We start from the raw sequence: 144,179 nt of genomic DNA, 5'->3' as shown, positions 1-144,179 counted from the left end.
TTGTATGCATACCATTGAAAAATGCACACAAATGTGCTTTAATCAACAGGAGAAGAATGCGTACATTTCAAAGATGTGTGCAATTGATGCATACATTTGGTAAAATATGCACAAAAATATGCACGGATTTTCATGTAAAAAGAAACACACAAACAAACAAACCATGCAATCTGATAAGGGCACAAGTTGGAACAAGCATTGAGATAGAATTCTGAGAACTCTGGCGAGCTCAAGATTCTGATTTACACATCCCTACTATTTCTCTATCTGACAGGTGAAAACACTAAATACAAACCAAGGTAATTACCAAACAAACAGACAAACTTTATTTTTTACTTTAATGTGGTGTTATATTAACAGCTTTTAATGTTCATTCAACCTCGAAACTGAGTTGTTAAGGGCCACATCCTTAACATATGTGCTATTTAGGTGATATGTATCCTCACCTGGGTTCGTTTTGATGAGGAAACAAAACAGTCCCAACAGTTATGACACAATTTTGCATTATTTCATTTCATTTATTCAAAACATGTAAACCCCATCTTTCCTCAGTGAGCTGAAGGCAGCTAACAACATAGGTTAAAACAATAACTTGACCATTAAAAAAAAGTTGACAACAGCAATCAATAGAATTCAATAAATAACAACTACAATAAAAATACCCTTTTGGTTTACCATGTTATATTAAGGGCTTTCTATGTTCACTCAAGCTCAAAGATGTTGGGAAAGTATGGCTGATAACAGATATGTTATTAGGAAATATGCATATGATATGGTATCTTATGCTGTGGTTAGTTCCAGCTTCATCACTACCTTGGAGCCAGATGGCTGTCAGTGGCAGAGTGATAAACTTCAGTCCCAGATTTGTCTGTTCACTGGAATAGACACATGAAGTTCATGCAACTAGCTATCAAAGAACTAGAAGCTATCATAGAACTGAAGCTACCATTGGACATTGCGAGTACCCAACTGGCAACCAATGCCCTCCACTTAGAATGAAAGAGTTAAAAGGGACCTAGGAAGTCTAGTCCAACACACACACACACACACACACACACAAACACACACACACACACACACACACACACACACCGGTTGAGTGCAGGCTAAGCCACAGGGAAATAATTCCTCCTCTTGTACATCTCCCACACAGGCTTTTGGTTAGTTTAGTAATCCTGAAAAAAATCCTGTATACTTGGTTAATATTTCAACATAATAGTGCCAAATGAGCAAAATAATCAAGAGAATGGGAGAGAGAGAGAGTATGCCTTACTTTTAAGTACTTTTTTTGAATTTATGGCACAGGAAGATAGGGATGTGCAAATCAGCAAAACGAGCTTCACGAAGTTCTCCAAATTCTACCCTGAAACTCATTCCGCGTCAGATCCGTATCAGATTGCCAGCTTTTTTTTCTTTTTGCATGAAAATGTGTCTGTATTTTCATGAGTATTTCTCCAGTTGTATGCATCTTTGAAATGTAAGCATTCTTCTCCCACTGATTAAAGTGTCTTTGTGCACATTTTTCAAAAAGGCATATTTTTTCATGCACATTTTTCAAATCTAGGTATGCTGTTGAGCACATATTTTTTGGTCCATGAACCACATTGCAAGCTTGGAAATGTACGGATTTTGACTGTAGATTGTGTTTGAGTCCATGTTAGGTCTGAAGGGTGCAAATTGGGTAGATCCTGATTAAAAACAAACTGAAACGGATTTATCATGTATCCCTACAGGATAGGGATGTACGAAAGGTACTTTCCTTTTGTGAATTATGTTTATGGTTGGGGGGGGAGGCGTTCCGTCCCTCCCCCCAGAATCCTCGCTGGGGGGGGAGGCACTCTGTTCCTCCCCCCCCCCGAATCCTGGCCGGCTGGCTGTGCTCTGCAGCGATTCTGCGGAGCCACCAGCCAGCTCCGCCAGCAGCCAGACATCCGGCCGCTGGCTAGCAGGGACGCAAATGGTGGCGGCCATAGCCGCCGTTTGCGTCCCTGCAGTCAGCTGTGATAGGCTATGTAAATGTTTACGTAGCCTATCACGGCTGAGTAAAAAAAACAAAAAAAACACGGGCGTTCCTTATTTTGGCACGTCTTAGTCTACGTAAACATTTACGCAGACTAAGACGGTGAAAATAAGGGGAACGCAAATAGTGTAGCATCGACGCTATTTGCGTTCCCCTTATTTTCATCATCTTAGTCTACATAAATGTTTACGTAGATTAAGATGTGCCAAAATAAGGAACGCAAATGGCGGCGCCCATGGCTGCCGCCATTTGCGTACGAGCATTGTTTTTTTTTAAGTCAGCCGTGATAGGCTACGTAAAGATTTACGTAGCCTATCATGTTTGTTTGTTTGTTTGTTTGTTTGTTTTAACTGGAAATGGTGGTGGCGGCAGCCGGTCGGAAGACCGGCTGCCACAGCTGCCGGCGCCTCACCACCACCGGAGCCGCTGCCGGAGCCGCCGCCACCAGGAAGATCCGCCCCAGGTAAGTCTCGTCCCGGGGGGGCGGGGGGGCAGTCTGTTCCACCACTGATTTCGGGGGGCTGAATGCGCTGGCATTCGGCCTCCCCGAGATCCGTGGCAGAATTCTCTGACATCCCTGCTACAGGAAGGATTCAAACCTTGGATGTCATTGCATAACTATATGCACACTTAGTCAAATGAAAACCATATATAAGGACTGAGGTTACTCCTCCTCTCTTAGTCCATTGCTTCTTTTCATCCACCAATACTGTGATTCGAGTAATGCTATCCCAAAATTTTCTTCCTGCTTTCTTTGAGATAAGCAAAATGGCTAACAAAGAGAATGAAAATTGAAACAATTAAAAACTGAAACAAAAAGCAATACAACGATACATACAGCCAACAGCAAAAAGGGACATCAGCACAATGGAGGAATGGATGGAACACTTACCTTCTGTTCTGTTCTGTTTCTGCTGGGGGGGGAGGCACTCTGTCCCTCCTCCCTGAATCCTCGACAGGGGGGGAGGTGATCCGGCCCTCCCCCCCAAAATCCTGCCCGGCCGGCTCCGCTCCACAGCCAAGCCGTGGAGCTGCTGGCTGGCTCCAGCCGCTCTCACCTCGACATCCAGCCACTGGGCAGTCCTTCAGGCCTGCAAATGTTGTAGACACCGCCATTTGCGTCTCTGCATTTAGCTGTGATAGGCTATGTAAATATTTACGTAGCCTATCACGGCAGGGGGAAAAAAACCCAGTGTGCACAAATGGCGTCCCTGCGTTAGCCGTGATAGGCTACGTAAGTATTTATGTAGCCTATCACGGCTATGAAGAGGAAGTGAATGGCGGCCGCAGGACAGCCGCCATTCTCAAAGCAGTGTGGACGGGAGCAGGTAAGTGCTCCGTTTTGAGCGCCTTTTGTGGGTTGGGGCAGCGGGGACTTATCCGCGCACCTTTCGTGGGTTGGGTGGAGCGAGGGCTTCGTTTCGTGATGGATTTCAGGGGGCCAAATGCACTGGCATTTGGCCTCACCAAGATCTGTCGTGGAATTCTCTGACATCCCTAGCACAATGTAATAGCAGCAAAAGTAGCAGTAACTGGTGCTCACCCACTCCCAAGAGCCTCCTGAAAGAGCCATGTCTTTCAGTCTTAGCTAAGCGTGAAAAGCCTTTCTACATCAGGGATGAGCAGACTTGAAGCTCACAGGATCTTAGGGATGTCAGAGAATTCCACCACGGATCTTGGTGAGGCCGAATGCCAGTGCATTCTGCCCCCCGAAATCCGTGGCGGAATGGCCTGCCACCCCCCGCCCCCCGGCGGATCCCGCCCTGAGACTTACTTGAGATGAGACTTACCTGGGGCAGATGTTCTGGGCAGTGGCAGCTCTGGCAGCGGCTGCGGCAGCAGCAGCAGCTGGTCTTCCGACTGGCTGCCACCGCCGCCATTTGCAGTTCTGTCATTTTTTTTTTTTTACAAGACGTGATAGGCTACGTAAAGATTTACGTAGCCTATCATGGCTGGGTAGAAAAAAAAAACAAAAAACAAAAACCGTGTACGCAAATGGTGGTGGCTACGGCAGCCACCATTTGCGTTCCTTATTTTTGGCCGTCTTAGTCTACGTAAATATTTACGTAGACTAAGATGGCCAAAAATAAGGAACGCAAATGGTGGCGGCTGTAGCCGCCGCCATTTGCGTGCGCGTGTTTTTTTTTTTAACCCGGAGCCCTCCATGGACAGAAATCCGGCTGCGGACAGCTCTGGCCTGGGCCTGGTCGGCTGCTCCGCAGAGCTGCTGTGGAGCACAGCCAGCCATGGAGGATTCTGGGGGGGGAGGAACGGATCGCCTCCTCCCCCCATTGAGGATTCCGGAGGGAGGGACAGAACGCCTCCCCCCACCATCAAAATAATCCACTGAAAGGTAAGTGACTTTCGTACATCCCTAGAATTTCAGGGGAGGGATGGAGCGCCTCCCCCCCCCCACGAATGTCACCCTCCAAAAAGGTAAGTGACTTCCGTACATCCCTACAGGATCTAGGGATGTGCAAAAGTCACTTACCTTTTTGAAAGGGGTGATTCATGGTGGGGGAGAGGCACTCTACACCTCCCCCCCAAATCCTAACCTGGCCGGCTCTGCTCTGCAGCACCTCTGCGGAGCCACCGGCTGGGTGCATTCGCAGGCATTTGCGTTTCTGTTTTTTAGCCGTGATAGGCTGGATGTAGCTTGTTTTCTTCACTAGAACAACAAGACCCAATTAGTGAAGCCTGGTGCAAAAGCATACACTTGGAATTAAAGAATTCTGAGCCAAAGAATGGAACTCACAGTCCTTCCACATACAAATACACTCCTGGTTATCCATAGGGATGAATGAATCAGTCTATTTCAAGTTTTTGTCATTTCCCCAGTTATTCAGCCATAAGCCCATTCCATCCAATTTCCATATCAGCCTGTAAACTTAAACAAACAAACAATCAAACAAAACAGCAATGTGCATTAATTTTGTATGCAATTTTCCTTAACTTACTTTCCCTAAAACAGATATTTATCTATGAAACTGCTGAGCTGAGAACTAGGGATGTCAGACAATTCTGCGACGGATCTCAGTGCGGCTGAATGCCAGTGCATTCGGTCCCCTGAAATCCATTGCCGAATGGCCTGCCACCCCCCCCACCCCCCGCGGATCCCCCCCGGGATGAGACTTACCTGGGGCGGATGTTCCGGATGGCGGCGGCTGCACCGGTGGCTTCGGCGGCGACAGCAGCGGCAGTGCCTGGTCTTCCGACCGGCTGCTGCCACCGCCATTTGCAGTCTGTGTCTTTTTTTCCCCCATAGATGTGATAGGCTACGTAAAGACTTATGTAGCCTATCACGTCTGGGTTTTTAAAAAACAAACAACGCGTACGCAAATGGCAGTGGCTACGGCCATTTCCGTTCCTTTTTTTCACCGTCCTAGTCTACGTCAATATTTACGTAGACTAAGACGAAGAAAAGAAAGGGGAACGCAAATAGTCCCACTACGCTATTTGCGTTCCCCTTTCTTTTCTTCGTCTTAGTCTATGTAAATATTGAAGTAGACTAAGACGGCAAAAAATAAGGAACGCAAATGGTGGCAGCCATAGCTGCCGCCATTTGCGTACGCTTTTTTTTTTTTGTACCCAGAGCCCTCTGTGGCCAGAAATCCGGCTGCAGACAGCCCTGGCCTGGGCCTGGTCGGCTGCTCTGCGGAGCCACCGTGGAGCACAGCCGGCCATCAAGGATTCCGGGGGGGAGGACCTGATCGCCTCCCCCCAATCAAGGATTCCGGGGTGAGGGACGGAATGCCTCCCCCCCACCATGAACAGAATCTGCGAAAAGGTAAGTCACTTTTGTACATCCCTACGTGAGAACTGCGTTGCAAAGGTCAGAGATGTGTGCAATCTTATTACAAGGTTTTCAGCATGCATAGTGTCGTTTCATGTTTGCATGTGGAATTCCCCCTCCTCCTCCTCCTCCTCCACTTGCTCGAACCTAAAATTGGTGAAGGGTTTTTTTAATTGGGGGGAAAAACAAACCCTACCTAGGTACCTCATTTAGGTAATACCACATGCAACTAGGGATGTACGTATCCCTCAATTCAGGGTCCTCAGGGGGCTTCCGCAGGGGGGGAGGCAATCTGTCCCTCCCCCCCGGAATCCATCCAGGCCAGCTTCGCTCTGTGGCAATCCTGCGGAGCCAGCAGCCAGCTCCACAGGATTGCCATGATGAGGGAGCCGACCTGCACGGATTCCAGGGCGAGCCAGAGGTGAGTGCTCCTTTCCGCCATGGTCCCCAATGAGGCTGGATTCTTGAAATCCAGCCTCATTGGGGCCATGGCAGAATTCTCCCCCATCCCTACGTGCAACTGGCAGGAACCGCAAATCTGCAGGTGTTTGCCTTCTCTTATTTTGAGCTCTGGTCTCTAGTTTTAGCCTGCATCCGAGTTATTCATCCTCTCAGTGATAAAAATAAAATAAAATACATTACTATCTTCTAAATCTTGAACGTATTCCTATTCCAGATTTCAAAACTAGGGATGTACGAATTATTTACCTGCCGTTCCAGCGGGGGGGGCGGGGGGGAGGCAGTCTGCCCCTCCCCCCGAAATCCTCGCCAGCCAGCTCCTCTCCATGGCGATTCCACGGAGCCACAGGCCCGCTCCAAAGCCCCAGCTATATAGCTGCCATTGCCGTATCGCTGGATGGACTGAAGGAATGCAGACGCAAATGGCATCCGGCATAGCGGACGCCATTTGTGTCCCTGATCTTTGATGTGATAGGCTACGTAAATCTTTATGTCGCCTATCACGCGAAGGAACAGGGACGCAAATACGCCATTTTCGTCCTTGTTTTTTCACACGATAGGTGACGTAAAGATTTGCAAAGTCAGCCATGATAGGCTACGTTAATCATTACGTAGCCTATCACAGGGGCGTTTGTTTGTTTTTTACTTTGCTTGTAATGGCGGCGGGGGGGCGGGGGGGCAGAGAATTTCTCCCCGAAACTACTTCGGGGGGCTGAATACATTGGCATTCGCCCTAAGTATATTTAAATCCAAGCCATGTGTGCTTAACTCCCATGCTGAAATCAGTGGGATTTAAAATGCCAAACTATGGCTGGAATGCATGCATTCTAAATTGTTTTACCTCACTTATTTCATGGATCAAGGCAGCTTCCCAGCATTTGTTAAGAACAACAACAACAAAAACAGAAGCAGCAACTGCCTTTGGAAGTACCTCATCTCATCCACATGGTAGGGGTGCACGAAAGTCAAATACCTGGTCTCGCAGCTTGCTTCGCGGTGGAGGGGAGGCGCTTCGCTGCTCCCCCCGAAGTTCAGGCTGAGGGGGGAGGCTTCCCTCCTCTCCCGGCCAAAATTCAGGCTGGGGGGGGAGGCATTCTCCCCCATCCCTAAGCCTATCACAGGGGCGTTTTTTTTTCTTTTGAAGTTTGTGGCCGGGGAGAAGGGGAGCTTCTCCCCGGCCTGAATTTCGGCCGGGCGAGGCGGGAAGCCTCCCCCCCCCAGCCTGAATTTTGGCCGGGAGAGGAGGGAAGCCTCCCCCCTCAGCCTGAACTTCGGGGGGAGCAGCGAAGCGCCTCCCCTCCACCGCGAAGCAAGCTGCGAGACCAGGTATTTGACTTTTGTGCACCCCTACCATGTGGATGAGATGAGGTACTTCCAAAGGCAGTTGCTGCTTCTGTTTTTGTTGTTGTTGTTCTTAACAAATGCTGGGAAGCTGCCTTGATCCATGAAATAAGTGAGGTAAAACAATTTAGAATGCATGCATTCCAGCCATAGTTTGGCATTTTAAATCCCACTGATTTCAGCATGGGAGTTAAGCACACATGGCTTGGATTTAAATATACTTAGGGCGAATGCCAATGTATTCAGCCCCCCGAAGTAGTTTCGGGGAGAAATTCTCTGCCCCCTCGCCCCCCGCCCCCCCCGAGATGGGACTTACCTTTCCCGAATGTCGCTCCCGGTGGTGGGTTGCAGCGGCGGTTCGGCAGGGCTTCGACAGAGGCAGGTATACTCCCCCTAATATACTTAGGGGGAGAAGTTATCCCCGAAAAACCTTCGGAGGACCGAATGCGTTGGTGCTCAGCCCCCCGCAGTTTTGGGGAGAAATTCTCCCCCATCCCTACTCCCTAGACCATAAGTTCTGGGTCTTCATGTGACTCTCTTTCAAACAGGGATCAACTGTCTACTTGAAGCTTAGGCCACTTTGCTGTTCCTTGCTTTAGTCGCTGGTGATTAGCATCTGAAAGAATCATTAAGTTGTAAAAGGATTAAAGCTTTGAAAAGAAATCCTTTCGTCTGCATCTTGAGTTGGCTATTGGAAACTACTGAAAGAGACCACCAAGGCGCTCCTGACAGCCGCCGCCATTTGCGTCCCTGTATTTTGCCATGATAGGCTATGTAAATATTTAGGTAGCCTATCATGACAAACAAACAAAAAAAAAACAGCAAACGCAAATGGCAGTGGCTACGGCGGTCGCCATTTGCGTTCCCTTTTTTTTGCCGTTTTAGCCTATGCAAATATTTCTGTAGGCTATTACGGAAAAAAAAAGGAATGCAAATGGCGTAGTGGCCGCCATTTGCGTTCCTTTTTTTTTGCCATAATAGCGTACGTAAAAAGGGAATGCAAATGGCGGCCACCGTAGCTGCCGCCATTTGCATTCCCTTAGTTTTGCCATGATAGGCTACGTAAATACTTACATAGCCTATTACAGCTTCCATAGGGACGTAAATGGCGTCCCTGCACTAGCCGTGATAGGCTACATAAGTATTTATGTAGCCTATCACGGCTATATGGAAGAAGCGAATGGCAGCCACAAACATGGCCACCACTTGCAAGTCAGCACAGATGGCAGCAGGTAGGTGCTCCGGTCTGGGCCTATTTTGCGGGGTGGGGGCAGGGGGGCTTCGTTCCACCACAGATTTCGGGGGGCCGAATGCACTGGCATTCAGCCTCACCAAGATCTGTGGTGGAATTCTCTGACATCCTTACATAACCTATAAAGATTTTTCTGGTGTGTCAATTTTCATCCTTGGTAATTTTTAGGGATGTACGAATCCTTTACCTGGTTCTGGTCGGGGCATCCACTGCAGGGGGGGAGGTGCTCCATCCCTCCCCCTCCTCGATGGGGGGGAGGCGATCCAGTCCTCCCCCCTGGAATCCTGCCCAGCTGGCTCTGCTCTGCGGCTGCTCCGCGGAGCAGCCGGCCAGGGCCATCCACAGCCAGACTTCCGGCCATGGACAGGCTGCTGCTATTTGCGTTGCCCTTATTTTCGCCGTAGTCTACGTAAACATTTACGTAGACTACAGTGACCAAATAAGGAAGGGGAATGGCGGCTCCCTATGGGGGCCGCCATTATCCGTACACTCTTTTTTTTTTTTTTTTTTTCAAAGTCACCCGTGATAGGCTACGTGACGATTCACGTAGCCTATCAGGGGGCGTTTTTTTTTCTTTCATTGTAATGGCAGCGGCGGCAGCCGGTCGAAAGACCGGCTGCCGCTCCCGCCTCGCTCGAACACCCGCCGAACCGCCAGCCGGACCAGCCACCGGGAGGGACATTCGGTGAAGGTAAGTCCCGTCCCGGGGGGGGTGCGGGGTGCGGGGGGGTGCGGAGGATTTCTCCCCGAAACTTGTTCGGGGGGCCGAACACGTTGGCGCTCGGCCCCCCGAAGTTTCGGGGAGAAATTCTCCACCATCCCTAGTTGGGGGATACCTCAACCAAAGGAATATCTCACCCATCCCTGATTCCAATCTGCCTCTTCCCATGTTCAGTTTGCAACTTGTTCTCTCAAACATGTGAAGTTCCTGATTTGAGAGTCTTTCCCTCTATGTCATGCCTTCCCCTGAAACTGTGGTCTCAGAGGAAGAATCTGCTCCAGATATGGAAGAATTTGATTTAGGATCTACTCAGCTTTTGGATTGTCAAGACACTGGGAATTCATCTCTGCCTGGTTTCATGGTACATTGCAACGAGGAGAAAGCAGTTACTCCCCCTCATCTACCGCCAGAGTTAGTGTCATGCCCCTGCTGGAGGACCCCTCCTCCTCCCATGAGCTAGAGCTCCCAGAAATGGATGATGCCACTGAACCATCTATATCAAGAGAGTTGGGGCAGGCTGGCCTGGGACCTCAGGGGAGAGGGCCACAAGTCCTCTCCCCTCAGCCTCTGCTTCATAAACAGAGGCTCACTGACTCCCCCAGTCCCAGAGAGTGGTGTTCTTTCAGCTCCCATGTATTCTGCCTTGACTCCCAGACCTAGTACTGTGATGATGCTCCATGCTACTGACCCTTAGACTCTTTCTTGATTCTGCTTCAGAACTGTAATGTATCTGACAGCCTAACTGTGTTTTGACCTCTGCCTGCTATCTTGACCTGCCTTAGCCTGACCCCACGTATCTGACTGCTTGGCTGTGTGCTTCAGCCTTTGTCTATTTCATTACCTTGTTCCTTGGTTATCCCCTTTGCTCAGAGTCTGCTGCAGCCAATGCACGACAGCTAGCTTGGGAAAGAGCAGTCAACTTGCCCCAGTCTGAGGAACATTCTTTTATAAGATGCCAGGATGCCAGCTCTGCTGAAGAAAGCATGGCCAAGGTTGTCTCCTGCACAACACCAGTGGCTGAAACAGAGAGAAGAAACTCATCCAGTCAGGTAGAGTTTTCCAGGCTACGTTTTCCTGCAGGGCTGGATTAACAAGTGAGGAACTCTGGTTGCCCTGCCCCAAAATAAAACCGGTGCACAGGCAAAAGAGGTTTGTGATTACAATGTTGCTGACCCCAGACACTCTTTTGCTGGGACAACTCTTGAACCCTGAACTATTGGATGCCCTGAATCCCATGCCTTGGGGACCCTGTTTTGGATAATACTGATGGATTACAAAACCCTATCTCTGGGTCCTGATTAGATTATGAATTTAATTGAACTTAGGCCCCAAAAGGACTTTGATCCATGGACTCTGGTGTTTTGTACCTTGCAGTATAACTGAGTTTGCTGTTTTCTTTAACACATGTTTGGTTGCTGATGTTGTGAGAGAACCGGGCGTAACACTTTACAAACAAACATCTGGCACCATTGCTAACATTGTTAATTATCATTATATGCAACCTCTTTTTTGTAATGAAGTTCAGGTTACCATAATGTAATGGAAAGTCCTAGAAACTGCATACTATACAAGTATGTTAATATTCAGAGCCTACATTGAATAAATTGTGGCAAGATTCAATTGGCTTCACTTTTTACTACCTTTAAACAAAAGTGTCCTTAGGAAACTATTCTAAAATTGGGAGCATTAATCACAATACATAATTAACTATAAATGCAATGAGACTATTACTATAAATCCCAAGAACATCTGGTTGTAATTTCATTTCCATATTATTGCTTTTCTTTTTCAATCTCAAGAATGGGTTTATATATAGTGATGCCAAGGTACTATGGATAACAACTATGGTCAGACTGCATCTGGAGTGCTGTGTCCAGTTCTGTTCTGGGTAGGAATATATGAGAACATCATTTTTGCTCACAAAACATGTGAGCATGCTCTGTTCACAATCTTGACCCCCTGGCAAAGGCAAAGTACAGGCTGAAGGGGCAGGATTGCAGTTTGAGATTGATAGGCATACAGTCAAGGAACACCTAATTACTTTGAATGAGTTCAGATCTCCAGGGCCAGATGAACTGCATCCTAGAGTAATAAAGGTACTGGCAGAAGAACTCTCAGAACCACTGTCTATTCTCTTTGAGAAATCATGGAGGACGGGGGAAGTGCCAGATGACTGGAGGAGGGCTAACATTGTCCCTATCTTCAAAAAGGGTAAAGAGGAGGAATCTGGGAACTACAGACCAGTCAGTCTGATATCAATCCATGGGAAAATTCTGGAGCAGATGATAAAGCAATCCATCTGTAAGCACCTTGAAAACAATGCAGTGATTACTCGAAGCCAACATGGATTTGTCAAGAACAAATCCTGCCAGACAAATCTGATCTCATTTTTTTATCAAGTCACCTCCCTTGTCGACAGTGGGAATGCTGTAGACATCATATACCTCAACTTCAGCAAAGCTTTTGACAAAGTGCCCCATGATATCTTGATGAGCAAACTAGCTCAAAGTGGGCTAGATGAAACAACTATCAGGTAGATCCACAGTTGGCTACAGGATCGGACTCAAAGAGTGCTTATCAATAAGATCTTCTCAAACTGGGGAGAGGTAAAGAGCAGGGTACCGCAGGGCTCAGTGCTCTTCAACATTTGTATTAATGACTTGGAGGAGGAGGTGCATGGAATGCTGATCCAATTTGCAGATGACACACAATTGGGTGGGATAGCTAATACTTTGGAAGACAGAAACAAAATTCAAAGTGATCTTGATAGACTGGAGTGCGGAGCAGAAAACAACAGAATGACATTTAATAGGGATAAATGCCAAGTTCTGCACTTAGGAAAAAGAAACCAAATGCACAGTTACAAGATGGGGGAATACATGGCTCAACAACACTATAAGCGAGAAGGATCTTGGAATTGTTGTCGATCACAAGCTGAATATGAGTCAACAATGTGATGTGGCTAGGGTTGGCGGAGAATTTCTCCCCGAAACTTCGGGGGGCTGAGCGCCAATGTGTTCGGCCCCCTGAAGAAGTTTCGGGGAGAAATTCTCCGCACCCCCCCCGCACCCCGCACCCCCCCCCCCGGGACGGGACTTACCTTTCCCGAATGTCCCTCCCGGCGACGGGTCCCAGCGGCGGTTCGTCGGGTCTTCATCAGGGGCGGGGGCGGCAGCCAATCTTTCGACCGGCTGCCGCCGCCGCCATTCCAATGAAAGTAAAAAAAAACAAATGCCCCCGTGATAGGCTACGTGATGATTAACGTACCCTATCACGGCTAGATTTGCAAAGTCAGCTGTGATAGGCTACTTAAATTGTCACGTAGCCTATCACGGGTGACTTTAAAAAAAACCCTCTGAGGTCAGAGACAGCTATTTGCGTTGCCCTTATTTTCGCCATAGTCTACGTAAATCTTTACGTAGACTAAAGGGACCAAATAAGGAACGCGAATGGCGGCTCCCTATGGGGGCCGCCATTAGCCGTACGCGCTTTTTTTTTTAAAGTCACCCGTGATAGGCTACGTAACGATTTACATAGCCTATCACGGCTGAATTTGCAGATCTAGCCGTGATACGCTACGTTAATCGACACGTAGCCTATCACGGGGGCTTTTTTTTAACTTTTTATTTCGTGGCCGGGCGAGGCGAGGCGCCTCCTCCCTGGCCTGAATTTCGGCCCGGTGAGGCGGGAAGCCTCCCCCCAGCCTGAATTTCGGCCGGGCGAGGCGGGAAGCCTCCCCCCCCCGGCCTGAACTTTGCAGGGAGAGCAGCGAAGCGCCTCCCCTCCACTGCGAAAAGCTGCGAGACCAGGTAAGTGGCTTTTGTGCACCCCTAGGTTGGACTCGATGGCCCTGTAGGCCCCTTCCAACCCTACTATTCTATGATTCTATGATTGCAATCGCAAAGATGTGTCCACCGACAATGCTTGCAAATTGCTGAACAAGTGCTTGCATTTGATTTGCACAGAACACAGCTAATGCTTATTTTAACTATATGTTTTGGCAATGCCCAATACTTGCCTTTTTTCTTCTTTTTTTGGAGGAGGAAATTATTGTACTGATAAACTTTGTATTGGAACACTCATATATTTTCTGATGTCCATGTCCTCTTAAATTACCTACTTGTTTCCTGGACGTTAACACACAGTCAGCAAAAATGGATTCTCCATGCCCTTTTGACAGCTAAAAGACTGATATTACTACATTGGAAACATACATGCTCTCCTCAATGGGCTGAGGACCTAACAATGCTTTCAACATTTGAACAACTGGCGTAGAGAAACCACTTGTTAATGGATACTTACATGGATATTTGGTCTGCTTTTGTTGAAGTTTATGTATAATTCTTAGAAAGTAGTAATTTCATATATATATATATATATATATATATACACATATACATACATATACATACATATACATATATACATATATACACATACACACACTTCACATGCATGCATCCAAACTGAGATATTCAAATTTATGTAGCTACAATCTTTTTTTTCTTGTTGTCTCATTTTGTTTTGTTTTGTTCTATATTGTTGAAAATTTACAATAAGAGTTAATTTAAAAAGTGTTCGGACACAGTCCTATTGACTGCACCCTCACTACTTGGAAGCCTCTGGACCTGGAGGCTTCTGAGATTTCTATGACTGCCTGGCTGAAGCCAGCAGGACAGGAGGAGTGGCAGAGGTGATCTTCACCTCCCCGTCCCCCAAGTTGGTAGACAGGCTTTTTGCTGGATGGGCTTTTAAGAACTTCAGAGTGGGAGGGAGGGAGGCTGGGGAGGCTCTGGATATTTCATTTCATGGCCTCTCCAGTCTCCTCCACTCCCTGCCCCCTGGAACACCCCCTTTCCTCCTCCTCCTCTGAGGTTTTTTCCTGACCTCAGGGAGGCAGCAGGCATGGTTCTCTCCATGCCAGCTGTGAGGGGTCAGGGTTGGGGGGCAGATCTCTGACTCCCCCTTCCGAGTTCAGAGCGCTGTCTCTGACCTCAGAGGGGTTTTCTGAGCAATCCCATCGTCCCTGGGACATGCACCGAGGGACCATAGGATTGCTCTCTTAGTCAGAATTTGTTATTAGTACTGTGGGATCAGATACAAAGATACCTTTGATATATGAAAAATCAGAATATTTGCTCTTTGGCCCTCATCAATATTACCCAAACACAGCCCCAGTTTCCAAAGTGATCTCACAATCCTTTGTTTGGCAGCAACCTTTGCATTATTAATACTAGCTGCCACATCCCTCAGAAAATCTTTTAAATATATCCCCTCCAGATTCCAAATGCTAGGAATAGCTGTACCTATTGAATGTGGCCAGTGCAGATGGATGATAATTTTTTTTAAATAAAGCTTGCCAAAATTTGCAAATTTCTTCATATACAGCATACACACACACACAATTTTTAATGAATGCAGTATACAGTGAAACTGACAGATTATTCTGTCTCTAGTATTGCTGCTATATGTATATATTACCTCCAGAAGACTCCTCAAATAATTGATGGTTTCAAAACAGTAGATGTCCCTACAGAAGATGAATATGATGGATTCATTGCTTCAATTGGTTTTCAGAAATTGGTACATTTAGTGCTTGAAAAAAGTGCTCAGTTGTGAATCGATACAGCCGAGCATTTTCTATCTGATATCACTGATGTTGAAAAAGGTTTTCAACATTACCATTATCTGAGAAGTGGAATGTATTTCGAAGAGTACTTATCAACTCCTTGTAGTATGCTTCGACTGCAGCTTATGCCAACTATCTAATATACCTGCCCTTATATTACTGATGAATAATGATATTGAAAGGAGACGTAAGAATCCAAATGGCTTCAATATTTTCATTTTTGTTGACTGGAAAATTACATCAAAGTGCCTCTGACAAGGTCACAGAAATAACATAGAATCCAAGAACAGAAGAAGTGAAGACTGGGTCATACTTACCAATTATCTATCTATGGTTGCAGTCAACATACACAGAAGCCCAGTTATTATGTGGGTGGGTCATTTCAAGCAAGCCTTGCATTGCCATCCGGAACTGGCTCCATCAACAATGGAATGAAGTTCAAGGCTCTTGATGGAGTTAAGACAACTATGGAAGAATGGGATTCAGACCCATAAGACCTGGGTTAACCAGCTCTTTTCTCCCTTTGGTTGGGAGAGCCAGCAAGCAGCAACAGATAATGTGATGAAGAGTAATGTGATGGTGAAAAACATTCCGGAGAGGATTTTTTTTCCTGGAAGTCAAGCATCAGTACACAATACTATCACTCCAAGGAAAAGGAAAGCTTTTGCAACAAAGGTGATGGTAATCAAGAAAAAGCAAATGTGAATTTTTGAAAATGGAAACATGTTAATGTCTTTGGTTCATGCCCTTGAAAAATCACCAGAAATGTGAGGCACATTTTGAGGAGCATGAAAATGTTTGTAAAACTCTACTCCTGGATTCAGCTGAGCAGCACTAGAATAAATTCTGGTGCTATATCAACCCTGGATGCAGTGATAAAGTTAGTGTCTTTTGTTGAATTCTGCTTAGCCCACAGCTGTTAAAAAAAACCATAGGGTTGGATCCAAATGTAGTCATACTTAGAGGAGATTTCTCATTGAAATCAATGGGAGTTAAGTTAGTCATGATTAACGAGTATTAAGTATAACTAAGTCTGCATCCAACCCATGGTCTGTGCCCTCCCCTCCCCCACAAAAGTAGCAGTCTTATTGTTACTTGAGTCACTTCAAATATCTTCTTTTTTGTCTCAGAAATTGACCCCTCCCCTTTAATGAGATATCCACTACCTGTTTGCAGATAATAATAATCTCTCTTTGGGATCCAAAAGGGATTTTGCTTTTGGCACATGTAGGCTGATGACTTTTTCTGCTTACAGCTAGTTTTCCAAGTGCCAAGTGCTCTCAGTAATTGTAATGTTCGTTCTCTATATAGGTCCCTGTGAAAGATGTTGTGCATTTCCAAATGACATCGATGTGTTTTCTCCCTTAGTGAGTTATTTTTTTTAATACAAAATACCTGTGCAAGCATGTGAGAGTGGGTGTCAGATTTAAGAACAAAAGGAGTTTGTGAAGAAGATCTGAAATGTTGGGTGACCTTTTGGAAAGATGAATATGTTCTTTCTTTTGAATGACCTATTGCACACAAAGGCATGACTTAATTCAGGTGACTTTAATTTGTGCCTACACAGGGAACTTAGCTTAGTAGTTTAAACCTGATTTCAGTATGTGCAGGTATTAATTAGACTCCCAAACAGAGTCATTAACTCTGGGATAAATGATTAATGCAGCTTTGCACTTTAATGAATAAAAAAGTAACCAAATTCTCAGAATAAATGGAGTCCCCGAAGTAAGCAGATAATGGAAGAAAGAAAATCCATCAGGAGATGATATCTGAGCTTTTTCCTCTAGACCTTTGTTCTTATACAACCCTTTTGTACCAGTGAGATGATCCGTGTTCTCAGCTGATATTAACCCAAAAGGTCTGATTTTCCAAATGACTGCAGCATTTATTTTCATTCCGTTCAGCCCTGGTGGATTACTGGGAGAATTTTATGGCACTTTTCTCTCTCTCTCAAACTGGTACAACACAAAAGGGCATTATTCTTATGTGACATGGTACACAGCTTCTGGAAATCCAGAAGAAGAAAAATGTGGGATTTTCCCTGAATGACTGAAACTTTAGCCCTCTCCCATCATCAAAAAAATGGGTAACAGCAGCACATGAGGAGAAGGAGTGCTCCAAACCTGCCTCTCTCCTCCATCACATTTGTGGCTCTGTACACGTGGAGGGCAATTGTCTGAAAAGGAAAGCCTCCTGTATCTATGAGGGCTCACCATGCAAGCCAGAATACTGAAAATATTCTGTTCTTCCTCACCATGTTTGTTTTTTTTTATAGTGGTGGTGGTGGTGTCTGCCTTTCCTCTCCCCACAACAATGCCCAGGAATGATGCTAGCGGTCCATGCAAGCAGTTCTACTACTAAGGATGCTGGAGAAATCTGCTGTGGACTCCAGTGAGGCTGGGGTCCCAAGAATCTGACCTGTGGAGTCTGTGGTAGACTGCCCCCCCTTACCTGCACGTCCTATGGATTTCACGTGGGGCAGCTCTCCGGATTTTTAGAAGGCAAGATAGGCTAATGGTTGCTGTCTATTGTGGGGAAATGATGGACGTAATTGGCTTATATTACATCATTTTTTTGGCCATAAAGCACTTATTTCTACCTAAATTGTGGCTGCATAAAGCTGGAGAGCCGACACACGAAATCCAGTGTGTCCACCAAGGCTCCGGGGAAATCCACCAAGGCTCCGGGGAAATCCACGAGGGCCAAGGAACCCAGATTTTCCTCTGGTGGACCCTCCCTCCTGACTGGACATTGTGGGGTTCACCCATTCCAAACTGCCACTGAGTTTTATAAGCTCTTGGTGCCAACTGTACATCTCTTTGTTCACCAAGGCTTTTGACTGAACCTAGTGCTTTGCCTAAAATGTATCCCACATTTTCTTTTAGGCCATTCTCATTCAATTTCATACACAAGAAATTGCTTTTGAAAAGAAATTCAAAGGGGAAGAAAATTTCGGAGAAGTTCCCATGGGTTGGGTTCATTGTTCTTGTGCTTACCTTGCCTATGAGGTGGCTGAGGAGTGTGTGTCAGTGTCCTGTCTTTCATTATGCAATTGTCTCTCTGGCAGCCTGTAACCTCCTCAGCTTCCCACACCTCAGTTAAAGCCCAGGAGAAGACAGCATGAGCTAACTCCTCCCACGGGGCTTTTTCAGATCAAGACATGCAGGCAATCTGGGGGGCTGCAGAACAACATAGAGACGTGTAGTAGAAAAACAAACAAACCTGCACAGCACCCTCAGCCACCATGAAATGATTAGGTAAGCTCAAAAACACCACCAAAAGACATTCAAAATTAATTATAAAATGCCCTGAAAATCAGGCAGGAAAATGGAAACCACCTTCATGGGGGGAGAAAACTTTAAGGAAACTGGAGGACAGATTATTGGCACAGGACTAGCTCTATCTCTTCCCTGGAGTTGAACACAACCTTCCCCCCCCCCACACACACACACTCACCCTGTACAGGGCTTTCAGGGAACTAGCCATTATTATAAGCATCTGCACTAGAAATGAAAGGCCACTTTGCAAAACTTTCTCAACATTTTCCTCACTATTTGGGGTGGGTGTGATGGTGGTGTTGGTGGCTGCCTTCCCTCCCCCCCAACAATGCCCAGGAATGATGTGAGGTATGGAGTATTGCAGAGGATGCAAAATGGGGGCCAGGCTATGAACACAGTTATTGCTGTTGTCACTTGCAGTGGCAGCAGAAAAGATACCCAAAAATCTAGACGCAATAAAAGAAAGAAGCTGTGCTACAACCCCGGCCAATTGTGAGTCCTACCTGTGAGAGACTATTAGAGAGTTTCACCTCCCCCTGGAGCAATTTGCTGAAATTGCCCCCTCTTTTCTCTGCTCATAAATAGGGTGCAGAATTTCAAGTGGCCATTTGTACACAGCTCGAATTGAACCTGTGTCACTGGCTTTTGTAAATCACTATCTGTGTCTGTTGTTGTTGTTGTTGTTGTTGTTCAGTCATTAAGTCGTGTCCGACTCTTCATGACCCCATGGACCATAGCACACCAGGCCTTCCTGTCCTGCGCTCTCTCCCAGAGTGTGCTCAAGTTCATATTCATTGCATCAGTGATACTATCTAGCCATCTCATTCTCTGCCGTCCCCTTCTCCTTTGGCCTTCAGTCTTTCCCAGCATCAGGGTCTTTCCCAGTGACTTTTCTCTTTGCATTAGGTGGCCAAAATATTTGAGCTTCAGCTTCAGTATCTGTCCTTCCAATGAGCACTCAGGGTTGATTTCCTTTAGGATGGACTGATTTGACCTCCTTGCAGTCCAGAGGACTCGTAAGAGTCTTCTCCAGCACCACAGTTCGAAAGCATTAATTCTTCAGCACTCAGCCTTCCTTATAATCCAGCTCTCACAGCCATACGTTACTACTGGGAAAACCATAGCTTTGATTATGCGGACCTTTGTCGGCAAGGTGATGTCTCTCACTGCTTCTTATTATGCTGTCTAGGTTTGCCATAGCTTTCCTCCCAAGGAGCAAGCATCTTTTAATTTCATGGCTACAGTCACCATCTGCCGTGATCTTGGAGCCCAAGAAAATGAAATCTGTCACTGCTTCCATTTCTTCCCTTTCTATATGCCAGGAATTGATGGGGCCAGATGCCATGATCTTAGTTGTTTTTTTTTTTTTTTTTAATGTTGAGCTTCAGACCAGCTTTTGCACTCTCCACTTTCACCCTCAACAAGAGGCTTTTTAGATCCTCTTCACTTTCTGCCGTTAGGGTGGTATCGTCTGTGTATCTGAGGTTGTTGATAATTGTCCCGGCAATCTTAATTCTGACCTGTGATTCATCCAACCTGGCATTTTTCATGATGTACAGGAGACAGGTAAGGTGGTCTGGTACTCCCATCTCTTTCAGAATATGCCACAGTTTGTTATGATCCACACAATCAAAGGCTTTAGCGTAGTCAATGAAGCAGAAATAGACGTTTTTCTGGAATTCTCTTGCTTTCTCCATGATCCAGTGAATGTTGGCGATTTGATCTCTAGTTTCTCTGCCTCTTCAGAACCCAGCTTGTACTTCCGGTAGTTCTCGGTTCACATACTGCTGAAGTCTAGCTTGTAGGCTTCAGCAGGATTTTGAGCATAACCTTGCTGGCATGTGAAATGAGTGTATCTGTGTCTGTACTCTCCCCTGTTTTACTGTTTCATTGGTTTATTGTCTACTGACTATTTGGATTTGTGTGGTTTTATGATGTTTTATTGGTACTGGAGCCTGTTTTGAAATGATTTTGTAATGAAAAGTGGGTAATCTATTTTTTATACATACATACATACATACATACATAAAATTAACATTTTTTTCATCCTATATGAAGTCCCAGACCTAGCATTGCCCTAGCAGGACATTGTGGGGAAAAAATGACAACCACACACACACACACAGTGAAGAATATTAGGGGGAAAAAACCCTCTGAAAAGTAGCCTACTTTTTTTTTTTCTTTTGAGGGAGGGAGGCAGGGTGAGAGAAAAAACCTGAGAAATTGCTCTCTGAAAAAATGTCTTCTGAGAAATTTCAGCTCGGCTCTAAAATAAACAAAAGATGACTTCAGCAAACTGCAAATGCTCCAGTTCTACATTTAATTTTAAAAACTCTCTTTGTTAAACAAGACTTCATGAGAAGTGGAACTCATAGAAATCCCAGCACAGAGAATAATAAAGGAACAGGATGGGGAAGATGTCTTCTCCTCCCTAGTCACTTGTTTTTGTCCTCTCTGTTGTTCTTAGGCACATAAGGAATTCTACTCTTTGAATGAGTTAAAGGATCTATTACCTCAATGTAACTGGACTTCAGTTGAACTCAACGTTCTCAGTGTTCACTTTCTTGCATTATATTGCTTTGCACAATGTGTTTTCCTGATCCTTTTAAAACTTGCACTAAAACATCCTCTAGGCCTGCCACTGCTCTAGTCAAGCTGCAAATTGACCCTCGGAGAGTAACACATGCTCATTGTAGATTGAGAACAAATGGGGCAGGGATGCGGGGGGAGATAAGATATGACACAGGGACAACTGGTCTGGCCATTGCACAAGTAGGAGGTGCCTTACTTTAAACAAAGTCCATTTCTGCTTTTGCTGGCATGAGAGGAAAAGAGCCTATAAAATGTCCCCCCCACACACACACACATTGTTACCTAAATGTTAACAGGTATTTGCCTGCTCCTCTGCTAACTGAGAATGGTGTGGGATATTTTGCCCCTTGGAGGGAGGAGGCCCAGGTGCATGTTGGTGATGCTACCTTGTGTAATGGAGCCAAGTGGATGACAATTGTGTTGTAGTGGTTAGAGTTTTGGACTGGGACTCGGAAGAACTGTGTCCTAGTCCTGACTCAGCCATGAAACTCACTGGGTGACTTTGGGCCAGTCAGTGACTCTCAAGCCAACCTCCCTCACAGGGTTGTTGTGTGGATAAAAATGGAAAGGAGGAGGATCACGTAAGGCACCTTGGGTTCATTGGATATAAATGTAATGACAAATAATCAAACAAACATATGCTGTTCAAAAAGGCCTCCTCCAAGATCTCTTCCTCATTGTGGCAGCTATTGGGAAGGAATGAGCCTTTTTTTTTTTTTTAAGAGAAGACATGGCAGTTGGCAGGGACAGGGAAGAGGGAAACAGCTCTGGCTGGCAGGAGGGAAGGTAAGCGGCCCCCAAGCCAGTTCCCACGCCCCAGATTCTGAGTGGAGCAGAGCTGCTGTGGAGGATTCCGGGCAGGGGAGGAATGGATCACCTCGCCCCCCCCATGGATTCCCCACCAGAACAGATGGTGGGGAATCCGTACACCCCTAGGGGTGACCTACCTCAGCCTGCAAAACCAAAGTGGGATTCGGACATCTGAATCCTGCTTTGCCCCCCACAACACACTGCCCGGCCCCCAACTCCTAACCTGGGTTTTGGGGGGCTGAATGCACTGGCATTCTCACCGAGATCCGTCGCGGAATTCTCTGGCATCCCTACCCTCACAGCCTGCCAATGGCCAACAGGCACGAGGACAGAAGTCACCCTCTAACTGCGCTATCTCCCTTCCTTGGAAGGAGGGGAAGGCACCTGGTTGGAGGACAACACCTGCCAATGAGGGCAGGCTGCCACTGCTGCCGCCACCAGCTCCTAGGCCCTCTGGACATCTGCTAGCAGCCATCATGTTCCGGGGAATGGGGGGAGCTGTTTTTCCCTGTTTTTGTGCCTTGGCTGCGCCCACGAGTGGCAGACCCATGATTTCCCTGGTTCAGTTTGTGCAGGCAGATGTGCTCTGTGATATGATGGTGGTTTGGGGGATTTGCTCTGCAAAAACCACTTGAAATCAAGAGGATCCCTGCCAAAGATCCATGTTTTTGCCCCTTGGCTACACCCATAAGTGGTGGATCCATTATTTTTCTGGTTCAGTCAGTGCAGGCAGATGTGCTCTGTGATATGATGGTGGTTTGGGGGATTTGCTCCACAAAAACCATATGAAATCAAGAGGATCAATTTTTGATTTTATGGATCCTTATTTTACCCTGTCCCCATAGCATGCACTTTCTTCTTGGCTTCGTTCTGTCAAGGAGAGTAGGAAGGGCTAGGGCTTCCTCTGTGATGCCTGGCAGAGACTGGAACGGTTGCTCCCAGTGGCTAGGACTGGAGCAGAGAGAGAAATGCCATGGAGCTTCCCTCTCAGCTCCTATCCATCCTGCTGCTGCTGCCACCACCACCGCCACCATCATTGCACACAATGGCAGCTTGTCAGGGCAGTGGAAAGCTGCTCAATTATCAGGCGGTTCATGCATCCCAACGGATCATCTTGTGCCACCCCCCAGGGATGCATGCAACCCACTTTGGAGATGACTGCGCTAGACAAATAACATTCAGACAGTCCTCTCCTCTCCAGTAACACCACCTCTCTGACAATGAGCAAACAGGGGCTGACTCACTGCAAAGCTCCCTCCCCCTCCCCCTCCCCCTCTCCTCTCCCTTTCCCTCGCCTCTCCCAGTGGTCGGATCTCTCTCAAATTGATACATTTGGCACCTCCGCATCCTCTTGCCTCCCCCCCTCCTCCTGCCCCTCCATGTAATCTTTCAGAAATGGATACATTCTGGAGACAGCCTGTCTAGGCTGCTCAATAGGCATAAGAAGAGCTCCGAGTATACGAAGCGGATGAGGTGCTTTGTGGAGGAGCCATTTTGCTTTGGGGCACCTCGGTGCTGGGCTGATCTGCTTTGTATCATGATGAGGCACCTCCAAATCAGCCCGCTTCATCTCATTATTTGGGCTTTGTACCTAGGCAGTGCACAGTCCTATTATAGATACTATGTGGTCTATGTGTCACTTTAGACACAGCCCAGATACAAAACTGAGCTGGGCCACTTTGGAGGGATTTGGACCTCCTCAGAAGTGAAACAGGTCTTCTCCAAATTGGACTGAAATAAAGTGGTCTGATCATGAAACTTCAGGCTCAATTTGGAGCTTTGAATTGTTATTTTTGGTTAGCCAGGTTTGATACATTTTTGAGGCAAGCTCTCCATAAAAGGAAAATCCCAAGTGGGGGCAGGGAAAGGAGGAAGCGTAGCTTGGCGACTCTTGCTTCCAACCAGGGAACAACTTTAGGAGGGTTATGTGGTTTTTACTTCCAAAGGCAATGATTTGGGGAAGGGTATTGAAAGGCGAGGCTGCAGTGATGTTGTGGTTAGTTCTCCTCCCACCCCAAAGATTATTAACGTCCTGACAACTGACACCAACATTGTAACAGATATTTGTATTTTTATCAGTTAAAAAAAGAAAGAAAAGATGCTGTTCTCTCCCTTGCTCTCCTTTCAATGTCAAAGTGTACAATATTACATGGAGTCAACTCAATAGAACTCCATGGTGATTGGTAAAACAGTATTCTGAGTTCATTATAATTTTAAAGTAATTTTACCAAGTAAGAAAAGAAACACAATTGTCAAAGAATCTATCGTTAAGCACTCAATCCTGATTCACTCAATCAGAGATTTAGTGGTAGGTTATTATTACTACAATAAATGACACATTTCCAAATTTAATCCTTTTAAGTAATTTTTTTATATATATGTTTTCTTTTTCTTGCTTGCTTTCTTCTTCCTTTTCCTTCTTCTGTTTCCCCCCCCTCCTTTTCATTATTGCTGTGTCCTCCTAAGAATACTGTATTGTTGGAAACTGTAGATAATGACTAGGTTGTTGGTACTGTTTATTTCATTTATAAAGATAAAAAAATAGAATAAAAAGTATTTTCAAAAATAAATAGATAAATGACACATTTCCACTGATCTTCTGGTTCAGCATGCCCTGAGGACTTCTGGCATGGTGGAACAAAACCGACATTAGTTTAAAGAAATAGCTACTGTGATCCACACACTGGTAACCTCACAGTTAGACTACTGCAGTGTGCTCTGTGTGGGGCTGCCCTTGTTCCAGGTGGGGAAACTGTAGCTAGTGCAGAATGCATCAGCTAGGATGCTCAGCAGAGCACCTAACTATACACATATTACACCTGTATTCGAAGAACTGCACTGGCTTCCTTTTAGCTAGTGAGTCACGTTCAAGTAGGGATGGCGGAGAATTTCTCCCCGAATCTTCGGGGGGCTGAGCGCCAACGCATACAGCCCCCCGAAATCGGCGGTGAAATTCTCCGCCACCCCCCCGCCACCCCCCCCGGGATGGGACTTACCTTAGCTGAATGTCCCTCCCGGCGGCGGGTCCTGGCGGCGGTTCGGTGGGCTTTCGGCGGAGGCAGGGGCGGCAGCTGGTCTTTCGACCGGCTGCTGCCGCTGCCATTACAGCTGAAGTAAAAAAAACCCAAAACCCGAGATAGGCTATGTAACGATTAACGTAGCCTATCACGGCTGACTTTGCAAATCTAGCCATGATAGGCTACGTTAATCGTTACGTAGCCTATCACGGTTTTTTTTTTTTTTTTTTTACTTTCGTCGTTTGCGGCCAGGGAGACGGGGCGCTTCTCCCCGGCCTGAATTTCGGCCGGGCGAGGCGGGGCGCCTCCCCCCCCCGGCCTGAACTTCGGGGGGAGAACCGAAGCACCCCCCCCACCGTGAAGCAAGCTGCGAGACCAGGTAAGTGACTTTCGTATATCCAAACATTCAAGGTGTTGTTGTTGACATCCAAAGGACCAGGATACCTAGCTGACTGTCTTCCCTTATATATACACAGTCAACAACTGTGATCTTCAGAGACCTTATTGCTTTTTCTGTGACTGGTAAAATGTCGCCAGGTAGTGGTGCATAAGTGGGCCTTCTCAGTGGTGGCACCCACCCTTGGAACACTCTCCCATGTGTAGTTTGAGAAGCAGAAATAGAGGCAAGTTTTAAACACCTCTTGAAAACATACCTATTCACACAGGCTTCCCCTGTCTTGTGAGGGACTCTGTTACTACCCTGTCATTATTCTTATAGTATTGTATTTTTTAATGTTTTACTTATTTATATATTCTTATGTTGTATTTTAATGCGAACAACATAGGGATTAAGTGGTATATAATAATAATAATAATAATAATAATAATACGAAGCAGCAGCAGCAGCATTATTTTAAAAAAATCTTAAAAAGGCTTTCTAAACCCAGCAGCTGCAGCCAGCTAATCCCATCGCCAGGGGAATGAGTTGATTAAAATGTGGGTCAGTGGAATGACCAGGAGGCTGGAGCCCTATTGGTGGGGGCAGAGCCCTAACACAGTTAGGGATGTTGCAGTTGCCCCATATGGGGGTGGACTCCAATGGATTCCCCACCCATTCGGAACCCTTGACCCCCATTCGTGGACTTCCCAGCCATCACCGGACCCCTCCAAGAGGTCCACACAGTACATGAGTGTCTGGCAGCCTGCCTGCTCATTCCCCAAGTCACCATTCTGCACAACAATGGCAGTTTGGGTATTTCTAGGATGGGAATGTTGCATAGATAGCAGTCGTAAAGGGCGATCCACGCAACATTACAGGTGTGAATAGCCCTGTAATGTTGCATAGATCATCCTTAGGGATGGCGGAGAATTTCTCCCCGAAACTTCGGGGGGCCGAGCGCCAATGTGTTCGGCCCCCCTAACAAGTTTCGGTGAGAAATCCTCTGCACCCCCCCGCCCCCCGCCCCCCCCGGGACGGGACTTACCTTCCCTGAATGTCCCTCCCGGCGGCGGGTCCGGCTGGCGGTTCGTCCGGTGTTCGAGCGGGGCGGGAGTGGCAGCTGGTCTTTCGACCGGCTGCCGCCCCCGCCATTGCAATGAAAGAAAAAAACAACAACACGTCCCCTGATAGGCTACGTGACGATTCACGTAGCCTATCATGGCTAGATCTGGAAAGTCAGCCGTGATAGGCTACGTGAATCGTCACGTAGCCTATCACGGGTGACTTAAAAAAAAAAAAAAAAGTGTGTACGGATAATGGCGGCCCCCATAGGGAGCTGCCATTCCCGTTCCTTATTTGGTGGCTGTAGTCTACGTAAATGTTTACGTAGACTACGGCGAAAATAAGGGCAACGCTATTTGCGTTGCCCTTATTTTCGCCGTCGTCTACGTAAACATTTACGTAGACTACAGCAACTAAATAAGGAACGCGAATGGCGGCTCCCTATGGGGGCCGCCATTCGCGTACGCGCTTTTTTTTTTTTTTAAGTCACCCGTGATAGGCTATGTGACGATTCACATAGCCTATCACAGCTGACTTTCCAGATCTAGCCATGATAGGCTACGTGAATCGTCACGTAGCCTATCAGGGGACTTTTTTTTTTTTTTTAAACTTTCGTGTTCGCGGCCGGGTGAGGGGGAAGCCTCCTCCCCGGCCTGAATTTCAGCCGGGCGAGAAGGGAAGCCTCCCCCCCGGCCTGAATTTCGGCCGGGCGAGAAGGGAAGCCTCCCCCCCCGGCCTGAACTTCGCGGGGGGAGCAGCGAAGCGCTCCCCCCCACCGCGAACAAGCTGCGAGAAAAGGTAAGTGACTTTCGTCCACCCCTAATCATCCTGTACAGCTGCTATCTACACAACATTTCCCTTCCCTGAAATGCCCGAGCCACCACCATTGCACAAAATGGTGGCTCAAGGAGTGGGCTGGTCTGCAGCACTTGTCAGTTGCCCACTGAGCCTTTGAGGGGTTTACATGGTGTGGCAAGTGGGCATGGGCAGTGGCCCGGCGAGCGATGACCCCAGATGGAGGTGAGTCTGTCCATCCTTAACCACAGGTCACTTTATGGAGGGGTGTGTGTCTAACCTGGATCTGGCCTTTTAAGGAAGGGCAGGAAATGATACTGCAGAATAAATGGATATTGTGGATGGAACAGAACAGTCAACATTGTGAAGTATCATACAAATCCTTGGTACAAGAATAGTAGTATGACATGCATGTCCCAGTTCTCCAAGTTCTATCAGTGAAAGTGAAGTTCAGAAAGTTATTCTGTGTCCAGAGAGATATGTGGAAATAGCACTCCACAGAGTCTCCACTATTTCACACTAAGAGTGTAATCCTATGGCAGCTGGATGACCATAGGATTTTTCAGGTTTTGGTAAAGATACTGGAGAAATTTGAGATGGATTAAAATGAGCACAGATTTCTGAGAATCTGACTCCCGGAATCCGCTGCGGAGCACCCCCCTCAGGCCGTGCAGAGTCCATGAACGTTCAGATGATTTTTTTACTTTCCCAAAATTTACACATATAAATCCGTAGGAAAATACGTCAGTTTCTGCTGAGGAAACATTGAATGAAATGGGGGACAATACACTAAATGTTACTTATTGAGGTCAATTATGTGAATAATTATGTAAATACTTATGTAATTATTTCTGTAATTATTTCTGTATTTTTCCACATGATGGGAAAAAACTATTTGCATCCGTCTGTGGGCAGATGATGGAATGAAAGGCACCTGACAATCCACGAAACACAAAGTGGATTTTATGCAGTCCATACTTCCCTAGTTTTTGGGAACCAATCTTGGAGCCAGTGCTCTGAGTATGGTTCCCAGAAAAATGCCTCCCCTCCCCCTCCCCCGCTGCCTTGTAGGTGGCATGGTTTGTCCCTGGCTCCGTGCTCGGAAGAGCAGTTTGGAGCAGGGGGGAAGGGGGGAAGGGGGCATTCCTGGGGTTGGGGGGAGGGGAAGCACCAGTACGATGCTTCCTATGTGCCATTCAGCCTCCCCCCCCCAGCTCCGAGCTGCCCCAGCTAGACAGCCAAAATCAGATAGGTTCATTGGATAAGTGGTCACCTCCAAGTTTGGAGGTAACTTGGTATCTCCGTAGGATCGCACCCTAAACCTCTAACTGCCAGTAATTAAAATAACTAAGAATATTGTGGCACCTTAAAGACTAGCAAATTTATCTCCCTCTGTTTGACTTCTCCTGCTGCCCTCTTCCTGTGTTTCTCTGCTCCCTTCTCCTTGCCTCCTTTTTCCTCCCTTCTTCACACCTCTCTGTTTTCTCTCTGTCTCTGCTTCTCTCTTCCTAGTTTCCCCTCTCATTCCACCCCACCCCACCTCCTCTCCTCTCCTCTTCCTACTGTGTTTCTACTGGACTTGCCTTTGATGTGCTTGTCCCAGCTAACCAGATGCAACTGTGGCTCCCCCATAGCTTCAGACAAGCTGGTGAGTGGGGCTTATCAGTGATGTATGGGGATGCCAGAGAAATCTGCAACAGAACCAAATGAGTTTGGATTTTCAATAATATAACCCTTGGCTTCCAAAGTGGACCAGCTTCCCTGTCAGGTGGATTCCACAGACTTGCAGACTGTTTTTCTAACCTTTGGGAATTTTGTGCAAATTTTGTTGTAGAAAAATATGCATTAAAAAAAACCCAAAACAGCTGGAAACGTGAATTCCCCTTATAAGCTTAAGTGTGAAAATGTGCATATTGGGGGTATTTGCGCATTTTGTAGGAATTTGTGCATTTTTGCAACTGCAGAAACTAAGAAAAATCTAGGGATGTATGAAAGTCACTTACCTTTTCACGGATTGTGTTCATAGTGGGGGGGAGGCGCTCCGTCCCTCCCCCCGGAATCCTCGATGGGGGGGAGGCGATCTGATCCTCCCCGCCGGAATTCTTGATGGCTGGATTTGCTCTGTGGTGGCTCTGCTATGCGGAGCAGCTGGCCAGGGCCATCTGCAGTTGGATTTCCGGCCGCGGACTGGCTGGTGCAGAGTGGACCACTGGCTGGTGCGTAGCGGCTGCCATTTGCATCCAGCCAGGGAGCCGTGATAGGCTACGTAAGTCTTTACGTAGCCTATCATGGCTGGGTAAAAAAACCAGCAATGGCGTATGCAAATATTTATGTAAGCTATTACGACGGGAAAAAAAGGAATGCAAATAGCGCCCACTACTCTATGTGCATTCCCCTTTTTTTTCACTGTAATAGTCTATGTAAATATTTACGTAGACTAAAACGGTAAAAAATAAGGAACGCAAATGGTGACCACTGTAGCCGCTGCCATTTGCATACACCTTTTTTTTTATTGGCTTGCCGTGATAGGCTACGTAAAGACTTATGTAGCCTATGATGGCAAAGGCCAGAATGCAAATGGCAGCTGCAGCAGCCGGTCGAAAGACCAGCCGCCACCGCCACCAAAGCCGCCGCTGGAACCGCTGCCATCCAGAACATCTGCCTCAGGTAAGTCTCATTCCGGGGGGGAATCCACGGGGGGGGGATGGCGGGTCGTTCTGCCACGGATTTCGAGGGGCTGAATGCCAGTGCATTTGGCCTCACTGAAATCCGTGGCGGAATTCTCCGCCATCCCTAGAAAAATCCAGTTCCATTTATGGAACAAAAGGTGCCTGACAACCTGCAGAACATAGATGGAACAGATTTTATAAAATCTGTACATCCCTAGTGATGTCATTCTTGGGCACCACCACTTGCTTCCAGCCCAGTGTGGCCTCAGCTGTAGCTGAAGGTATTACAACAGAGACAGTGACCCCTGATGGGTCTGAACAGACACCTGTCAAATTTGAGAAGCGTAATTATTGCTACCCCTCTGCCTCTCAGGAGCTGTCCTTTTTTATGACTCCTGCTTTCTTTTCCTACCTTCCATCTTTCTCCTCTTGCCCATGTTAGAAAGGAGCATCTCTTCTAATTATTTAATGTTTAGGGATGGGTAAACTAGCAATGTTCAAGATCACAAGGATTCTCCAAATATCACCACACTGCTTGTCTCATGCTTGATCCCCATTTGCCATTACTGCTCACTTTGTGTGAACAGTAGGGGTGCACGAAAGTCACTTACCTGGTCTCGCAGCTTGCTTTGCGGTGGGGGGGAGGCACTTCGCTGCTCCCCCCGAAGTTTAGGCCGGGGGGGAGGCTTCCCGCCTCGCCCGGCCGAAATTCAGGCCGGGGAGGAGGCGCCTCGCCTCGCCCGGCCGCGAAATAAAAAGTTAAAAAAAAAACGAAATGCCCCCGTGATAGGCTATGTGATGATTTACGTAGCCTATCATGGCTAGATCTGCAAAGTCAGCCATGATAGGCTACGTTAATCGTCACGTAGCCTATCACGGGTGACTTTAAAAAAAAAAATTAAAAAGCGCGTACACAAATGGCGGCCCCCATAGGGAGCCGCCATTCGCGTTCCTTATTTGGTCCCTGTAGTCTACGTAAATCTTTACGTAGACTACGGCGAAAATAAGGGCAATGCAAATAGCGTTGCCCTTATTTTCGCCGTAGTCTACATAATCTTTATGTAGACTACAGCAACCAAATAAGGTATGCGAATGGCGGCTCCCTATGGGGGCCGCCATTAGCCGTACGCGCTTTTTTTTTTAAGCCGGGAGGAACATTCGGGAAAGGTAAGTCCTATCCCGGGGGGGGTCTGGGGGGTGGAGAATTTCTCCCCGAAACTACTTCGGGGGGCCGAATACATTGGCACTCGGCCCCCCGAAGTTTCGGGGAGAAATTCTCCCCCATCCCTAGTGAACAGGAAAGTTGCAGAAATTGAGCAGCCATAGAATGGGAGATTTATGCAAATCTACCTTAATTTGCGCAAATTTCCTTCATAGGCTAAAGCGGGGCTGATCCAAGCTACTGAGGAAATTTGCCCAAATTAGGAAGTTTGTGCAAATTGAACTGGGAATACCGAACTAGACAAAGACAAGCACGTTATTGAGAATCGCAAACATGTTTGGCAGACACATGCTCACGTTCATGCTTACACATGGGACATGCTCACATGTTTTGTGAGCAAAAATGAAATTCTCATACATCCATATTAATGTTGCCCACTGTAAGACCTTGTGGCAAGCTTCAGAAAGTGTGTGTGTGAGATGTGTGCTAAAGCTATTCTTCCTCATATTGAATCTTCTTCTATAAGCTTTCACCACATAGAAATTAGTAATTCGTTACCCCTGAGAATTCATTTTTCATTTTGTTCTCAAATGAAAACAAGTAGCCACAGAGTTGATTTGGATGGTATTGATTAAAATTTATTTCTCCTGGTCAAGTCAAATTGATTTGGCTCACAATATTAATTCTTTGATGATACTAAGGCTCTGTGTGAAAGAGCTCATGGGGGGTGGGTGGGTGGGGAACGCTGTTTGAGTGAATCCAAATTGAAACATAATATAACTGAAACACTTGTTTTCCCCCACTGAACCTAATGAATGAAGTGAGATCACCCATGTTCGGCACATTATCACAGACCTAGTAATATCTATGAGGCACATAGTGATCATCAGGGTTGGGGAAAGGAGATGCCAGCTTACCATTTGATGCTTGCATCTGGGGATTTCATCTGCATGTGATTCTTCTGTCTCCTAGCACTGCAGTCCTAGAAGAGTCATGAAGTCCATCAAAACCACCTCCACTCTAGGGATGTACAAACGTCACTTACCTTTTTGCAGATTGTGTTCATGATGTGGGGGGGAGGCACTCCGTCCCTCCCCCTGGAATCCTCGATGGGGGGGAGGTGATCCCGTCCTCCCCCATGGAGTCCTCGATGGCTGGCTCCACTCCGCAGCCGGCCAGGCCCGTCCGCAGCCGGAGTTCTGACCACAGACGGGCTGCTGAGGCTGCAAATGGCGGCCGCTGTAGAGGCTGCCATTTGCATCCAGCCAGGCAGCCATGATAGGCTACGTAAGTATTTACGTAGCCTATCATGGCTGGCCAAAAAAACTAACAAAAAAAAGGCGTGCGCAAATGGCGGCAGCTACGGCGGCCGCCATTTGCATTCCCTATTTTTCGCCATTTTAACCTACGTAAATATTTACGTAGGCTATTACAGCGAAAAAAAGGGGAACGCAAATAGCATAGTGGGCGCTATTTGCGTTCCTTTTCTTCCCTGCTGTAATAGCTTACATAAATATTTATGTAGGCTAAAACGGCAAAAAATAAGGAATGCAAATGGCAGCTGCCATAGCTGCTGCCATTTGTGTATGCCATTTTTTGTGGGTTTTTTGCTTGGCTTGCCGTGATAGGCTACGTAAATACTTACGTAGCCTATCACGGCAAAGACCAGGACGACAATGGCTGCTGTGGCAGCCGGTCGAAAGACCAGCTGCCGCCGCCGCCAGACCCAGTGCCGGAGCCGCCGCCATCTGGAACATCCGCCCCAGGTAAGCCTCGTCCCAAGGTGAATCCACGGGGGGGGGGGCAGGCCGTTCCACCATGGATTTCGGGGAGCTGAATGCCAGTGCATTCGTCCTCACTGAAATCCATGGCGGAATTGTCCGCCATCCCTACAGTCCACTCTACATCAAATTGGATCCCCAATACTTAACTAACCTGAAAAGGTTAGCCATATCCAATGTGACCATCTGGCCAACTGATTACAGGAGTAAAGAGGGTGCTTATTGCCCTTCCTTCAGTGCAATGGATTTACACGGATAATATAATTCATGATGTACTGAAATTAGAAATGGCCCAGCTCACCCACCACCACCTTGTGTGCTGCTCATTGAACCCCCACCAGCCGGCTGACCCTGTTTGATGTGCAGGGCGAGCTGCTGGATGTTCCGCGGTCACCTGGCACCTGGTGTGCAGCATCCCACTGCTCCAGTGGCTGCCATTTTATGCAAAATGGTGGCTGCCAGAGTCCCTGTCACCACCTGCCAACCCCTCATTCTCTCTTTCTTTGCAAAGGGGGAACCAAGGTTTGGTGGGCAGCATGGGACTCCTGCTCTCGCTGCCCACCAACCCCTGGTTCTCTCATTGCAAGGAAGGAGAGTGCGAGGGGTTAGCAGGTACATCACAAATCAGTACAGATGTGATTTGTTTTATATAGATATCTATATTCATATCAATATGGATATAGATCTATTGATAGAGATAGAGATATATTGATAGAGATATTGTTGGTATCACCTTGGCTAAAATATCCATTTTGCTCTGAGAAAGACAAAAAGGGAGAGAGAGAGAGAGAGAGTCTTGAAGGCTGCCAGGAATGGGAGAGCCCCAGATAACAGCAAGGGAGTGAGTACCTATGTGTGTTCTCTACTGAATGCATTAAAAAGGAGTTATCCTGAGAGGAAATACAGATACATATAAATTCCTTCCCGACTATAATCCAGACAACCCATGAGGGTACCTTCAAATGGCCAGCCCAGAGCCTTGGTGAGAAACTTACTCAATCCAGAAGTATCCCCACCCCCAAACAGATTAGAAGGTTAAGACACCACCAGGCTGCCCCTTGTGGCAATTTTTTGTTCTATAGACATCTACTTGTCTCCCAGCCATGCTCATTCAACTAGCTTTAATTCAATCAAGGTTCCCTTTCATTCCGCAGAGTCAAGCTATTGATCCCTTTATTCTTCCCCATCCTGAGTCCTGTCAAGAGCCACCAATCAAGCCCACATTTCCAGAGCTAGTCTCTCTCTCTCTCTCTCTCTCCTGCTTGAAACCACCTCACTGTCTTGTTTGCCCAGATACACCCATTGCCTTGTATAGCCAGATAGAACACCAGCCCCCTGGTGAAGCACCCATTGTGGCTCTCTAATTGGCTTCCACTCATGGCATTGCCTCTCATACTGTGGGCATAGTTGTTGCTCCACTAGGGAGCTGAGGCTCAAGATAGAGTGTGCCCTTCTCATGAGTTGCTGACTCTGGGTCCAGTGGTTTACTCACTTGGTGGATATACTTAGAGTCTTGGGCATTGTGCTGAGGTTTTTGTTTGTTTGTTGGACTTTTAAGTCAAGTACAACCACCTATGCTTAGCCATACTTTTAGCCAGCTTCAATCCCTCTCCAGGTCCCTTGCCTCTCTCTGTTATTCTTCTTGGACTAGTTATGGTCCAAGGAGAGACCTCACTTTGGACTTTTCATTCTAAAATGCTATTTTTTTGCAAACAAACAAAAGTCTGCAGACCAGATGCAAGTCTGTTACCTCTGTGAATTTCCAAGCATCCATGACTAACCAGGAAGCAATGTCCTTTGTGTTCCCCTTACTCTGGATCAAGTTGACTATACCTACCCTGACTTCATTTATCTCCCTTTCTCCTGAGATGACTCTGGATCTATCCATTCTTCCCTCATGAGGCCTATCCTATCCCATCAACATTTGTTATCCCAAACTCATTGTCTCCCTAGCACTTTCCTCCTTCTTCTTTGCCAAACAATAAGTTCTCGCCTCCATCTTGCTCTATCTCTGTGATCATTACCAGAGGGTTGGTATACTGACTAAGCATTCTTCTGTTTTATAAAATTCAATGTGGTCAAAGAAAACTTTGTTCTCAAACTAATTTTCTGTATTTGAGGAAGGTATATTTGTTGGAATGTATCTTCTTCAAATGTAGTTATTTCAAAATAAAATAACATTTCTGGGGGGGGAACGCAAAAGAGAGAGAGATGTGATCTGCTTCTTATGTAGGAAGGGGTGTCTATCAAACAGTGCTAGAACTGGGAAGCTTCCATTCAGAATATCTGCTGCCTGACTTCTACGCATGTCAGAGGACCCCAGCTGTGAGGTGGAGCTCCACAAGCTTTCGAGTAATTTTGAGCCTCTTCCCGGTGCGGGTCAGGGGCTCCCTGAAACTAGGGATGTACGAATCACTTACCTGTTCCAGTCGGGGCATCTGCTCGGGGGGGGGGAGGCGCTCCATCCCTCCCCCCAGAATCCTCAATGGGAGGGAGGCGCTCCATTCCTCCCCCCAGGAATCCTTGATGGCTGGCTCCGCTCTGCGGGGATTCTGCAGAGCCGCTAGCCGGCTCCGCCAGCAGCCGGACATCCAGCCGCTGGCTAGCAGGGACGCAAATGGTGGCTGCCGTAGCCACCGCCATTTGCATCCCTGTATTCAGCCATGATAGGCTATGTAAAGACTTACGTAGCCTATCACGTCTGGGTTAAAAAAAACCAAATGCGTACGCAAATGGCGGCGGCTACAGCTGCCGCCATTTGCATTCCTTATTTTTGGCCGTCTTAGTCTACCTAAATATTTACATAGACTAAGATGGAGAAAATAAAGGGGAATGCAAATAGCACCTGCTATGCTATTTGCGTTCCCCCTTATTTTCTCCGCCTTAGTCTACATAAATATTTACATAGACTAAGACGGCCAAAAATAAGGAACGCAAATGGCGGCCATAGCCGCCGCCATTTGCGTATGCATTTTTTTTTTTAACCCAGACGTGATAGGCTATGTAAGTCTTTATGTAGCCTATCACATCTATGTAAAAAAAAAAAAAAAAGACGAGACTGCAAATGGTGGCAGTGGCAGCCGGTTGGAAGACCAGCCGCCGCTGCTGTCACTGGAGCCACCGCCGTCCGGAACATCCGCCCCAGGTAAGTCTCATCCTGGGGGGGAATCCTCAGGTGGCAGGGGGGGTGGCAGGCCATTCCACCATGGATTTCGGGGGGCCGAATGCACTGGCATTCGGCCTCACCAAGATCCGTGGCGGAATTCTCTGACGTCCCTACCTGAAGCACTGAGTGCACTTTGGAGCTTCACCCCCCCTGGCCCAGCCCCCCTGGGGCCTCCAGGTCCTTACCTGAACTGCCTTCTCTTCACTGCTGCCACCTTCTCACCCCCTCCCCACTGCTGCCATCTCCTGAGGCTTCGACATGCGGTGACTTGTCTTCTTTCAGGGAGTCACCATTTTTAAAATGGCAACCTCCTGGAAGTTCCAGGAAGTTGCCATTTTAAAAATGGTGACTCCCTGCAAGAGGAGTCGCCACGCGTCCAGGCCTCAGGAGATGGCGGCAGCGGCGGGAGGCAGCGGGTGGTGGTGAGCAGTGGCAGTGGTGTGTTGCTCCCGCTTTCACTGCTGCCGCCACTGCCTCCTTCTTCAGTATCTGAATCCCGCTTTGGGTTCAGGGCTGGGTTGGGTCGGGGGGGGCCCTAATCAGCCTGAGCCAAATTGGGCCCAATTTATCAGCACACCTTTGGAAGCATTGGCCTCAAACAGGAGATGGTATTGGCCAAAGCAGAGATCACTTGCAGATCATGGACTTGTGGACCATTTTTCTATCTTTCCCAAATTTTGCTCAAATTTTGTGTTCCAAAAATATGCAAAATAAAACACCTAGCCAAAAATGTGCATTTCCTCCATAGGCTAAAGTGTGAAAATGCACATTTGGGGGGAATTTCTGTATTTTTGCATATGTGAATTTGCGGAAATTCAGAAACAAAAAATCAGATTCCCTCAGGAAGCAGCCAACAGAAGAAAAGGCTCCAGACGATCCACAAAACAGAGACAGTATGGATCTGACACAGTCCTTATATCCCTACTCTGAAGTAGATGCAAAGTCCCTGATCCAGTTCAGGACCCTAATGTGGGGGTAGTGGTGGGTTCTTAAGATCTGGATTAGGCCCCATGTGCTTGCCCTAGAGTAAAAAAAAAAAAGAGAGAGAGAGAGAGAGAGAGAGAGAGAGAGAATGAGATGTAGCTGTTAGATACGGATGTTTGGGCCCCAAATGCTCGAGGCCAAACCAAAAATTATGTAAAATCAGTGCATTCATTTCACATATCTTAAAAATAAAAATGGCAGTGGCAGTTTTGTTAAAATGGAAGTTCTTCGTTTGCTCTCAGCATGAGTATACATCATGAAGGATGCTGATAGTTGTATAAAAGAGGGAATTTTGTCAGATAGTACAGCTTTTCTCAGCCCAGTATCTCTAAAGGGTAGGGAATCTAGGGATGGCATTGGAAACTGAGAAGTGGGTGGAGTCCAACAAACTCCCCCCCCCCCGGACCTTGCTTGCCAGGCTGCAAGGGGCTCACTTCCCCACTCGGTGACTGCTGGGAAGCGCTTCAGGGCCATCTGTCCCCTTACTTGGGCCGCGATTGCACACACAATTGTGCCTCAGTTAGTTCTGTATATCTAAAGTTGAGTCTATGGCTGCCTTAAAGAGGCAATGACTCAAGATTACAGCATAAAGGGCCCTTTAGATGTAATCTTGAGACATTGCCCCTTTAAAGCAGCTATAGACTCAACTTTAAATAGACAGAACTAACTCAAGCATAGGGATGGCGGAGAATTTCTCCACGAATCTCCGGGAGGCTGAATGCCAACTCATTCGGCCCCCCAAAATTGGTGGTGAAATTCTCCCCCCCCACCCCCCCTGGGATGGGACTTACCTCCTTCGAATGTCCCTCTTGGCGGCAGGTCCTGGCGGTGTTTCGGCGGCGTTTCAGCAGGGGCGGGGGCGGCAGCTGGTCTTCCGACCAGCTGCCGCCACCGCCATTACAAAGTAAAGTAAAGTTAAAAACAAAACAAAAATGTGATAGGCTACGTAACGATTTACGTAGCCTATCATGGCTAGATTTTCAAAGTCAGCCGTGATAGGCTACGTAAATGGTTACGTAGCCTATCATGGGTGACTTTGAAAAAAAAAAAGCGCGTATGCAAGTGGCGGCGCCCATGGGTGCCGCCATTTGTGTTCCTTATTTGGACGGGGTAATCTACGTAAAGATTTATGTAGACTACGGTGAAAATAAGGGCAATGCATTTGCGTTGCCCTTATTTTCGCCATAGTCTACGTAAATCTTTACGTAGACTATCCCTGCCCAAACAAGGAACGCAAATGGTGGCGCCCATGGGCGCCGCCATTTGCGTACATGCTTTTTTTTTTCAGAGTCACCCGTGATAGGCTATGTAATGATTTACATAGCCTATCATGGCTGACTTTGAAAATCTAGCCATGATAGGCTACGTAAATCGTTACGTAGCCTATCACATGTTTTTTTTTTTAATTTACTTTTTTTTATTTCGTGGCCGGGGAGACGGGGCGCTCCCCCCTGGCCTGAATTTTGGCGGTGAGGGATGGGGAGCCTCCCCCCGGCCCGAATTTCGGCCAGGAGGGGCGGGGCGCCTCCCCCCGCCAAGAACTTCGGGGGGAGAACCGAAGCGCCTCCCCCCACCGTGAAGCAAGCTGCGGGACCAGGTAAGGGACTTTTGTCCATCCTTACTCAAGCACTAAGCAGAGGGCTGGACTTGATGGTCTTATAGGCCCCTTCCAACCCTACTGATCTATGACTCTATGATTTGATGGTTTCTACGCACCATTGCAGCTTGGTAAGGGGATGGATGGCCCCACAGTGCTTTTCAAGCTATTGGCAGCTGTCCTGCAGCTCTCGCTCTACACCTCCCATGTGCGGGCAGCAAGGATAGCTCATTGACTGCCCAAAAGGAGTGGACAGAGGCGTGTCCATCCATCCCTACTAAATAAGGATGTTGGAGGAATCTGCAACATTCAAATGAGTTTGGATTTCTATGAATCCAACCAGCATATTCTGCAGAAGACCAGCTTTTCCCGAGTCATGTGGGTTCTTTGGAGTTGCGGACTCATTTTTCAGTTTGGGGAGGGGGAATTTCCTCTCCTGTGCATTAGTGCTAATGTGCGTTAGCACAAGTAGAACAAAATTCTGGTTAAAAAAAGAAAAAATATCAATTCCGTCAGTGAGCGAATGACAGAAAGAAAGACACCCAGCGATCCATGAAACACAGTTGGAATGGATTTAACAAAATCCGTACATCCCTACCTCTAAGACGTGACAAGTTGCATTGGCCCAAATCCTCTCTTTTTACACATTTACAATGCATAAGCCTTTCCTTGTGCTGCTGCTGCCTCCCTCCTCACAGGAATATACAAAATATATATCCTTCCTGTCATGAGCACAGAGATCCCTGAACTCACAGAAATTAGTTTTCTATATTCCCATTTTTGAATAATGGTACATACATTAAGCTGTGAACACAATATTATTGCTAATCCCCTCCTGCTTTTCATCAATTTGAGTAAGATTCTTGTAAGCACACTCCCTTCCTTTAATGATATCTAAAGCTTATGGGATGCAGAATCTGATGCTTTAAGTGGCCAGGAACTGCGGCCCTGCAGGAGGTAGAGATGCTGAAAGAGGTAATTATCTCTTCTAGCATCAGGGCAAAGCTACACATTACAAGGACTTGAATCTTCTCCTCCCACCTCATCTCTTTTTAAACCTGAACAGCCTGGGAATGTGTGAAGAGACTGCTCACCTCTTTTATGTTATGGCCATGTTTCAGCTCAAAATCCCTCTCCACAAGCTACACTTTCACCTGCAGGAGGGAGAAACTACATATATGGAAACTATATGATTTTTTTTTTCACTTTTGTAGTGCCATAGACACAAAGGGCCATCTCGTTCCCTAAACACCCAGATACTTTATCTTGCTTTTTCATAACTGCCCCAGAAGCATTGCTGAAGGGAGGTATTTACATTTTTACAATAAAATAAAAGTTGAATACATTCCAGAATTTTCTTTTATCATGTAAAATGAGAGAGAGTCTCTAGCCCATTTACTTGTGCAGACAAGCAGGAAAGTAGGTAGGCAACAATCTACCCAGTTATTCAGCAAGAAGCAGTCAATGACTGGGTTTGCACAACACACTAACCCACACTGAGTGGTTGAGTGTGGGTTGTGGTTGAATTGTGGGTTGTTTGTTGAATCATGGGTTAGCGTGTTTTCTGAACGCAGGACATTTTTCACAGGGTGCCTTGCTAACCATGCAGTGTGGCTTATTTTTCTTGAACAAGCCATCTTGAGAACCCATGGTTTGTTGTTGGGTTGTTCATGATGATTAACAAGCCACACTTCATGGTTAACAAGCCACCCTGTGGAAAATGTCCTGAGTTCAGACAATATACTATTCCATGGTTCAACAAACAACCCATTGCTCAGCAACCTGGCTCTCTGCATACTGCCTCTGATACTGGAGGTAGCAGAGAGCCATCAGAACTTGTAGCCATTGATAGCCTTCTCCTCCATGAATTTGTCTAACCCCCTTTTAAAGCCATCAAAATTGGTGGCCATCACTACTACATATTGGAGGAAAAGGCTATCAGTGGCTACTAGGCCTGCTGGCTATGTGCTACCTCCAGCACCAGAGGCAGTGAGCCTTTGTACACCAGTTGCTGGGGAACATGGGTGGGAGAGTGCTGTTGTGCTCATGCCCTGCTTGTGGGTTCCTGGCCAACAGCTGGCTGGCCACTGTGTGAACAGAATGCTGGACTGGATGGACCCTTGGTCTGATCCAGCATGGCTAGGGATGGCAGAGAATTCTGCCACGGACTCCAATGAGGCCCAGATTCTTAGAATCCCCCCCAGAGTCCATGGTGGAACAGACCACCCCACCCTGCCACCCCATGAAGTCCGACCCGGCCAGATCCTACCTGGATCCAGCCAGGTCCGTCTGCTGCTCCGTGCGGATGCAAAATGGCATCTGGCATAGCGGATGCCATTTGTGTGCCTCCCTTTGGCTGTGATAGGCACAGAGTCCATGGACTTTCAGACAATTTTTTTTTAACTTTCCTGAAATTTATGCATATTTATTCGTAGGAAAATATGCAAGTTTTTGCTGAGACGAGAAAATATACATGGGGAAAGGTTGAATGGAATGGGGGACAATACATGAAATCTTACCTACTAATGTAAATTATGTAAATTGTTGTGAACCCTCTTACAGAATTATTGTTGTATTTTTCCTCATAATAAAAAAAATCAAATCTGTCTGTGAACGGATGCCAAAATGAATGACACTTCACAGCCCACGAAACACAACCGGGATGGATTTCACAGAATCCAGACATCCCGAACAACAGCTCTATTCTCACAGTAAGGATGACTGCCGGACATCCTGCTTGCATCGGCAGTCTGTTCTCAGACTGGCATATATTAAACTGACGGTAACAGTTTTATGTTTAAAAACCTGGGCAAAATCCAACAGGGTGCTTATACCCTTGTCAATTCCCTTCTGCCCTGCCAATTCCTTTCTGCAGGTACGTTGGCTGATTCTGTTGTGCAAGCAGGACTCACTGCTTATGCAAGGGAGATGTAGTGCTTCCTAGAGGACACCCCAAAATTAGTGGAAATGCTTATTTCTGGAAGGAGGCAAGTTGTTGGACCTCCCTTAGGGAAGATCTGCTGACTTGCTTTCTTCCAGAAACTAGTGCTTCCACTTGTTTCAGGTGGGCCCGAAGTACCAATGTGGCATTGCACAAATGGTGGGAACCGCTTGAACAATGGAATTGGCAGGGCATAAGAGAACTGGCAGGGGCATAAGCCTCTCATCGGATTCTGCCCACACATCCAAACCTCCAAACACATTCAGTAAAATTTAAAACGTGAAAAGAAGGTTACAGTGTGTGTTGAAGGGAAAAGGTACAATGGCATTTAGTGTGTGCGGTAGGGGTTAGGGTAGACATTCATTCAGTTTTGCATTTTAATGTGAACTAACCTAATTTTGTACTTTTGAACCGATAGATGAACCAAAACCCAGTTCTCTGAGATTCACAGTTCTCAGAAATTTACCCTGAATTGCTCCAGTCAAAAAATGCATACAAAAATGTGGATATTCGGGGAAAGGGTACAGGAAAAAATGCACGTATTTGTGAAAATAATATTCAAAAAAGTATTATATTAGGAATTGCTTGCAAAAGTGATGTGCATATCCGGCAAAATGGTGTCCAAAAAGCAGACACTCAAAAATGTGTGTATTGAGAGAAATGCACACAAAAATGCGTACTCATATTCATGAGAACTCTTTAAAAAATAAACCTCAATGATCAGGACAAAATGAACTTAAGATTGGAAACATGTGAAACTGAGGGGGGGAAAAGAAATTGACACAGTCATCCAGGTCTAATATTTACATGCATTACAACCATGATGCATCTTGGTCACGTACAGATATTTAATTTCTATGTATTCAATATTTTCCCCAAACTAGGGACAAAATAGGGGCAGAATTTTATCCAGGTTATGTACCACAGATAGGACATATACTATTGCCCTGGGTCAATAGGGATGGCTGGAGCTGTATAAAGGTCTCAGAACTGCATACTAAATGAGCAATTTAGGGAGCAATCCTATGGCCACTAGACACTGTCTAGAGGGCCATAGGATATGCTCTTTTCCAGGAACCGACCTCAGAGCCTGCTCTCTGAGGTCAGTTCCTGGAAAACTGACCTCCTCCCATGTCCATTCTGCCTCAGAGGCAGCACGAAGAAGCCCCATCCTCCACCCTTGGAAAAGGAGCATGGAACGACTGAAAAGGGGCAGGACTGGGGGCGTTCCAGGGTGGGAAGAGCGGAGCTGCGTGTACAACACATCCAATCAGTGGTGTACAAAACCCCACTTACCTGGCTTCGCTGGGGTCCATGGGGGGGCAATCCGGTCCTCCCCCCGGAATCCTCGACAGGGGGGAGGTGATCCGGTCCTCCCCCCTGGAATCCTGCCTGGCTGGCTCCACTCCGTGGCCAGTCTGCAGAACTGCCAGCCGGGCCGATCCGCAGCAGGGCCTCCATCCGCTGCCGGGCTGCTGCAGACGCAAATGGCGTCCTGCGTCGGGGATGCCATTTGCGTCCCTACGCTAGGCCGTGATGGGCTACGTATATGTTTATGTAGCCTATCATGGCTAAAGCGGGGACGCAAATGGCGGCCGCTACAGCGGCCACCATTTGTGGCCGCAGCAGCCTGGAAGACAACCCGAAGCCACCACCAGAGCTGCTGCTGGAGTCGCCGCCACTGCCACTGCCAGAGCTGCTGCCAGGTAGGTCCATTCCGGGGATTTCGGGGGGTGGCGAGGGGGTAGTTTTCTCCAACATCCCTACATCCAATGCGTCATATAGCAGCCTCTTCTCCCTGTCACCCCCTGCCTCCATGGTTAGACAGCTGAAAACAGCTGTCTAGTGGAAAATAGCAAGGCAGGAGAGGTGCAGAGGGAACAATCCCCCCATGCCTCTCCTGCTTTGTTTTGGGTAGGTGGTCACCTCTGAGTTCGGAGGTGACCACGTATCGTGACAGGATTGCACCCTTAGTTAGCACTGAGCACAAAAGTGCCACTGATGTTAGACCTGACATTTAAAAGCAGACGTCAAAAGTAGGAAGGGCTGTTGGTGTGAAAACCTGGAATGTTTAAGATTCCCTCACACACACACACACACACACCTCTCCCTATTTCTGGCATTGCCTTGATTCTAGCCCCAGCTCGCTTGCTCTTCCTGTCCATTAAGTCATCCAACTGTCCCACTGGGCTTTGTATGACATCACAATCATCAAGAGAGATGTTGCCTTCAGTGCAATGCCGGAAGTACGCTATCCCTTACTCTCTCTCTCTCTCTCTCTTTTTTTTTTAATCATGCCACCATTAAAGCTACTTTTCCCTGGCATGTACCTAGCAATGCCGAGAAACTAATAAAAACCAAATAGCATCCTGAAAGAAAATGGCTACATTATTATTAGGCTCTTTTGGGATAAACGGAAATTAAAACAAGGAGATTTCTGGGTAATTGTATACTAATGAGACCATGAAAGTCATTCTCTTGGGGCACTCTTTCTGGTTCAAAAAGACATAAATAAGTGTCTCCGTGCCCTCATTAGTTCGGCTAGAAAGAGAAACTTTAACAGTGCTGAGATGCAGTTTGTACAAAGCATGCTTTTTGCTATGTTTTTTCCTTGCACTGAAGTAAATCCACAGGCTTTTCATTGCACTCGGATATGTGACTATCAAACCTAGTTCCCTGTCTTAGAAGAGGGTGGGGTTTTTTGCTTGCTTTCGCAACATGAAATTTCCTCAGAGAAACCGCTGGTTATGCCAATCTGTCAGATCGCCAACAGATGTTGTTTTGTGATATAAAATAGTGCTGTGCCTAAACCCCATCCGCCCTTTCACAACTCTCCACTTCCCTGCAAAAGAGGCAGTCTTTGGGGGGATTGGGGGGATTTCAGAGAAAAGTCTCTGTGTGCTGGGTTTCAGTGTTTCCCTTACTGTAAGGAGGTGGCTGAGCGGTGGTGGAACATTTTTTCTTTTACCCTTTTCTTCCATTCCGCCCGTGCAGCTTCTAAAGATGCTTGGTGGCTGTATCACTGGCAGGATGGGAGCCGAGAGGGAAGCGGCGCAGCAATTCCCATCCTGCTGCCTCCACAGCTGAGGCTGCCGAGCAGCCGTGTCTCCCTCTGCTAGTGCCATGGCATTTTACTCTCGGACCCCATCCTGCTGCCCCCGCTACTGAAATGAGCCGCCATTTTGCACAGAATGGTGGTTCATCAGGGAAGCAGGTGGCTGCTCGTGGAGCGGGGGTGGGCAGCCGGTGGGGGTCCATAGAGCAGGGCGCAGGGTGGACCTAGGTGAGTTCGCCCATCCCTAATCTTTAACCATGCCTGACAGGGTGGGAGGGGCAGCACTCTCTTTACCCTCCCATTCCTCCTGAAAGGCATTTGAGCTGAATGGGCTCAGAGGGCCATCTAACTCTCCCACCTTCTTGGGGGCAGGAATGGGAACAGAGATCTAGTGGATCCACATCTTCTCCTCTCCCCTCCCCTCCACTAGCACACCATCTTCTCCCCTCCCTGTCTTTTGAGTGATGGGGAAAATATTTGAGCAGGGATCCCCAGCTCATAGCCTTGTCTATAATGTGTGTGTGTGTATGTGTAACCTGACATATCCGAGGGCTTTCCAGATGTCATCTAGGAGCCATAGGGTTGCTCTCTAAGTTGATTCATGTTACTGACGTATTACTGAATGGACTTGAGCTTGACATTTCAGTAGGGATGTCAGAGAATTCCGCCACGGACTCCAGTGAGGCTGGATTCTTTAGAAACCACCCCCCTGGAATCCATGGCAGAATGGCCTCCCCCCCCGCCACCATGTGGAATTCCCCTAGAACGGAGCTTACCTGGCGGCGGATGCGGTGGCAGCGGATGCGGCGGTGGTGGAAGTGGCTCCGGCTGGTCTCCCGGCCATTGCCATCGTAGCGGCCACCTTTTGCGTGGCTTCCTTTTGCTGTGATAGGCTACATAAATACTTACATAGCCTATCACGGCAAAGAGCAGGGGCGCAAATGGTGGCTGCTACAACATTTGCGCCCTTGCTCTTTGCCGTGATAGGCTACGTAAGTATTTACGTAGCCTATCATGGCAAGAGGAAGCCACGCAAATGGCGTAGCAGCTGCCATTTGCATGGTTGCCTTTTGCCATGATAGGCTACGTAAATACTTATGTAGCCTATCACGGCTTGGCAGCCATACAAATGGCGGCCAGTGTAGTGGCCGCCATTTGTGGCCGCAGCAGCCCGGCTGTGGCCGGAATTCCAGCTACTGCCGGCCTTGGCCAGCAGCTCTGTGGAGTCGCCATGGAGCGGAGCCAGCCGGGGAGGATTCTGGGGGGAGGGACAGAGCACCTCCCCCCCACCGCCGATGCCCCGGAACAGAGGGGTGAGTGGGATTTCTACATCCCTACATTTCAGACACTGAAAGTATGGACAGCTGTCATTTGATGAACTGTTGTTGTTTTTTTGTTGCTATTTTTGTAATAATGTTTTGATATATTTATGTGTTTTCTGGAGGTCAGGCAGGGACCAACATTGGGTCGTTTCTGGCACCTCCTGAAAACAGTTCTTTTCCAGGAAGCCTTCCTTGGTTAATCAACCTCGGTTTCATTGGCACTCTGGTTTTTTAAAAATAATTTTTTTATAATGTTTTATTCTTATCTTTTGTTCATTTTATCTCTCATTGTAAACCCCTGTGGAATCTGTTTAGATATGGAACAGTATACAAATGTTGTGTGTGTGTATACTGTGGCTGGAGAGAGTTAAGATAAATCATGGTAAAAGAGAGGTCAGGTTGAGTTATACTGATGCATAAGCCACAGGCATACACTTTGAAGCAGCTAATCAACGAACTGTTTAAAGGTGCAAGTTTATGGCCCCTAGCTAAACAACCCAGGGGCCATAGGAAACTGCACCCACAAGGAGAGAGGTTCAGTGAGGAGATCCTCCCTTGACTAGCAGCAGAAAGCCTTGCCTGTGTGACCAGTCCACCAGTGATGCTCTTCTATTGGTAAGGACAAAAGGGGGCATTATGGGTGCATGTGAGGGGCAGATCAAGGAAAGCTTTGGATCCACTGGATCCAAAGCCTCCTCATTCCTGGGTAGGGGTGTCCATCACCAGAAAATCCAGCCATTTGGGGGCTCACTGGACTTCCACAGTGTGCATGACTTGGCTTCCTTTCCTGAGCTGAGCCATGAAGTTTCCCTGAGTTCCAGAAACTTTGTGTGCAGGGGGATGGACTCTTGGCAGTAATTTCCATAAGTAGAAATTTGCACATCTGACTTAGATGAATTAAGTCTTAGAAAAATTAAAATTGGACATCTGAATTAGAGTGATTTGTGCAAATTGCAGCCAGAAATTGTGTAATTTGCACAATTCGTGGATGTGATTTGTGCAAATTATGCAATTCCCTGCCATAATTTGTGCAAATGTATTTTCACACAAAAAAGTAATAGTAATAATTTACAGTAATTCTGCCAGCTGGCCTGACTCATTGTGCACCAAGTTGGGCCAGCTGGCAGAAGAGGGAACGTTGTCTGAGGGGTAGGCCGATAAAAGCTCATCAAGCTACCACTCCCCAACCAGATTCCTCTGACACATCCCTATTCCCCTGAATAGGAGAACAGCTCTGGGGGTGGTATAGTTATTTTCTTTCCCATTGGAAGTGGGGTTGTATGAGAATGTCATTCCAGTTCGCAGATCATGCAATCATGTTTCATTCACCACCCTGAATGCAAACATGAGCAGGAGCACAATTCTTGAGAAATGTTCAAAATCTCCAGAATTTGCATTTGCATTTGAAAGTGTGCACTTCTGCAAGTATGCACTTCCAAAAATGCACACCTGCAGAAGTGCACACTTGCGCAATTACGTATTTCCCACCCAAATCTGTATTTTCATGCATTAGCATATGGGTGTGTGTGAGTATGTGTGTGTGTGCATGCAAATTTTGGGCACACATTTTTTAAAATGCACATTTTTTCCTGATTGGAAAAGAAACAGATGCTCACATCCAGGAACTCAGATGAGGCAAAACGAGCTTTGAGGAGGAAGCCAGAGAACTTGAATGAGCTTGAACTTCATATATTCACCCATCTGTAATTGAAACCACTGGGAGTGATTTTTTTTTTAAGAATGTAAAGACAAATGGTAAAAGGAAGAGGAGAAAAAGGAACAATAAAAACAGCGGAGACTGGTGGCTCTGGTTTTGGTGGGGCTGTGAATCCATTCTGGGTTTTAGTCAGAACCAGCCAGAATGCTAAAGGAGGTATACAAGGTGGTGAACCTATTTGGGGGATAGGGTTCAGAATTTTGGGAAGCTCCTTCAGAGTTCTGGCTGGTTCTGCCCAAAACCCAGAATGGATTCACAGCCCCACCAAAATCGGAGCCACCAGCCTCCACTGGGTAAACACCAACACATGCGTGCACATGCGTGCATGCACACACACATGCATTACAAGCTTGCTGACATGAGCCTGGCATGGCTTAGGAAGTGCCGTTCCTCTGCCATAAATTCTCCCGACACACACACCACCATTCTCCATGGGATTGCTCTGTAAATATCTGTATTTTCATTGGTCTGAGTTTTCAGCTCAGCCCTTTCAGGAAGGAGAAGGAATCTACTGCCCCATTAAATTGTCACTGAACTTTATGCAAGCCATTAAAGAAAAAAATTCCGCTGTGGCTGAAAATACAAGGAGAATGTTTGCATAATGTACAGCAACTATTGTCAGGGTGGCAAGAAAGTATTTTTGGGTTTTTTTGGGGGGGTGTCTGACAAATATAGATGTTGTTTCCCCTGTAACCTGTGTCTGCTAGAACAACTGGATGCATTTATAAAACCTTCTGACTACTTTTCTTTGAAGGATTTTTTTGAGTAATTGCTTATGACAAAATGACATGAAATGGGCTACTTATGACATTGCACTAATTGATGGGAGGTTGGAAGATAATAGATGCATCTGTAAAACAATTTTAAGGGGAAAAAGAATGATTAAAGCACAATCATGTTGTCATTAACAAATTAACAAATATTACCTGCTCTGTGTTCTAGTCTGGATGGATGGAATTAAGGTTCAACTCAAAAATGGGCGCTTTGGTGTGGGTAGAGAGCCACCTTTTTCATCTCCCCTTGTTTGTGATCTTAATGGTAGCAGTAACTGTTGGAAGGGATGGATGCAATATTTTTTCCCAGTGCATTTTTTCTCAGGATTTACCCAGTTTACACTTTCTGGACCAGACTTGGATTCGGATGCAATCTGCAATCTGCAGCTGAAGTCTTTCCAAACTTGCACTGTGATTCTAAGGATGTACGAAAGTCACTTACCTTTTTGAAGGGTAACATTCGTGTAGGGATGGGGGAGAATTTCTCCCCGAAACTTCGGGGGGCTGAGCGCCAACGCATTCGATCCTCCGAAGGTTGTTCGGGGAGAAATTCTCCGCCCCCCCACCCCCCCTGGATGGGACTTACCTTTCACAAATGTCCCTCCTGGCGGCGGGTCCCGGAGGCGGTTCGGCAGGTCTTTGTCAGGGGCGGGGGTGGCAGCCGGTCTTTCAACCGGCTGCCGCCGCCGCCATTACAAGAAAAGTTAAAAAAAAAAAAAGCCCCTGTGATAGGCTACGTAATGATTAACGTAGCCTATCACGGCTAGATTTGCAAAGTCAGCTGTGATAGGCTACGTTAATCGTCACGTAGCCTATCACGGGTGACTTAAAAAAAAAAAAAGCGCGTAAGGATAATGGCGGCCCCCATAGGGAGCCGCCATTCACGTTCCTGATTTGGTCGCTGTAGTCTACGTAAAGATTACGTAGACTACGGCGAAAATAAGGGCAACGCTATTTGCATTGCCCTTATTTTCACCGTAGTCTACGTAAATCTTTACGTAGACTACAGGGACCAAATAAGGAACGCGAATGGCGGCTCCCTATGGGGGCCGCCATTTGCGTACGTGCTTTTTTTTTTTTCAAAGTCACCCGTGATAGGCTACGTGACGATTAACGTAGCCTATCACAGCTGACTTTGCAGATCTAGCCGTGATAGGCTACGTTAATCGTTACGTAGCCTATCACAGGGGCGTTTTTTTTTTTCTTTTGAAGTTCACGGCCGGGGAGACGGGGCGCTTCTCCCCATCCTGAATTTCGGCCGGGCGAGGTGGGAAGCCTCCCCCAGGCCTGAATTTCGGCCGGCGAGGCGGGAAGCCTCCCCCCCCGGCCTGAACTTCAGGGGGAGCAGCGAAGCACCTCCCCCCCACCGCGAAGCAAGCTGTGAGACCAGGTAAGTGACTTTCGTGCATCCCTACATTCGTGGTGGTGGGGAGGCGCTCCGTCCCTCCCCACGAAATTCTGGCTGTGGGGGGAGGCGCTCCGTCCCTCCCCCTGAATCCTGGCCGGCCGGCTCCGCTCCGCAGGGATTCGCGGAGCTGCCAGCCGGCTCCGCCAGTAGCCGGGCATCCGGCCGCTGGCTAGCAGGGACGCAAATGATGGCGGCCGTAGCAGCTGCCATTTGTGTCCCTGCAGTCAGCCGTGATAGGCTACGTAAATGTTTACGTAGCCTATAACGGCTCATTTAAAAGAAAAAAAAATGCACGTATGCAAATGGCGGCGCCCATGGGCGCCGCCTTTTCTGTTCCTCATTTTGGCACGTCTTAGTCTTCGTAAACATTTACGTAGACTAAGATGGCGAAAATAAGGGGAACGCAAATAGCGTAGCGTCTACGCTATTTGTGTTCCCCTTATTTTCGCCGTCTTAGTCTACATAAATGTTTACGTAGACTAAGACATGCCAAAATAAGGAACGCAAATGGCGGCGCCCATGGGCACCGCCATTTGCGTACGCACATTTTTTTCTTTTAAATCAGCTGTGATAGGCTACGTAAACATTTACGTAGCCTATCACATTTTTTTTTTTTTAACTGGAAATGGCGGCGGTGGCAGCCGGTCGGAAGACCAGCCGCTGCAGCTGCCTCCGCCGAACCACCACCGAACCGCCGCCGGAGCCGCCGCTGCCAGGAAGATCCGCCCAAGGTAAGTCCCGTCCCGGGGGTGGCGGGGGGGTTGCAGACCATTCCGCCACCAATTTCGGGGGGCCGAATGTGCTGGCATTCCGCCTCCCTGAGATCTGTGGTGGAATTCTCTGACATCCCTATGTGATTCACGGATTGTGTTCAATAGCATGCATACATAGGAATGTCAGAAGAATCCCTTTCAGGGCATGGAGTTTGACTGGTTTTTGTAGGCTGCAGTGAGTTGAGCCAGTTAGTGAATTTTCCAGGAATTTTGTACGGGAGTGTGTGCAATTTGCACACAAATTTCTGAGCAATTCACACAAATCGTGGCCAGCTTTGTGAAATTATGGCCGAATTTTCACCAATTGTTGCTGAGTTCACACACACTCAAAACTATGGCTGGATTCATGTAATTTATGCAAATTTGGCTGTAATTTGTGGAAATTGTAGACCATGCCCCCCTCCAAGTTTCCCGGAATTCAGACAGAGGCCTACAACTTGTCTCACAGATGCACAGCTAGTTGTACAGACTGTGAAACTCCATCAAGCCAAAAAAGAGCCAGATTCTCCATCAACGGACATCCCTGTGCATACATTTGAAAAATGCACATGGAAAAAAAAGTACTTTTGAGAAATGCACACAAATACACCTTCATAAATGGAGAAGGATGCATATGTTTCAAAGATGTGTATGACTGGTGTGTACATGCATGGATTTTCATCCAAAAAGAAAAGAATAAAACCTCACAGTCTGATACAGACTTGAGTTGGAACAAGCTTCAAGATGGAATTTGGATAACTTCATTGAGCTCAAGTTTTGCTGATTCATACATCCCTACTTGTTGAGCTTTTTTCTTTTTCTTTTCTTTTCTTTTTTACTGCTGCTGGGCTCTTCTTTTTTTAGCCCATGAAATGCCAAAATCAGGACAGAAAGCGTTGTCCTCACTTTGATTTGGCTTCTGCTTCATCACATAGCCAAATTGGAATGGCCCCATGGTGTCATCATGAAGTCAAATTTAGGAATGAATGAGAATTTTGTTTCAGTTCATTTCTGAAAAGAATTCACAAACATTTGCACCCCCCAACCCCCCCCCACACATTCAGGATGGAAAGATGTTGGAATTTATTTTTTAAAAAAAATCTGATGTGGGAGTTACTGAAACTGACAGATTTGTCCATTCAGGTGCAGGGCTTTGAGTGTTTTGCTCTTAAGACATTTGAATCCCTGGACATTCATTCAACCATGTCAGTGCTCAGTTAGGGTTGCCACTCCCCCCCCCGACGTATTCCTCCTCTTTAATATGGCAGAGAGGTACAACATGGTCATCTCCATGTACCTATTGAATCTGGGCAGTGCAGATAGAGGGAATTTTTTTTGTGTTCATTTTTTAATGAAAATTTACCAAAATTCACAAATCTCTTCATATTTGTGATGCAAGGAACTTAAGATTTAAACACTGGAATATGGGAGAAAGCAAAACTGACAGATTCATCTTTCCATAGTCAAACTGGAATGAGGGCAGGAAGCTTCACCCTCGCTCCGACTTGACTTTAGTTGTCATAATGTAGTTACGGGGGGGAGGGGCATGTGACATTATCATGAAGCTATACCATGAGGTAATGCTTCTTGCCCTCATTCCAGCATCTTCTAAGGTGTGGGGGCACTCAGCATCTGCAGTGACTTGCAGGTTTGCCCTGTACCTTGACTCTGTTCACCAGGGTTTCACACAAAAAATCAGCAAAATGGCTTTCTCCAACTTCACAGATTAAATCAATCAGCCTGGAGCCTACACGTGGCTTGAGCTCCTTATATGATTTGCGCAGAATATAACTTATTTATTTATTTATTTATTTATTTATTTATTTGCTGCCCATCTGGTCAGCTGTCCAGCCACTCTAGGCAGAGTACAATACTAGTAACAAATTTACATAATCAACTGAACGAAACAACATAACAGACCAACACTGCTCTAAAAAACTCTAACCTACCCCCAATTAGCGATGAGGGGGGATTTCTCCCCGAAACTTCGGGGGGCCAAGTGCCAACGTATTCGGCCCCCCGAGGTAGTTTTGGGGAGAAATTATCCCCCCCGCCCCCCCGGGATGGGACTTACCTTTCCCGAATGTCGCTCCCGGTGGCGGGTCGCAGCGGCGGTTCGGCAGGGCTTCGACAGGGGCAGGGGCAGCAGCCGGTCTTTCGACCGGCTGCCGCCGCCGCCATTCCAAGAAAAGTAAAAAAAAAAAACACGCCCCCATGATAGGCTACGTGATGATTAACGTAGCCTATCACGGCTAGATTTGCAAAGTCAGCCGTGATTTGGTCGCTGTAGTCTACATAAAGATTACATAGACTACGGCGAAAATAAGGGCAATGCTATTTGCGTTGCCCTTATTTTCGCCATAGTCTACGTAAAGATATATGGTCTCTTCCACTCTTTAATCAGATGGACCACTGCATTCTGCACCAGCTGCAACTTCTGAACCATCTTCAAGGGTAACCCCACATAGAGGTCATTACAGTAGTCTAGGTGAGAGGAGACCAGGGCATGAACTACTGATGGGAGCAGATGGTTAGGAAGATAGGGGCTCAGATGGAGTTGGTACAGTGCTGCCTGGCTCACAGCTGACACCTGAGCCCCCATGGACACCTGGGAGTCTAAAATGACCCCCACACTGTGGACCTGGTCATTCAGGCACCTCATTAAACACCAGGTCAACATCACCCAACCTCTCCTTGTCTCCCACAAAATGTACTTCTGTTTTGTCGGGGTTCAGTTTCAGCTTAGTCCTTTCCATCCAGCCACTCACCAACTCCAAACATTTGGACAGGTTTTCTACAGCCAACCTTGGTGATTTAAATGAGAGCTAGAGTTGTGTGTCCTCTGCATATTGGTGGCACTGCACCCCAAACCTCCTGATGATAGCTCCCAGTTGCTTCATATAGATGTTAAATAACATCAGGGAGAGAATAGCACCCTGTGGCACCCCACAAGTGAGCAGTCAAGGATTCTGAAGTCTCCTCTCCCAAAGCTACCTTCTGGTACCTGCCAGAGAGGAAGGAACAGAACCACTGTAATATGGTGTCCCCTATGCCCAACACCTCCAGGTGGTCCAGGAGGACACTGTGGACGATGGTATCAAAAGCTGCTTTGAGATTGAGGAGAACAAGGAAGGAGAACAAGGAAGGAGCATTCGACCCTATCCAGATCCCTCCCCAAGGCGACCAAGGCTGTTTCTGTACCATGCCCAGGCCTGAAGCCCAATTGAAATGGATCCAGATAATCAGCTTCTTCCAAGTATGCCTGCAACTGCAAAGCCACCACCTGTTCAATCACCTTGCCCCAAAATGGCAGATTCGAGACTGGGTGAAAGTTGTCCAAGTCTTGGGGATCCAGGGAGGGCTTCTTTAACAGTCATCTTATCATTGCCTCCTTGAGGACTGATGGCACTGTCTTGATCTCTTCCCTCAGTCTCTCCTTGCAGCTCATAATGAGCCAAGATAGGCAAGGATCAAATAAGCAGGTGGTAGGGGTGTACGAAACCCCACTTACCTGTGTCTGCAGGGGATCCACCGAGGGGGAAGGCGATCCGTTCCTCCCCCTGGTATCCTCACCGGCGGGGGGGGAGGTGATCTGTTCCTCCTGCCCGGAATCCTCCCCGGCTGGCTCCACTCCTTGGCAAGTCTGCGGAGCTGCCAGCCGGGGCTGCCCGCAGCCAGACTTCCATCCGCTGCCGGGCTGCAGATGCAAATGGCATAAATATTTACGTAGCCTATCACGGCTAAAGCGGGGATGCAAATGGCATCCACTACGCAGGACGCCATTCGCGGCCGCAGACCAGACAGCAGACAGCAGCGGCTGGACCCAGACCCACCAGAGGCAGGTGGGAGCCAGTCCGCCAAGACTTCGTGGGGTGGTGGAGGGGATTTCTCCGTTCTGCCACGGACTCCGGGGGGCCAAATTCACTGGAATTCGGCCTCACTGGAGTCCATGGTGGAATTCTCCGCCATCCCTAGCAGGTGTTCGGCCTTAAAGATGAAAGCACCTTGTCTACTTCCTCCGAAGGGAGAAGCTGGAACCAATCCCACACAACCAGTCTGCCACTGGCCACCCCTCATTCACTAACTGTATCCACAGTGCATGGAATACCACTCCTGATCCGGTTGATTTTATCTGCAAAGTGCTTTGCAAACTCATCACAGGAGGCCTTAGAATGCTCCATTGGTTCCAGAACAACTGGACTGACCAGGTTCTGGACCACTTGGAATAACCTCCTGGAACAGCACTCTGCAGAAGCAATAGAGGCAGCATAAAAATTATTTTTTGCTGCTCTTATCACCACATGGTAGGCTGAAGCTACACCTCTAACCCATGTCCAATCATCTTCCGAGAGAGATTTCCACCACTGGCGCTCTAGCCATCTCACCTCCTGCTTCAGAGCTTGTAACTGTGGGGTGAACCATGGTGCAGTCTGAGCTCTGTTTGGGGGGAGAGGGTGTTTTGGAGCCACATGGCCTAATATCCTGGTGATTGCCACATTCCAGCCATCCACCAGGGTCTCAACCAAGTGGATGTTTGTGTCCTACAAAGAATCCCCAAGCACAGTCAGGAATCCATTTGGATCCATAAGACACCTGGGGTGGACCATCTTAATGGGTCCTTCACCCCTGTGGAGGGGTTGTGGAACAAAGAAGTCCAACCCCACCAGGTAGTGATCTGACCATGACAAGGTGGTGGTGGATATACCCCCAATTTCCAAATCACTCCCCACCTCTCTGGAAACAAGCACAAGGTCTAATGCATGACCAGCTACATGGGTGAGAAAACGAGAAATAACTTAAGAAGAACAATGTACACTGGTAGCATCAATTTAATTCTAAGTAGCCCTGATCTAATTAAATCAACAATCACTATCCCAAATGCATTGCTAGGTTGTGCCTGAAACTGTAATGGTAGTCCAATGACTTTTTTTGAAGGAAAACAACTACTTTTGAATCCCCTTGAGGGCAAAAGGCACTTCTGACAGTCAATTTGTTGTTAAGCATCCTCTTCCCCCTTCCTTTCTTACTCTTCATTGTCTGGACTAGAAGCAGATTTCCACGTTCTATAAAAAGGCCATTAAAAGAGCAATCCTATGGCTGCTAGACACTTTCCCCCACATCTGAGCTCGGAAGATGAGTGTGGAGCAAATGAAAAGGGGCAGGGCTGGGGGGCATTCTGGGGTTCGGATAGTGGAGCTGCGCATATCACACATCCTATGTGTTGTATGGCAGCTTCCTCTCCCAGCCCCCTCCCCACTGTTAGACAGCCGAAAATGGCTGTCTAGAGAAAAAGAGCAAAAAAAGACAGGAGCGGCATGGAGGGAACAATTCTCCTGTATCTCTCCTGCCCTGCTTTGGATAGGCGGTCACTTCCGAGGTCGGAGGCAGCCACCTATTTACTTAGGATTGTGCCCTAAGCTACCATTATGCATGTATGTGTGTGACATAGAGTTTAGACCTTAATCTCATCAAGAATTAGGCATGTGCAAAACATTTTTTTTATTACTCCGTTTTCACTGTTAAATTTCTCATTCATTTTATCTTTCATTCATAAACATCACACTCATTATGTGTGTTTTGGTTGTTTGTAATGTGCTTTTCTTTTCATGTTTCCCCCCCTCCTGCACCTCCTGTGGCATTAGTCAAGCTGGTTTCAGTGGCCATCTGCCATATTCCATAAAATTCCTTGCAGGAAAACCTTAAAACTGGGGAAGGAGGAAAAGGAGGATCATTCTGTTGCTGGTCCTAGCAGTTGTGATGATCATGGTGGGCACAGGATGTGGATAGACCTCCTGAAACCACCACCAAGAGTGATGCCCCACTTGAGTAGGCTGTGGCACTGGAAGAATCAAAGCACATTGGAAGGATCAAGACATCCCCCTGCTCTATGCCAAACAGGCCCTGTGAACAAAGGCAGCAGTGGGACCAGACAGAAGCTCAAAGACTGAAACACAGTGCCTATCTGACAGCATGTCAGGTATATTTGTCAGGTATATTTGAGCCCTACTTGTGAGGAGGAAGCATGCCCTGGATCTGGGCCCTAATGACAAGCCAAGAAGGGACAGGGCAACAACATCCACTATAAAGCTGTTCTGTTGGGGCCTACCTCTTGCTGAAGCAATATTTCTCTTACTGTGCTTTCTGCTGGAGAGCTCCCCTGCTAAGTGGACCTTCTTGATCTTTGGACTGCTCCTGGTGAGACAGGAATTCACCTTCATGGCAGGGATGGGGCAGTATCTCCTGGCAGCCATTTCATTTTACCAATATGCTGCCAACATTCATAATTCTAGATTCTGGGAAAATGGCAGCCCCCATTAGTGGGCACCATCCCTCCATTCCTGTAATCCATTATGATGTGACATCTGAGGCATTCTGGGAATGTAACATAATGGCTGCCAGGAGAAAGCACCAAGCAAAGCTTCTCCTTCTGAATCAAGGTAACTCTGCACCCCAGAATGAGTGGCAAATGAGTATGAATGAAATTATGGAATAGAAAACCATCCATAGTCATTTCTTAATCAATGCATTCATTTTGGAATGTATCGGAATTCAACTTAACGGACCTCAGTCACTTCAAATTTTCATTCCTTTCATTTGTAACAAAACTAATGCACATCTCTAGCAGGTAGGGATGGGCGAAAGTCCCTTACCTGTCCTCGAAGCTTGCTTCACAGTGGTGGGGAGGAGCTTCGGTTCTCCCCCCGAAGTTCATGCGAGGGGGGGGAGGCGCACCGCCTCGCCCAGCCGAAATTCAGGCTGGGGGGGAGGCGCCCCATCCCTCGCTGGTGAAATTCAGGCCGGGTAGAAGCACCCCGTCTACCCGGCCGCGAAAAAAAAAGTAAAAAAACAAAAACAAAAACGCCCCCATGATGGGCTATATGACGATTTACGTAGCCTATCACGGCTAGATCTCCAAAGTCAGCCGAGATAGGCTATGTTAATCGTCATGTAGCCTATCACGGGTGACTTTGAAAAAAAAAAGCGCGTACGCAAATGGCGGCCCCCATGGGGCGCCGCCATTTCTGTTCCTTATTTGGTCCCTGTAGTCTACGTGAAGATTTACATAGACTACGCAAATAGCGTTGCCCTTATTTTTGCCCTAGTCTACGTAAATCTTTACGTAGACTACAGGGACCAAATAAGGAACGCAAATGGTGGCGTCCCATGGGGGCCACCATTTGCGTACGCACTTTTTTTTTTTCAAAGTCTCCCGTGATAGGCTACGTGACGATTTACGTAGCCTATCACGGCTGACTTTGGAGATCTAGCCGTGATAGGCTACGTTAATCCTCGATGGGGGGGAGGATTATCCTCGATGGGGGGATAGAATCCTCGATGGGGGGGAGGCAATTCGGTCCTCCCCCCGGGATCCTCGATAGCTGGCTCTGCTCCGCAGCCAGGCTGCAGAGCAGCTGGCCAGGGCCATCAGGCAGCCAGATTTCTGGCTGCGGACAGGCTGCTGCGGACGCAAATGGTGGCCGCCATAGCGGCCGCCATTTGCGTCCACCCTGGCAGCCATGATAGGCTACGTAAGAAGAGGGATGGAGGAGAATTTTTCCACGAATCTTGGGGAGGCCGAATGCCAACGCATTCGGCCCCCTGAAATTGGCATTAAATTCTCCGCCCCCCCGCCCCCCCGGGATGGGACTTACCTCCTGCGAATGTCCCTCTCGGCGGCGGTTCGGTGGGGGTGGGGCTGGCGGCCGGTCTTCTGACTGGCTGCCGCCGCCGCCATTACACAATAAAGTAAAAAAAAAAAAAAAAAAGTGATAGGCTATGTAAAGATTTACGTAGCCTATCACGGCTAGATTTCCAAAGTCAGCCGTGATAGGCTACATATATTGTTACATAGCCTATCACGGGTGACTTTTTTTTTAAAAAAAAGCGCGTACGCAAATGGCGGCGCACATGGGTGCTGCCATTTGTGTTCCTTATATTTTGCCGTAGTCTACGTAAATCATGGGCGCTGCCATTTGCGTACCCGCTTTTTTTTTTTCCAAAGTCACCCGTGGTAGCCATAGCCATTTGCGTATGCTGTTGTTGTTGTTGTTGTTTTTTAGGGGTTAGCTGTGATAGGCTATGTAAATACTTACGTAGCCTATCACAGCTTGCAGGACGGCAATGGCAGCCGCAGCAGCCCGGCCGTGGCTGGCCAGGATACCAGTCACCGCCGCCGCCGCTGGAACTGCTGCCGCATCTGCCGCATCTGCCCCAGGTCAGTTCCATCCCGGGGGTTCTGTGGCAGTGGTGGTGGGTGTCAGGAGGCCGTTCCACCACGGATTCCGCCACAGATTCTTTAGAATCCAGCCTCACTGGAATCCTTGGTGGAATTCTGTGCCATCCCTAGATTAAAGTTGTCCCATGTATGTACTAGGAGTTTGCATTGCTGCAGAGTCCTCAACAGTCAATGCATGTGGCTTGCATAATGAAAGATGTTGGAGTGACTGCAGGACTGTGTTGACTTAGGTTAGTGGAACAGAAATTGTGGGGGTTTGGGGGGGGCTTCTTTGTTTGGTTCAGTGGAAAGGCATGTTGGACAGGAAACCATCCCTTTTAAACTTGTTTAATACTATTTTATGCAGTAACAACTCATGAGGTAGGGGGCTTACAAATCAAAACAAAGACCAGGTAATGCATTTTCCATCATACTCCAGTGCTGCTCCAAAGCTTTCAGTTTGATTTTTTTTCTGAATCATTTTTAGTTAATTGTGGGGATTGGGGTTGGGTGTAGGGATGGCAGAGAAATCCGCCACAGACTTCAATGAGGCCGGATTTTTTAGAATCCCCCCCTGGAGTCCGTGGCAGAACGGACTACTTCCCACCACCACCTTCCCACCACCAGCGCTATTTGCGTTGCCCTTCTTTTCGCCATAGTCTATGTAAATCTTTACGTAGACTACAGGGACCAAATAAGGAATGCAAATGGCGGCGCCCATAGGGCGCCGCCATTTGCGTATGCACTTTTTTTTTTTCCAAAGTCACCTGTGATAGGCTACGTAATGATTTACGTAGCCTATCATGGCTGACTTTGGAAATCTAGCCGTGATAGGCTACGTTAATAGATACGTAGCCTATCATGGGTTTTTTTTTTCACCTTTTCTTTCGCGGCCGGGGAGTTGGGGCGCTTCTCCCCAGCTTGAATTTCAGCCAGACGAGGCGGGGCGCCTCCCCCCCCGGCCTGAATTTCGGCCAGGCAAGGCAGGGCGCCTCCCCCCCTGGCCTGAATTTCGGGGGGAGAAGCGAAGCGCCTCCCCCCACCGCGAAGCAAGCTGCGGGACAAGGTGAGTCCCTTTCGTACATCCCTAGTTCTGTCAGGACGGACTCTACCTGCCGCTGGCCAGTTCCGAGTCCGTCCTCTTCAGTCCGCAGCTGTCCACTGCCGGGCTGCAGATGCAAATGGCATCTGGCATAGTGGACGCCATTTGTGTCCCTGCTTTTGCCGTGATAGGCTATGTACATATTTTCGTAGCCTATCACGAAAAGAGCAGGGACGCAAATGGCATCTGCTATGTCGGATGCCATTTGTGTCCACAGCCCATCAGCGGACAGAAGTCCGGCTGTGGATGGGCCTGGCAAGTGGCTCCACAGACTTGCTGCAGAGCAGAGCTGGCCGGGGAGGTTTCCAGGGGGAGGGGTGGATCACCTCCCCCCCCGTGGATGCCCTGAACCGGACCGGTGAGTGGGGTTCATACACCCCTAGTTGGGTGATAGTGGGCGAAAAGAACTAAACTTTTTTGGGGGGGACAAGCAAGCAAAAGTGATAGCATGCCTTCCTTTTACAGAAATGTTCACAGGCAGGAGTGGCTCCACTCATCAGTCAGCTGGTCCACTGTGTTCTTGCATAATGCCCTGTTTGGAATGATGGTATGTTATGATGTAGCATCATTCCAAGCATGGGATTGTCAGGGACATGGTAGTCCAGGTGGCTCCTGGGCACAGCTGCTCCCTGGTGTTCCCAGTTGCTTCAAATGACTGGGGAGTTTTCTCTAAAAGAGATAAAACTTCACAATAAAATGCTATTGCCCCTGCCTTTACATGTAAGCCCCCTGCCTCCATTTTTCCCCCCCTTGTTCCCCAACCAGTGGCAGATGGTGACTTCAGTTCAGGAGGGGTGGTGATTAAATTCAGGGTTTTAGTTACGACCCGCCCAAACTCTAACAGTGCTATCCAAGATGCTCAATCCATTTTGGGGATATGGTTCAGCACCTTGGGTAGCACATTCAGACTTCTCGCTGGCTGTAACTAAAACCCAGAATTGAATCACCACCCCTCTAGAAATGGAGTCACCAGTCACCATTGCCCCCAACAACATCTACAAAGAATTCCCTCCCACTTTTGCAGCCAGTAGGTGGGCTGCAAAAGTGGAAGGGACTTCATTAGTAGGGATGTGTGAATTCATAACACTCAAGTTTGTCAAGGTTCTCTGAATTCCACCTCAAAGCTCTTTCCAACTCATGTCCATATCAGATTGTGCTCTCTGTTTTGGAAATGGATTTCACATTTCACAAGTGAGAATTTGCACAAATGCACATTTCCACAAATTCAGGAAATTGGGGAAAAAATCTGATTCCATCAATGAGTGGATGATGGAACAAAAGGCACCTAACAGTCCACAGAATGCAGAGGGGATGGATTTCACTAAATCTGGGCATCCCTAGATTTCATGCACATTTTCCAAATGTACACATCAATTGTGTACATTTTTGAAGTGTGTGCATTTTTCTCCCATCAAAAGTGTAATTTTTTTCATATGCACTTTTCAAATGTACACATTTTTAACACTTTCTTTTTTGTTCAGCATATTAAACCACAAGGTCAGAACTGTATGGACTATTTTGACTGCAGTTTCAGTCTGCAGTCAGTTCTGGGAGATGTGAATTGGATAAATTCTGGGCAAAACTCTACTAAAACAAATTTATCTTATGTCCTTATCCTTTGCCCAGTGTTAGGGATGGGTGAATGAGCGATGTTCAATCTCACCAAGTTTGTCTGAATATCAGCTAGCTGCTTGTCTTGAACTCTATTTATGTTTGCTATTGTTGTTCATTCTGCAGAAATGGGGAAACTGCACAAAAAGAACAGCTATTGAATTCTAAGTTTTTGCAAAAATCCCCAAATTTGCGTAAATGCCCAAAGTTGTGTAATTCCCCCCTAAAATAAAGCAGGGCCGATTTTAAAATTTGCACACATTTGGAAATGTAAGCAAATTGAACAGAGAAAGTGGCACAAATCAAACATGAGCGCACATTCAGTAATTGGTGAACATTTTAGGTGGACATGTTCTCATGCTTGCATTAGGGGTAGTAAACAGGGCATGCTCAAATGTTTTTATTATTTATTTATTTATTGCATTTATATCCCACCTTTTTTCCTCTTGCAAGGAACCCAAGGTGGCTTACATTATCCTCCTCCTCTCCATTTTATCCTCACAACAACAACCCTATGAGGTAGGTTGGGCTGAGAGTCTGACTGGCCCAAAGTCACCCAGTGAGCCTCCATGGCTGAATGAGGACTAGAACCCGGATATCCCAGCTCCCAGCCCAACACTCTAGCCACTATACCACACTGGGTCTCTGGTTTTGTGAACATAGATTAAATTGTTGAATATATCTACATTCCCACTGTTGAGGTTTGTAGTACTCAAAATCTATCTTGGCTTCATAGCTTGAGTCTATCTTTAATGTGAGCTGAGGAAATGGAGAACTTTTTTTTCACAGCTTCATAGCCATTCACATATGTAAGGTGCGATTGAATGTGCAACCACACTACTGTTTTAGCTTCATTCTTGAGATATATGTCTTATATGTTTATTGTGCTCCTCCTGCATACCTTGATAGATGACAACAAGCACAACACAGTTCTCAACTGTGGAGTCTCATTAGCTCTTGCTCCAAGTGTGATCCACCATGCAACAAGAGAAATGTGGAATCTTCTTCAGCATTGGTGTCAACTGTCTTCCCATCTATAAAATTAGAAGCTGCCTTGCTCTGCTTCTTCTTCTTCTTCTTCTTCTTCTTCTTCTTCTTCTTCTTCTTCTTCTTCTTCTTCTTCTTCTTCTTCTTCTTGGGGCTGCATTTGATTAAACATAGCCTCGGGTTTTGCTGCCGGATCCATCTTTCCATGATACTGATGCAGTTCTGTGAAAGTCAGAGCTGCGTCTGTCTCCTTGAGTCTGTGCTGGTGTGTTGTTTTCCAAGAAGCTAGGCTGCATTTCTGATACATACAGAAGGTGGGGACTGACAAACTGCTAAGCCTTGCCTAATGCAAACTGCTTTAGTATGCACATCACATCATGCTGGCTATACTGCAGGGAGCAAGCAGTTATTGCACATGCGAGCCAGGATAAACACTCGGTTACTCTCCTTCTAAGCGCAGAGGAAATAAATGGTGTGTGTGGTGGGGAGAGAGATGCATTGGAAGTCACCTTTTTAAGGAGGAGGCAGCAACCAATAGTATTTCCTCCCCACACTTCTTACAAAAGAGACATGTGTTATCTCTGCTAAAGAGAAGAGGCAACATCTAGGGGTCCAGGCATGAGGGGAAGTAGCAACTTCTCACAGGTAGGAAGCCCTTTTTTGACATCCTCTCTTAATCTCTCTCTCTTGGGTACCACTTGTTTCTGTTGCAATGGCTTGTGGCTGACTTTTGGAGACACTGTGCCTCCCCCTCCCCCCCGCTTGAATGAAAAAGGACCTTGAGGGAGCCTCAGTTGCCAATGACCTTCATGGTGTTCCTTAGAAAGGCACCAGCGCCAAGTGCTTCTCAAAGTACGAAAATGTCCCTTTTCTCACCTGACTGTTAAGAGGTAAGTATTGAGCGCTAAGATGCAGCTGGTGGAACTGCAGCTGTTCCCTGCCCATAAATGAGCCCATGTCACAAACAGAGTAAAAATGTGCCATTTTCAAACTGAAACAGCTGCTATGTATATTTAGTGGCTGCATTGTTACTTTTCCTCAAACTTATTACCATAAATTGATTGTGGGCTGCAAAAGGAAGAAAGTGAGTGTATTCAAAATGATGCGGAGAGTTAATGTACTATTATATTTTCATAGGCATGCATGAATATTTCATCACAACTTTCATAAACTTTTTTTCTTTTTTTTAAAATCCAGTTTTGCTCATATTACAGTCACTGTGGTGATAAAGAATCAGCTCACAGGATATGGGTGATGATTAGATAGATAGATAGATAGATAGATAGATAGAGATGAGAGTTACTGAGTTTTTCAGAAGGGGTTTTTTTTTGGTGGGGGGTCTTGGTTTTATTTCAGTAATATACATGTAACTTTAATCCATCTCCTTGTTTGTTCTTTCTTTTCTATCTGTTGTCCTGAAGTTTTTCTGTAATGATCTGTTTCTGCTAAAAGCAAATAAATAAATAAATAAATAAATGAGTTCATATTATTCACTAGAACTTCTTTCATAATGCAATATCCATACGTGCTGCTACAATGTTTGTCATTTTAGAACTATGGAAGGGGGAGCAGGATGTGTGTGAGTGTGTGTGTGTGTGTGTTTTAAAAAAGGATATTATACTCCAATCCAAGTCAGTAGTTACATGATATTTGACATGATTCCTGATACAAACTGATCAATGTTATTGCCTGGTGATAAAATCCAAGTCAGGACATTTCTTGACAAGACAAAGTATCTTGTTACTTTCCAAAAACTAAATCAAAACACTAGGGTGTAGGTATTGCTTATCTGTAAAGAAAAAGAGGACCATTCTAAAATACAATACCAAGCTGCTGCTTTTATTTTAAGAAATGTCACGCTGTTTAGGATAGGATGTAGTTTTGTTTGGCCTTGTGTCACAAGGTACTGACCGCCTTATTTACTTCCTTAAGGTTCAGAGGGTGGAAGGAATAGTCTACTGTACTTGTGATTCTACAGGTATGGAAAGAAGATGTCTTGTGCAAAATATGTCACTTCCATCACTCTGCACAGTTTGTATGAAACCGTACAATTACAGACAATAGGGTAATATATGGTTATTAGCATACTGCCAGTGTTTCATTTCTAAGTTGGCAAGTGTGTGGTGTTGCTAAATTACAATCTTCTTTGAAGAGTAACAGCATCAGCTTAGCAGATGGAGGACCTTCACTACCCTTGGTCTTGTCTTTTCATTTAGACCAGCTTTACACATTGGCAAACTGTTTTGAGCTACAAACTGTTTTGAATGGTCCCTGGGATGGTGTCGCAAGGGCCATAGGGCAGAGTCCTACCTCAGAGATGGAGATCTGATCTTGGAAACCCATCTCTCTTTCCATGCAGAAAGATCCAAAGATCTGACCTTCCTGACATCAGAGCTCAGACATCAGGAGAAGTAAAAAGTAAATGGATCAGGGTGTGGCATGGGTGGAGCTTCTGGGTACACAGTGCCCAATGCCCTCCCAGCCCTCTGCCATACCCCCACATGGGGAGGGGCTTTTAGACCATCCTGGGAGCTGGGAAGGAAATAGTAAAACACACACAACAATAACACAGGAGGAAACAAGCAGTGAATGGTAACGTCAGAGAGCTCTGACCTTGGAGTGCTTTGACTCCAGTAGGATTACCCTAAAATTGCAAAATCCCAGCTTACTTAGCAGAAGCCATTATAAGGGGGGAAACCTGCACAATAAAATGTCCATAGGATTTCTTTCATTTTTGTTGCCAATAAAGAAGGTTCAAACTTTTTGACAGTTTTATACAATTATTACTTCTCCCTAGGAACAAAACATAGAATTATATTTAATAAAACGTCTAACATGCATTGAAAATCATTTTTAAAAAATCATTAGGGCTCAATGAGTTGATGCTCTTGCTTAAATGAACCATCCAATTCTTACAACAGGTGGCTCCGTGTTCGCCCATCTGCAGATGAAAAAGCTTTATGGGGTTATTTTAAAGGACATTTATAAAAGATGAAAAAAAAATGCAATCCCTACCCCCCACCCCAAATACTGGCAAGGAAAAAAACCAAAGTATTAGTTCTTAGTTAGAAAAGAAATTAGAAACCTTTAAGCTACAATACAGCTCTTTTATTACTCATTAGCATCTGTAGACTAATTGGCTTTCTTAAATCCCTAACTCGTTATTTGCTGCTCAAAGGAAACTGTCTTGGTCGCCCTGTGGGATGGCCTCTGCCGGGAAAGGACAGGGGGAGTGCAACCCTATTGATCGTCCTGGACCTCTCAGAGGCTTTCAATACCATCGACCATGGTATCCTTCTAGATAGGTTGTCTGGGTTGGGAGTTGGAGGCACTGCACTGCAGTGGTTCTGATCCTACTTGGATGGCTGATTCCAGTAGGTGGTGCTGGGGGATTATTGCTCTGCGCCATGGCAATTATGCCATGCAATTACACAGGGTTCTATTTTATCCCCCTTGCTGTTTGACATCTACATGAAACCACTGGGGGAGATTATCCGGAGGAGTGAGCTGAGGTGCCACCAATATGCAGATGACACCCAGCTCTACCTCTCTTTCTCATCAAACCTAAGTGAGGCAGTGGCTGTTCTGTTATCTGGGCATGGTAATGGACTGGATGAGGGCCAATAAACTGAAACTCAGTGCAGTCAAGATGGAGGTACTGTTACTGGGTGGTTCATCTGCCCACCTAGGTGATATTCAACCTGTTCTGGAGGGAGTTGCACTCCCCCTAAAGGATCAGGTTCATAGTTTTGGGGGTGCTCTTGGACCCAGAACTGTCACTTGAGGCACAGGTGAACTCAGTGGCAGAGAGCACTTCTTATCAGCTTAGGCTGGTATACCAACTATGCCCTTATATCTGGACAGAGATAACCTAACTACAATTATCCATGCTTTGATAGCTTCTCATCTGGCTTAATGCATTGCATTATATGGGGGCTGCCTTTGAAAATGGTCTGGTAACTTCAGCTAGTCCAAAATAGAGCAGCAAGATTGTTAACAAGAACTGGCCAGCGAGATCACATTATGCCAGTACTTTCCCAGCTGCAGTGGCTGCCAGTCTATTTCCAGGCCAAAGTGCTGGTATTAACATTCAAAGCCCTTAATGGCATGGGGCCAGGTTATCTGAAGGATCGCCTCCTCCCATATGTGCCTGCCCAGTAGGGATGGGCAGATTACCTACCTGTCATTCCATGGGGGAATCTGCCCGCAGGGGGAGTCGATCCGTCCCTGCCCCCAGAATCCATCCAGGCTGGCTCTGCTCCACATTGATCCTGCAGAGCTGGCTGCCAGCTCCGCATCGCTGGCAAATGTCGATACGGCTGACAGCCATTCCTGTGCCATATCGCTGTCTAAGTAAGTCTCCTGGATGCAAATGGCATAGTGGGTGCCATTTGTGGCTGTAAAGCTGGTAGATTAACCTAAGTTAAGCCATTTACGGCTGCATTTAGGCTAATCTACCAACTTTATGGCCGCAAATGGCGCCCACTATGCCATTTGAGTCCAGAGACTTACTTACAGCAATATGGCATGGCAATGGCTGCCAGCTGTATCGACATTTGCCAGTGATGCGGATCAGGTGGCCAGCTCCACAGGATCAATGCAGAGATGGATCCAACCCAGACAGATTCCAGGGGGAGGCGGAGGTGAATGCTCCATTCCGCCATGGGCCCCAATGGGGCCAGATTCTTGGAATCCAGCCTCATTGGGGTCCATGGCGGAATTCTCCCTCATCCCTACTTCCCAGACCCTAAGATCATCCTCAGCTGTCCTTCTACATGAGCCCCTGGCAAAGGAAGTGAGGCGGGTGGCTAACAGGAAGAGGGCCTTTTCTGCCGTGGCACCCTGGCTGTAGAATGAGCTCCCTAAAGAGGTTTGCCTGGCACCTACATTGTATTCCTTCTGGCACATGTGAAGATGTTTTTATTCTCCCAGGCATTTTAGCAGTTTAGCTTCCTAGACTTTTAGCTTTGGTGTTTTAAATCTGCATTTTAAATCTCTGCATTGCTGCTAGGTTTTATTCTGGTTTTGTTCTGGTTGTATGGTTATATTGTGGTTTTAATGCTTTTATATTTTATATTGTTTTATTCTGCGCTTTTTGGTTTCAATTTTTGTGAACCGCCCAGAGAGCTTCGGCTATTGGGTGGTATAGAAATAAATACATAAATAAATAGATACATGGGAAGTAAAAGTTTAACCTTCTGATGATAGCACCAAATTGTGGCTCCTTTTAGAAACTTGTAGCTTATAAGTGAAGCTTTCTGTTAAGCTGGGAAATCCAGACATGTCATTCAATAAAAAGACTGAGTACTAGTGGCCACATGTTTCAATCTATTTTATCTAGGGGGTAGCGATCTACATGGGTGTCTCAGTGCAGGTTTCATGAGTGCTTGAAGCTAGCCATGGAAGTGGTACTTCCTAGAGTTTTAGTAGTCTAATTAAGCCATTTATGCCTGCAATTCTACCTAAACTGCACTATTAATGGCTGCAATTTTGCACAAATTGACCTGCCAGTAAATAGTTATACCCATGATTTCTCAAAAAATTGCAATTTGTGCACTTTTATAAAAAGAAACCTGGACTGCAAGGAGGTCAAAACAGTCAGTCCTAAAGGAAATCAACCCTAAGTGCTCATTGGAAGGACAGATAGTGAAGCTGAAGCTCAAATATTTTGGCCACCTAATGCGAAGAGAAAAGTCCCTGATGCTGGGAAAGATTGAGGGCAAAAGGAGAAGAGGACGGCAGAGGATGAGATGGCTAGATAGCATCACCGATGCAATGAATATGAACTTGAGCACACTCCGGGAGAGAGTGGAGGACAGGAAGGCCTGGCGTGCTATGGTCCATGGGGTCACGAACAGTTGGACATGACTTAACGTCTGAACAACATAGAAAGAAAATGGCATGCTGGACTGAAGCACTGTGCAACATTTTGGGCAAGCTCAGTGATGTGTGTGCCGGAGTCGGGGGGGGAGGACTGGAAAAAACGTGCCGGGCTATACCTCAGAAACAGACTCCTTTGACATGCCTACTCCCATTGCATACAGATGTTTGAAGGATGATAGAAAAGTCTCTATGGTTCAGGACAAGTCTCTTCCATTATTATGCATGGTGTTTCCACTAGGGAACATGCCACTCTTAGTCTCATACTGCCACATCTCCTTTTTGGTCCCAGAGCCTTCATTTGCATCTTCTAGCTTGAAGCCCTGAACCCTAGGAACCAACCAAAGTATATAGCTGTCATTACATGCCTATATTCACATCCATTATATTTTAAGATTTGCCTAAGTAGTTTCATTGGTTGTAGATGCAAGGTTGAGTATATATAAGTTAAGGGTTTATCCTGCACAGTCCGTTCAGTATCTGATTTCCCAGTTACAAATTCCATAATGTCCCAATACTGATGACTCTGGGTTCACTGCCATCCTCCCAGTACTGTACCTGAAATTATCTGATTTTCAGAGTGTCCTGGACTTGCACAATATTTTCGCACATTTGCTGCCTCCCTGAGAAATTAATGCTGTCGGATGCATTTCTATGTACACTGACCTGGATGTAAGCCCTAATGAACTCAATGAGACTTACTTTAGAGTAGATTCGTATAGAATTACACTGTCAAATGCACTATAATATAAGCTTAGGCCTGGTTACATAGCATAAGGGAGCGATCCTATGGCTGCTAATCAGCGGCTAGCCAGCCATCGGATATCTGGTTCTCTGGGAACTGACCTCAGAGCCCACGATCCGAGGTCGGTTCCCAGAGAACCGACCTTCCCCCCCTCCCATGATGCCTCACAGGCAGTGTGGAACAGCCCCGCACTCCACACTCTGAAGAGGAGCACAGTTCGGCCAAAATGGGGCATTCTGGGGGGTGTTCCAGGGCGGGGAGGGCAGAAATGCCAGTATGACACACCCCATGTGTCATCCAGCAGCCTCCTCCTCCCCTCCATGTTCTTGCAGCTAGATGGCAAAAATCAGCTGTCTAGCCACAAATGTTGAGCAGGAGAACCATGGAGGGAAGGATCCTCTCCATGCTTCTCCTGCCCTGCATTGGATAGGCGGTTGCCTTCGAGTTCAGAGGTGGCTGCCTATCCCCATAGTTTTGTGCCCTAAATGAATGAAAGATCCCTTTGACTGAATTTGCCAAATACTCATAGTTCTTACCAGTTTCTATCTTTCTTGGAAGCTTAATCTGGTATTCCTGAATACAACAGGTGGTATAGATGATCTTCCAAGGCACTTTCCAAGAAAGATACATGCTCAGGCTCACTTAGCACAGATTTACTATGCCATAATAGTTGTTTCTTTTTAATGTGTGTTTTGAACCCCTCCATACCCCTGGTTCCTTCCAGCAAGGGGCAAGAGGCAGTGATATGGCCATCCCAAAACAGAGGGAGGACATCTAGAATGCATAGATAAAACATTGTGATGGCATGGAGTGGAAGAGGCTTTAGAAGCACACTCTGTTCTGCTTCCACCCTGTTTCATTCAGCATCATGTTGCCCACCCTGAAAAATGACAGTGTAGGTCAGATAGGTTGCTTCAGGGCCCGGTATGTTCTCCCCTGCCCCCCATGGAGCCTGATTGGCTTGGGGTTCCTGTTGTTGTTGTTTTTACTATAGAGTAATTGGGAAATTGGCTGTTGGGTAATATCATATAAAGAGCTTCGTGTGATTTGGGATATCCCAGACTGTCGCCATAGGGCTGTGGGGCTCCGGGGGTTAGCAAAGGACCCCAGTGAGGTTTAACTGGATCATGCACCTAACAAGTTGGGGCTTGAGAGAGGATCTCCCTCCATATCCAAAGATGTGGCCTATGAGACTGAAGCCAGGTAAGATATTGTCTTCAGGATGAGCAGGGTGAGCTTGCCCTGGAGAGATGACATAGGAGGAAGAGCCCCCTGTGTAGATTAATAAAGTGTGGTCTTTAGTTTCCCAACACTTGAGTCTTGCCTCTTTCCTTCTGATAGGGCCACAACTGAGTATTGTAAAAATAACCTGAAAACATATTGAATTCCCCAGCACTCACCACAAACCCGTTCTGTCAGTGCTGCCATTTTCGTGCCTCTACTTTCTAGGAAAAACAGGAAGTTAAACGAAATGTGCATATTCAAATCAGAAAGCTAAATAAGCCCAATATTAGAGGGATTATACCTCTAATATTGTGCTTATTTAGCTTTCCCAGCTCCAAACTGCGCATATTTGAATATGTGCATTTTGTTTAACTCCCCGTTTTTCCTAGAAATCAAAGGCGTGAAAATGGTGGCACTCACTGAACGGATTTGTGGTGAGTACTTTGGAGTGCGAGCGGGCATGAGTGGGGAGTGAACAAGGACAGCATCCCGGTGGGAGCAGTTCATGGTTCATGGGCGGGGGTTGCTTGACGAATTCCTGAACCCCGAACTGCGCTTGCAACATCCCTACAGGAATTACTGCAGGTCTTTTGGGTGTCCATTATCTCTTTATATTCAAATTTTTATGAGATGAAGGCTTTTCAAAGAAAAAACCTAGAGCACTTTAGCTATTGGGTGGTATAGAAATGTAATAAATGAATGAACAAAAACCTAAACATGTTCCTGCTCTAATAATGCAGAATGTGATCATGGATGTTCTAGGTATTACGGAGCTATAGCAGTATAGTGTGTCTTTGGAGATGAGACTGAATCAATCTGTGAAAAATGGATTCATCCATATAAAGAAGATATTTCTTACATGGGTGGTATGTAGATCCATGCAATTCTGTACATGTCTACTCAGAAGGAAGCCCTATCAAGTTCAATGGGATTTACCCCCAGGTAAGTGTGTACAGGATTGCAGTCTATACGTGGGCAGCTTCTGAAGTATTTGGTGCAGATACGTATGAGAGGGCCTTGTCAGTAGTGGCAGCCAGGATTTGTAATACATAGGGATGTTAGAGAATTCCGCCACAGACTCCAATGTTAGAGAATTCTGCCATGGACTCCAATGAGGCTGGATTCTTTAGAACCCAGCCCCCGGAGTCCGTGGTGGAATGGAGCAATCCCCGCCGCCACCCTGCAAAACATCCCCGGGACGGACCCTACCTGTTGTCAACTGTCCGGTCCGTCCACTGCCCCAGTCTGCAGCTGTGAATGGCTGCTCTGATCTGCGGCCACCATTTGCCTCCCTACTTTAGCCCTGATAGGCTATGTAAGCATTTATGCAGCCTATCACGGCAAAGAGCAGGGATGCAAAGAGCATCCACTATGCCATTTGCGTCCCTGCCTTTTGCCATGATAGGCTATGTAAATATATACGTAACCTATCATGGCTAATGCAGGGACGCAAATGGTGGCCACTATGGCGGCTGCCATTTGTGGCCGCAGCCCAGCAGCAGATGGAAGTCCGGCTGCAGGTGGGCCCAGCCGCGGCTCCACTAGGGATGGCAGAGAATTCCACCACGGATCTCGGTGAGGCTGAATGCCAGTGCATTTGGCCCCCCAAAATCTGTGGCTGAACGGCCTGCCCCCCCGCCCCCCCACGGATTCCCCCGGGACGAGACTTACCTGGGGCAGATCTTCCGGGCGGCGGCTACTCTGGTGGCAGCTGCAGCGGCAGCGACTGCGGCGGCTGGTCTTCCGACTGGCTGCCGCCGCCGCCATTTCCGGTTAAAAAAAAAAAGAACGTGATAGGCTACGTAAAGATTTACATAGCCTATCACGTCTGGTTTTTAAAAAAACAAAAATGCGTATGCAAATGGCAGCGGCTATGGCTGCTGCCATTTGCGTTCCTTATTTTTGGACATCTTAGGCTATGGAAATATTTACGTAGACTAAGATGGCCAAAAATAATGAACGCAAATGTTTGCATTTGCGTACGCGCGTTTTTTTTTTTTTTAAAGCCAGACGTGATAGGCTACGTAAGTCTTTACGTAGCCTATCACGGCTGACTACAGGGACGCGAACAGCGGTGGCTATTTCCAGTCTTGTCTGGAAATATTTATGTAGACTAAGAGGGCCAAAAATAACGAACGCAAATGTTTGCATTTGTGTACACGCGTTTTTTTTTTTTAAGCCAGACGTGATAGGCTACATAAGTCTTTACGTAGCCTATCATGGCTGACTACAGGGACGCAAACAGGGGTGGCTACGGCCGCCGTCATTTGTGTCCCTGCTAGCCAGCGGCTGGATGTCTGGCTGCTGGCAGAGCCGACCTGCAGCTCCACGGAATTCCCGAAGAGTGGAGCCAGCCGGCCAGGATTCCGGGGCAGGCATGGGGCGCCTCCCCCCCGGTGAGGATTCCGGGGGAGGGAGAGAGCGCCTCCTCCCCCAGTGGAACCCGGTGGAGCCAGGTAAGGGGGATTTCGTACATCCCTAGGCTCCACAGGATTGCTGCAGAGCAGAGCTGGCCGGGAGGATTCCAGCGGGGAGGGATGGATCGCCTCCCCCCACCAGCAGATGGCCCCACCGGGAATGGGGTGAGTAATCCGTACACCCCTAGTAATATACAACTTGAGGAGATGTGTCTGTTTTTTAGACACCACATCTAGTTGATCGTGTTCAAGCAAACATTTCAGCTGGACAGTAGCTGATAGTCCTAGGCGTGTGCACTGTGTTTCAATGTCATTTCGGAGTATACATACTTTTACTGCTTCTGCTTGGTTGCTTGTTTTATTGGCTGCTTTTATTGATTGCTGTCTACAATTGGTGTTCATTTGTATTGTTTTATGTGCATTGTAGTGTCCTTCAAAAGGGCAAAAAGGTAGAATAAAATAGTGTTTGTTTTCAATTTTTGATTCACAACAACGATATTGGTCTGGAGATGCCCAGCCTTTAACTAGGGGTGCACGAAAGTCACATACCTGGTCTCGCAGCTTTTCGCGGTGGGGGGGAGGCGCTTCGCTGCTCCCCCCACGAAGTTCAGGCCGGGGGGGGAGGCTTCCCGCCTCGCCTGGCCAAAATTCAGGCCGGGGAGGAGGCGCCTCGCCCGGCCGCGAAATTAAAAGTTAAAAAAAAAAACGCCCCCGTGATAGGCTACGTGACGATTAACGTAGCCTATCATGGCTAGATCTGCAAAGTCAGCCGTGATAGGCTACGTAAATCATCACGTAGCCTATCACGGGTGACTTTAAAAAAAAAAGCGCGTACGCAAATGGCGGCCCCCATAGGGAGCCGCCATTCGCGTTCCTTATTTGGTCGCTGTAGTCTACGTAAATTTTTAAAATTATGGCGAAAATAAGGGCAACGCAAATAGCAACGCCGGGAGGGACATTCGCCAAAGGTAAGTCCCGTCCCGGGGGGGGGGTGCGGGGGGCGGGGGGGGTTGCAGAGAATTTCTCCCCGAAACTTGTTCGGGGGGCCGAACACGTTGGCGCTCGGCCCCCCGAAGTTTCGGGGAGAAATTCTCCGCCATCCCTACCTTTAACGAGAGTGTGCAACCACCTCCCAGTTAAGAGATTTACATTTAAATGGGCTCCGTAGCTTTCCATTTAAAACTGAACTTGCCAGTGGCCTCTGTCCAACTCAGAGTTGGACATGCTTAAACTAATTGAAATCAATTATTTCAAATGATGGGCTTAAGAAGAGCTAACTGCCCATTGGGTTGTATCCTGTGGGGTTAGTTTTATTAGATGGATAACCAGTGCTAACCTGACTTTACCCTTCATCACAGCTATTGGTCTGTTTTGCAACCCACCATCTTTGAGATTTATCGAGACCATACTCCCCAAGAAACCAATAATTACCAGCAATTAGCTGCCGGTTTGTTCGTTTACTGTGGACCATTAATGCTTCAACAAAGCAGCTGTTAACTAAACCAGCACAGTTGTAAAGGGTCTGTCTACTTTATGGAATTACTATGGTATGTGTATATCTCCCTCTGCACCCCTACCAGAAATATTCACACTTTTTTTAAATCATCCAGAAAGATGGGAACAACTGTTATTTGCCCAATTAGTGCCTCTTTGGCAGTGGTTAAAAACAGATCTAGTGTGATACAATAGGAATAGATGCTAGTTCTCTGTCACTGGCTCAGTTCCTATACTATCATTGCACTACATCTCTGGAGTTAGGAAAAGAGAAGCTGTTTGTTCGAATTAAAACTAATTTTAACATCCGGTGAATTGTTCATAGGGATGTATGAAAGTCACTTACCTCGTCCCGTAGCTTTTTTCGCGGTGGGGGGGAGGCGCTTCGCTTCTCCCCCCGAAGTTCATGCGAGGGGGGGGTGTCTTCCCGCCTCGCCTGGCCGAAATTCAGGCCGGGGGGAGGCTTCCCGCCTCGCCCGGCTGAAATTCAGGCCGGGGAGAAGCGCCCGTCTCCCTGGCCGCGAACTTCAAAAGAAAAGTAAAAAAAAAGAAAAAGCCCCATGAAAGGCTACGTAACGATTTACGTAGCCTATCAGGGCTAGATCTGCAAAGTCAGCCGTGATAGGCTACGTTAATCGTCACGTAGCCTATCACGGGTGACTTTAAAAAAAAAAAAGCACGTACGCTAATGGCGGCCCCCATAGGGAGCCGCCATTCGCGTTCCTTATTTGGTCCCTGTAGTCTACGTAAAGATTTACGTAGACTACGGCGAAAATAAGGGCAACGCAAATAGCGTTCCCTTATTTTCGCCGTAGCCTACGTAAATCTTTACGTAGACTACAGGGACCAAATAAGGAACGCGAATGGCGGCTCCCTATGGGGGCCACCATTTGCGTACGTGCTTTTTTTTTTTCAAAGTCACCCTTGATAGGCTATGTGACGATTAACATAGCCTATCATGGCTGACTTTGCAAATCTAGCCGTGATAGGCTACGTTAATCATTATGTAGCCTATCACAGGGGTGTTTTTTTTTTTTACTTTTCTTGTAATGGCGGCGGCGGCAGCCGGTCAAAAGACAGGCTGCCGCCCCCGCCCCGATGAAGACCTGCCGAACTGCCGCCGGGACCCGCCGCCGGGAGCGACATTCGTAAAAGGTAAGTCCCATCCCGGGGGGGGCGGGGGGGCAGGGGGGAGAATTTCTCCCTGAACCTTCAGAGGACCGAATGCATTGGCACTTGGCCCCCTGAAGTTTCGGGGAAAAATTCTCCCCCATCCCTAATTGTTCATGGGTTTGCATTCCAGCTATAGAGAGTACTGATCTGAATACTGTGCAATGAAGTTCAAAGGAAAGGTGCTGCAAAAACAAACAATCCTAGCTCTTAAACTTTTCAACACGTGAGCAAATGTGGAATGAGCATCTTTAAATCACAGGCTGACTGCAATGCAGGCACATCTTTTAAAAATTATTTTTCTTGTAACACATACTTCCACACCAGTGGGACTCCGCTTTTATCCTCTAGTGAGGAGAGGAGCAGGCACAGGCTAGTCTAGAACAATCAGAAAGCTAGACACAAAAAAGGAAAAGAGGCAATGGAAGGAAAATACTCTCCAGTGGTGGTGATCTGCAAGGTGTGTGCAATGTTTGTTTTCTTGCCTGAGAACAACATGGCCTACACTTGCAACAAGTGCAAGTTGATCATGCTGCTGGAAGAAAAAGTAAGAAGACTGGAGCGGTGATTGTCAACCCTCCGGGGAAGAAGAGAACACGAAGAGTTCTTGGACAGAATGGTAGAACTACAGCAGCAAAGTGAAGACCAGAAACTTGAAGAGCAACAGCAAGATGAGGCAGAAGTGGGAAATGCTGAGGTGAGGAAAAATGCAGTAGAAGATACTCCTTGGAAAAGCATGACAGTTAGAAGAAGAACTAGAGGCCACTCTGCACCAATGGAAACCGTGGAGCTGTGGAACCGATTCCAGGTACTTGCGAATGAGACTGGAGGACAGCCTGCAGAAGAATCACAGGGGAACCTGCATGAGAGTGTGCAAGAGACTGAAGGCCAGTCAAGCAGAGGCAATGAAACCCAGGCCTACAACAACAAGAAGAGAAATGTAGTAGTAGTGGGAGACTCCTTGCTGCATGGGATAGAGACCCAAGTATGTCGCGAAGACCCGTGAACTCGCCAGGTATGTTGTCTCCCAGGAGGATGGATTAGAGACATGACTGAAAGGTTGCCTGCACTCATAAAGGCCACTAACAGGTATCCCTTTCTTCTCATCCATGTGGGAACAAATTACACCACCAAGCGGAGCTATGAAGAAATCACATCAGACTTAGAAGCTTTGGGAAGGAAACTCAAGAACTTTGGGGCCCAGATAGTTTTCTCATCCATTCTTCCAGTAGTTAGAAGAGGGATAGAAAGGGAAAGAAAAACACTCCAGGTGAATGACTGGCTATGAAGGTGGTGCCAGCACAAGAGATTTGGATTCTGGGACCATGGGCAATACTTTCTGGAAGATGGGCTGTTGGCAAGGGACGGGTTCCACCTCACAAAGGATGAGAAGAATGTGTTTGGCCACAGCATGAAGAACTTCATCAGGAGGGCTTTAAACTGAATCCTACAGGGAAGAGAGATGTAAAGTTGGGGTAACAATGGACGTAGGCGCATGCACTGCAATGGAGAGAACAGCTGTAATAGCACCCAATAATAGTCTTCAGAAACATGTAGGAAGAAAGCCAGACTACGAAGCACATGGTCTTCGATGTCTATATACTAATGCCCAGAGTATGGGAAACAAACAGAATAAACTTGAACTCTTAATACAAGAGGGAAATTATGACTTGATAGGTATAACTGAGGCTTGGTGGGATGACTCTCATGACTGGAATACAGCACTTGAAGGATATAACTTGTTCAAAAAGAACAGGAGGAACAGAAAGGGAGGTGGGGTTGCACTGTATGTGAAAAATACATGTCTCTGCCCAGAAATACAGGAAGATGAGCTTGGTAGCCCCATCAAGAGCATCTGGATCAAAATTAATGGAACAAAGAATAAAAGGAACCTGGTGGTCAGAGTCTACTACTGGCCACACAATCAAGGAGAAGACAAGGATGAAACTTTTGAAAAGCAAATAACTAATGTTTCAAGGAAGCATGACGTAGTAGTAATGGGGGACTTCTATTTCCCCGATATTTGTTGAGAGACAAATTCTGCAAAACATGGCCCCTCCTAGGGATGTACGAAAGTCACTTACCTGGTCTCGCAGCTTGCTTCGGGGTAGGGGGGAGGCGCTTCACTTCTCCCCCCGAAGTTCAGGCCGGGGGGGAGGCTTCCTGCCTCGCCCGGCTGAAATTCAGGCCGGGGACAAGCACCCCGTCTCCCCAGCCGCGAACTTCAAAAGAAAAGTAAAAAAAAAAAAAAAAAAGCCCCGTGATAGGCTACGTAACGATTTACGTAGCCTATCATGGCTAGATCTGCAAAGTCACCCGTGATAGGCTACGTTAATCGTCACGTAGCCTATCACGGGTGACTTTAAAAAAAAAAAAAGTGTGTACGCAAATGGCGGCCCCCATAGGGAGCCACCATTCGTGTTCCTTATTTGGTCCCTGTAGTCTACGTAAAGATTTATGTAGACTACGGCGAAAATATGGGCAATGCTATTTGTGTTGCCCTTATTTTCGCTGTAGTCTACATAAATCTTTACGTAGACTACAGGGACCAAATAAGGAACGCAAATGGCGGCTCCCTATGGGGGCCGCCATTAGCGTATGCGCTTTTTTTTTTTTTTTAAAGTCACCCATGATAGGCTACTTGGCGATTAACGTAGCCTATCATGGCTGAGTTTGCAAATCTAGCTGTGATAGGCTACGTAAATCGTTACGTAGCCTATCACAGGGGCGGTTTTTTTTAACTTTTCTTGTAATGGTGGCGGCGGCAGTGGCAGCTGGTCAAAAGACCGGCTGCTGCCCCCACCCCTGACGAAGACCTGCCGAACCGCCGCCGGGACCCGCCGCCGGGAGCGACATTCATGAAAGATAAGTCCCATCCCGGGGGGGGCGGGGGGCGGGGGGGCGGAGAATTTCTCCCCGAACAACCTTCAGAGGACCGAATGCGTTGGCACTTGGCCCCCCAAAGTTTTGGGGAGAAATTCTCCCCCATCCCTAGCCCCTCCAGGAAATTCCTGACTTGTGTGGCAGATAACTTCCTCCTACAGAAAGTAGAGGAAGGAACTAGAGGATTGGCTATCCTTGACTTGATCCTAACCAACAGTGATGACTTAGTGGATAAAGTAGCAGTTACAGGAACTCTGGGGACAGAGTTCATTTTTCATTTTTCATTTTTAGACAGAAAAATGTCCTGCAACTCCTACCATGCCCCAGCCAGCATGGCATGCTGGGAATTTTAGGACTTTTTTCTGTCTAAACATGCATAGAATTGAGCCCTAAGGACAATTTGTTCAGAAAGGCTTTTTGTGTGGCTGGTTTACTCCAATCCCCGGGACTATTTATAATTGTTAATTGTGATATGCTTAGGAATGTATCTTATTTAAGGCATTGAAATTCTGCCTTCTGTGCACTCAATTAATCTCACAATCAAATACATTTTAATAGTAATGCATTCAAAATAAGAGCCCAAACAAGTTAACAAGATTTGTACAACAGCCACACACACACATACACTCACCCTAAAAGGTGGGGGGGGGAACCCCACTTACCTGTCTGCCGTGAAACAGTGTGGGTGGTAGATATGTCAGAGGAATCCATCCAGGGGTGGAACTCAGTGAGCATTCATCAGCTCCCCCCCCCCATCCATTTGACTTCAGCTTTTTTCTCAGTGAACTGGCCCAACTCGATCTCCATCGAGTTGGGCCATTTTGCAGATATTCCATTTTTTTATGTGGTAATAGAAATTTGCACAAATTGCAGCTACAGTTTGCATAATTTGTGTAAATTGCAATTGCATTTTGTGCAAATTTCTATTTACACAAATTAAAATAAATGGGAAAACCCAGATTTTGGGAAAAAACCTGTCGCTTGGCTCGCAAATGAAGCCAAGTTGGGGGCCCCAAAGGGCTGGATTTCCTGGCAACATACAACCCTAGTTAGTGGGAGTGAATTTTGTGGGCCTCTGGAGGGGAGGTGGGGCATGAAAAAGCAGAGAGCCAGTGTGTTGTATAGGGATGTACGAAAGTCACGTACCTTCTCGACGGGGTGAGTCGCGGTGGGGGGAGGCGCTCTGCACCTCCCCTCAAAATCCTAATCTGGCCTGCTCCGCTCTGCAGAGATTCTGCTGAGCCGCCAGCCAGGGCCGCCCGCAGCTGGACATCCGGCCGCGGGGCAGCCTGCAGAGAAAAAACAAACAAACCAGCATACGTAAATGGCGGCAGCTATGGCGGCTGCCATTTGCGTTCCCTTTTTTTCTCTGTTTTAGCCTACGTAAATATTTATGTGTTTTTTCCTGGGCATCATACTGCTTATTCCTCTTCAGAATAACCATTAGAGCAAGAAGCAGCCCATGTCACAAGACCAGAAAGCCTGGGCCTTCATGGGAGATGGCTATGGCTCCATCTCCACAAAAGAAGGGGAATTCAGCTTCTGAGATGGGGGCTTAGCAACAATCTAGCTCCTGAGAGCAGTGGTGGCATCTCAAGAGACAAGCCAGAGTCACCTCTGTGAGATGTGCCTGGTTGCAGAGGAAGTCTCCTCATGAGCAGGGCCCTTCTCATGATGATGACTTCTTCCAGAAAGCTTCAATGTTCTGCAGCTTTGGGTGGGGATCTGGAAGCTCCAAGGTATAAGGCTCAGTCCACAGTCAGGAAAGCTGCTGGAACAACTTCTTTGCACCAGCTCTGGTGCATCAGATCTTGTTGCCTTGACTTCCTAGCTGCCTAACACAGGACCTTCTGTGAGTAGACCCTGGATTGCCGTCTTACTTCATATTTGGATTCTTACTTTCCTGGTGCTATACTGCTTGTGTGAACCCTGCTGGCCTGACCCTGGACTGTCCTCGACTCTGCAATAGAACCTCCTCCAGCCTTGACCCCCCATGAAACCAGGACACCTGGGGGAGAGGATGATTCAGGAAGGCTTCGCTCAACAACTTAATAGGTGTGGTCACTGGGAAAAACAGTAGTTAAATGAGGTCACCCTGTCTAATACACTAATTGTTTCAAACAATTTCATAGTATTTATAAATGCTGGTCCTAGTTTACCCAACAGTCTTGTGTCTTGCCTCACTATTTCGGTTTGCATGGAAAAGAAAAGGAATGAAAGTCTGCTAATAGATAAACAGCCAGTTTCACTGAATGTGAGACAAAATAAGCAGTGCCTTGCAGTGTTTATGAAATGCAGTGAGGGAGAAAAACCTCTGACCTTCAAGGGAAAAGCATTGCACAACCCCAAAACAATTTCAGAAAGGTTCTGCTTCTAGCTTTGACTGTTCTAACAGTGAAGAGATAAGGAATACAGCCTGATCCTGAGGGATGGAAGAGTGAGAGTTGTTGCCTCTGATATGTAGGGGTGTATGGATTCCCCACCGTCTGTTCTGGTGGGGAATCCACAGGAGGGGGGAGGCGATCCATTCCTCCCCCCCAGAATCCTCGCAGAGTGGCTCCACTCTGCGAGGATGCTGCAGAGCCAAGGGCTGCCCTGTTCCACTGTCTGCCTGCCCAGGATTCCCTCCCCCATTTTTTCGGCTCCAGAACTTATGTAAATACTTTCGTAATTCCTGCCAAAAAATCCTTTCCACTCACCCTTGGTCTCCGTAACAGTAAAGACCTTCGCGGGGATTCCCTGCATAACTTCTGGTCACCTGATCTGACCTGACCTCACCTCACCAGAGCTGTCCTGACCTTACCTCAGCTGACCTCACCTCAGTTGACCTAACCAGAGCTGTCCTGAACTCACCTCACCTGACCTCACTACACCTGACCTTCACAGACAATAAACAGAAAAGATGGAGGATTTCCATGGATGACTCAGCCCCAGTGAAAGAAAGCCTTGGGAAAATGCCTCGTAAAAAGGGTAAAGCCGCTCACAGTCTTTCTTCCTCCATTTCCCATTTACGTTTTTATTTTCGTAACTATTTTCGAAAAATCCGCCCAGAAAAAAAATTGGGTCCATGTGAGCTCAGGTCCAGGTTGACCTTGCTGCCCCATTCTGAGGAGGATTTTGCGGGCTGGATTTGTCAGAATTTGAGCCCATTTAAAATCCAGCAGAATGCTCTGACATCCTTACTGATATGTGGGATTCATGCATTGGAGGGCTTTAAAGATAAACAATGCAAAACTCCTTTGTCTGGGCCCAAAATCTAGCAGACAACTAGGGCTGGCTGGATGCCCCCCAGTTCAGGTCCTCTGGGTACCTGCCCAATCACTGATGCAGTTCAAGTGCCCCCGGACCTGTGAATGAACTCCCCACTGCTCACTGTGCCACCCACATCACCTGGGGCCATTTGGCAAGCTCTGCAATCACCATTTTATGAAAGAAAATGGCAATCATGAAAATATGCACATCTGACTTTACACAAAATGGCACCATGAATGCCCGATATATGCAAGACTACAGGCGAAGAGACAACTCTCTGGAAAAGACCCTGATGCTGGGAAAGACTGAAGGCAAAAGAAGAAGGGGATGGCAGAGAATGAGATGGCTAGATAGCATCACCTATGCAATGAATATGAATTTGAGCATGATCCGGGAGAGAGCGCAGGACAGGAAGGCCTGGTGTGCTATGGTCCATGGGGTCACGAAGAGTCGGACACGACTGAACGACTGAACAACAACAGGCGTAAATGGGCCATTTATGCCTGTAATCATATGTTTACAGGCATGGTTTATCAGCCATTCACAGCACCATTTTGGGAAAGATCACATGTATGCATTTTGGGGATCTCCATTTTCTTTTGCAAAATGGTGATCACAGAGCTCTTCAGATTGGGGTGAGTGCAGGTGGCTCGGCGTGCATGGGTGGAGCTCAAGTGGGGCAGGGGGCTCAGTGTAGAGCACTGAGGGTGGGGAGTCTGCCAGATTCCTGGGCCCAACCAGGCACCTACACCACTCCTATGGACAACCAATGCAGTTGATGCAGTACTGGATGAATATTCTTAGATGGGTCAGGACAGAAACTGTTGCATTTGCACCAACTGCAGTTTCTTAACTGTCTTCAAGGGCAGCTCTGTGTAACATGCTTTACTGTAGTCAATCGTTAAAAAACCCTATTCTCAAAGAAAGGGCAGTGCCTACACAGCAAATACAGCTAATAAAGGCAACTGTGACAATCCCTGCCTGTTTATCAGGATGGTTTAAAATCTAGATATGCTCTTAACTGGGAGTGTTGGATGCTGGGTTCTAAATATGGTCACTCCACAATTTATCTGTGCTTAGTTTGACAAGACCAAGGAAGTTTAAAAGTGTAGCCTTGCTTATAATTAACAGTAGCTCTCCCATCCTCCCCTGGTTGGATGAAATGATTTGGCTCACAGCAAGAGTGCGTTTGCATTGACTTTTCCTACTGGAAGTCAGGTGGGCCTCTCAGCTGAGCTAATTAGAAACACCACAAAGCATCCTGTGTTACAGTGAAATAGAAAGAGATGGATTTAGGTCAGCTTCTAACAAGTGTGTGCACAATATGCAAGTATAGATGATGTTCTATTCAGTTATTGTTTGTTACCATGCAGTGAGCTTCACTGTTGATTTTGGCCAACTGCTGTAATACGAACAACAGCACATATGTATCTTGCAAATTGGGGGGAAAGGGGGGGTTGCCTGTTGTTCATTGTACTTGCCAGTGACTGATTAACTGCTGCCCATCAACAGTTGGATAAGCTGTGTGTGTGTGTGTGTGTGTGTGTAAGGCAGTGACTTTTAGTTCTGATAACTTAAGCTGCTATCATAGAATGTTGGAGAAAGTATCTTGTGTTTTGACACTGCGGTACAAAAATCCTGAATATGCCATCTCCCTGCAGCCACATCTCACAGCAAACAGGCTGGTTGGGGTGGGGGAGTTTTTCATGTGTAATGCTTTCTATAGGGCCTCTAAAGGGACTCACAGCAAAGGCCTTATACAGGGACAATTAACATATATTATTTTAATTTCTAAATTATCAGCAATAATACACATATAAGAATTTTACATTAGGGATGTATGAAAGTCACTTACCTTTTCGCAGATTCTGTTCATGGTGGGGGGGGAGGCATTCCATCCCTCCCGCCAGAATCCTCAATGGGGGGGAGGTGATCTGGTCCTCCCCCCGGAATCCTCGATGGCCGGCTGTGCTCCGCGGCAGCTCCATGGAGCAGCTGGCCAGGCCCAGGCCAGGACCATCTGCAGCCGGATTTCCAGATTTTTTTTACCCAGAGCGGAGGGCTCTGGGTAAAAAAAACAAACAAAAAAGTATGCAAATGGCGGCGGCTATGGCTGCCGCCATTTGTGTTCCTTATTTTTCACCGTCTTAGTCTACATCAATATTTACATAGACTAAGATGAAGAAAAGAAAGGGGAACGCAAATAGCGTACTGGGTAGTACGCTACGTAAAATATTTATATAGACTAAGACGGCGAAAAATAAGGAACGCAAATGGCGGTGGCTGAAGCTGCTGCCATTTGCATATGCGGGTTTTTTTTTTTTTTTTACCCAGACGTGATAGGCTACATAAGTCTTTATGTAGCCTATCACGTCTATGGGGGAAAAAAAGAGAAAAAAACACAGAATGCAAATGGCGGCGGCAGTGGCAGCTGGTCAGAAGACCAGCCGCCACCGCCACCACTGCCGAAGCTGCCGCTGGAGCCGCCACTGTCCGGAACATCCGCCCCAGGTAAGTCTCGTCCTCGGGGGGGATCTGCGGGGGTGGGGGGGTGGCAGGCTGTTCCGCCATAGATTTCGGGGGGCTGAATGCACTGGCATTCAGCCTCACCAAGATCCGTGGCGGAATTCTCTTCCATCCCTAGATTGAATGTGAGTTTGGCACAAACCTTCCCCAATTTGCACAAATTTCCTCCATAAACTAAAGAGGGGCTGATTCAGTCTATGGGGGAAATTTGTGCAAACTGGAAAAAAAAACCCTGTGCAAATCAAACTGGGGATATTGAGCAGCTCCACATCTGGAAAATTTTGCGGAGCTGCACTCCAGCTCCGTAGCCTAGGCGATATGGTAATGGTGGCTGCCATTACCGTTTTGCTGGGAGAAATACAGCTTCCTGTAAAGCACTGTTTTTTAACCTAAATAGAGCTGTAAACGACTACAATTAGGTTAAACTCAGGGCTTTACTGCCTATACCAGGCGATAAAGTAATGACAGCTGCCATTACCCTATCACTGGCTGTCCGTCCCTTCCCTCTTCCTCACGCCCACTGTTGAAGGCTGGTGCGGGGAAGAGGGGCCTTGGCGTAGCCACCCCATGGCCTGCAGTGCTCTCACCCTGTCCTTCTCCAGGTGGGAGTGCTGGGGTTCCTGCCACCTTCCCTCTTCTGCACGCTGGTTGTCAAAGGCCGGTGCGGGGAGGAGGGGCCTCTGTGCAGCCACCCCACAGTGCTCTTGCCCTGTCCTTCTCAGGGTGAGAGTGCTGTGGGGTGGCTGCACAGAGGCCTCTCCTCCCCACACCGGCCTTTGACAGCTGGCACATGGAAGAGGGAAGGCATGGACAGCCAGTGATAGGGTAATGGCAGCCGCCATTACTGTATTGCCTGGTATACATGGTAAAGCCCTGAGTTTAACCTGATTGTAGCCATTTACAGCTCTATTTAGGTAAAAAAAACCAGCTCTTTACAGGCGGCTGTATTTCTCCGAGCAATACAGTAATGGCAGCCACCATTACCGTATTGCTTGTGCTACGGAGCTGGAGTGCCATTCCATGGAAAATCCTCTGGACGTGGAGGTAAGTTGTGCCATTCTGCCACGGCTTCCGGAGGCTGGATTCCAAATAATCTGTCCTCATTTGAGTCTGTGGTGGAATTCTCCAACATCCCTAGTAACCGCCCGTGATATTAGGGATGGTTGAGAATTCCGCCATGGATCATGGTGAGGCCGAATGCCAGTGCATACGGCCCCCCGAACTCCGTGGCAGAACGGCCTGCCAGCCCCTGCCCCCCCGTGGATCCCCCCCGGGACGAGACTCACCTGGGGCGGATCTTCCGGGCAGCAACGGCTCTGGCGGTGGCTCCGGTGGTGGCAGCTGCAGCAGCTGGTCTTCTGACCGACTGCGGCTGCCACCATTTCCACTCTTGTAAAAGAAAAAAAGAAAGAAAGGAAAAGAAAGAAAGACATGATAGGCTACGTAAAGATTTACGTAGCCTATCATGACTAGGTTTAAAAAAAACACACGACGTGATAGGCTATGTAAATCTTTACGTAGCCTATCATGGCTGGGTGGGTTAAAAAACAACAACAACCGCATACGCAAATGGCGGCGGCTATGGCCGCCGCCATTTGCATTCCTTATTTTTGCCCTCTTAATCTACGTAAATATTTACGTAGACTATGACGGCAAAAATGTAGGGGAACTCAAATAGCGTAGTGGGCGCTATTTGCGTCCCTTTTTGCTTTGCCTTTTTAGCCTATGTAAATATTTACGTAGGCTAAAACAGGGAATCAAAAAGGGACGCAAATAGCGCCCACTACGCTATTTGCGTTCCCCTTCATTTTTGCCGTCATAGTCTACGTAAATATTTACGTAAATTAAGAGGGCAAAAATAAGGAATGCAAATGGCAGCGGCCGTAGCTGCCACCATTTGCGTACGCAGACTTTTGTTTTTTGTTTTTACCCAGAGCCCTCCGTGGCTGGTAATCCAGCTGCGGACGGCTCTGGCCTGGCCGGGCCTGGCCAGCTGCTCCACAGAGCTGCCACAGAGTACAGCTGGCCTCGGAGAATTCCGGGGGGGGGGAGGAACGGAGCGCCTCCCCCCCAGCGAGGATTCTGGGGGGAGGGACGGAACGCCCCCCCATCAACATAATCCACTAACAGGTAAGTGACTTTCGTACATCCCTACATAATATACATATTTTTGTACACAATTTTTGAGCCAAGAACTGCATCACAAAATTAGGAGGTGCTTGCAATCCAGAGTACAGATTTCAATTGGAAGATAAGTCTAGGGAGTGTGAATTAGGTTGGTTCACTTAAAAATGCATTACTAAAAGTGTATTACCAAAACATGCATTACCAAAATTCTCCTCAGTCCCTGTAATTGTCACCTTCAAAATTTCCCACCTGGAAAAGTAATTGTTCATTAATTTTATTATTAAGCTCTTGAATAGTAATGAAATGTTTGGTACTGCTGTCTCCAGAAATGCTTTACAGCCTGTTTAGTTGATTTGATTAATTGATCTTAATTGGCAATCAATTGATAAGGTTCTCCATCTGTTCAAGGGAAAGACAAACAGCTGGGTACACTGGTCTATATAGGAGGCATACATGTTTTCAGAATATTAAGCACCTTCTCGGGGCATTAAAAAAGCCAAAACCAGTATTTTCTAGAAATGGCTATTAAACAGTTCGAGAATCATTTATTGAAAGCTTCAGTGCCAAATTACTTTGCATTATTGTTAACTTTGGCGAATCTGTTCTGATGAGACAATCCTGAGGTTAGGTTGATTTAATTATCATGGGGGATCTTTAAATCTTTAATTCTTTTTATTTGTTGCTACTGATGAAAGAGTAGCTTTTTGGGGAGGCAAATTATGAAGGATTGTTCTGAACAAGTACATTGTCTTTTCCTGCTGGGAGGGTTAATGCAGGAACCACGTCAAATCCAGACTCAGGAGCCTGTCTCTTGGCTCAGTAACCAAAAGCACAAAATGTGTAATCCACCTAAATATCCCATTAAGCAAGATGCCAGTGACTGAACTAGCTGCATACAATGGCGTTAAGGAACATGAGGTTTATGTCTCCATCTGTCAGTAGGCCTGGTGGTTAGTTTTATTAAGATCATGAATATTTCCAAGAAAATGAGAAGCCATTCCAAGTGATCCAAAAGGACCAGTAGACAGAGATGTATGAGAAATTTATTTCAGTTTGTTTTTCATCAAGATGTACCCAGTTTGCACCTTCCAGACAAAACACAGATACAATCTGTGGTCAAAGTTCGTACATTTCCAAGTTCGCAACATAATTTGCAGATCAAAACAAACAAACAAACAAACAAACAAACAAAAAAGCATTCTACAGTATGTGCACATTTCAAGAATGTACATGAAATAATGCATACATTCAAAAATGTGCACATGTTCACCAATGAGAGAAGAATGCATTAATTTCAAAGATGCGCACAGTTGAGGCATACATTTGGAAAAACACGCATGAAAATAAGCACTGATTTTCATGCGAAAAAAACAAAACAAAAACGAACTTGCAATCTGATAGGGACTTGAGTCAGAACATGCTTCGAAAGTGAATTTGTTGAACTTCGGGTGAGCTCGAGTTTTGCTGACTTGGACATCCCCAGCAATAGAACAATACCATTGTTAGTACCAATGAAAATGTCACTAGGAATGGCATGGGTGCCCGACTCAGTCCAGGAATCTGGTGGACCTGCACCTGCCCGCATTCCCGACCCCACTCACCAAGCCCATGCCCCTACTCGCCCCCCTGTCTGCCTGCTACGCGGGCACCATTTTCTGAAAAATAAAATGGCAATTGCAAAATGCACAAATTTGTGCACATGCAAAAATTTGTGATTTTGTGAATGCACATATTTGTGTGTGCACAAAAATGCGCATTTTACAAAAAATCACTTTTTTGTACACACGAATGTGTGCCTTCACAAAAATGCACTTTTCGCATCTGAGAATATGCGCATTCACAAAATGCACATTTTCGCACATACAAAAACGTGCATTTTTGCGATTGCCTTTTTTTTTTTTTTTAAGAAATGCTGACCACAAGCTCAATAAGGCCGCTGGGATGAGTGCAGGCTTCTTGCTGAGAGTGGGAGGGACTCGAGTGCTGTCCGGGGACTGGTGAATGGGGACAGGGGCTGGGCAGGAGTTCGGAGAACCTGGATGGGGGTGAGTTCACACATCCCTAAATGTCACCAAAGAATGATCAGACTGGATGGATGTCTGGAATCCTTTTTCATCTAACATCCTGTATCCTCCTCCACTCTCTCACAAATGGCAAAATTGGTTATTCTCTTCAGCTAGGTAAAGGAAGTTGTTCTCTCTGATGACATAGAGATGATAGTCCATTTGTTAACTGCCACCAGAATGCTGATATCTGCAAACTAGAAGAAAAAAAAAGAAAGCCCTCACAATTGATGATTGGATTATAAAATTATGGGAAACAATATATATGGTTAAGTTAACTAACATAGTAAAGGTTAGGGAGGGAAGACAAGAAAATAATACAATTATTAAAAAGTAGTCTTTATTTGTAATGTAGTGGTGTAACAAAAATCAAGAGAATGCACAACAGTTTGTGTTACTGGGAACCTTGTGATATTTGTTGTTTGTGTTGGTAAATTTGTTTACAATCTCCATTGTTAAATTGTTGATAAAGTTGGTCCAATTATTTTTATATACTTTTGTACACTTTCATAAGCATTGTAAAAAGTAAATAAAAAATAATGAGATTAAAGATGAAAAAATGCAGAATTGGGCTCTAATTAGCGATGGGGCAGGCACTTGGCTGCATCTGGGAGTCCGATGCTCACACCTCTGGGCCACACCCACTGACCTGCTGCTCCTGCTCCCAGGGAGCTCGATGAGGCTGCCGGGGTAAATGCGGGCTGCTTGCTGAGCACGGGAGCAGTTTGAGCACAGTCCAGGGACAGGTGAGTGGGGCAGGGGCTGGGCGGGTGCCCAGAGAATCCAGATGGGAGTGGGTTCACACATCCCTATTGGCAGATGATGTCAGCACCCCTGCTAATAATAATTTTAAAAGTGCTGGCCTTATGTCCATGTGACCCCTGGCTCCACTACACCACTGCTCAAAACACTGTGCTGCTTAAAATGTCTGGGCACTGTTTTGATACATAAGTCAAACAATGGTTTCTTCATGTTCTGACATCCCCAGAGAGTTCTGCTCCTGCAGTTCCTCCAGAATGCCAATTTTGTGCCTTTTAGGTTTGCAATGTATTCATTTTTTATTTTCTTGTTGTTTTCCCACTGCCTTGTCACTATTTCTTTCTTGGTGCCTCCCCCTTGCTGAGTTGAATTGGCACTTCTGAAAAGCCACATCTCCTCTCAGTATGTGGAATCAGTAGTTGTACCCAGGAAGGAGGTGCTGCTTTCATGCACAGCAATTCAGTTCGGCAGGGAAGAAATGATTAGATATTAAAAAAGGAGGAAGGAAGAAGAAAATGTGAAAGATACGCTCAATACAGCTTGTCATTCACGGGGTGGGGAAAAGAGAAGCAATAAGAAAAAATGGGTACAGGTTGATATGAGATGGGGAACGGAGTCTATACCATCTCTGGTTGGAAGTAGCGATGTACGAAAGTAACTTACCTTTCCGTGGATTATGCTGATGCTGGGGGGGAGGCGTTCCGTCCCTCCCACCAGAATCCTGGCCGGGGGGGAGGTGCTTCGTTCCTCCCCCCCAGAATCCTGGCCGGCCAGCTGTGCTCCGCAGGGATTCTGTGGAGCCACCGGCCGGCTCCGCCAGTAGCCAGACATCTAGCCGCTGGCTAGCAGGGACGCAAATGGCGGTGGCTGTAGCCGCCGCCATTTGCGTCCCTGCAGTCAGCTGTGATAGGCTACGTAAATGTTTACGTAGCCTATCACGGCTGATTTAAACAAAAAAACAAAAAACGTGCATATGCAAATGGCGGCGGCCATGGCCGCTGCTATTTGCGTTCTTTATTTTGGCACGTCTTAGTCTACGTAAATGTTTACATAGACTAAGATGTGCCAAAATAAGGAACGCAAATGGCGGCGGCCATGGCTGCCGCCATTTGCGTACGCGCGTTGTTGTTTTTTTAACATCAGCCATGATAGGCTACGTAAATCTTTACGTAGCCTATCACTTTTTTTTTTTAACTGGAAATGGCGGCGGCGGCAGGTCAGAAGACCGGCCGCCGCAGCCGCCACTGCCACACCGCCGCTGGAGCTGCTGCCGGAGCCACCACCACCAGGAAGATCCGCCCCAGGTAAGTCTCATCCCGGGGGGGTGGGGGGGCAGACCGTCTGCCACCGATTTTGGGGGGGCGAATGCGCTGGCATTCGGCCTCCCTGAGATCCGTGGCGGAATTCCCTGACATCCCTAGTTGGAAGCAGCATTATAGGCACACAGCATTCACGCCCATCAATGCAAGAACACACCATAATATCGTATAGGTAAAAACACAAATACCATGGATCTATAGAGGGAGGTCACTGGAGCACTTTTAATGCCATGTTTGCATTTACCAGGGCTTTGTGTGAAGGGAGATCTAAGGCTGTTGTAATAATGTCATAGTATTAGGAAAGGCTTACTTCCTAATGTGGCATCAGCACCGTTCAGGTGTTGAATATCTGTGGATGCTGACTATGCATCTATTGGGAGAAAGCATACTCTTCCCTCCACCCTGAACTATGTGCAGTGGCCACAAATAGTGAATTCCTAAATAGGGCTATTGCCCTGCTTGATACTGAACCTCTCTGTAAGGCACTGGGATGTGTGTATATCAAGCTAAGGGTCTTTAGAAGCCAGTTTCTGCCAGCCCATCTACCAGCCCCATACCTGCTACTGTCAAGGAGATAATCTAGGCCACAATACTGGCATGAGTACTATAAACTGAGCCCACAGTCTGAAGTAGGGATGTTGGAGAAATCTGCAGCGAAACCAAATAAGTTTGGATTTTCATGAATCTGACCCATGGATACTGCAGCAGACCAGCTTTTACCCTGTTGGATGGATTCCACAGACTTGCAGACCAGCTTTCTAACTTTCCTGAATTTTGTGCAAATTTCAGCATAGAAAAATACGCAAAAAACAACAACAAGCACTGGGAGAGGAGGTTTTGGACCCGTGGCCACTTACTTGTGGGGTGCCACAGGGTTCCATCCTCTCCCCGATGCTATTTAACATCTATGTGAAGCCACTGGGGGCTATCATCAGGAGGTTTGGGGTGTGGTGTCATCAGCATGCGGATGACACGCAGCTCTACCTCTCATTCAAATCTTCACCAAGGTTGGCCATAGAATCCCTGTCCAAATGTCTGGAGACGGTGAGTGGCTGGATGGGGAGGAATAAGCTGAAGCTCAACCCTGACAAGACCAAGCTACTTTTGGTGGGAGACAAGAGGAGGCTGGGGGATGTTGACCTGGTGTTGAATGGGCTACGGCTACCCTTGAAAGACCAGGTCCGCAGCCTGGGGGTCATTTTGGACTCCCAGCTGTCCATGGAGGCTCAGGTGTCAGCAGTGAGCCGGACAGCGCTGTATCAACTCCATCTGATACGGCGGCTGCGCCCCTTCCTTGCCGACCATCTGCTCCCATCGGTAGTACATGCCCTGGTCTCCTCTCATTTAGACTACTGTAATGCGCTCTATGTGGGGTTACCCTTGAAGATGGTTCGGAAGCTGCAGGTGGTACAGAACGCGGCGGCTTGCCTGATTAAAGGCAGCCGCCGGCGAGATCACATCACTCCAATGCTGAAGGAGTTGCACTGGTTACCAGTTGTTTTCTGGGCCAAATTCAAGGTGTTGGTTTTGACCTTTAAAACCCTATATGGTTCCGGAACAGCCTATCTTAAGGAGTGCCTCCGGCAGCACCAGACAGGCCGCTTAACAAGATCAGCCTCGGATAGCCTTCTCTCTGTCCCATCAGCCAGGACAGCTAGACTGGTGGGGATGAGGGAGAGGGCCTTTTCTGTGGTGGCCCCCACTCTGTGGAACTCCCTCCCTAGGGAACTCCGTCATGCCCCCTCTTTAATGAGCTTCCGTTGTGCATGAAAAACGTGGTTGTTCAGGCAGGCATTTGGGGTGGGTTAGGGTATTTAAAAAAATTATGGTAGAATTTTATTGTTTTAAATTATTTTATGGTGTGTTGTACATCGCCCAGAGTGGCTGGGTGACCAGCCAGATGGGCGATTAATAAATTTAATAAATAAATAAATAAATAAATAAACAAAAAACGGCAAAACATGTGCATTTCTCCCAAAGGCTAAAGCATGAAAATGCACATTTTGGGAGAATTCGTGCATTCTGGCTGGCTGCCTATTTGCTACCAGGCCATGTTTAAGGTATTAGTACTAGTGTACTAAATCCTAAACAACTTGGGACCAGGATACCTGAGAGAGTGCCTTCTCCCTTACCAACCTGCCTGGTCACCAAGGTCATCAGAAGTCTTGCTCCTGGTGGTTCCACGTGGACCAATGGCCCAACTGGAGTTGACCAGGGGAAGAGCCTTCAGTGTGTTGGCCCCCTTCCTGTGGAACTCCCTGCCTTTGGAGGTCAGGCAGACACCAGTGTTGTGTTGCTTTTGGAGCCTCCAGAAGACACTGTTATTTTGAAAGGTCTTCCTTGTGTGACAAGCTGCAGTTTATTAATTTCAGTATCTGTTATTTTACAGTGTTTTAGTTTTATTATTTTATCTTGTTGTTCACCACTCCAAAATCTTTGAAGTGGAGTGGTATATAAATCTTGTAAATAAATAAATGAATAAATAATTTTTTGCACGTGTGAAATTGAGCAAATTTGGAAGAAAGAGGAAAAAAACCTGACTCTGGCTACGGGCGGATGATGGAACGAAAGGCACCTGAAATCTGTGAAACACAGACGGAATGGATTTCACACAGTCTGTACAACCCTAGTCTGAAGATGGTGAGCTGATCAGGTCCTCTAACACCTTTGCTTCCAAGCTCGTCTATCCAAGCAATGTGTCACAACAAGTAGCAGTCTGTCCACGGCCATGTCTGCCTTAGGGGTGGACGAAAGTCACTTACCTTTTCTCGCAGCTTGTTCGCGGTGGGGGGGAGCGCTTCGCTGCTCCCCCCGCGAAGTTCAGGCCAGGGGGGGAGGCTTCCCGCCTCGCCCGGCTGAAATTCAGGCCGGGGAGGAGGCTTGCCGCCTCGCCCGGCCGCGAACACGAAAGTAAAAAAAAACAACAAAAAACGTCCCCTGATAGGCTACGTGACGATTCACGTAGCCTATCATGGCTAGATCTGCAAAGTCAGCCATGATAGGCTATGTGAATCGTCACGTAGCCTATCACGGGTGACTTTAAAAAAAAAAAAGCGCGTACGCGAATGGCGGCCCCCATAGGGAGCCGCCATTCGCGTTCCTTATTTAGTTGCTGTAGTCTACGTAAATGTTTACGTAGACTACAGCGACCAAATAAGGAACAGGAATGGCGGCTCCTTATGGGGGTCGCCATTATCCGTACACACTTTTTTTTTTTTTTTAAAGTGACCCGTGATAGGCTACGTGACGATTCACGTATCCTATCATGGCTGACTTTGCAAATCTAGCCGTGATAGGCTACGTGAATCGTCACGTAGCCTATCAGGGGACTTTTTTTTTCTGTTATTGCAATGGTGGCGGCGGCAGCCGGTCGAAAGACTGGCTGCCGCTCCCGCCCTGCTCGAACACCCGACGAACTGCCAGCCGGACCCGCCGCCGGGAGGGACATTCAGGGAAGGTAAGTCCCGTCCCGGGGGGGGGTGCGGGGTGCGGGGGGGTGCGGAGGATTTCTCCCCGAAACTTGTTCGGGGGGCCGAACACGTTGGCGCTCGGCCCCCCGAAGTTTCGGGGAGAAATTCTCCGCCATCCCTAGTCTGCCTCTGTCTCATTGGACCACCACTTACCTTTGTCAGATCTGGATATTGCTGCAGCCTATTGCAAAGCTAGACCCACGGTTGACAGTGACAGATAGGCATTGCTATCAAATGTCCTTCTACATATTTTATTTCGTTTAGTACATTTATATCCCACCTTTTATTCCATCAGAGAATTCAGAGCTGCAGCTATTTTCGTCACATTTTTCTGCTTACAGTTTTAAAAATGCAGTAAAAGGAATACTGTCTCAGAAGTGGCCCATGATGGTCAGAGTAAAGTGCCTTAGACAGAAATGTTAAGGTCCAGAAAATGATAAGGGCCACAAAAGAATGCGTTCACAATCCCCTCCCCAGTTCCCCCTCTCCCAGGCATTCACATCTCTAACCTTAGATTATTTTTATTCCTTCTGTCATGCAAATGATGTCTGCGATCTGCTTCTTGGGTAAATTGAACTCCACCTGTCTCTGCCTAATAACACTATTGCTTATGGCTGGTTCTGTTCTTTATTCTTTGTTCTTTATTATTGCTTAGGGTTGGTTCTGTTCTTTATTATTTATTAACACATTTCTATGCTGCCTTTTTTGTGGGGGGGGAGAAATGATCTACAGCAGCTTCCTCCAACCTGGAAGCTGCCAGATAGTTTGGACTACAACTCCCATCACCCTTCCCCATTGACTGTGAGGACTGGGTTGATGGGAATTGAAGTCCAAACTATCTGGAGGACTCCTTGTCTTCAAGGTGGCTAACAACAATCCAATACTAAACCAAAATATCCAAAACAATAAACCAACTAAAACAAGGAAGAAATGGGGATGTATGAGTAATTGCCGTACTGCCGTACCTGCGATCATTTGCGTCCCTGTATTTAACCATGATAGGCTACGTAAATATTTACATAGCCTATCACAGCAAAGTAAAAAAAAATGCGTACGCAAATGGCAGCAGCTACAGCGGCTGCCATTTGTGTTCCTTTTTTTCACTGTTTTAGCCTATGTAAATATTTACATAAGCTATTACGGCAAAGAAAAAAGGGGAATGCAAATAGCATAGTGGACTCTATCTGTGTTCCCCCTTTTTTTGCCGTAATAGCTTACGTAAATATTTACGAAGGCTAAAACGGGAAAAAAAAGAAACGCAAATGGCGGCCGCCATAGCCACCGCCATTCATGTATGTGGGGTTTTTTTTTTACCTTACCATGATAGGCTATGTAAATACTTACATAGCCTATCGTGGCCTCTGCAGGGACGCAAATGGCGTCCCTGCATTAGCTGTGATAGGCTACGTGAGTATTTATGTAGCCTATCACGTCTATGAAGAGGAAGTGAATGGCAGCTGTGGAGGCAGCTGCCATTTGTTAATTGGCACAGATGGCAGCAGGTAAGTGTAGTGGGCTGGGGGCTCCATTCTGGGCCCATTTCTCAGGGTGGGGGGCGGGGGGCCTTCATTCCACCACAGATTTCGGGGGGCTGAATGCACTGGCATTCGGCCTCATCGAGATCTGTGGTGGAATTCTCTGCCATTCCTAAGATTTACCCAGTTGACACCTTCTGGACTGAACACTGACCTGGATGTAGGGATGGACGAAAGTCCCTTACCTGGCCCCGCAGCTTTTTTCCGGGGGGGGAGGCACTCCGTTTCTCCCCCCAAAATTCTTGGTGGGTGGGGAGGCGCCCCGTCCCTCCCCGCTGAAATTCTGGCCAGGGAGGGAGCGCCCCACCTCTCCGGCCGCGAAAGAAAAAAGTAAAGTAAAAAAAAAAACACGTGATAGGCTATGTAAAGATTTACATAGCCTATCATGGCTAGATTTTCAAAAAACGCCGTGATAGGCTACGTAAATCTTTACGTAGCCTATCACGGCTGACTTTGGAAAAAAAAAAGCGCGTATGCAAATGGTGGCGCCCATGGGTGCCTCCATTTATGTTCCTTATTTTGGCACGGGTAGTCTATTTAAAGATTTATGTAGACTACGGCGAAAATAAGGGCAACGCAAATAGCGTTGTCCTTATTTTCGCCGTAGTCTACGTAAATCTTTACGTAGACTACCTGTGCCAAAATAAGGAACACAAATGGTGACGCCCATAGGTGCCGCCATTTGCGTACACGCTTTTTTTTTTTCAAAGTCAGCCGTGATAGGCTACGTAAATCTTTACGTAGCCTGTCACGTTTTTTTGTGTTTTTTTTACTTGGAAATGGCGGCCACCGAACCACTGCCGCGAGCCGCCGCCGCGAGGGACATTCGCACGAGGTAAGTCCCATCCCGGGTGGGGGGCGGGGGGGTGTCGGAGAATTTCTCCACCAATTTCAGGGGGCCAAATGCATTGGCATTCGGCCTCCCAGAGATTTGTGGAGAAATTCTCCGACATCCCTACCTGGATGCAATCGGTGGTTGAAGTCCATACCTTTCTGAACTTGCAATGTGATTCGCAAACTCCAAAAGCTGTACTTGACAACATGCATACATTTGTAAAATGTACATGAAATATTAATACTTTTTAAAAATGCACTTTAATTAATGGGAGTAGAATGCATACATTTCAAAGATGTACCCAAATGATGTATACATTTGGAAAATACAAAAATACACACAGATTTTCATATGCAAAGAAGAAGAACAAAAACCCAAGCTCACAATCTAATACAGACTTGAGTCTGAGAACGAGATTTACGTTCGAGTAGAGACTACTTTCACAAGCTGAAGTTTTGCTGATTTGCACATACCTAGGAAGAAGAAGGAAGCATAGAAACTCAGCAAAATAGCTAGGAGAAAGAAACCCTCAAACCTGACGTGTTCTCTGGAAGAGTACTGTTTTTGCTTCGCATTAAAAAAACCAGCAAGGAGGGGAAGAATGAACTTCTTCCAGGTGGGAGTTCTAAATCTTTGTGCCACCATTGAAAAGGACCTGCCCCAGGTACCACCCCCCCCACATACCATATTTCAATTGATGATAGAACCCAGAGCACGGCCTCCAAAGAACATCTTAACATAAGGTGGAATCATATTACACACACAGTTATATGCCAGGGAAAAACTGCTGGCAACATGTGTTAGTTTCCCCACCCTTGGTCATGTCTGAAAATGATAGTGGGGTGGTATCTAGAGTAAATGTCCATTTTAAGCAAGTGCACTGTTTGCAAATGGAATATATGTGTGTTCTAATGGGCAAAGGCTGATATTCTAGGGATGTATGAAAGTTCCGCCACAGATCTCGGGGAGGCTGAATGCCAGCGCATTTGGCCCCCCGAAATCGGTGGCGGAATGGCCTGCCCGCCCGCCCCCCCGGGACGAGACCTACCTTGGGCGGATCTTCCTGGTGGCGGCGGCTTCAGTGGTGGCAGCGGCTATGGCGGCTGTGGCGGCGGGTCTTCCGGCTGCCACCACCACCATTTCCAGTTAAAAAAAAAAATGTGATAGGCTACGTAAAGATTTACGTAGCCTATCACGGCTAGGTTTAAAAAAAAAAACGTGATAGGCTACATAAATGTTTACGTAGCCTATCACGGCTGACTTTAAAAACACACACACAAAAAACGCGCGTACGCAAATGGCGGCGGCCGCTGCCATTTGCGTTCCTTATTTTGGCACGTCTTAGTCTACGTAAACATTTATGTAGACTAAGACAGCGAAAATAAGGGGAACGCAAATAGCGTAGAAGCTATGCTATTTGCGTTCCCCTTATTTTCACCGTCTTAGTCTACGTAAATGTTTACATAGACTAAGACATGCCAAAATAAGGAACACAAATGGCGGCGGCCATGGCCGCTGCCATTTACATACATACGTTTTGTTTGTTTTTTTAAGTCAGCCATGATAGGCTACGTAAACATTTACATAGCTTATCACGGCTGACTGCAGGGATGCAAATGGCAGCAGCTACAGCCACTGCCATTTGCGTCCCTGCTAGCCAGTGGCCGGATGTCCGGCTGCTGGCGGAGCTGGCTGGCGGCTCCACAGAATCGCTGTGGAGCACAGCCGGCTGGCCAGGATTCCAGGGGGGGAGGAACGGAGCGCCTCCCCCCGTCCAGGATTCCGGGGGGAGGGACGGAATGCCTCCCCCCCACCATCAGCATAATCTGCGAAAGGTAAGTGATTTTCGTACATTCCTATGATATTCTCTCCACGTTTACTTGGGAGACTTATTTCTGAGTAAATATGCAGATTGTGCTCACAGTCCATAAACATTCCAGTAGTTGACCACTTAATTTACATTGATTTCAATGGGTCTGCTCTAAGTAAGACTAAAATGGGATGTAACCTGATGTTACTGGAATCTGTTGGGCATGTGTAATTGTTGGGTAAAATGCCCTGTTAAAGCCGAGTATACATACTCTTGTTTTCAGAGCTAAACACATTGATGGGCATAGAAAAATAAACAATGGGGGCTTGGGAAATTAACTTCCTAGTGTGTAATCTTCCCAACTGTCCCAGTGCTAAACATGGACACTGGGCCATTATTTCAACTTCGCCCCAAATAATGTTTTTGTTTCACCCTTGAGCTCAAGATCACACCACCCATGACCAACCTGCAGGAGTGGACAAAATTATTGTTAACATCTGAAATATCCCCAGCTGTAAATGTCAGTGGCATTTGATGGGTGCGTTCTATTATAGAAGAGACAAGCCTGAAATGACTTGTAATACAGGGTTACTTTCAATAATTTTGCTATGCATTAACCAAAATTGGGCTGCAGACAGGTGATAGTTCTTCATCATTGAAAACGGCATAACAGACACATCAATTATTGCTACTGATGAGGTATGTGCACTCACAGTTCTTTGTTGGCATTGTCATCTCTTGTCAAAAGGGGCTTTGAAGCTCTTCAGAAACCTGCAAAACATGTGAAGAGAAATGGTAGTGAAACTATTGCAAGCACTACAGGCAATGAGCTACAGAAAGGGTCATAACACAGTGGTGAAACTACCAGGTCTAATCCCTGGCATCTCCCTGTAGGAATGAGGAACACTCCTGTCTAAAATCCTGGAGAACCATTGATAGTCGGTATACAGCAGGGATAGACAACCCACAGCCCACGAGCTGCATGCTGCCCTTGGTTGCTCCTAGTGCAGCCTGGAGAGTCAGCAGGTAGGGATGGCTGGACTCACCCCCTGTCGCTTTGTGCACTGCTCACCAGACCCCTGCCAGTTGTAGGGGTGCACGAAAGTCACTTACCTGGTCTCGCAGCTTGCTTCGCAGTGGGGGGGAGGCGCTTCGCTGCTCCCCCCAAAGTTCAAACCGGGGGGGAGGCTTCCCTCCTCGCCCGGCCGAAATTCAGGCCGGGGGGGAGGCTTCCCGCCTCGCCCGGCCGAAATTCAGGCCGGGGAGGAGTCGCCTTGCCTCACCTGGCCGCGAAATAAAAAGTTAAAAAAAAATGCCCCCGTGATAGGCTACGTGATGATTTACGTAGCCTATCATGGCTAGATCTGCAAAGTCAGCTGTGATAGGCTACGTTAATCGTCACGTAGCCTATCACGGGTGACTTTAAAAAAAAAAAGCGTGTACGCAAATGGCGGCCCCCATAGGGAGCCGCCATTCGCGTTCCTTATTTGGTCGCTGTAGTCTACATAAATCTTTACGTAGACTACAGCGAAAATAAGGGCAACGCAAATAGCGTTGCCCTTATTTTCGCCGTAGTCTACGTAATCTACGTAGTCTACGTAAGCCGTACGCGCTACGTAATCTATGTAGACTACGTAAGCCGTACGTAGTCTACGTAGTCTACGTAAGCCGTACGCACTTTTTTTAAAAAAAAAGTCACCCGTGATAGGCTACGTGACAATTTACGTAGCCTATCACGGCTGACTTTGCAAATCTAGCCGTGATAGGCTACGTTAATTGTCACGTAGCCTATCATGGGGGCGTATTTTTTTTTTTTTACTTTTATTGGAATGGCGGCGGCGGCAGCCGGTAGAAAGACCGGCTGCTGCCTCTGCCCCTGTCGAAGACCTGATGAACCGCCACCGGGACCTGCCGCCGGGAGGGACATTCGTGAAAGGTAAGTCCCATCCCGGGGGTGTGTGCGGGGTGCAGGGGGGTGCGGAGAATTTCTCCCCGAAACTACTTCGGGGGGCCGAATACTTTGGCACTTGGCCCCCCGAAGTTTCGGGGAGAAATTCTCCCCCATCCCTAGCCAGTTGCCTGACCCTGCTTGGTGCACAGTGCAACCTGCCGTATGGTCTTAAGGTGAGCAGCATGCCGCATCCCACTTACCCATGAACTGCCACTTTGGAGAAAACCTCAGTTAAGTTTTTTTACATACAGTAAACGGCCATTTTGCACAAAATGGTGGCTGTAAATAGTTCCATTTATGCAAAATTGTAGGCATAAATGGTCTAATTAGACCATTTACACATGCAATTTTGTGCAAATAGCACTATTTACAGCCGCCATTTTCCTCAAAATGGCCATTTACGTGAAAAGCTTACCCACAGTTTTCTGCAATATGGTGACTCGTGGATAAGCGGGGATCCCCCAGTTTGCTTGACTTGGTGTGCACCAAATCAGGCAAGTAGGAGGGTCCATGGACTAGAGTCTGGGGGCCCAAGCAGGAGTATGTCCTCTAGACCCCGGCCTAGACTTCCATGACATCCCTATCAGCAGGGCCCAGCCAATTTCCCCCAGAGTCTAAGTTAGGGGAAATGCTCTTCTGGAACTCCTATTAGTAATGTTTGGAAAGCAATCTCACTCGGGACCTGTGAGGAATGGGAGTGGTGAAAACCTCTCCCAATCCCCAGCAACCCTACTTCCGAGATTGATGGTTTACTCCTGCTAGTAGCAATGGAGAAACAGCAATCTTGGTGGTGAATGGTGAGGGTTGAAGGGGCAGTATCAGCTCTAGATTTTTGAGGGTCCTTGTGCATGACACAATACCCCTCTCCCTCCATGTTTCTTCCTTCTCACCACCACTGTCACCAGCAGCAATTGTTCCTCATCTTCTCTTTCATCATTGCTAGCATTTGCTTGGCATGCAGAGAGCCAGGGAGCAAGTAGGCCGTGGCATCTACTGCTCCTCTTTCTCACCTTCACTGTTGTCTGGGCCAGAGTGAGAGGAGGGTGATCAAGTAGGCTGCAATGATGAAGAGGAGGACCAAATCCAAGGGGATCCTGTCAGTGGGTCCCTGCTGTGGTGTGGGCCCTTGACTCATGCCCAACCATGCCTACCTTTAGCATATGCACTGGGGAAGGTTCTCTTTGCTTCTCACAGCCCGCTTTTGAGAGTGCTGGTAACCCTCTGCTAGAAGTAGTGGAGAAACTGCAATCTCAGTGGAGATCACTCGGCGTTACAATCTCTAGATCTCAGTAGGCAGGGAAGGAAGCGATAAAAACCATTAATAGCCAAATGGAAGAATGGCATCTTCATTCCTGGACTAAAACTGAGCAAAGATGGGGCCAGTCTCATATCCCTAGGGAAGGAATTTCACAATCGGGATGCTGATAGAAAGAAGTTCCTGCCTGCAGTTCCACCAACATATAACATCACCATTGTTGGTGGTAGCTGATCTCTGCTCCATTTGCAGCCTCCCAGAAAAGAACCTTCTAGATCTGTGCTGGCTCCCTTTGTCAAGGTTTGCCATTGGCTCCTCCTGGGCAGGAAGGCATATAAAGGACCTCATTTTCCACCTGAGCACTGCTTGAGCAACAACGTCTTGCATTTTTGGTCTTGTTCTCAGCTCCAACTCAAGGCTTGTTCTCTGATCCTGCCAACTGGTTTGCCCTCAGATGCTCTTTGGTCCTGGATCACAGTTCCCATCTTCCAACCCTTTTCAGACCAGTCTCCATGGCCCAGCCCTGACAACTATTATATACTGAGAGTTTTCAAGAAGTAATTGTATACATTTTCCAAGGATTAAGAAATCCAAGGGATGCTAGATTCTTTTCACCAGGCCAGGCCATTCCCTAAATTCAAAAGAGAGTGTTATACAATAGCTTATATTTCAACCACCTGCCTGGAACTGGTTCTAATATAGTGGCTCCTTTTGTGCAATGTGGTGAAGTGAATAAATACAGGCTGACTACCAGGAGTAAAATCAATATGTTCTTTCTTCATGATACTGCCTGTTATTGTGGGACACACATAACTAACCTTCACACAGTTAAGTCAGTAATAGGGGTTCATTGCACTGTCTAGGTCAGAAGAACCTTATATACTGAACAGAGCTCAAATGCTGCATAGGAAAATGATGGCCTACAGAAATGGGGCATTGGACATGTCTTAACTCTCTGCATTCATAGTTTCCGAGATCAGACAAGATAAAGCACATCCAGCCCTTTGCTCATTCTTGCATAGTCCTTTGCATGCCCTATATCTGCAGTCCATCTGGCTGTATGTCCTGTAAGTAAGGATGTATGTATTTTGTAAAATCTGTGTTTTGCAGATTATTAGGTGCCTTTTGTTCCATCATCTGCTCCTTGGCAGAATCAGACTTTTCCCAATTTCCTCAATTTGCGCAAATTTGCACTTGTGCAGATGTGCGCTTGCAAAACTGCACAAATCCCCTCAGAATGTGCATTTCCAAGCTTTAGCCTATGGAGGAAATGTGCATTTTTGACTGGTGTTTATTTATTTGTTTGTTTGATTGATTGCTTGTTTATTTTTCAATTACAAAATTTGCTTAAAATTCCAGAGAGATTTTTTTTTTAAGGTCCTCAAGTTCATGGAATCAGTGTGACTTGGGAAAAAAACTGGCCCACTGTGGAATCTGCAAGTCAGATTCATAGAAATCCAAATTCATTTGATTCCACTGTGTATTTCTCCAACAACCCTGCCTGTAAGGCCTGGTTCCCTGCCTAACTGACTGGTAGGGATGTCAGAGAATTCCTCAACGGATCTCGGTGAGGCCAAATACAAGTGCATTTGGCCCCCCAAAATCTATGGCAGAACAAAGCCCCCGCCCCCCTACAAAAGGCGTGCGGGACGAAGTCTCTGCCACCCCCACCCCATGAAAGGCGCGCAAAACGGAGCACTTACCTCCTCCCGTCTGCGCTGCTTTGCGAATGGTGGCCGTTCTGTGGCCGCCATTCACTTCCCCCACTTCCTATCCATGATAGGCTACATAAGTATTTACGTAGCCTATCACGGCAGGGGGGGGAACCCCCAGCATACGCAAATGGCGGTGGCTACTGCCATTTGCATACGCTGGGGTTTTTCCCCCTGCCGTGATAGGCTACGTAAATATTTACATAGCCTATCACGGCTCAATACAGGGACACAAATGGTGGCAGCTACGACAGCTGCTATTTGCGTCCCTGCAGGGCTGGGAAAGACTGAAGGCAAAAGGAGAAGGGGACGGCAGAGGATGAGATGGCTAGATAGCATCACGGATGCAATGAATATGAACTTGAGCACGCTCCAGGAGAGAGCGCAGGACAGGAAGGCCTGGCGTGCTATGGTCCATGGGGTCACGAAGAGTCGGACATGACTGAACGACTCAACAACAACAACAACACGGGCTGCCTAGCGGCCGCTTGTCCAGCTGCAGGTGGCCGGAGCCAGCAGGCAGCTCTGCAGCTTGGCCGCGGAGTGGAGCCGGCTGGGCAGGATTCCAGGAGGAGGGACGGAGCACCTCCCCCCCACCGTGGATGCCCCTGAGCAGAGCCATGTAAGGGATTCATACATCCCTACACTGGCCAAGGCCACCTCATCCTGGAGATTGAAGTCCAGGCCCAACTCTAGCAAAGAGCTGCTGATGAAGGTGCCTAGAGACCCTGAAGGTGCCTTTTTTTCTGGCACAAGGTATGGGACTCTGTTGATGTGTGTGTGTGTGTGTGGGGGGTCTCATCCTGGTATTAGATGTGGGCTGATTTGGAGGGTTTTGTAGAGGAAGGCAATGGGGGAGGGCAAAGTGTGACTTTTGTGAGAGGGAACTCTCCTCTGGTTTTGAAGTGGGTTCTTTCCTTAGAAGTATAATCTTCTAATTTATTTATTTTTTATTTAGGGCACAATCCTAGCAGGATGCCCTTCAGCCTCCAAACTCAGAGGCTGACAGGCATCCTATACAGAACAGAAGACTGATCTTCGCCTCTGCACTCCCCCTGCTCTGCATTTTACCTAGATGGGCATTTTCAACCATCTAGTTGGGGCTCTGTTGAGCAGGAAGGAAGGAGGCTGGGGAGGCTGGAGGATTTTTCATAAGTCAGCCTCCCCTGTCCTCTCTCCACCAACAGAACTACGCCCTTTCCCTCCTCTGTAAGGCCACATTCAAGACCTTGCAGTGACAGCTGGTACAGTTCTCTCCATATCAGCTCTGTGTGTGCATCTGCAGGGGGAGCTCAGACTCCTGGGTTGAAGGTTGGAGTGTTGTCTCTGACCTTTGCTCGAGAAATCTGAACCATCCTATGGTCATGAACTCTCCTAATTAGACCATTTACACTTAACTTTGTGTAAATGGTCCTATTTATGGCTGCCATTTTGTGCAAAATGGCAATTTACACAAAAAGCCTAGCTGCTACTTTGCACAAAATGGCAGCCACCAGAGCAGTGGGACACCTTGCACCACTCGCTGGGCACCTGCGGAGCATCTGATAGCTCGCTGCACATCGCAAAAAGGTTCGGGCAGATAGTGGAGGGCTGGGAAGTGGCATGTAGGGTGGACAAAGGTGAGTTTGCCCATCCCTATATATTTTATTGTTTGGCCTTCTTAGCGGGAATGGTTAGTGGACTCTAATCTTAGCTTAGGTTTAGGTGTATTGATTTTTTAAAAAAATATAAAGTACAGGTTTATTCAAAATTTGATGAAGTGTGTGTGTGTGTGTGTGTGTGTATATATATATATATATATATATATATATAATTTTGTTAGGTTTGGGGTTGGTATATTATTATTTTGGATTCATTTTAGTATTTTATTGCATTTGGGCTGAAATCCGATAGACAAGTACTTGGGGAAGTAAGTCCCATTTAATTAAAAAATGACTTACTTTTGAGTAGACAAGTGTAGGATTGCACTGTTAGGTATGAATTGACTGTTGATTGTTCAGTCTAAGTGAAATATTGAAGGGTGTAATAATATTAGATCTATGGATGGTCCTGTTGTAATTTTGATTCTATGCTAATTTAATTTTTTGCTGATATGTTCCGACTGAATTGTTCCCAACATGTTATTTCTACCTACTACATCTTAGTATTGTAGTGTTATGATATTGTGAGACACTTTGGACATGTGTTCCCATGGAGAGGAAGGATACAAATAAACCGATCAAGATGTATGTCAGCTCTGGTAGGGCATGTTCATGTGCTTTCCCCTGTTAACAACAACTGTTGCCTCTGTCATATCCAGTGTCTCTTTAGACAGCAGCTAGACGGCCATAGGATATGGTATTTTCTGCACTGCCTCGGAGGCAGTGTGGAACAGCCCTGCCCTCCGCACTCACAAGAGAAGCGTGGAGTGGCTGGGAAGGGCCGTGGCTGGGGGCATTCTGGGGCAGGGAGAGTGTAGCTGCCTGTACAGCACATCCTATGTGTCATATGGCAACCTCCTTCCCAGCTCTGTGCTCCCACAGCTAGACAGCAGCAAATGGCTGTCTAGCCAAAAAAGCAGGGCAGGAGGAGAGCGGGGGAAATGATCCCCTCCATGCTTCTCCTGCCCAGCTTTGGATAGGCAGTCACCTCCGAGTTCGGAGGCGGCCACCTATCTCGATAGGCTTGCTACCTAAGAATGTGAGTATATTTCGAACTAGTACAAGAGAGAAAACAGTGAATAAAACTGAGAAGCGAAGCCTTCATGTCTTCCTCAATTTGCAAAAGAGCTTATCCTAAAGAGTAATAAATAAATTGGCATTTTAAGGTTTTTTGAAGACAAATTTGACTTGAGTGCTGATATCGAGGGGAATGTGACAACAATTAGGATCATCTAATTGTTTGTTGATAAACTCTTGCCAGTTAATGATTCAGCCCAATTAAAAAAAAAAAAAGCTAAACAGTACATAACTAACAAGCTTACAAATTCAAGAAGATTATGTTCTTAAGAATGTAGAAGAATGGCTAATATACTATTTCCTGTTCTTAGACCCTCTTTGACACAAGAATGAGAAGCCTCCTAAACCATTTCAAGTGTTTAGTTCTATGTTAATTAATTCATATGAATGAATACTATTACACAAGAGGAGAATGCCCTACAATTAATCCACTACTAGCAGTAAATGTTATTGTGCAAACACAAAATGCGGATGATTTTTTTTTCTGACACTCTTATCTTTGGCATCCCCACAATTTAGTAATTAAATATAATGTTAACTCATTCCATTCTACTGATTGACTAAATTCATAGTTTATTCCCCCACTCTCAGTGCTTGGGGCATATATCTTTATGTTAACCATCACTGATTACCAATGGTCAATCCTTCCAGTTTTTCCATATTCCTGGTAGGGATGGCGGAGAATTTCTCCCCGAAACTTCGGGGGGCCGAGCGCCAACATGTTCGGCCCCCCGAACAAGTTTCGGGGAGAAATCCTCTGCTCCCCCGTCCCCCGCCCCCCCCCCCGGGATGGGACTTACCTTCCCTCAATGTCCCTCCCGGCGGCAGGTCCGGCTGGCGGTTCGTCGGGTGTTCGAGCGGGGCGGGAGCGGCAGCCGGTCTTTCGACCGGCTGCCGCCCCCGCCATTGCAATAAAAGAAAAAAAACAACAACATCCCCTGATAGGCTACGTGACGGTTCACGTAGCCTATCACGGCTAGATTTGCAAAGTCAGCCGTGATAGGCTACGTGAATCGTCACGTAGCCTATCACGGGTGACTTAAAAAAAAAAAAAAAAGTGTGTACGGATAATGGCGGCCCCCATAGGGAGCCGCCAATCCCCTTCCTTATTTGGTGGCTGTAGTCTACGTAAATGTTTACGTAGACTACGGCGAAAATAAGGGCAACGCTATTTGCTTTGCCCTTATTTTCGCCGTAGTCTACGTAAACATTTACATAGACTACAGCAACTAAATAAGGAACGCGAATGGCGGCTCCCTATGGGGGCCGCCATTCGCGTACGCGCTGTTTTTTTTTTAAAGTCACCCGTGATAGGCTACGTGACGATTCACGTAGCCTATCACGGCTGACTTTGAAGATCTAGCCATGATAGGCTACGTGAATCGTCACGTAGCCTATCAGGGGACATTTTTTTTTTTTTTTTACTTTCGTGTTCGCGGCCGGGCGAGGCGGGAAGCCTCCTCCCCGGCCTGAATTTCGGCCAGGCGAGGCGGGAAGCCTCCCCCCCGGCCTGAATTTCGTCCGGGCGAGGCGGGAAGCCTCCCCCCCGGCCTGAACTTCGCGGGGGGAGCAGCGAAGCGCTCCCCCCCACCGCGAACAAGCTGCGAGAAAAGGTGAGGGACTTTCGTCCACCCCTAATTCCTGGCCACTAAAAAAAACAAGTTGAAAATATCTCTCACACTACTTCCAAAGAATGCTCAGGATCTATGAAACAACTTCCATTTTGGTGCTATTATTTAGGGCTGGATGAATCGGTCAGTTTTGCTTTCTCCTACATTCATTTTAGAAACCTCAAATTCTCTCTTTTCCAAATATTTTATTTTTATTGCTAAATTACAACAAAAGAAAATAATAAAAAGAAGATACTTAAGTTCATAAATATCCATATTAGCACTGTGCGCTGGCACTGCTTTGGTCCAAATCCTGAATAACAAGGCAAAGCGGGTTGCTTTGGAGGTGCCTCAGTGTGACCTGAGGCAGATCAGAACAGCACTAAGGCACCCTGAAGTGAAGTTGCTAGTCAATGAGGCACCTCAGTCTGCCTCAGAGATCTGTAGCTCTCCTGATGCCTTCTGAGCAGCCCAGACAGCCTTGCTCCAAATTGTATCAACTCAAAAAATCAGGGAGGGGTAGAGGAGGAGGAGAAGGAGGCAGGGTGAAAAGGGAGAGGAGGAGGGGGGGAGCTTTGGTGAATGGCAAGTCTAGTATCCAAATTAAGGCTGAACGTAATCCAGCCATCTCCAATGAGTGATAGTGGTGAAAGAGAAGGGGGGAATACTGGAGAAAACTGGAGAAAAACGGTTGCCTTTGCTCATGGTGAGAGACAGAGATCATTCTGGTGGTGTTACTGGAGAGGTCTCTGTCTGAAGTTATTTGGCTAGAGGTGTGTGTATGTGTGTTTGTACTACTGCTCTTCTTCCTTAATTCGACTATTCTTTTTCTTTCTTTTGTAGATTCTTTATCAAAAAAACCAAACATTTAGTACTTAGTTTGAGTTTCCTCCCTGTTCTTTGTCTCCCCCCACCCATCCCACCCTTCTCTGATAGGTTTTACCTATACCCTGCAACTGGGACTAGCAGCACTGGTAGGCAAGCTGGCTCTCCCCAAGTCCGGATGGTGCACCTGGGTGTAGTAGGGCAGCACAGTGTGAAGGCCAGTTGCAGTGCCCAGAAGACACTGTTTGAGGAGGCTGGTGCTGGCAGCAGCAGTAGCACTTTTGCCAAAGGACCAGCATCTCCTTCCATAGTGGAAGAGGGGGGCCCACTGATGGACATTAGGTCAGAGGTGTCTGTTGTCCTCTGTATTGTGGAGGGTCAAGAAGAGGAGATCCTCCAGAGTTTGGGGGAGGATGAGCAGGAGGCAGAGGTTCCAGCACCTGACCCCTCATCCATTGTTCCCCTAGCTCATGTGGTGAAACCCAAGATTCAAGGCAGGCAGTCTCTGTCTCTACAGAAATGCCAGTGCAGCATCATGTGGGACCACTCTTATGTGGGAGTGGATCCCAGCACTGCCGTCTGCCACCACTGCAAGGGGAAACAGCCAGGGCAAAACACCAACAGCAGCCTGCTCCTGCACTTAAGGAGTCTTGCCTGGGGAAGAGGCCCCCACATCCCAGCAGGCAGCATGGGAAGCAGAAGGCTAGTAGTGCTAGAACTCCTGCAAGCTCTCCATCTCTCTACCCCAAGAGATGTAGGCAGGCCACCATGGAGGAGATGGGGTGGGGGAACTATGGGTTCACAAGGTGGAGGTTCCCAGTGCCCAACCAACCACCATTTATAAATATAAACTGGATAATGATCTGCATTTTGCTACACTCCCAGTTCCTTCAATTCACTTGCATCATTTTTTTTTTTTTTAATTAAAAACTGTCTGAATTTTGGCAGGTGTGGTCTAGCTAAAAAAAATAATAAAACAAATAAAAAATATAAAACAATAATTTTGTGTGTGCTAAAACAAACAAACAAACAAACAAACAAACAGTTCATCACTACAAAAGCTACTCTGCCAGCCTGCCTGCCAGGATTTTCCCAGTTAATGTGTATTCCAAATTCAGCCAAAGAGATCCTGAGGTCCTCCACTGTGAAGCTGAATAGGAAATTAGGACTAGGGGAGAGGGGTTATTTGCACTTAAAAGAAACCTACAGCAGAGATTAGGGATAGTGACCTCCTCTGCTTCAACACCTAGCTTGTCTGATTATTATCCCGGGTTTGGTTTGAGTTTCTGAGAACAGCACATTTCACATGTGCTTGGGACAATAACTACTGGGAAAAACTGTCTGGCATTTGGCAGGTGGGATCCCCTCCATGGGGGCTGAGAGGTCCCTAAATGTCATGCACTTCTGTGTAACCAGTGAAAAGTTATAGCTCTTTGCTTTGAGAGCTCTTGTTGAAAAAAATAAATTTTTACCTGTGCCTTGCACAAGAATTACTGGTCCACACTGTGTGACATTTGGTAGGTGGAATCCCATCCATGTGGGCTGCCAGGTTCCCAGATTTCATGTACTTATCATGAAAACTGAAGAAGCTATGGTCATTTCTATTTTCCAGTGCAAGTCAATAGGAAAATGGCATATAAGAATGATTCAGATATCCAAATCTTGCTTTGGATTCAGATCTGAAGCAAAGCAAATGGGGTCCAAATTAGCCTGAATCAAAGTGGGACTGCTTCAGAAGGTACAGATTAGCATCTGAAGTGAAGCAAGGGGTTTGTGCACAGTCCTAATCCATACCTATGAATTAATGTGAAATGCATACATATGAAAATACAACTTTCTTAGGGATGTGCAAACTCACCTCTGTCCTGGTTCTCCTTACACCCACCCAGACCCTGCCCCTGTTTGCTGGGTCCGGACCACACTTGAGCTCCTCCTATGCTCAGTGAGCAGCCCAAACTCACCCAAGTGGCCTTGTCGAGCTCCATGTCACCATTTTTTTTAAAGAAAAAATACAAATATACAAAAATGTGCATGCCTTTGTATGTGCAAAAATGCACATTTTGTGAATGCACATACTTTCATGTCTGAAATGCACATTTTTGTGAAGGTGCATATTTGTGTGCGTGCAAAAATGCACATTTTTGAAAAATGCATATTTTGTGCATACACAAATATGCACATTCGCAAAATGCACATTTTCACATGTGTGCAAATATATGCATTCACAAAATGTGCATTTTTGCATGTGCACACGTATACACATTTTTGCATTCACCATTTTATTTCTCATTTTATTTTCTCAATCGCAAAGCTCAGCGAGGCCACCAGGGTGAGTGCAGGCCATTTGCCAAGCACAGTCAAGAGCTGAGCAGGGGCAAGGGCTTGGTGAGCAGGGCTTGGAGGTGAAATCAGGGGTGGTTCCGCTGGATTTCCGGACTGAATTGGGCACCCACGCCATCCCTAAACTTTCTAGGAATTATACATAAGCTTCAACTAAAGTGGATCAGATACCCAAATGAGTATCTATTCAAATGTGGGATCTATATGCCACCTGATCAATGAATTGAAATGAAAGCACTGTAAGGTCCTCAGTCCATTGCAGAATAGGAAGTGAGCATTTATACTTCCAGCATGGTAATCTCAGTCTTTTGGCTTCCAAAAGGGCACAGAAAATCCATTTACACTGACAATTCATGAATTTCCAGGAAGCAGGTGTTTAAATTTAAAATAATTTAAAAGATTATGTACATGAAAGAATATTGAAGGCTGTTCTGGTACAAAATTTATCCATATAATAACCCCATTCCCAATGAAGTGACTGTTGGACATTGCCAAAAATATTTTTAAAAGCAGCATGAGCTGCATTGCACTACCAGCAATTAGCCAAATTAGACAAGTCCTTATTAAACAAACCTTGAGGCATCTAATAGACATGGCACAAACGTTTTTGCTGAATAAGATGGGGCCTAAGAACCATTGATGCAACAGGTATTGATGCCAAAGTGACAGGTATTGATGCATATCCCCTCCCAAATATGAACTTTGAAATTTCGATAAATTATTATTAAAAATAAACCTAAACAAAATTATCACTCATCTACACTGGCCTAATTCAGTAGGTACAACTATTCCCAACCTGGAGAAAAGCCTGCTGTAGTTTCTTGCCATACAGTTGTTAAAGATGAGGAGCCTGCTAGAAAAAAAGAGGTGGGACCCTAATTAAGCAGTAACATGGTTGAATACACAGGGAGGGCCAGCAAACAGGGGAGAGCTTGGCTGGGGACCAGAGAACCTGAGCTGGGATGGGTTCTCACAACCCTCATTATTTCCCCCAGTACCAAAGTAGGGATGTACGAAAGTCACTTACCATTTCGCAGATCTGCTTCATGGTGGAGGGGGAGGTGCTCCGTCCCTCCACTCGGAATCCTTGATGGGGGGGAGGCGCTCTGTCCCTCCCCCCGGAATCCTGCCCTGCCAGCACCACTCTGCGGGGATTCTGCTCGGCAGCAGGGATGCAAGTGGCGGTGGCTGTAGCCGCTGCCATTTGCGTTCCTGTACTTAACCGTGATAGGCTATGTAAATATTTATGTAGCCTATCACAGCAAAGTAAAAAAAAAAATGCTTACATAAATGGCAGCGGCTACGCCAGCCACCATTTGCATTCGCTATTTTTCACCGTTCTAGCCTACGTAAATATTTATGTAGGCTAGAATGGCTGAAACTAGCGAACGCAAATGGCGGCCAGCGTAGCCGCCGCCATTTGCCTACACTGCACCCAGCTGTGGCTGGCCAGGAGACCAGCCCCCGCCGCTGCCACCCCCGCTGCCCCCGCTGCCCCCACCGCCGCCGCCACAACTGCCACCACCACCGCCGCACCTGCCACCCCTGCCACCACCCCCACTGCCACCACACCTGCTGCCCCTGCTGCCACACCTTCTGCCACCACTGCTGCACCGCCGCCACACCACCGCCGCATCCGCCACTGCATCCGCCCCAGGTAAGCTTCATCCTGGGGGGTTCCGTGGGGCGGGTGGGGGCTGTTCTGCCACGGATGGGGGCATCAGGGCCCCCTGAAGTGGGATTTGGCCATCCCAATCCTGCTTCAGGTTCAAGGCTGAGTTGGGTTGGGGGGGCAGATCAGCCTGAGCCAAATCGGCCCCATCTCTGAAGCCACAAAGCAGCTTCCAAGTCAGATGGGGGGGGCGTCCATGCACAGCCCTAATTTGTTTTATTGCAGAGTTGTAATGCTGCACACATTTGCATCAGTAATGTAAAGTAGGGGTGGGGATGATGTAAAAGAACTGAAAGCTGAACCCAAGTAAGTATGTTCCTATTCTGGAATTAATGTTAGAAGTTAATGTTAGAATTCACGAGGAAGAGTGGCATGTAACTAGAACAGATTTAAGATAAACAAATAGCAGGGTGAAATGCTCTCATCACTAGGGATGTAAGAACTCACACTAGTTTGGGTTCTCCAGGCACTCGCAGAAGCAGCGCCTCTGCTCACATCCCCCCAAACCTGTGCTCGAGCCACCCACGAGTTTGGTGAATTCCCTAGTGCTCACCGCCAACCTTTTTGGTGAGCGGAGCAATTTTCACGCCTTTGATTTCTGCGTAAAACAGGAAATTAAAAAAAAAAATGTGCATATTCAAATATGCGCAGTTTGGAGCTGGGAAAGCTAAATAAGCACACTAATAGAGGAATTAGCTTTCCCAGCTCCAAACTGCACATATTTGAATATGCACATCTCTTAACTTCCTGTTTTATGCAGAAATCAGAGGCGTGAAAATGGCGGCGCTCACCGAACAGGTTCACAGTGAGTACTGGGGAGTACAAGCGGGGATGAGTGGGGGGAAGAACAAGGACAGTGTCTCGGCGGGTGCAGTTAGGGGGTGGCAGATGGAGGTTGCTCGGCGAATTCCCGAACCTCAAACTGCACTTGCGACATCCCTACTCATCACTAATTCCTATGGGTGAGATGAGAGTAGGGATGCTGGAGAAATTCAAGACAGACTAAAGTGAGCATGGATTTCTCAGAATCCGACCTGCAGAATCCGCTGTGGAGTGACCCCATCAGGCTGCGGAGAGTCTGTGGATTTTCGGGCGATTGTTTTACTTTCCCAAAATTTATGCATATTTATTCATAGGAAGATCTGCAAGTTTCTGCTGAGGAAAAGTTGAATGGAATGGGGGATAATTCACTAAAGGTAAAGGATGTATGAATCCCTTACCTTGCTCCACTGAGGGGCATCCAAGGTGGGGGTGAGGCGCTCCATCCCTCTCCCTGGAATCCTTGGCAGGGGGGGAGGTGCTCCATCCCTCCCCCTGGAATCCTGCCAGGCTGGCTCTGCTCCACGGCCAAGCCGCAGAGCTGCCAGCCGGAGATCTGGCCACTAGGCAGTCCTGCAGGGACGCAAATGGCGGCTGTCGTAGCTGCCGCCATTTGCATCCCTGTATTGAGCCTTATTAGGCTACGTAAATATTTACGTATCCTATCACGGCAGGGGGAAAAACCCCAGTGTACGCAAATGGCGGCGGCTACCGCCATTTGCGTACGCTGGGGTTCCCCCCGCTGTGATAGGCTACGTAAATATTTACGTAGCCTATCACAGTCTCTGCAGGGACGCAAATGGCGTCCCTGCGTTAGCTGTGATACGCTACATAAGAATTTACGTAGCCTATCATGGCTAGGAAGAGGAGGAAGCGAATGGCGGCCGCAGGATGGCTGCCATTCGCAATGCAGCATGGACAGGAGCAGGTAAGTGCTCCGTTTCATGCGCCTTTCGTGGGGTCGGGGCAGTGGGGACTGCGTCCCATGCGCCTTTTGTGGGTTGAGGGGGCGGGGGCTTCATTCTGCGACGCATTTCGGGGGGATGAATGCACTGGCATTTGGCCTCACCGAGATCCATCGCGGAATTCTCTGACATCCCTAACTAAATGTTACATACTAAGGTAAATTATGTAAATTCTTATGAAACCTGTTACGTAATTATTTGTGTATTTTTCTGCATGACAATTATTATTATTATTATTATTATTATTATTCACATCCATCTGTGAGTGGACGACGGAACAAAAGGTTCCTGACAATCTGTGAAATACAGATGGAATGGATTTTACACAGTCCATACATCCCTTGGTGAAAGTGAGCAGTAAAGGCAAAATCTATCAATTCTCTATGGATGGGGATGTGGAAAACATGGGCATTATCCAATGGGGTGTGTATGCCCATGCCAATTCTGTTGTGCCCTGCCAATTCCCTGTTGGAACCCCCACTGCTTTCACCCACCACTTCTGGAACAGAGACTTAGGGGGCAACCCAAAACAAGTGAACACACTGATTTCTGGAATGGGGCAGGTCAGCAAAGGTTGCATAACAGAGCTCCACCAACCTGTTCCAATCCAGAAATGGGAGTTCTGCTTTTGGATGGATAGACTCACCACCATCTGTGATCGCCAGGTGCTCGCCAAACCACCACCTGTGCTCGCTCACCATGCCACATCAGCCACTCGATGGCTTGGCAAGCACCAGGTTGGTGCTCCCCATGGAGCAACTCCCCATGGGGAGGCATGTCCTCTTAGCAACCTACCATTTTGCATAAAAATGGTGGCTCAGGATTCTCAGTAAAATAATGTTGTGCAAATGGCAGCCATAAAAGGGCCATCTATGCAACATTACAGGTGCAAACCATCCATTTACACCTGTGATGTTGCATATGTGGCCCCTTTGCAGCCACCATTTGCACAACATTACTTTTATGGAGAAACCCAAGCTGCCATTTTTACTCAAGATGGTGGCTCGCTAAGGGGATGGGCGGCCACTGGGTGGTCGTGGATCATGTGAGCACCAGCGAATGGGTCCAGCGAGTGGTGGTAGCTTGGCAAGCAGGGTCTGGGGTGGGGGGAGTGGCAGGGAGTCCACCAGACTCCGCCCCCCTTTCAGACTCCTGTAACATCCCTATTTCTGCTTCTTTGGGGGCTTCATCTAGGAAACATTAAATCTCTGTTGAAGAAGCAGTGGGTTCTGCCAATAACATTGCATAACAGAATCAACAGGGTGCAACAGCCTCAGCAAGGGCTCAAGCACCCCATTGAACACTGCCCCTTATGTCCACATCTTCAGAAAACTGGAGAACTATTCCCACATGCATGTTGTGCCATAACACACCCTCTCTCTCTCTCTGGTGCATGATTACCATTTGCTACCATTGATTGATTGATTGCCTATTATACCTACAAAAAGGCAAATTTGATTACTTGATTGTCTGGAACTATCTTGATCTATTATATCAATATTCTATTTCCCAATGGCTTGACAGCAAATGGGTTACAAATGTAGTGGTCCTTCCCTTATTGTGTGACATATTACTGTGACATATTGTATGACATATTACTTATTAAATGTACATATTACTTAAAACAGCATTAAATGTATTATGTTCTAGAAGATTGCTTGCAAAAGTATGTATATTAGGCAAAATTGTGTACACTAATGCATTTATTCAGAGAAATGCACATAAAAACGTTTACTTTTCATTGTCTGCTCTCTGATCTTTACATGAGTGCTGCTTAAAATGATAGCTTTAATTCTCCTTTTACTGAGAGCTAAGCAAGAAGAGGCCAATGCAATACATAGTCTGTATACCCGGTGAGACTATTTGTTGATCTTGCCAGGGATTTTCTACTCTGACTGCTGGCAGCCCTCTGGGGTCTCAGGAAGAGAAGCGTTTGTTTGTTTCCCATCACCTATTCCCTGAACCTTTTACCTGGAGATGCCAGTGTTGAATGCTAGGGACCTTCCGCATGCAAAGCATGTGCCCTGCAACTGAGCTATGGTAAATTATTGCTAAAATAAATAATGAGGTTATCTTTAGGGATGGAGAGACATTCGTTTGGTTCACATTTTAATGCAAACTTACCTAATTTTGCACTTTCAAATCAACACATTCCATTCATTTCATGTATTGTATTTCTATACTGCCCCATAGCTGAAGCTCTCTGGGCGGTTCACAAAAATACACAAGTGGAAACTCAGTTATTTGTAGAAGTTTGCCCTTTTCTGAATATCGTGATAGAGTTTTCCTATCAAAAAGCATACACAAAAATGTGCATATTACTGAAAATAGCATTACAATGCATTATGTTTGAGAAGACTGCTTGCAAAAGTGTTCATATTAGGCACAATTGTGTACACTAATGTGTTTATTGGGAGAAATGCGCATAAAATGCATGCACATTTTCATGCATTTTTAAAAAGAACGATCTCAAAGGTCAAAACGAACTGAAGTTATGATTGGAATAATGAGAAACTGGGACAAAACTGAGACTGATAGTTTCATCCAGCCCTTGTCATCACTGCTTTTTTAGACATTTGGATGGGAAAGCAAAGTGGACTCTTAGACAACTGGTTTCTTTAAGAGGTTAGGAGTTAGTTCAAAACCTTGCCCATGACAAGTGTATCACTACTACTTGGACAATGCAGCTTGAATAGAAGTACACATGTAATAGGTCTGAAGTGGTCCAGTTTGAAGTGTCATTCTCTTCAAGCTCTTCCATCCCACCCGCTTGGTCTCATCTCGCATTCTGCGACAAAGTACATTCATCCCAGGCAGTTGTGTGAAACTTCTTGGCACCTGACAGCGGTGCTACTTTTGCTCCATTTAAGCTGGCAGTCTACAATTTGATTCCTGCAGCTCAATGTGAAATAGCAGTTCTGTTTGAGTCCTGCCTGTCAGGCGGGACACAGCTTTTCAAAAGTTGTCTTCAGAATTACTGAAATGGCATTGACTATTTTGGACTGTCCTATGAGTCAATGCATCACAGAAGAGATGCAGAATATGATGGCTCCCCTACCTTTAGTCTCTTATTTCCTTTTGTCTCCTTTCCCCACTCTTCCTCCCTGTGCCATGAAACCAGACATTCTTCTTTTTCACTTAACAGATATTCAGCCCCTCCATTGATGTTTTCCACAATCCCCCCTCTCTGAGAGGTTTTCACTGTTCTGTGACTCTTTTTTTTTAAATATGTCAGCATTTGAAGGGTGATAAAAAGTTAGTTATATATTGGTATTAATTGGACATAATCATGGACAAATATCCAGCCCATGGGAGCCTTCACACATGGGGTACAAGAGGTCTGTGTTTCTCTTTTCTTTTGAAACCCCCTCAAACAAGTTCCCCTACCCCTCAGCTTTCTTTGTGCTGTGGATATATGTGTAGGCTTTAGCCCTATTCAGTTCTATCCACATTTATTTATTTATTTATTTATTTATTTTCTTAATTGCCCATCTGTCTGGTCACCCGGCCACTCTGGGTGTTGTACAACAATATAATTTAAAACAGTAAAATTACACATTAAAACATCTTCTAAAAATACCCTAACCCACCACAAATACCTGCCTGAACAACCAAGTTTTCAATGCATGGTGCAACCTCATTAAAGCGGGGGCATGGCAGGGTTTCCTAGGGAGGAAGTTCCACAGAGTGGGGGCCACCACAGAGAAGGCCCTCTCCCTCGTCCTCACCAGCTGTCCTGGCTGATGGGACAGAGAGAAGGCCATCTGAGGCTGATCTTATTGAGTGTTCTGCACTAGGGATGGCAGAGAATTCTGTCACAGACCCCAATGAGGCTGGATTCCAAAGAATCCAGCCTCTGGAGTCTGTGGCAGAATGTCACTACTCACCTTTGCCTCCCTCCAGACCCATGGGGAACTGGATCCTCCCCACGGCGACTCTGCGGAGCCACCTGCTGGCTCTGCAGTGCCAGCGATATGGCCACCACTGCTGTGCCATATAGGGATGTACGAAAATGACTTACCTTTCTGCGGATTATGCTGATGCTGGGGGGGAGGCGTTCTGTCCCTCCCCCCGGAAACGTGGCCTTTTTTTTGGCCACTTTTTCACTTTTTTTGTTTTTTGTTTTTTTTAACTGGAAATGGCGGTGGTGGCAGCCGGTCAGAAGACCGGCTGCTGCCACCGCATCGCCGCCGCACCGCCACCGCTGCACTGCCGCCGCACCGCCGCCGCTCCGCCGCCGGAGCCGCTGTCGGAGCCGCCGCCGCCAGGAAGATCCACCCCAGGTAAGTCTCATCCTGGGGGGGGGCCGGGGGGGCAGACCGTTCCACCACCAATTTCGGGGGGCCAAATGCACTGGCATTCGGCCTCCCCGAGATCCATGGCAGAATTCTCTGACATCCCTAGTGCCATATCACTGGCTGAGTGAGGGCTAACTAACTCCGGACACAAATGGCATAGTGCATGCCATTTGCGGCTGTAAAGCTGTTAAATTAACCTAAATGCAGCCATTTATAAGCTATAAATTAACCTAAACGATCGGGAGGATGTGCCCATAGACTTATATGCAAATAGAGTCATGAATCTTGCGTATAAGTCTATGTGTCCATAGGCTTATATGCAAGATTCATGGCTCTATTTTGCATATACCTCTATGGGCACATCCTCCCGATCGCCATTTTTTTAATTTATTTTTTTAAAGACATGGCAATTGGCAGGGACAGGGAGGAGGCGAACGGCTCTGGCTGGCAAGAAGGATAAGGGTTACCTGTGAGGCCAACTCACCTCACCCACCTGGTGTTTTGTGGCCTGGGAGGGGGTGAAGGGGAAGACCTACCTCCCCCAAAGTGGGTAGCCTTGGAGGGTGGTGAGCTGCAACCTCTACAGGTTTTGAATGTTTTTGCCCATTACAGTGCCTAGCAAGTGGCTAGCACAGTTTAGTTGCCCATCCAGATCTTTCCCACAGTCAATAAATGTGGCCCAATTCGATACCAATCACTTGTGTCCATCCCTTTATTTCCACTTTTCCACCTGCAACTAACCACTCATAAATACTCAAGAAAACAATTGGGTCTTAGTTTGGCACTGAAATGTTAGTTACGTTTGTGCCAGGCATAATTCTTGGGGGAGGGGGGAGTCTTATCCGGCTTCTGTCTGACCCAAGCACAGGGGAGACCTCTTTGGAGGAAGAGGAGTTCCTCCAAAGAGGAACACACCTCTCTCCTACAGTAGACATGGGGCTACCTGAGGGATCTGGTAGCAGGGATACCTCACCTGAGGTCCCCAAGAATTCCTTCAACCCTATGCCAAGGCCAACTTTTTTTTTTTAAGAAGCAGCTTGAATTCTGACATTTCAGATTACCAGAAGAGTTCCAGAAGAATTTTGACCCATTCCATCATATATTTCTCCTTAGAGGAATATCCTATTACTAAATTGTTTACTACCTCGAAACTTTGGCCTAAAGTTATTTTTTACACAGATTAACCACACACACACACACAAAGTGCCAGGGGCACAGCTATATTGTTGAATAGATTTCCTGCATACCTTAATTGTTTGTTTTATTTATATCCTGCTGTTTCCTCCAAGGAGCCCAAGATGGTATAGATGATCCTCCTCTTCTCCATTTTATCCTCACAACAATCCTGTGAGGTAGGTTAGGCCGAGAGTCAATGACGGGCCCAAATTACCCAGTGAGCTTCATGGCCGAGTGGGGACTAGAATCCAGGTCTCTCAAGTTCCAGTCTAACACTCTAGCCACTATACCACACTGGCTTCTCAGGATGCCATTCTTGATATAACCAATACAACTCTCACCAACTCAATTCTGTACAGTTTGATTACCTCTTCTAAAAGTATTAGCTGCCAGAAGGCCATGTTAGTAATGAAACATTATTAAAGCTGAAGACATAGATATTAGGATTGAGATCTCTCTGAAAAAAACCCTTTTCAGACTTGGAGTCTTCCTGTATTGTTACTGTAGGAAGTTAGAATTAAAACATCTATGTCTACATCAAAGCAGTAAAACCTGCCTGATTATCAAGGAAGGCTTTAGATTTTACCCTCTTTCATCATCTGCCTTTGGAGCAAAGCTATTTTGAAGTATAAAACAGGTGTGTTGTCTCTGTAACACATCCATTAAAAAGGAAACTTGTTCATAAAAAAAAAAAATGAGACAAAAAATCTCAGACATAACCAGGCAAAATAGCATTTAAAAATGCAGCCAGAAAAGAAAATAGTGTTTGCGGTATGATAAGATATTGCATGGTTGTGTCAGAAGAAATTCAGTGTCTGGATAAGTGACTGGCTGAGGTTGTTGTTTTCTGGGGGCTGAACATTATGTCCACTGAAGGAAGAGGTGCAGTGCCATATTTGGGGTAGCCCCAGACAGACTGCCCTCAGTGGCCCCATTCTCCAACTGGGCCTTGCCATCCAGCACTATTTTGACCATCCTGTGGTGGCAGTAATGCTGCTGCAGATGCCAGATTTGCTCTGCTTCTTGGCTTTTCCTTTCGAGCAGGCTTAGCTGGCAATGGTGGTGGTACTGATGTTGTAACAGGCTGGAACCTGCTGCCGCTGCAGGATAAGCTCACAGGAGAGTGCATGAAGAAGGTTGGGAGCTACAATAGCAGCAGCAGCAGCAGCATTAGGGGCTTGTTGACACTAGAATGCTTATAACAGTCCAGCTTCTATGAGTGAAGTGAAAGGGCAGTTTGGCTGAATGGGGGGAAAGTTCATAAGGAACAAAGGGACACAGGGATGCTGTGAAGGCAATGCACACCAGCTGAGTGTAATGCTGGGGTGTCATCCAACTTTCACATCTGTATTTACAGCAGAAGTTATTAACACTGTCAGTCCCTGAACAGGACTTATCTGGATGAATGGTGGTAGTAGCAACAGCAGGATTTGAGGGTGAGGGTCTTTCTATAAATAATTGGAGTTCACATGAAGAGCCTCCAGATGTGTATTGTTCCCAACATTACAAGAGAGCATCAACACAGCCATGTTGACAGGACTGTCAATAGGGGTGCCACGGGAGTCTGAGAGGGGGATGGAGTCCAGGAGACTCCCCCCATCCCCCACTCAAACTCCTGGACTCCGGTCTGTGGAGTCCAGGATTTGGGGCAAAATGGCGACTTGTTCTTTTTATGTATAGGGGCTTTATATGCAAACAGTGGCTGTAAAGGGGCCATTCATGCAAAATGGCAGGCGTAAATGACTATTTTTACATCTATAATTGTAAAAATATACGTAATAGTCATTAACGCCTGCCATTTTGCATGAATGGCCCCTTTGTGGCCACCATTTGCATAAAAAGCCCCTTTATGTAAAAAAAGAAAAAGAAAAAAGGACAAGCTGCCTTTTTGCACAAAATGGTGGTTTGGTGAAGGAGTGGACAAACGTGCCCCGCGTGCCAGTGGACCATCCAGCAGCTCATGCAGCAAACAGGGTCAGGTGGGTGGTAGGGATGTACGGACTGTGTAAAATCCTCTCTGTCTGTGTTTTGCGGATTGTCAGGTGCCTTTCATTCTGTCATCCGCCCACAGACGGATGCGAATATTTCTTTTCGTCATGCTGAAAAATACGGAATTAATTACGTAAATATTTACGTAAGTATTTATATAATTATTTACATAATTTACCCCAGTACGTAACATTTAGTGTATTGGCCCCTATTCCATTCTACGTTTCCTCAGCAGAAACTTAAGTATTTTTCTACGGATTTATATGTATAAATTTCGGGAAAGTAAAAAAGTCATCTGAAAGTCCATGGACTCTGCAGGGCCTGATAGAGTCTCTCCACAGCAGATTCTGTAGGTCAGATTCTTAGAAATCCAAGCTCATTTTAATCCATCTCGAATTTCTCCAGCATCCCTAGTGGTGGGTGTCCATCGAGCAGTGCGCAAGGCAGATGCTGGTGAATTCCCTCATCCCTAACTGTCACTCATCTGTTCTCAGGTGTTGTGGGTGTGGACCAACTGCCATTTCCATAGTAAGGTACATAGCATCTGCCACATGGCTCTTCGTCACAGTTCTGAGATCATTCTCATATGCTGTCCAAGACTAATGTTCCAGAAGCTCTGGGGAACCATATTTCCCAGGGTTCTTGGTTCAAGTGACACTGCTGCTGCAACATCAGTGTCCTTGAGAATAAGGCAGACCCAACAACTGCCAGTCTGCCAGATGAAGTTTTGAATGCTTTGCAGGCATGAACAGCTTTTGTCAAGGCTGCCACCAAGCTTACAATGAGATGGGTCTACACTTGCAAGTGGCCTTAGTAATTCCAAAGTGGGAGAGAAATTTCTGCTTGCTTCAAGGCCCTCATTTTTTAATCTCTTTGACTTTGTTATGTTCTCTCTCTCTCTCTCTGTCTCCCCCCGCCCCCCCAAAGAAACAACACTTCCTGATTCTGTTTTTATTGTGTCTGGGGTTTTTTTCCCCCACCTTTACTTGAGGACTTTAGAAAAGCAGCATAAAGCCCAAAACATTATTTGAAGGTGGTCAATTTAAATCCCTTCTGTAGTAGGGATGGATGGACTCACCAGCATCCAGGGCATGGGGGAGCTTGATGAGCCCCCACTGCCACCCCCACTTGTGCTGCCTGGACCTGCTCAGTGAGCCTCCCTGCTTGCCCCACCTCTTCCCACCAAGCTCCTCAAGCCACCCTGCCTCTGTGTTCCAAGGATTCCAGCACTCAAGCCCTTGTACACACAAAGGCTTTATAAGCATAAGAGCTTGACTGCTGGAGTCCTCGGTGCCACATATGCCCCAAGCTCTCTAGTCCTCTCCTCCTCACAAGGAGGAGATAGCTAGAGCACTTTGGGTTCCAAGGCCTCATCCTGTCCCACCAGCTGTTAAGGGCCTGCTTAACAGCTGGTGGGGGCAGGGTGAGTCCCTGACACTGTGCACACCTCAACTACTTTTGCCATAGTGAGAGTGCTTGGGCCATGTCTGTGATGACAACTCTGGGCTACCCCTGGTCACTTGCCAAGCTCCGGGGTGCTCGCCGACTGGGTCCATCAACACCCCATGGCTTGGTGAGTGGGAGCTGGGCAAGGGAGAGTTCACCTGCCTCCTAGACCAAGCTGAGTGCTTGCAACATCCCTATTCTGTAGCTGTAGCTAAAGGCAAAACAAAACCTTCTGCTAATCAAACATAGCAGAGCACTGCATGACTGGATTATTTACTTTATTGTAAGCATGCATGGTCCTAATTTGGATTGGGACAGTAACTTTTCTCCCTCCTGTTCTTCCATTTTCATCCTGAAATTCTAACTTCCCCCCTCCCATGGGGCATTACATTAGGAGAACAAAGTCTGTATTGATTCCAGTGTTCTTTGGGGTTATTTTCATTTGTTAACCCCTCGGCAGGATGGAATTTCAGGATGGAAACGGGATGGGGGTAAACTTAAATCCCCCCTCCTGTATCACCATGGTCCTAATCAAAATTGGGTCTCTACACACCTAAGTAAGCCAATCCTGCATAGCTCCGCTAAGCATATTTCGTTTGACCCTAATATACCAGGGCTGGGCAGAATGTAAATCTGGACCCACTAATAGATCTCTGTGTGATTTGCAATAGATTGGCAAAGATTTCAAATTATTTAACAGCAGCAGCAACTCCATCCAATCTTGAATTATACTGCTGAAATGAAGGATGTTGGCGGTAACCAGGAGTGGGTTTCTGTGTGGATAGACTGTGAGCTCCACTCATTCTAGCACTCAAAATGAATTCCTTAGCTTAGAATTCTTCCATTCTAAGTATACGTTTGTTTGTTTTTTGCTCTGGTTGGTGGATCTCAGGGTTCTAATTAAAAGCAAAGTAGAACCTGCAAGCATGATGTCTGCCTACCCCCCATAATATCCCATGCTATATACCATACTTGGGCTTAAAAAATGCAATTTTCTAGGGATGTCGGAGAATTTCTCCACGAATCTCCTGGAGGCCGAATGCCAACGCATTCGGCCCCCTGAAATTGGTGGAGAAAAGGTCTGCCCCCTCGCCCCCCCCCCCGGAATGGGACTTACCTTTGTTGAATGTCCCTGGTGCTGGCGGCTCCCGGCAGCGGTTCGGCGGCGGCGGCCAGTCTTCTGACCGGCTACCGCCACCGCCATTTCCCAGTAAAAAACAACAACGACAAACGTGATAGGCTATGTAAAGATTTACATAGCCTATCATGGCTAGATTTTCAAAAAACACTGTGATAGGCTACGTAAATCCTTACGTAGCCTATCATGGCTGACTTTGGGGGGAAAAAAAGCGCGTACGCAAATGGCAGCGCCCATGGGTGCCGCCATTTGCGTTCCTTATTTGGGCATGTGTAGTCTACGTAAACATTTACGTAGACTACGGCAAAAATAAGGGCAACGCAAATAGGCACCCATGGGTGCCGCCATTTGCATTCGCTCTTTTTTTCCCCCCAAAGTCAGCCGTGATAGGCTATGTAAGGATTTACGTAGCCTATCATGGCTGACTGCAGGGACGCAAACGGCGGTGGCTACGGCCGCCGCCATTTGCGTCCCGACAGGGGACGAGATTCGTGGCCGGAGGGATGGGGTGCCTCCCCCCTGGCCAGAATTTTGGCCGGAGGGACAGAGCACCTCCCCCCCACCACAAAGCAAGCTGCGGGATAAGGTAAGGGACTTTTGTCCATCCCTACAATTTACCCAATACCATCATTTCCAGAAAGAGTTAATCATAGGAATTTCTCACTGCTCACACTACAACTAAGTGTAATATGTCTTATGCCTTCTAGCGGCATAGACAAGTAAACTAAATAGGCACAGAGCCTTCGTCTTGATAGTTTATCACCAAATATGCCCACGTTCACTCTCATAGTAAAAGGAACTATCTGATAGTATAGCATACTTCAGAGTTGACATTCATATGAAATTCCTGAATGCAACTGGACTAAATTATAGAGTATGAGTGACAGCCAAACAGCTTGTGATGGCAAGTTTGGCAAGTTGGGTGTCCGCTACCTGAGTATGAGTGATTATTCTGATCTACTTATTCAGTTCTGCGAGCCATCCATTTGAGAGTGAAATGGTACAGAACAGAGCTAAAAGTCCTTAATGTGAAGAGGTGGTTGCAGGATGGGTTGCTCATGAGCTGGGGCATTTGGGGAATTGTGGCCATCTGGGGTCAGTGTTGAGGGGAATTAACTCTCCCACTCTTTCATATGTTCAGAGTCCATGGCTTCATCCTCTGGACATGAGTGTCAATGCAGGCAAGGGCCTTGGGCAAGGCAAAGATAGTCCCAGGAGCAGCAGCGAGAGATCAAGCTGTTCTGTCCAGGGTTATACAAAGGAGTTCCTAGGAGGTTTTGCGGGCACAAGCAGAGGCAAGGTCAAAGCAGTCCAAAGGCCAGTTCACAAACATCGGTTTTATCAAGAGTCAAGGCCAATCAGGGGAGTGTCCAAAAGCATTGTACAGATGGGTAGACGAGGGTTTAGGAGCCTGTCAGATCTGGTGTCTTGGAAGGCAATACCAAGGTTAAGGCAGTTTTGCTCAATGCAGCGAGCTGGCATCGGATGGACTGATTTATAGCTGGCCGTTAATCATCACAGCTGGCTAATTAGGTCAGCATGTTGCTTTTAAGGGAAGCCCCACACTGTAAGTTCCTCTTGTTCTTTTGCTGCTCGTGTCTGATTCTATGCCATTCAGAGGGATGGATTAGCTCAGGCTCTGCTTCCAGCATTTGGGGGAATTCAGGAATGGTTTGGGAGGGGCCAAGTTGCTCCTGTAATGGTTCCAAGGGTGGACTGTCAGCCAAGGCCTCCTGTTCCTTGCTTAGCTCTGGCTGGAGTCCATTGTGCTGGCTCTCCCTCTCCTCTTCTTCCTCAGACAAATCCTCCAGGTAGGACATGACAATGAGGAGGAGTTTTACAAAGGTCTTCTTGGATTAACTGAGACACTTTCCATAGTTCCCCTTCAAAATTGGGAAAACAACATAATTATTTCTGAGCCAATCAGAAGGCTCAGGAAAAGGTTCTGCTCATCCCCACCATCCATAGGAGGGGAGAGGAGAGGAGGGAGCAGCATCTCTCAAGAGAATTATGTAGGGATGTGCGAAAGTCACTTACCTTTTTGAAGGGGTGATTTGCGGTGGGGGGGAGGCGCTCCGCACCTCCTCCGGAATCCTAACCTGGCCAGCTCCGCTCCGCGGCAACTCCGCAGAGCCGCTGGCTGGGTGCATTCGCAGGAGTGTGGAGCCTGAGGACACAAATGGCAGTGGCTACAGTGGCCGCCATTTGCATTCCTGTTTTTTTGCCGTGATAGGCTACGTAAATATTCATGTAGCCTATCACAGCAAAAAAACAGGGGTGCAAATGGCGGCGGCTATGGTGGCTGCCATTTGCATTCCCTTTTTTTGCCGTGATAGGCTATGTAAATATTTACGTAGCCTATCACGGCCTCTGCAGGGATGCAAATGGCATCCCTGCATTAGCCGTGATAGGCTACGTAAGTATTTGAGTCCATGCGGCGGGTGCGGCGGCGAGTACGGCAGGTGCAGTGGCAGGTGCGGTAGCGGTGGGTGCAGCAGGTGCAGCGGGTGCAGCAGTGGTGGCGGCTGTTCTCCTGACCGGCCGTGGCTGGGCGCAGCATATGCAAATGGCAGCGGCTACGGCGGCCGCCATTTGAGTCCGCTATTTTTCACCGTTCTAGCCTACATAAATATTTATGTAGGCTAGAACAGTGAAAAATAGCGAATGCAAATGGCGGCCGCCATAACCGCCGCCATTTGCGTACGCATTTTTTTTTACTTTGCTGTGATAGGCTACATAAATATTTACATAGCCTATCATGGTTAAGTACAGGGACGCAAATGGCAGTGGCTATGGCCACTGCCATTTGCATCCCTGCTGCCCAGCGGCCGGATGTCCGGATGAGGGCGGAGCCGGCTGGCGGCTCCGTGGAATCCTGGCGGAGCGGAGCTGGCCGGGCAGGACTCTGGGGGGAGGGACACAGTGCCTCCCCCTGTCGATGATTCCGGGGGGATGGATGGAGCACCTCCTCCCCACGTCAAAGCAGATCTGCAAAATGATAAGTGACTTTCGTACATCCTTACATACTGCTGGCAACTTCTTTATCTTCCACTTCGGCTCCTCTATTGATATTTGTAATGGTGTGGATTAGTTAAGGGTGTACAAACTCCACTCACCCGTCCGTTCAGTCCGGGGCATCTGCTGGGGGAGGAGGCGATCCGTCCCTCCCCCTGGAATCCTTCCCAGCTGGCTCTGCTCCACGGCGAGTCTGCGGAGCCACCAGTGGGGCCCATCTGCAGCCAGCTTTCCGGCTGCTGCCACATAAATGACGTCCGGTGTAGCGGATGCCATTTATGTCCCTGTCCTTGGCCGTGATAGGCTACGTAAATATTTATGTAGCCAATCACGGCCAAGTGCAGGGATGCAAATGGCATCCGCTACGCCATATGCCATTTGCGTCCGCAGCCCGGCAGTGGATGGCTGTGGACAGCAGCGGATTGACCCGGACTGGCTGGCACCAGGTAGGTTCTGTCCCTACCAGACTTTGTGAGGTGGAGGGGGGGAGCAGTCCGTTCCGCCACGGACTTTGGGGGGCCAGATTCTTTAGAAGTCCATGGTGGATTTCCCGCCATTCCTAGGATTAGCTGTTTTCATAGTTGGATAGTTTCTAGAATTCTTATTTATAAGGACACTAGTTGTTTGTTATCTAAGAAAGTAGTGAGCCTGAAGCCTGGTATCCTGGAGTGTGTTGATTGCGAAGGGGGAGGACGAAGGATCATGACACATGGATCATCAGTCCACAGTAAGGATGTCACAGGTGCCTGACTGGGTTTGGGAGTCTGCCCCCCCCCCATGACTCCCAGTCTGCACCCACTGAAATGCTGTCCTTGTTCACCCCCTACTCAAGTTTTCCAGGACTCTCCACGATCCCGTCGAGTGCCCACCCTTTTCCCACCTTTGTTGTGTGTGCAAAAAGGAAGTTAAAAATGCACATTTAAAAGTGCACAGTTTGGGGCCAGGAAAGCTTAATGTGCACAATATTAGAAGCATAATGCCTCTAACTTTGTGCATATTATGCTTTCCTGGCCCCAAATCGCACCAAATATGCACATTCTTTTTTTACTCCCTTTTTGTGCAAACAAAGGAGGGGGAAATGGTGGGTGCTCACCGGATGGGATCATGGTGAATCCAGGCAACTTGCTGAGCTTGTGGGCAGCCTGAGTGCTGGTCTGGGGGAGGTGACAGAGTGCCACACTTCTTCAGGCTCCCAGAGAACCTGAACTGGGATGGGTTCTCACATCCCTAGTCCACAGCAGATTCCACAGGTTGGATTCTTAGGAACCCAAACACATCTTGGTTCGTCTTGAATCTCTCCAGCTTCCCTACTGCTACCTACTGTGTCAGGTCAATGGAGAGATACAGAATGAAGGGAATTGCCATATTTCTGTCCCTGTGCATTGCTGCTTCTGCTGCTCCTACTGTCTCATGGCTGGCAAGGTAAGTGACAGGAAGAGAGCCATGTAGGGATATGTGTACAAGCAAAATTCAAGTTTATCAAAGCTCTCCAGATTCTCCCTCAAATCTTATTATTTCCATATCACATCACAATCTTTGTGTGCGTGTTTTCCTTTCACATAAAAAGTGTGTTTCCAAGCCTTTGTCCCAAAATTTATGCATCCATTGTGCACATCTTTGAAATGTATGCATTCTGATCCCATCGATTCAAGCACGTTTCTGCTAAGGATGTACGAATCCCTTACCTGGCTCCACTGAGGGGAATCCGCGGTGGGGGGGAAGCGCTCCATCCCTCCCCCCAGAATCCTCGACAGGGGGGAGGTGCTCCATCCCTCCCCCCAGAATCCTGCCCCGCTGGCTCCGCTCTGCGGCCAAGCCACGGAGCCGCCAGCCAGCTCTGGCCGCCCACAGCCGGACATCTGGCTGCTGGGCAGCCCTGCAGGGACGCAAATGGTGGCTGTCATAGCCACCACCATTTGCATCCCTGTACTTAGCCATGATAGGCTACGTAAATATTTACGTAGCCTATCACGGCCTTTGCAGGGATGCAAATGGCATCCCTGCGTTAGCCGTCATAGGCTACGTAAGTATTTACGTAGCCTATCATGGCTTGAAGAGGAGGAAGCGAATGGCGGCCGCAGGACAGCTGCCATTCGCAAAGCAGCGCTGACAGGAGCAGGTAAGTGCTCCATTTCGTACTCCTTTCATGGGGTGGGGGTGGCGGTGACTTTGTCCCACACACCTTTTGTGGGTTGGGGGGTGAGGGCTTCGTTCTGTGATGGATTTTGGGGGGCCTAATGCACTGGCATTCGGCCTCACCGAGATCCATCGCGGAATTCTCTGACATCCCTAGTTTCTGCACATTTTTCAAGGGTATTGAGTATTACCATGAAAAATGGAACTCGTGGCAGCTTACAATCAGAAATAAAACCATAATAAAACAAATCCATTAAAACACCACTAAAAAGGACAATAACAATAACATAATAAGAAAAGCATCTGAACCACTTAGGTGCCAAAGGCATGCTTGAATAAAAAGGTTTTTGCCTGATGGCTGAAGGAAAACAGAGACAGAGTGAACCTTGACTCCATTGGCAGGGAGTTCCACAGCATGGGAGCGACCACCGAGAAGGCCCTCTCTCATCATGTCATCATCAAACCTGGACCATTAAAAAACAAACCCTTGGGGTGATTTGCACAAATCTGTTCATTTGCAAATGTGCACTAATGTGCATTAGCACAGGTGTACATTTGCAAATGAGCAAAATTCTCATACAAATAATAAAAATAAAAATCCAATCCCATCAATGAGTGGACAATGGAACAAAAAACACCTGGTGATATACAAAACACAGATGGAGCAGATTTTACAAGATCCATATGTTACAAGATCAAGAGTATTCCTCCATCTAACCTGGTCCTGTCTACTTTTGGTGGCATTAGCATTCCAGGGTCTCAGGGAGAGATCTCTCTCATGACCTTCTCTTTTCAATGGAAGATGCTGGGGACTGAGCCCAAGATGTATGCAAAGCATGTGGTCTGTATCTCAAAGGGTAACACTAACGTCCGTCCATGGGGCCCTACTGGTGTGTGTGTGGGGGGCTAATTCCTTTTCCCTATTACATCCCATAATAAGCTTTGTTATGCACCACACCTAGGTAATCCACTAGAAAATCACCATAGCTATTGACATACATAATTTGTCATGTATGGTCAAACAAGGTCAAACGAGGGATAGCTTAGCTATGCCCCCAAAACTGACTTCTTTTTTTGCCCCTATGGGAAAAATGAACTGAACTATTGTCCCACCCCACTGATAAACATGCATCTGTGAAAGCAGTCCTTAGCAGTACGATATGAGCAGTATCGTATGAGAAGGGCTGCCTGTTTTTTTCTGTTTTCAGGACCAAAATGGTGCTTGTGGAGGTGGTGATGAGAAACCTTTCTAAACAAAATCTTCATCGGATGGAGTGATCAAAAACTCAAGAGAGTGGGTGTACCATATAGGCAGGTTAAAGATTATATAGTGGGAAATTTATTATCATCAACAACAACAACAACAACAACAACAACATTTCTATACCACCCCATAGCTGAAGCTCTCTGGGAGGTTCACATAGACTAAAAATCATTAAAATGCAATATACAAAGTTTAAACACCATTCACATTAAAAACAAAAACAAGACAGAGACAGTATACACAGAGACAATATACATCTAAAAATAACTTTGAGCATTCAACCTAGGGGTGGACGAAAGTCCCTTACCTGTCCTCGAAGGACGTTCGCGGTGGGGGGGAGGCGCTTCGCTGCTCCCCCCGCGAAGTTCAGGCTGGGGGGGGAGGCTTCCCGCCTCGGCCCGGCCGGAATTCAGGCCGGGTGGGAGGCTTCCCGCCTCACCCTGGCCGAAATTCAGGCCGGGGAGGAGGCTTCCCGCCTCGCCCAGCCGCGAACGCGAAAGTTGAAAAAAAAACAAAATGCCCCCTGATAGGCTACGTGATGATTAACGTAGCCTATCATGGCTAGATTTGCAAAGTCAGCCATGATAGGCTACGTCAATCGTCACGTAGCCTATCACGGGTGACTTAAAAAAAAAAAAAAAAAGCGCGTACGCTAATGGCGGCCCCCATAGGGAGCCGCCATTCGCGTTCCTTATTTAGTCGCTGTAGTCTACATAAATGTTTACATAGACTACGGCAAAAATAAGGGCAACGCAAATAGCATTGCCCTTATTTTCGCCATAGTCTACGTAAACATTTACGTAGACTACAGCGACCAAATAAGGAACGGGAATGGCGGCTCCCTATGGGGGCCGCCATTATCCGTACACATTTTTTTTTTTTTTAAAGTCACCCGTGATAGGCTACGTGACGATTGATGTAGCCTATCATGGCTGACTTTGCAAATCTAGCCATGATAGGCTACGTTAATCATCACGTAGCCTATCAGGGGGCGTTTTTTTTCTCTTTTATTGCAATGGCGGCGGCAGCAGCTGGTCGAAAGACCGGCTGCCGCTCCCGCCCCGCTCGAACACCCGCCGAACCGCCGGCCGGACCCGCCGCCGGGAGGGACATTCAGCGAAGCTAAGTCCCGTCCCGGGGGGGGGCGCGGGGGGCAGGGGGGTTCGGAGGATTTCTCCCCGAAACTTGTTCAGGGGGCCGAACATGTTGGCGCTCGGCCCCCCGAAGTTTCGGGGAGAAATTCTCCGCCAACCCTAATTCAACCATAAGACAAATCCAGGACCCATTAAAACTCATCATTTGCTGACAAATGCCAGAGAAAAGAGAAAGGTCTTAACCCGGTGCTGAAAAGACAATAATGTTGGTGCCAGGTAGGTCTCATTAGGGAGAACATTCCATAATGGGGGGAGCAGCAAGAAGGACCTCTTCCTTGTTGATGACTACTGAGCCTCCCTCAGAGGAGGCATCTTGAGGAGGACCTTGGATGCTGAGCGTAGCATACAGGTAGGCTCATTCACATTTTAAAGCTCTGAATTGCTGGCAATAAATGAAATTTTAAGTGCTCTTGGTAATTTCGGGGCGGGGGGCGGGGAGAAAGAGAAAGTGATTGAGATTTTTTTTTTTTTTTTGCAGATTGTGAGTGAACTGGTAGAGAGATGTAGAGGAGATCTCTCTCTCTCTCTCTCTCTCTCTCTCCCCCTCAAATTGAGAGTTAGTTGGTCATCCCTTTTTGACTGCCTTCCTGTTGACTGATTCTCATGGAACACACTTCATTGGAAAGCTCTTGACACACATATTCCACGAATAACAACACTTGACTATAATTCAAAGTCAGGATCTTATTTATGTCCATAAAGCTTTTAAAGAAAGAATTAGGCTATCTTCTATAACAATGTACCATAAAGTTTTATTTTTAATATAAAAAATGTCAGGTATAATTAAACAAAACAAAATTAAGTGCAAATGGGAGCAAAATGAAATATTAACACAAAAACAGTCCCTGTAAACCTTTCTAAACACAGGTTCAGGCCAAAGTACAATGATATGCCAGTAATATATGACATGTAAACAAATCATGATGGGATTAAGAGACACCTACAGTTAAAAGCAACCCAGTCAAAGTTTAGTTATTGCTCAGAAAGGATGTATCTAGCTATTAAATTTTAACAAAATACCATCTATATATTCCATGCATTACTAATATGCCTAGACATCAAATGCTTAGCAGTAACAGTAACCAGCAGGTGAACCACAAGACTCAATGCACCTCACACCACCACACTAATTCTATCCCTGCAGGCCCATTAGCCTTTTGACAGCAGCAAAGCTCTAGCTGGCCTTGCATTGGTGGGTATCCCAAACCAGTCCAGATATAGGAGGCAGACTGTGCCTGTCAGCATGAGTCCTGCAACCAGTATCAGCAGGTTTGATATCAGCAGCAGCTGTGTCAAGGTTTGCAGACTCCGTGACACTTTGCTTGTCAATGGCGAATTGTCAACTCTTTGCTGCCATGGCAAAAAGGTTTCACTACCACCACTCATGGTTCTGGACTTCGTCTGCAACATTATCACTTACAGGTCCACCCTTGGCAACCAATTTGCAAGTACAACAGTGCCCCAAGCTTTGCTTCTTTCTATGCACCACTCAAGATAGCATGGCCACAAAGTCCTGGTCCATTCATGGTCAAGCTGCAAGGCTCAGTTTACCATCTGATGAGCACTTTGCAGTCAGATGTAGGGATGTACAAATCCCTTACGTGGCTCCGCACAGGGGCATCAGTGGGGGGGGGAGGCACTCCGTCCCTCCCCCCAGAATCCTCCCTGGCTGGCTCTGCTCCGCCGTCGCTCTGCAGAGCCACCTGCCAGGGCCATCTGCAGCCGGAGTTCCGGCTGTGGCCGGGCTGCTGCGGCTGCCATTTGCGTCCTTGCAAGCAGCCGTGATAGGCTACATAAGTATTTACGTAGCCTATCATGGCAAAGAGCAGGGATGCAAATGGCGGCCGCTATGCCATTTGTGTCCCTGCTCTTTGCTGTGATAGGCTATTTAAGTATTTACATAGCCTATCACGATAAAGTAGGGATCTCAGAGACTTTCTCCACGAATCTCAAGGAGGCCGAATGCCAGCACATTTGGCCCCCCGAAATTGGTGGAGAAACGGTCTGCCACCCCCCCCGGGATGGGACTTACCTTGCGCGAATGTCCCTGGTGGTGGCGGCTCTGGCGGCGGTTCGGCGGCGGTTCGGCGGCGGTTCGGCCGCTGCCATTTCCAAGTTAAAAAAACACAAAAATAACATGATAGACTACGTAAAGATTTACATAGCCTATCATGGCTAGATTTTTAAAAAACACCGTGAAAGGCTACGTAAATGTTTACGTTAGGGGTGGACGAAAGTCACTTACCTTTCGTCGATGCTTGTTCGCGGTGGGGGGGAGGTGCTTCGCTGCTCCCCCCGCGAAGTTCAGGCCAGGGGGGGAGGCTTCCCGCCTGGCCCCGGCCAAAATTCAGGCCGGGGTGGAGGCTTGCCGCCTCTCTCCGGCCGAAATTCAGGCCGGGGGGTAGGCTTCCCACCTCGCCTGGCCACGAACTCGAAAGTATTTTTTTTTTTAAAAAAAAAATGCCCCCGTGATAGGCTACGTGACGATTAACGTAGCCTATCACAGCTAGATCTGCAAAGTCAGCCGTGATAGGCTACGTTAATCGTCACGTAGCCTATCACGGGTGACTTAAAAAAAAAAAGCGCGTACGCAAATGGCGGCCCCCATAGGGAGCCGCCATTCGCGTTCCTTATTTGGTCGCTGTAGTCTACGAAAAGATTTACGTAGACTACGGCGAAAATAAGGGCAACGCTATTTGCGTTGCCCTTATTTTCGCCGTAGTCTACGTAAATCTTTACGTAGACTACAGCGACCAAATAAGGAACGGGAATGGTGGCTCCCTATGGGGGCCACCATTATCCGTATGGGCTTTTTTTTTTTTTTTTTAAAGTCACCCGTGATAGGCTACGTGATGATTAACGTAGCCTATCACGGCTGACTTTGCAGATCTAGCCGTGATAGGCTACGTTAATCGTCATGTAGCCTATCACAGGGGCGTTTTTCTTTTCTTTTATTGGAATGGCGGCAGCGGCAGCCGGTCGAAAGACCGGCTGCCGCTCCCGCCCCGCACGAACACCCACCGAACCGCCGGCCGGACTCGCCACCGGGAGGGACATTCGGCGAAGGTAAGTCCTGTCCTGGGGGAGGTGCGGGGGGCGGGGTGTGTGTGGAGGATTTCTCCCCAAAACTTGTTCGGGGGGCTGAACACGTTGGCGCTCGGCCCCCCGAAGTTTCGGGAAAAAATTCTCCGCCATCCCTAGTTTGGAAAAAATTCATCCGCCATCCCTCCACCAAACAAACCATGCGTACGCAAATGGCAGCGCCCATGGGTGCCGCCATTTGCGTTCCTTATTTTGGCACGTGTAGTCTACGTAAACATTTACGTAGACTACGGCGAAAATAAGGGGAACGCAAATAGCGTTGCCCTTATTTTCGCCGTAGTCTACGTAAATGTTTACGTAGACTACACGTGCCAAAATAAGGAACGCAAATGGCGGCATCCATGGGCGCTGCCATTTGCGTACGCGCGGTTGTTTTTTTTTTTCACTCAGCCGTGATAGGCTATGTAAACATTTATGTAGCCTATCACAGCTGAATGCAGGGACGCAAACGGTGGCGGCTACGGCTGCCGCCATTTGCGTCCTGGCAGGACAGGAGGATTCGCGGCCGGAGGGATGGGGCACCTCCCCCCCAGCCAGAATTTTTTGGGGGAGGGGTGGGGCGCCTCCCCCCCAGCCAGAATTTCAGGGGGAGGGAGGCAACATTTGCCGTGTTAGGCTATGTAAAATACTATGTAAATACTTACGTAGCCTATCACCCCTGCAAGGACACAAATGGCGGCCGCAGCAGCCTGGCCGTGGCCAGCCAGGAGACCAGCCGCCGCTGCCGGAGCCGCCGCCGGAGCCACCACCGGGGCCACTGCCGCATCCACCCCAGGAAAGTTCCGTCGCGGGGGGATTTCGCGGGGTGGGGGGGGCAGGAGGCCATTCCGCCATGGATTCCGGGGGGCCGTAGACTCACTGGAATCCGTGACAGAATTCTCTGACATCCCTAGTCAAATGAGACTCCAAGCTATGGCTGGCTGGACATTCTTGATGCCAACAAGGCAACTATGCGTTGCCTTGAGCAAGCAGAGACCAGCACACCAGACCGCACCTTGCTGGAGTCACTCACTAACCTGCTACTTAATGTTAACCCAGACACCATTGGGTACCGGCATGTCAGTGAAATCCTTGAGCATGAGAACACTGCTGCACTTGCTGCTGGACATGCACCAATAAACGCATCTCTGTGCTTCCATCACAACCACAGGATAATGAACACTGTGTCTCAGTCTGGATGCTATAATGTTTCCCATGTCTTTGAAACTGCTGCTGCATTAGTTACCTTGGATGGCTTTCCTCCAGCTGATCACTGTCTGATACCGTAAAGGTGGACAGTGCCACACTATCTCTTGTATGGAGAGTCATGGCTTACCTTTACGTGCACTTTCACAGTGAGGCTGGGTGGGGTCCTAGCATGGCATAGGGATGTATGGATTCCCCACCATCTGTTCTGGTGGGGAATCTGCCCAGGGGGAGGGGAGGCAATCCATTCCCCCCCCCAAATCCCCCGGAGTGGCTCCACTCCATGAGGATTTCATGGAGCCGCCCAGCTTGAGGGCCGCTTACCTGGTCCATTCGGGACCCATTCGCCTCTGCACCAATCGCCATGTTGCTTAAAAAAATTGTGATTGGCAGGATGTGCCCATAGACTTATGTATACGCAAGATTCACAGCTCTATTTTCCATATAAGTCTATGGGCACATCCTGCCAATCGCCAGTTAAGCAAGCAGTAGAAAGCATTTCCGTGCGGAATCCTCCTGGAGCGGAGGTAAGTGGGGCTGTCCCACCATGGATTCCAGAGGCCAGATTCTTTGGAATCTGCCTACACCTGTCTTCTGCCATGGCCAACTCTACATTTCCATGGAAGACGTCAAGATTAAAGTCATCAGTGGACAAGAACAAGGACATTACAGTTGCCACCCTGGAATGTACACCAAGAACATTGTAGTTAAGGAAGTTTTGTAAAGATAAAAGATGTAACACTTTGAATGTTTCAATAAACACAGTTCAGTTAAAACTAGGGATGGCATGGATGCCCAACTGGGTCTGGGAGTCCGTCAGGCTCTCCCCAACCTACAGCCCCAGACCACGCTTGCCAAGCCTCTGGCCTCACTTGCCTCTGCTCGCACCATCCCAGACATTCCTCGCACTCATCCGGACCTGTCTGCGAGCACCCACTATTTTGCAGAGCTTGTTTTTACAGGAAAAAAGGAGGTCATTAAAATGTGCATATTTAAATATGTAAAAATTCGGGCTGGGAAAGGCTGATTTGCGCAATATTAGAGGCATCAATGGACCATTTGTGCCTCTAATATTGCTTAGATCAAACTTTCCCAGCCCAAATTTGTGCATATGCGAATATGCACATTTTTAATGACCTACTTTTTATCTGTAATAAGCAGATTGGGAAAATGGTGGGCTCTTGCAAACAATCCATTGACCTACATCAATGGGCCATTGACGGACCATGGACCATTGACGGACCATGGACCATTGACAGACCATGGACCATTGATGGACCATGGACCATTGACGGACCATGGACCATGGACGGACCATGGATCATGGACCATTGACGGACCATGGACCATAGACCATTGACGGACCATGGACCGTTGACTAGGGATGCACGAAAGTCACTTACCTGGTCTCGCAGCTTGCTTCGCGGTGGGGGGGAGGCGCTTCGCTGCTCCCCCCGCGAAGTGCAGGCCGGGGGGGAGGCTTCCCTCCTCGCCCGGCCGAAATTCAGGCCGGGGGGGGAGGCTTCCCACCTCACCCAGCCGAAATTCAGGCCGGGGAGAAGTGCCCCATCTCCCCGGCCGCGAACTTCAAAAGAAAAAAAAACGCCCCTGTGATAGGCTACGTAACGATTAACGTAGCCTATCATGGCTAGATTTGCAAAGTCAGCCATGATAGGCTACGTTAATCGTCACGTAGCCTATCATGTGTGACTTTGAAAAAAAAAAAGTGTGTACGCAAATACACACGTAGACTATGGTCCATGGCTATTTATGGTCCAAATACATACGTAGACTATGGCTATTTGCATTGGCCTTATTTTCGCCGTAGTCTACGTAAATCTTTACGAAGACTACAGGGACCAAATAAGGAACGCGAATGGCGGCTCCCTATGGGGGCCGCCATTAGCCGTACGGGCTTTTTTTTTTTAAGTCACCCGTGATAGGCTACGTGACGATTTACATAGCCTATCATGGCTGACTTTGCAAATCTAGCCATGATAGGCTACGTTAATCATTACGTAGCCTATCACAGGGGCTTTTTTTTTTTTTTACTTTTCTTGTAATGGCGGCGGCGGCAGCCGGTCGAAAGACCAGCTGCTGCCCCCGCCCCTGACGAAGACCTGCCGAACAGCTGCCGGGACCCGCCACCGCGAGGGACATTCGTGAAAGGTAAGTCCATCCCAGGGGGGGGTGGGGGGGCAGAGAATTTCTCCCCGAACAACCTTCGGAGGACCGAATGCATTGGGCCCCCCAAAGTTTCGGGGAGAAATTCTTCCCCATCCCTACCGTTGACAGACCATGGACCGTTGACGGACCATGGACCATTGAGGGACCATGGACCATGGACCATTGACAGACCATGGACCATTGACAGACCATGGATCATGGACCATTGACCTACATCAGTGGACCATTTGTGCCTCTAATATTGCTTAGATCAAACTTTCCCATTGCATATTCGAATATGCGCATTTTTAATGACCTACTTTTTATCTGTAATAAGCAGCTTGGAAAAATGGTGGGCTCTTGCAAACAGTCCATTGACCTACATCAATGGACCATTGACAGACCATGGACCATTGACGGACCATGGACCATGGACGGACCATGGACCATTGACCTACATCAATGGACCATTTGTGTGTCTAATATTGCTTAGATCAAACTTTCCCAGCCCAAATTTGTGCATATTCGAATATGCACATTTTTAATGACCTACTTTTTATCTGTAATAAGCAGCTTGGGAAAATGGTGGGCTCTTGCAAACGGCCTCCAGGGCGAGTATGGGCATCTGGAGAGCTTGTGGGGGCTCGAGCGTGGGCCCTGCAGGCTCAAGCAGGGGTTGTGCCTTAGTGGGTGCCTGCTGATACCAGATGGGTATCCCTAATTAAACCTTTAGTTAGATTTGATTTTTCTCCACAAACTGTGTTCGCGGGTAACCAACTTATCTATCAGTATTCTATTTCAGATTCCCAGCTCAACTTGGCTAGGAGACAAAAATAGTTTGGCTTCAGGCATTCTTCTATATGTATGACAAATAATCATTAGCAGTAATTATTATAGGGGCAAGCCTTTGTCAATGTAAATCATTTTAATCATAACGGTCACACTGAGGCTGAACTGTTTTAAAGAGAGAAAGTGCCAGAAGTCACAGGTTGCATTAGTTCATTGAATTCCTTTTTATTAGGCCATAACATCATGATGTCAGGATATTTAAAAGCATTTTTCTTGTCCCAGTAAGCTGAGACGATCAGCAGCTGCTTGTCTCCCAAAGATGATGATTGAAGAGACAATTAGGTCTAATTCTAATTATTCCCTACTCATTATTCAAGATTAAATCCTTGACTTTGAAATGCTCAGTGATCTTATTAATGACCCCCTGATCATCATGGTTCCTATCTACTTACCTGTCTTAAAGCCAATAAAAATTAACCAATGCTTTCAAAATGTGGTTTTGATTATTTTTAAGCATCATCACTTGTAAGGGTTGGTTACTCAGAAGTTGGGCACAGTTCAGCCCATATCAAGCAATTTGAGTCATACTGCCTAAAATTTAAAATTAATTTTAAAATCTTTTAAAATTATTTTTAGAGCTGCAGTCATATGTAGGGATGTATCAGCAATTCATTTTATTTCTCATCAAGGTTTACCCAATTTGAACCTTCTGGACTGAACATAGAGTCAGATGGTGTCTGCAGTCAATGTCCAAACATTTCCAAGCTTGCAGTGTGATTTGTGCACCGAAGAAGAAGAAGAAGAAGAAGAAGAAGAGGGAGGGGGAGGGGGAGGGGGAGGTGGTATTCAACAGCATGCATACATTTGAAAAATATGCATGAAAAATGCATACTTTTGAAAAATGTACACAAATGCACTTTAATCAATGGGAGAAGAATGTGCACATTTTACAGATGTGCACAATTGATGCATACATTTGGAAAATATATGCATAGAAATAAGCATGGATATTCATAAGGGGAGAAAAAGCTTAAAATCTGATACGGGCTCATGTCAGTATGAGCTTTGAGATGGAATTTGGCAAATTTTGGGAAGATTGAGTGTTGCTGATTCACACAGCCCTAGTCAAACACACACATGGTTGGGAATAAACATTCATCGAGTCGCACAAAGAAAAGATGCATAGAGTTGTGCTATTAACCAACTAAAAGGTGCTCTTTAATTTAATAGCAGATGTTATTTTTTTAAAATAATGTTATTTAAGTACAAGTGTCCAGAAAAGCTATAGGTGGCAACCACTATCTTAAAAGAGGCATTGCCCCCTCTCTCACACATAAGATGAATGCCTCTCCTAAGAAGATGCCTGCTACATTTGTGTATAATAAAAACAAACAAAGCAGGTATGATACTTGCTTTGGAAGTTTTATTTATTGTTACCCATGAACAAATTAAGGCACATTTATCCAATAGATCAGATAATCAATCAACATTCATATGATTAACTGATTAACAGTAATTTAATTGAGTTGCAGCCTGACAGAGCAGTCCTATATGTGTCCACTCGGAAGCAAGTTCCACTGAGTTCAATGAGGCATGCTCCCAAGTATATACTAGGGATGGCGGAGAATTCCGCCACAGAATCCAATGAGGTCGGATTCTAAAGAACACTTACCTCCACCTCCCCGCAGAATCCTCTTCGGCCGGATCCTCTGGCTCCGGATTGCCAGTGATACAGCCGCCATGCCGTATCGCTGGCTGAAGGGGACTGACTGTGGACACAAATGGCATCGAGGATGCCATTTGTGTCCATAAAGGCCTTAGTTTAAGGTAAATGCAGCCATTTACAGCTGCATTTACCTTAAACTGAGGTCTTTATGGCTGCAAATGGCATCCTGGACACCATTTGCATCCACAGTCAGTGTCCTCCAGCCAGAGATATGGCAAGGCGGCCTTATCACTGGCGCTTTGGAGCTGGCCAGCGGCTCCACGGAATCACCATGGAGCAGAGCTGGCCGGTGAGGATTCTGGGGGGAGGAATGGATCACCTACCCCCCCCCCCGTGGACCCCCACCCCGGACTGGCAGGTAGGGGATTCGTACATCCCGGGTATATACACACTTACCTGGAACTCTGACCCTATACAGGGTTGCAGCCTTAATTTTCTTTCTTTCTCTCCCCACCCCCTTTTTAATTGACTTTTCATTCCTGACCAGCTTTCTAATAAAGAGAGGGGCAGAACACTGGCAAAGAATCAAGATAAGAATGAAACCTTTTCAACACTCTAATTTTTAATGTTCACATTAAATACAGATGATGCATTTTGTTGGTTTCTAGATCAAAAATGAGGCCTTCACAGCTATATTCTCCATATGGTTTTACTGTATATCATGCCACAGTGAACAAGCACACAAGGGGCTACAATGAGAGCTGCTTCTAGATTCTCCAAAGTTCCCCTTTTCTTTGGGCCATCCAACAGACAGGATTGCTGGCTGGACTGGGAAAGAGCAATGGATGGGGTGAAATTTGTTTGGTTCGTGTTTTAATACCAACCTATCTGAGTTGCATTTCCTGAATTAACTGGAAAACAGCTATCTTTGCTAGTCACATTTTGTGATGCAATTTTCCAGTCAAAAGGTGTGCACAGGTTTGTATATTAGGGTAAATTACATACAATACTGTATGCACTAGGGAGGTGAGAAGCATACAAAAAGGCATGCATTAGGGGGGAAATTGCTTGCAAAAATGTGAACATTAGGGAACACTGCACAGAAAAATGTGAAATATATTTTTGTGCAGACTTTCAAAAAAGCATCTGCAAACTGATGAGGAACTGGGATACAATAAACCTGTACTTTGTAAAAGAAGATGATGATGGAAAAGAAGAACATTACAGAAAGAGAAACAGATTCATCCATCCATACAAAGAGCTAGCTTAATGTGAATGAAATGGTACCATCCCCAACTTATACGCACTGCTTTTACAGTTCAATAGGAAGGGCCACTCTCTGTCTCCTCAGTTATTTTCAGCAGCTACAGCCAACAAAAGCACATAATGCCTTGTGCATACCCCAGAAGAAAGCCAAAGCAGACAGAACTGGGATAAGCAGGAATGTGTGAATCGGCAAATCTGACGCTTGCCGAAGTTCTCCAAATTCCAACTCGAACTTCATTCCAACTCAGGTCGATATCAGATTGAGAGTTTTGTGTTGTTGTTTTTTTGCATGAAAATCTGTGTTTTCATGCATATTTTTCCAAATGTATACATCAATTTTGCACATCTTTAAAGTGTATGCATTCTTCCCCCATTGATTAAAGTGTATTTGTGAGCATTTTTAAAGAGTGTTCATGCTTTCCTGCACATTGTTCAAATGAATGCATGCTGCCAAACACGGGGGGTCAGGTGAATCACATTGCAAGCATGGAAATGTATGGTCTTCAACCTAGGGGTGAGCAGAACTTACCTGGTTCTGGTCTGGGGTATCCGCTGGGGCGGGGAAGCGATCTGTCCCTCCCTCCCGGAATCCTCCCCGGCTGGCTGCAGCCGGACTTCTGTCTGCTGCTGCCATGCTGTGGATGCAAATGGCAGCCACTACGCTGGCCACCATTTGCATCTGTGCCTTAGGCCATGATAGGCTATGTAAATACTTATGTAGCCTATTACAGCAAACAGCAGGGGCGCAAATGGCACAGCCATTTGCACCCCTGCTCTTTGCCGTGACAGGCTACATAAGTATTCATTTGCATCCCTGCCTTTTGCCGTGACAGGATACATAAATACTTACATAGCCTATCATGGCTTAAGGCACAGATGCAAATGGCGGCCAGCATAGCGGCCGCCATTTGCGTCCGCAGCACAGAAGCAGCGGCCAGAAGAGAACCCGGAGCTGCCACCGCTGCCGGAGCTGCCGCCGGGTAGGTCCGTTCTGGGGACATTTCTTGGGGTGGCAGGGGGGAGCTCCATTCCACCACAGACTCCAGGGGGTCTAAAGAACTGGATTCTTTAGAATCTGGCCTCACTGGAGTCCATGGCGGAATTCTCCAACATCCCTACTTCAACCACAGATTGCATCCAAGTCTGTGTTTGATCTGGAAGGTGTGGAAAGGCTGATAAAAATGAACTGAAATGCATTTCTCACACATCCCCAGGGATGAGTGAAAAAAATGACAAGGGATATTTGAGAAACATGATATTGGTGAATTCTGATATGAACTGGCTGAATCTGCTAGGGATGGGGGAACCAGTGGATGCTTGAGTTAATAAGGTTCTCTGAATTCCACTTTGAAGCTCAGTTTGTATTTGTCCGTTTTACATTTGTGTCCTGTTTTGTTGTTGTTGTTGCTTCTGCTGTTCTAACAGGAACAGTGAACATTCAGTTAAAGGCTGCAAGGAAAATTATTCACTTTTTGAGCTCTATTGGTAGAGATCTAAATTGTATAATGATCTTTCCCCCCTGTAACTTTGTAATGGCAAATTGCTAAGATACAATAAACTCCTTGGTTGGAACATTCAATGCACACCTTTTCCCAAGGTGTCAAAAGTGTGAAAATGCATATTTTTCATACTTCCTACATACTCTGATACAGTTGCTTGCTTAAAAAAAAAAAGTATAAAGGTTCACTTTAAAATGTATTATTTAAGATAAAATACAGCTAGTCAGCAGCTAGACAGCCATAGGATATCTGGTTTTCCAGGAACTGACCTCAGAGCCCATGGAATGATCCCCTCCATGCTTCTCCTGCCCTGCATTGGATAGGTGGTCACCCCGGAGCTCAGAGGTGGCCACCTATCCACATAGGATTGTGCCCTTAGAAGCACATATTTTGAGAGGAATTAGATTTAGGGTGCAATCTTACAAGGCTTAGATATATAAGAAAGTCCTAGAACTTCCAGCGTGCTCTAGCCAGCCATGCTAGCTGGGAAAGTGCATGCTGGGAAAGAGAGAAGAGTTTTAAGTCTCTGTAATATATTTTAAGTAGGGATGGACGAAAGCCACTTACCTGTCCTCGAAGCTTGTTCGCGGTGGGGGGGAGGCGCTTCGCTGCTCCCCCCGTGAAGTTCAGGCCAGGGGGGGGAGGCTTCCCGCCTCGCCCGGACGAAATTCAGGCCAGGGAGGAGGCACCTCGCCTTGCCCGGCCGCAAACTAAATTTAAAAAAAAAAAAAAAAAACGCCCCGTGATAGGCTACGTTAATCGTCACGTAGCCTATCATGGCTAGATCTGCAAAGTCAGCCGTGATAGGCTACGTGACGATTTACGTAGCCTATCACGGCTGACTTTGCAAATCTAGCCGTGATAGGCTACGTTAATCGTCACGTAGCCTATCATGGGGGCATTTTTGTTTTTTTTTCTTTGATTGGAATGGCGGCAGCGGCAGCTGGTCAAAAGACCAGCTGCTGCTCCCGCCCCGGGCGAACACCCACCGAACCGCCGGCCGGACCTGCTGCCGGGAAGGACATTCGGCGAAGGTAAGTCCCGTCCAGGGGGGGGTGCGGGGGGCGGGGGGGTGCGGAGAATTTCTCCCCGTAACGTGTTCGGGGGGCCGAACACGTTGGCGCT

The 144,179-nt window shown here is 47.0% G+C and overlaps 1 long non-coding RNA gene across 2 annotated transcripts; it reads right to left on the bottom strand.

Moving 5' to 3' along the window:
* Nucleotides 1-87,133: 87,133 nt before the first annotated feature.
* LOC146338584 (uncharacterized) lies at nt 87,134-143,766 on the bottom strand. 2 transcript variants are annotated; one of them, XR_014784760.1, is made up of 4 exons: nt 143,622-143,766; nt 101,002-101,135; nt 98,613-98,670; nt 87,134-88,368 (listed from the first exon to the last, which is right to left on the bottom strand). It is a non-coding gene; the product is annotated as an uncharacterized LOC146338584 (long non-coding RNA). The 2 variants fall into 2 exon arrangements; XR_014784759.1 differs by lacking the exon at nt 143,622-143,766 and adding an exon at nt 102,809-102,877.
* Nucleotides 143,767-144,179: the final 413 nt, after the last annotated feature.

The sequence above is a fragment of the Heloderma suspectum genome, chromosome 9, assembly GCF_057233095.1.
Source record: "Heloderma suspectum isolate Gila_16-S chromosome 9, 16-S_ref, whole genome shotgun sequence".
NCBI classification, from domain to species: Eukaryota; Metazoa; Chordata; class Lepidosauria; order Squamata; family Helodermatidae; genus Heloderma; species Heloderma suspectum.
The sequence above is the reverse complement of the archived record's forward strand: the minus strand, read 5'-3'. Positions and strand labels throughout refer to the sequence as shown.